The 128,205-nt window shown below is 41.9% G+C and overlaps 1 protein-coding gene and 1 long non-coding RNA gene across 3 annotated transcripts; one reads left to right on the top strand and one right to left on the bottom strand.

Moving 5' to 3' along the window:
• The first annotated feature begins 11,881 nt into the window (after window positions 1-11,881).
• Window positions 11,882-15,510, top strand: LOC129735966 (uncharacterized). The gene is made up of 2 exons (XR_008732005.1): window positions 11,882-13,684; window positions 13,755-15,510. It is a non-coding gene; the product is annotated as an uncharacterized LOC129735966 (long non-coding RNA).
• On the bottom strand, window positions 15,286-125,492 carry RSU1 (Ras suppressor protein 1). Of its 2 annotated transcripts, none has more exons than XM_055708921.1 (9): window positions 125,335-125,492; window positions 124,991-125,102; window positions 113,903-113,953; window positions 97,809-97,929; window positions 94,138-94,256; window positions 92,522-92,604; window positions 92,137-92,251; window positions 78,556-78,688; window positions 15,286-15,758 (listed from the first exon to the last, which is right to left on the bottom strand). In XM_055708921.1, exons 2-9 carry the CDS (start codon window positions 125,097-125,099, stop codon window positions 15,656-15,658), a joined length of 834 nt encoding a protein of 277 aa, XP_055564896.1. In that variant the 5' UTR covers window positions 125,100-125,102; window positions 125,335-125,492; the 3' UTR covers window positions 15,286-15,655. The 2 variants fall into 2 exon arrangements, with proteins under 2 accessions (XP_055564896.1, XP_055564898.1); XM_055708923.1 differs by lacking the exon at window positions 15,286-15,758 and adding an exon at window positions 77,959-78,187.
• Between the last annotated feature and the right edge of the window lie 2,713 nt (window positions 125,493-128,205).

The following is a 128,205-nucleotide window of genomic DNA, read 5'->3' as shown; positions in this document are numbered from 1 at the left end:
GAAAAACATATTTGAATAAAAAGAGTGGGTGCTTTTTTCCCCCCCCCAGCAAATAGATACACAGTTTCCTAGCTGCTGTAGGAAAAAGGGAACAGGCGACTCGTTTGCCCGCTGCAAAGGGGATTTTTGCCCACCATGGTGCCAGGTACAACTATTGCTTTGCCATGTAAAAAGGGATAATGGGAAGAGCATGACCAAGCTGGGCTAAAGGGCACCATAGCTGGTAAAACACGCTGTGTGTCTGCTACTGCTTCTTACAACAACCTCCGGTCAGGAATTAGGGATGCTTGACTTGGAAAGAAATCCTCATATCAAAGCAAACTCCCCCAGCAATGGTGCCAGGCACAACGTCGAACAGCACCGGTGCCTCACTTACACCAGCCATCTCACTGCCTAACCACGCTGGTTTAGTCTTCTGCCCAACTACAGCTAAAGCAAAACATATCATTCTGGTTGCTGGCAGCGTCCAGGCAAGGGGCTGTGCCAGTGACATGAAATTGGTTTCTAATTGATGTAGTTAATTCAGGCCATGTGTTGTTCAACCAGGTCTAAAATGATATTTAATTACCCGGGGGATTTCAGAGAGCCAGCAGCGCCTGCATTTCTTTGAATTCTCGGGAATACACAATGTGCTTCCTACTCACGGTGCTACACAACTTTGATAGGAATGAAATATATTCTCTTTTACAGCTAAAAAGTGTGCCTGTCAGTCCAGATCAGTCAGTCCAGGATACAGTCACAAACCTGTCAGAGTCAGGTAGGCAAGAGGACATTGTCTCGGAGTGGTATTTGTCCCTGCTAGATTAAGGAAACTCACTGGATCTGCAGTTTTGTCCCCAGAAGAGCGCTGTGTGACTGCAGCTGAACGGTGTTGATTTTCTTCTTGCCAGGGCCAACCTCGGGCAAACAGATGGGATTTGTGCCACAGAAGAGCAGCCTGGGTAGCTCTGAGTGTGTGATAGAATGTATAAATATAGAAATATAAATACGTCTGCACACAACTAATGCTCCAAAAGGACACCTGAGCTACCAAACCACTGATGGTTGGTTTGCGAGTGTGATTTGGATGCACTAGATACTGATTGTTCAAAGTGCTTGGGCAGACAGACTGAAAAAAATCCTGCTAATCTGGGGCTTCTCCAGCCACAGAAGTGAGCAAACTCTTCTCTGTATGAGGAGCCTGCTCCCTCAAGCACGGCGCGGTTTGGCTTTTCCCTTCGCAAGCCGGCACGGAAGCACATAGGCAGGAGCTCAGCAGGGCAGGGGGCATGCTCTTGCCCAGGGAGGAGGCAGCTGCCAGCTGGCAGGTCCAGGCTGCAGCACTCAGAGTGGGGCTGGCACCGGGGGCAAGAGCCTCTGTGTCCCTAAATGCCTCCCTGCCCCCACACGCCCTCCCCTGGCATCCCAAGGGTCTGGTCCTCGAGCATGCGTGTGCGTGTGCGGATTATGCTACTGATGTTATTTGTATTCAGTAATTTTTTAAAGCTCAGTGATTTAGATTGACAAATGTATTCTGATTTCCTAATATGTTTTCTTCACATCTTTGCTGTGTTTTTCCATAAGAATTATTCTGTTCAGCAGCTCAGGAAAAAACAATCAACAGCTAGAAGGTATATTCCACTTCAGATTTTTGCACAGAATTACAATGCCTCTTCTTTTTCCCCTCTGAAAAATGTATTTGTCTTTGTGCTTTCCGCACGGGCACTATGCTGTAGCTCTGTGTTGAACTTGATATTCCTGTACCCCGTGTGTTTTTGTTGGTGTTCCCGTGAGGTGTACCGGGTCGGTCTGCCATGCCAGTGTTACTTGTGCTCCCACTTTTTTCCCTACAGCTGCACTATTTAACAGCCTTTTCACAGAGCACCTCGGAGGCTCGTGATGTTTGTGTTGCTGCAAGTGCACAGTGTAGTCCTCTTCAAACACAGCCATTAGCCCAGAGACACCGTGAGAGGAGCAAAGAACTTGGGAGAAGTGGACATACTTGAGCAACCATTGCAAAAGGGATGAGAGATTCTGGAGCTGCTGGGTTGAAACATTTGACTGCATCACAGGCAGAAGATGAGGACAAATTTTGGACTTTTCTGCAAACCTGTGGGTTTTCACTGCAACTGAAGATGAATGTCTCAGTATGTCAGGAGATGAGAAATCTTAGAAACATCAACAGAATAACAAAAATGCTGCAAGGAGACGGAGCTGATTCAGTTTCTTGCCTTACTTAGTAATCAAAGTTGCTTTTGATAGCTTGCTAGTGAAACAGGCTTTACCATTTTTCTCCCAGAAATTAGCAGCTTTATTCAAATTACCATGAAGATGCCAAAACCATGCAGGCGGTTGAATAACTGCACAAACTGCATTTTAGGACTGACTGAGGGTTCCCAATGCTGATCAGAGCTACCAGTCTGTGCTCGTAGGTCCCATGAATGCAGAAACCCAGCTAGGCACTGGTGGGATTTCTGAACGTGCCCAAGAGAGTGCTATCACGTCTGTACTGGTTGACTTGAGTTGAGCACATTTGTGGGATGGCAGACAAGTCATTCTGCAGTGGGTAATTAAAAGGATTAGCTATTGGTATAGAAAGAGCCTGTATGATGAGTGAGCTTTGCTATCTGGGAGCTATTTCCAGTGTGATGGATGCAAAGTTATTTGAGCATGCTAGGCAGGAAATTCCTTTTTAAAATTCATCATTGACAGTTTTTGTTCTGACGCTATGGATAGGACAGGTAGTTCCTAGAGACGGAGCCTAAATGTCTGCTTAGAGCCAAGTTTCTCAGCTCTACAGAGGGACAGATTTGCCCTGCAAGCTGAGGGTGGATGTAGGCATTCTCTTCAGGAGGGGAGATTCTGAAACAGAGCACTGCTCCGTGCTGAACCCCATCAAAGAGTCACCATCCAAAGGGGAAGAAGGGGAAGAAGAGACGCTGAGACCTACCCTGTAGAAGCCTCTCTGCTCACTGCTAGGACTTGGCTGCAGAAGGAAAGCGTGCTCATTACCAGTACGAAAAAGTTGTAAGGAATTTCATCTGGACCTGAGTGCTGACACTTCAGTGCCCAACTGCATGAGATCACAAAGATTCTCCGTACGTGGTAAACCATAATGCATAATGCGTTTCCCCATTTTTTTCCAGAATTTTGTAGAATGGTCAAGCTTCAGAGAATGAAAGAAATCCAGATCCAAACCTACCTTGACTCAGACACTCTAATTGTGCTGCTTTGACTTCTCCTCCTTGGTTTATTTGCTAATCTCTGCACCAGATCTGCTCTGCAGAATTACTCATATTCTGAACTGCACTCAGCCACCACAGCCCACCTGGTTTAGTGTGTGCACCCAAATGGCAACCCTGAAATGTAATGGCAGCTCATATCTGAGTTTACTTACGTTTGCATTTTCTGTAGCCCACCTGCACATGCAGAAGGGGATGTCACTTCACAGGCTGCCTGAAAGGGGAATTGTGACCGATGGAAACAAGAATGCAGGACGCATACCAGAATACCAAATGTTAGATGAAAGCATTTTGCACTACTCAGAAGCAGTTTAGCATAATTTGTTCTGAAGGAAAGTTCACAAGAACTCCACCAGCTTTTCAGTCTTATTTGAAATTGTGAGGGACAAGCTCTGTGAAATAAGGGCAGGCATTCCTGCTATGGTGTCATTAGCCCTTTTCAGACACCCATGTAAGAGGCCTGGCTTTCAGAAAGGTGGAAGTACTGGGTTTTTCCACAGACAGAAGGAGATTTGTTTTGAGGAGCCCTCAGCCCCCAGCCCTTGCAGCAGGGCAAGTGGCGAGAGGCAGTGGCAGTGGCAGGGAGGGCACCCACCAGCGCAGGCTGCTCGGCTGCCCCAGTGCCCTGTCCTGACCCTGAAGGTTTGCTCCTCTTCATGACGTCTTGATGATGCACTCAGGTGCACCTGCCTTCACCCACTTCCTTGAGAAGTTTGACGCTTCGCCCTCAGTTTCCTATACTCTTTCTTTTTGGAGTGCTGCCACTTGACTCCCAGAAGCCAGGCTGAAGACCAGCAGCTGAGCCTCCTCTCTTGGCTGGTAGTGCTGAAGCAGAAAATACTGACTGAACGAGGGTGGCTCCAAACACAACCTAAGCGTTTCCTCCTCAATTGCACTTACGTTTTTTGAGCATCGATGCTACAGATTAAAATACAGCTTCCATCCTCCCAGGACAGCCACCAGACAACTTGGGAGGCAGGAAGAGGAATGTAGGGAGCCTTGTCAGATGAAAAACACTAAGCCATGAAGCACTGCAAATGTGCTTTGCTCTTTGTCAACAGTTTTGCACCCAAAACAGGTCTGAAGGCTAATATCTGGACGATGATCTTGTGTGGCACCATCAGTCACTTTTCAGCTTAAATTCTGGGTAACCCTTATTACAGCTCCTGCACTGGCTGTCTCCATCTCTTTTAGTGTAACGTCATGCTTAAGCAAATCGAGCTACTGAAAGACCTTGGAGATAGGAGTTGTGATCAGTGTTTCAGAATCTGAGCCAAATTTTATTTGTTTTCCTGGTAGGAAATGTCTGCCATGGCATCTGTAACCAGGAGAACAGGCCTGAGTGACAAAGGAGATTAATTTTCTTCTTTTAAAGGGTGAATAAAAGGAAAAAGACATTAAGTAAAGACAAGGTAGAAAAATGGTTGATTTGAGAGGCATAATAGATGTGTGATCTTCTTAATAATCCCACAGAAACTGATTATGTCAGTTTACAACTAGTTTAAGGCAAAACTAAAAAAAAAATGATAAGGCTGCAGTCATAACCATCACTTTAAAGGGAGATTATTCATATTATATTACAGGGAGCAGTGAATTACTATAAAGCTTTCCTCATGTCTGCATTGCTGCAGTTACTCCCAATTACTGTCACTCAGTCTTGTAAGGGATTTCTTGCCGCTGTGTTTGCGCCAGCAGCCTCCCTCTGCGGGTCAGCACCAGAGCCCTGGGCAGCCGCAGAGCTGGGTAGCGCTTCCCACGTGCCGCTGGCCACCCCAGCTTGCTGCTGCTGCCCTGGCGTTGCTATTTTTTGGAGCAGGGCTTGGCTGGCCCACCAGACAGGCTTTGCACAGGTGGGGATATGCAAAGAGAGGTCGACCCCATCTCCTGTCACCGCTATCACCGGCTGCATCCAGCCTCTCCTTCATTTGCCCTCCGCCTAATTCCAGCTCTGTCCTTTTGGGTGTTGACCCATGCCAGGGGGCTCAGTGGAGTGCAGGGAAGCCGTCCCTGCACCACCCCTCATCCCCCGGAGAGCGGCAGGCGGCACCGAAATCTCCGTTACGTGTGCTTACGCTTAATCCTGGCCAGAAGCGAGCTGCCTGCCCCTGCAAGCCTTGTGTTTGTGAGAAGGTGCCAGCTCAGTAGCAGCTCCCCGGGGTCGGGCTGGGCTCCCCCAGCGCAGGCTGCTAATCACCCGCTCTTGTCATGGCTTTTTCCTCCCCTTCCCCCGTTGCTGCGTTGAGGAGCTCCTATTAACCTGGCTGATTTGAAGACTGTCAAAAAAGTGCCTTGAGACTCATCCAATTATTCACCCTGTTATATCTCTTCCAGCATCCAAAAGCCATGGGAAAGGGAGAAGGCGCAGCCGGAGGCCTGAGGCCAGCTTTCCTCTGTGATCGTTCCAGCTCGCCTCTCTGAAGGCTCGAGCTCACAGGGGCGCAAAGCCCTTCACCCCTTGTGTCACACCACGAATGGCTCCGGCGCCCTGAGCCCAGCCCAGGTGCCCACGTGCTGGTGCTGGCGGTGGCCCTGGCCACTGGCCGACCTTTGCAGCCCTCCTGCCGCAGCACAGGCTCACCTGCTTGCAGCCTCAGCCCCCTGCCCGGTGCCAGGGCACCTGCACCCCCTCCCCATCTGGCGCACCTCCAGCATGTGCCGGTGACACCCCGGTGCTGCGTTACCTCGGCTAGGCAAGGCGTCTCAGAAACTGGGAGTAATGCACCGTGTAACTGCGAAGAATTACTGTGGAAATGCAATTATTTTTTTGTTGTTTTCATCTGTATCTGCCATATCATGACTGAAAACAGACTCATGCTTTTGGAAAGGAAGTAAAACTCACTCCTCTCTTCATTTTTTGTCTTTTTCTTTGAAACTCCAGATCCTCATTCCCCGGACGGCCTCCTTTGGTTCTGGGAAGATCTGGGCATTGATGGGACAGAAGCAGCTTGGTCCATCCTTCCCTTCCATATTCAGACTTTTAATGAAGGCCTCTTACTAATGACAGTAAAACACCAAAACCCAAGCACTTGCCATAATTGGAGGATTTTTTTGCACTTATGAGTGTGACTGCCTCGGTAAGGACTGTTCCTAAGAAGCATGTGGCACCGATGTGATGTGATTTACCTGGCTGCTCCTGCTGCTGGTGACAGAAGTGCTTTTCTATGCTCTGGTGCTGGAGCCTGTTTTTTGAGGTTTGCTCAGGGACAGAGGGCAGGAGGAAGCCCCCTGGTTCGGTGAGGTTTGGTGTGCAGCATGCACAGCCAGCGCTGCCCACTGTGTGCCCACCGGCCCCAGCCGCTGCCTCCCCTGAGAGGGCACCCTAGAAATGGCTGCTCAGCCACACAGGCCCGAGGGGGACAAGTGCAAGGAAAGGTGGAGTCACAGAGCCGACAGCTTGACTCAGTGGAGAGACCCACTGGCCGGTCCTGAGGCCCTGGCGCAGCACCTTCCCGCTGGCTAAATTGATTTCTTCAATGCTTTTATTGAAGGCAGGAGATACTGCCTGCTGCCATCGAAACACTGCTCAAGCTGGGTGGTCTTGTGTTAACCTCACAACCACCAGCTCAGGAAGTAAGAAATCCTTGTGGATCCAGGCATCATCTGCCTCTCAGTGCCTGGATGCTCCTGGGGACTGAAGTCAAACCTCCCACAAACCCTGGCAAAGAGCTGAGGCCACCCAGCCCCCAGGCCCGGTGTGCAGGACATGCAGTCCTGCCCTCGGGGCTGAGCACCGGCTCTCACTGGCACCATTTGCTGGGGCACATTACCTGTGACTTGCGGTTCTCAACTCTGATTTTCCCTGTTGAAGTCCTGGAGGGAGCACCAAGGCTCTGCTCTGGCTCTGGCGCTGGCTCTGGCTCTGGCCCGTCTGTCCTGGCTGGCTGGACACGGGGGGAGGCTGAGGGATAACGTGGCATGGGGACACTCCTACAAAAGCCACCTGTATACAGCACCAAGCGTCACTGCGCAGCAGAGAAGAGCTCTTGCCCCCAGCTGTGCTCTTCGAAGGTGAGCTGGGTTCAGCAGTGCTCACCTCCTGATGTACGTTTTTGCAGGATTTGTCTTTTACCTTTAATTTCCCAAGAGGGCTTGTGAGTTTCACAAGCACCCACCGAGTCTTGGGGTCCTTCTCTTCCCTCCAATCCCTATCCCAAACCAAACATTCTCCCTCTACCCGTCATCCCCAGAAGTCCTTAGCACCCAGCAAGCTTTTCCCTACATCTAACCCCCTACACCTGCAGTGTTATCCCACTCTTGCTTTCCTCAGGGTCCCCTGGTCACCCTTCTGCCTTGCAAGATCCCAGGCTGTTAAGTAAATGGGGGGGGGGAGCCAGGCTGGGATTTTCAGAGGTGCTGGGTTTCCAGTGACACCTCATAGGTATTCAGGCCACCCTCCTCCTTGCTGACGAGCCTCGTCTACAGAGTTTTCCTGCATAAAAAACTGCATATGTCAGAGAGGAAAGACAAATGACGATAGCAATAATGTGGAAGAACATCCTCTGAACATCTGAGAGGGCTGAATTCATGAACCACTTTTATCAAGGCGTACAAGAGGCACTTAAATAGTAGCTGCTGCTTATAAATAATATTGGTATGTTAAATACGCACATATTTTCACAGTTTTATAAAGTGAGTGTTCTCTGTTTGCTTTCAACTGGAAATCATAAAGTAAAAATCAATGAGCTTATAGCAAGCTTATATTATAGTCCTTGAAGAGTCAACTGACTCTATAAAAATGACTGTTTTCTAACGAAGATATCATTAATTGGATTGAGTTAGCAAAGTTTAAGTGCCTTGTCATATTTTGATTGCTATGCAGTGCTGGAGCTTATTGATTTTATAGAACAGCCTGTAGATAAATGTAATGATTAATTTCATTTGGTCTACAAGAACAGAAAACTTCTATGCAGAACTGGATGCACTATTTTATGTTTTGTAACTGCCTGTACCTCACAGGAGCGTGGCTCTGGCTGTGAAGCTATGACAGGTGGCCTGGCCTTCCCTAATTTATTTACTCGGAAGAAATTCCTTTTTCCTCCCAAACTCATGGGGTTGTTTCTCCCCTCTTTCGTTTCAAGGGCTTTGGGGGGATTATTTTTCAATCTTTATTTCTTGGGTGGGGTGGGTGTTTCTGTTTTCTTGCTGAAAAAGGAATGGTGGTGAACTTTTATTCTGTGTTTGTTTGCAGAGCTGTCAGCTGCCGCTCCAAAACCCTTGTGGACCCACTTCTAGGTCAGGGCTTGCCTCTGGGATGGAGAAGTTGGCTCCAGGCCCCCAGTGCGGAGTCCTGCTCGTCCCAAGGGGCCCCGCGTACTCCCCTGCTCTGCCCCAATGCCTCCCACCCGTGGCAGCTAGGGGCTCTCCCGGAGGAAGGAGCAGAGGAGCACCGCTGCCGGGGCCTGCCCTCGTGGGCTTCCCGCTGCCCCCCAAATCCAGCCCCGCGGGGATGGCCAGGCTGGCTGCCGGGGGTCTGACTGCCCCACGAACGGGGCAAGCCAGGGCTGTGATCCTCATCGCACACATCCCAACAGAGCTGTGCTCCGTGTGGAGCCCGGGAGCTGGTTTTCCCGAGGCTCTGGGGTTATTTTTAGCCTTTGCACTTGGTGCCGCATGGCTGCCTCTGAATTACTTGGTTTCTTAATTGGAGGAGTCGATGTAAAAGCAAAGTGAGGGGAAAGGAAATACCAGCAGCCTCACTGGGGACACCCTGCCGAGCCTGGGGGTGACGGTTGTGCTCGCTCTGAACCGTCTCAGCACATTTTTGTACCAGCAACACGAGCAATTGAAAGGATTGCAGGCCTTCACTTTTGCTCGGCCGGCGTTTGCCTCGCTCGGTGTTCTAATTGTGTTATGGCGCCCGCTGCTGGCAAAGGCGGCGAACTGCACCGGCCATTCCTCCCAACCCGCAGGCAGCGCAGAGCTGCTGGCAATTAAGTTCCAAGCTACACACTGCCGGCAAGTTACCTGAATTTAAATCAAAGTTTGGATTTTTATGTTTGCCCTCAGAACGGATTAGTATTGAATTCCTGATCTACAAGGGGTTTAATGCGCCTCTGGATATCACCAGCAGAGCAGAAATCTTTTAGTAGCTTAAGTCGACCTGAAACTAAGACGGGGAAGTCACTTGGTACGGGCTGGATGGCAGCTGCTAACAGCCTACCCCAGGAGGTACCCGCGCACCTCATTCCTCTGAACCGGCGCTCTCTTCTGCTCCAAACACAGATGCTCATTTCTGTGTGATTTTGCACGACAGGTGTGGTTGAGCAGCTACCTAAAATAAAATAGCTGGATCGATAGGAGAACAAATACATGGCAGCTGAGGGTGCTCAAACCAGGCCACCAACAGTATGGTTTCTAGAACTAAGCCCTCTGAGGGGGTAGTTGACAAGGTCACCAGTTCTCCACGTCACTGCTGTGATCTTACATCCTAAACCATGTGGCTGGAGGGAAAAAACCACCCAGTATGAAGCTAAAACCTACGCTCCCACTGGCAGCCTGAGCCATCCACATCCCAGCGCACATCCCAGCCTTGGTGGCACTGCCCTTCCTCCAGCGGTGCCCCGGGCTGCAGGACCGAGCCTCAGGTGAACCCTTCGGCTCTGCTCCCCTCTGGCTGCCCCTGGGCAAGGTGCTGCCGTGCCCAGCCCCACGGGTGGCTCCCTTTGGTCCTGGGGAGCGCTGCCGGCCGAACTCGGGGTGGCCCCAGTGGGTGGGGGGTTGGCACGTGAGGATGACAGTGGCAGGAGGTGTCCCCGCTCCTCAGGCTCTGCCTGGCAATAGCTCAGTGCTGCTGGGAAACCCACTGTCACCAGCCCGAGATTTCCATGCCAGCAAAGCGAAGGTTATCAGAACCACGAGAAGCACAGCATCACCCAGACTCAGGCAGAGGGCAAGCCCCCCCCGAGGGCCTGTAGGACACCAGCGCTTGCAGAGGGCACCCCATTTAAACGCTCACTGGAACAGCGGGGCTATTCTGTCCGGTGCTTGCACGCCACCATCCGCAGGCACGAATCACTCCAGGCTGGAGGGTGCAGCTCCATGCCAGGCTCGCCCCCCTGCCAGCACCCAGCTGGCCACTGCCATGCTCCCCACTCCTCCTCCTCACGCTGGTGGCTGCCCTGGCACCGGGGCCATTTGAAACATTACCCTGAATAACCGAGATGTCAGGAAAATTGTGAAGCTAATCTCTGCCTGGGGTCAGCACCACTCGGCTGGGCACCAGCTGCGTGCTTGGGGCGGCCGGTGGCGGAGAAGCAGGGCACAGCAGGCAGAGAGGCTCCCGCCAGCGGCAAGGGAGCCAAGGTGAGGAGCCAGTGCCACGGCAAAACTGCCCTCCCTGGTGCTTTGCCCCCGATCACACCTCGTCGCTGAAGCTGCCTCCAAACACGTCTATCACACTGCAGGGGTGACTACCGCAGCTGGCATTCGCATGATTACCATGCTTCTCGATCTAAAAATACAGTTAAAATGTTGCTCTTGAGATATATTGTAAAAATGTCAATTTTAAGGGCTTTTTCACCATAGGGAAACAGTTCCTGGCGAGCTGTAATTCAGTTCCTGCTCCAAGGGGGACAGGGACAGTGGTGCCTGCATGCGGCACTCACAGGTGAGCTGGAAGGGGAGGCGGGAGCTCGGCTGTGCCAAAGGCACCGGCTTCGGTGGCAGTGCTGGATGGAAACCAGCCACAGATACTTATAAATCACTGTGCTTTACAGGCAAATGACTTCTCCTTAGATCAGAGGAAACAAAGTGCCTAGGAGGGGAAGACAATCTAACTTTTGGGAGGTTATCATGGTTTTGTCCCAGAACATCTGCCAGCCCCAGCGTCAGTGCGAGGCAACAAACACATGGCACGAATCTCGGAGTATAAAAGATGTGTCATTGCAAGAAGGAGTAGGAGGAAAATAAAGCAAGTTGACAGCTGACATCCTGTGCCATAATCCTAGAAATTGTTAATATTTACAAAATTAACAACTAATATAACTGATGACAATCTCACTCCTCCTAGTTGTCATGTGGATATTAACAGTTACCACCCGCTCCAAACTGGAAATATTACCCGTCTCCGGAGCTCCTGCTGCTCAGCACGCGTGGGGATGGCGCAGACTCACCCTCCCAGCTCTCCTACCAGCACCAAGCCGTGAGCCAGCGCAGAGCACCCCAGCCTTGCTGGGGCTGGAAACGCCTCCTGACCGCACTCTGCTCCCTGGGAGGGAGCAGGGGTCTGGCAGAGCAGAGGGAAACTTCTCCCTGTCCTCCGAGAGCCCAGCACTTGGCACGGCGTACTGCAGCATGGTGGGGCGTAGGCCCGGAGCAGGAGGATGGAGAGGGTACGCAGTGCCTGAGGGAGGAGAGGCGAGGGCCATGCTGGCTCAGATTGTACCTCCAAACAAGCTGCCATTTCAGGAGAAATGCCCATGCTGCTGGTCTGATTTGCCAGCTGTAAGGCTGGCAGCTAACTGATGAACAGATGCTACAGTGTCATTTCCTTAATAGGAAAGACCTGGCTAAACCCAAAATAAAGATGCTTGAATACCAGTGACTCCATGGGAAACATATTTCCAGACCAACAATCATAAAAAGGTGAAGCTTTTAGAATCGCAGTGTTGTTGCCCACATCTTTTCTAAATAAGAAAGAGAATAACAGCAGTGCCCAGTTCTCAGAGCTGAGGTTTTTTGGTTGTGGGTTTTTTTTTTTAAAAAAAACACCTGTTACTTGTCCTTCACGACTGCAGGAGGCAATACAGGGTTAACAGGCACTGTAAGTACAAGAAAACTGTGGCTGGTGCCTGCGTATGTGGGATTTCTGGCTTCATTTTGCCCCATCCTTATCAAGGAGCATTAATTCCCCAGGCAACTCTTTGCACAGGCACAGCATATTGGTCTTACAGTAATTGTAAAAAGTTTTCTTTGTCAGGGTGCACTGTATGCAAAAAAATCATCAAACTCTTTCCAGTTCATCATATGCAAAATTGAAACAGACAATTGCATCATCATTTTCAAAGAGCTCCCAGGTGCTGGAAAGCTGTAGAAAGCAAATTTTCTTCTCACAGGAATAATTTTCTCCTCTTGAAGTGGCATGTTGTTGGCTGTAAAAGAGGTTGGCCCAAAGAGGCAACCTGAATGAGTGACTGCGAATGCATGGATGGCAAAAAAGTCCTTTTCAAGGCACCCTGAGACCAGAGATCTCATAGTTCACCAGGCCAGTGAAACAATATTGACCAGAGGAGCAAACAGCTGCCTCTACAGAGCTCCGTGCTGCAGGTGGCATAACACAACTGCTCACCTCGCGCAGCGCCCAAGGGCTCACTGGAAAGGGCCTTGGTTTGATGGATCCTCTGGAGAAAGGATCTTGGGGAGCATCAGAGTGACCATCACGAGCTGTGATGCTCATTAATTGGTTCACCACAGTAGGCCACAGCAGTTCCTTTCTTTTAAGTACAATGGGGAAATAAATGTGACCCAATAAAATGAAACAAGTTGTTTTTCAATATTAAAAAAGCAATGACTCCAGAGAACAGATACATAAAATCATCAAACTCACACTGAAACTGTTGTGTTGTTTTCTCTAAGAAGCTGGTACCTTTTTAAAAACACCAAAACATTAGTGTCTTACATCCTAGATCGTTTGCTTTCCTTCCCCATGTCTTTTATTCTGTCCTGAGCCTCTGAAGAGCACTCCTTTCCCTCCCATTTTGTTTTCTGTTTGTAAAGCTTTATACATTTCATTTTTTCAAGATCTTCTCAGATCATCATCTTATTTTTTCATCTTTCTTTTCAAGAAACTTCTTTTTTCCTCCATTTGCCACCATCTTCAGTATAATACTGCTCCCTTTAGGATTTCTTTTATCCTTATCATCTTTATGCCTTTCACTTCTTCTTCCCCAGACCCTTCATACTTGCTTTTGCTTGTCAAAACTGTGTTTTGTCCTCCTTCATGGGGGAAGAAGTGGGAAGGTTGGGTGGATTTTTTTGCTATGAACACCCAGAAATGCTCCAATCAATACTTCGAAACCCTGCAGAGGAGAGCTTGCACGAGTCTTTCAACACTTTCAAAATTTGCAACAGCAGTTAATGGAATTCTGACTAATGCTTGAAAATCGGCAGCTTATTTTAAAGCAGTGCTGTAGCTTCCCACCAGTAATATTATCAGGCCTTCCCCAACAAGCTCTTATTTTTACATTTGAGACTCTACCCCATGCTTTGAAACCCTTGTAGCCCTGCAGCAACTTCTCTCTTCCTAAACCCCAAGACGCAGAGCAGGTGGCGGAGGCAGCCGCAGAGAGCACCCGGATGCCTTTAGCTCTGGCTGAATTCACTGTTCACATCCAGCGAGAGCCGCACGGCTACCCCGCTCGAGCAAACCATGCCCAGGTGTGCCCAGGGGAGATTTCAGGATGGCAGCAAATCCAGTTTAGCTGGAAGTGAGTGTACATAAAACATCTTCAAGCCTGAAAGTAGGGGTCTAGCCATGGCTGCAGACATCTGCTAGGACAGCGGTGGCTCAGCCCCGTGGGCACTGCCATCCTCGAGGGCTGGGGTAGCATCCAGTGCCAGCAAAGGGTACTGGGGGAAGAATCCAGAGCCTCTTCACCCCTTACCAATAGATGTGCCCTTGCTGTTTATTTTGTTCCTAAAGGAATTTGCAGTAGCAGTTTGGGGATCTTCTAACATTTCACTGACAGGGGCTTTTTGTAGCACGATCATTGTCTTCAGGTGCCCTCACATGTTCATGCCTACCCTAGATTTAATGGTGTTCATTCCAGCTGCGGGGCCAGTTTTCACTATTAAGTTCCTAACATGCACGTAACATACTGCCTCCACGGGCCTGTTTCAGTTGGACCTGTTCCCCTAGACAGACCACATAAGAGGTCTGGAAAATCCCCTGCAGAGCTTGCAACAGATAGAATTGACTGTTCCTGACAAGCCTACCATTTTTACTGTTTTCCATCTGCCTACCAAGACTGCCTCATTCTTCTGAAGTACTAAAGACCACTTAAAATGAGTCTAAAGCTTGATGCCAACTTCCTAGCCCTGCTTGCCAATTCAAAAAATCTGTTGCAAAATACACGTCAATACATTTATTCCCAGACTAAGGCAACCATGTATTACTTAAATGCTGGGGTAATCCTAAATGCAATTGAAAGGCTGGTGCTGATAACAAAAGTCTTCAGATACAAAATGGCCTTTCTAGAAAGTACACCTAGCATGAGATATTTAAAACCTTTTCTTCTCTGATTGAACACAACAGGCCTGTTTCGGCAGTCTGGGCATACTTCCTGGCTTGCTGTCCAGATGGCAGTCAAAACTCAGAAACGGGTTGCTCAGGTATGAAATTCATGGAATTGGAAATCAAGGGCAGGAAGGTCCCAACAGGAGCGATTGAGGTATGAGTATCTGTTCTTGCTCCTTGAGTTTCCCGGTTACCTTTTGCTCTGCTAAGGCTAAAATTGTTTGGAAACCACTGTCTGTAGATTTTAGGTTTTTCTTCTCCACTGGTAAGACCTGAAGCTATTTGAGATGTTAAACAATTTGTGACTTCTCAGCTTGGTTGTGGTGCCAGCTTTGTACAGATAAATATAGAACCTGTGGCATTTTCAAAAGCCGTTTGGAATAGCTCTTCAATACAAGCACCTTCAGCAGAGATTAAATACATTATTTGGGTTTTCTGCCCAAAAAGCACTTAAAAAATTGGCAGAAATACCGTTTTCTTCAAATGACAAAGTTCTCTTCCTCCAAACTGAGCAAACTGAGGCTGGCAATTGGCAGCTCTTTACAAAGACTTTTTTTTTTTTTTTCTTCTCTCTCTCCCTTCCCGTACTCCTTGATTTCAAAATAACCTTCAAGGCAAAAAAGCAGGACACAGCAATATAAAAAAGAAATACAAACTGATTAAAATGTTTCACTCCTTGAACAGAATGCTTTACATCTTAACTAACTTGTATCAGATAAAACGCTATCACATTCCTAACACAAGACATTAATACATTGCAGGAAGCAGAACCACATATGTTCCTCAAGAAATGCGCTATTCAGAAGTTCTACTGAAAGAAGTGAAACACAATACAAATAAAGAGCTTTATTAAAATCACTTGGAATATTATATGAAATTTAATATTGTATAATATAGGTGCAACCCCCCTGATATTAACAGGATGTGATACATGTGAAGAAAGGACATTAATATACATATAAATAGAAAAGCTAAAATGTGTTTGACAGTGCTATATTAAATGGCTACATAAATGTGACCACAATTAAGAGAATATGTATTTTTGTATTCTTTAAGCAGGATTTTCTGAAGCAGTATACATAGTAAATTGGTTTTACCTCTAGTGTCTGCTTTCTTATGAGTAACAGGAGATGCGTAGGAATATTATAGGCACATGCAAAAGCAATGTAAAAGATATAAAAACAGAGGCAGAACCAGGGACTTATTTGTTCTTGGCTGCCAGAGGCTTACGGCTGATCTTCTTTGACTTGTCATTGTTCTTCTTTGGAGGTTCAGGATTCGCCTGCATGTGTCTGCCATACAGACTGCAAGGAAATGAGACAGATATTTGTGATACAACCATTAAACACAGGCTTTTATTCTGCAGCATGTTAAACAATGCATCTAGTTACTAGAAATAAAAAAAAAAGGAAGGTCATATTTATTTTGTTTCAACACTGAATTTTCTATTGGATCTCATGCTGCAGTCATTAGTATTACATTTTTCTCGACTTATCCGGAGAGTAACATGGGGAAGAGCAGGCCTTCGCAAGAGCAGCGAAGGAGCAAGCCATTTTGCCTTCAGAAACTAGCAACCTTTATTGCACAGTTATGGGATTAAGGCTTAAAAGGCTGCAAGGATGTGTATTCAAGCCGACAATGACAAAAATTGGGTTGAACTGGAGAGATAGAGTGCCCGCTTAGAGCTAAGTGAGCATCATCCCTAACCAGAAAACCCAAGGGCTTGATAATGTGACAGAGAGCAATGGTGTCACACCCGCCTTCGCTGCTCACACATGATTGATAGTACTGGGACAGCTACCAACACATCAATGCCACATTAGTAAGTACCTCTGATTAAATGTTGACAAAGTATCTTACAATTAAGATGGCTAGCATTCACAGCGAAGCTAAATAGACTACATGGCTGAGAGGATCTTGCTAAATATCACATAGTAATTAATAGATAATTTATGAGTAATCCTGATTAAACTAAATTAAAAACCTACCCAAAATACACACAGCTCAAACTTAACTCCCCTTATTGACATAAAGTGCTTTTTGAAGACGGGCTTTGTGGGGGCGTCAGTGTATCTAGAAAGGAACCGAGACAAGCTTTGTGCCTGCTCATTCAGCTGTATGATCACTGGCAATGCTGACACCGACACTGAAATCCCTCTAAAGCTGTCCCCCTGCCAATCCTTCAGGTCAGTGCTGGTGAGTGCCCGCCCCAATCCCGTACTACACTGCCGCCAGTCAGGTCAGATGCTAACTTCTACCACTTGATAGGAATTCTGCTACTGCAGAAGGTAACAGCACCAGTTCCCACAACAGCCTTCCCTGTGTAACTGCACCTCCACCTTTTGGTGAACTCTGCCAAGAAACAGGACAGATCAGGGGCCTGGGGTTGAGAAACTCTGAGTCTTCCTAGAACTGCCTCTTGATGTGTCAAAATTTGGGTGAGTAGCTGCCAGCACTGTTGCCACAGAACCTGGGTCCTGCATTTTCATGTGTCTGGGGCACACAGAAGGACCCAGCTGCTGCATACAAGCTGCGCTGGTCCATCACACGCACCCTCACGTGGGTTCTCCCTTGCTGCAGTCTTTGTATGGAGCTTGCATGTCCGTCCTGCCCTTGCTGCAAACAAGAACCAGGCACAAATCCTTTTGCTACTTTCGCTTAGTCAAGTCAGGACAGACTTAGTTACTCATGATAGGCTGTTGTTTATCCAGAAAGCACGACCTGATGTACAGTTCTGCAGTGGGTATTACCCTGAGCAGGTATCTCAGAGATAAAGTGACTCTTTATTTACAGTGACGACTTTTGCTTTGCTGTCTGAAACTGATTTCAGCAGAGGATGGGCCCTCCTTCTTCTACAGTGCCTGGCGGACTACGCAGTCAACTGTACATAAGAGACATTGAACAAAGATCCAAACAGAATTACTCTTGAATTACTGTGCTATAAGGCATGGCCATGGAGGGTCTATTTATGTCAGATACAGAGACATTTTAGCTAAAACATACATTGCTTTCTACAGCTTCCTGAGGAGGGGAAATGGAGAGGGAAATGTTGAGCTTTTCTCCTTGGGATCCAGTGAGAGGATGCGAGGGAATGGTTCAAAGCTGCACCAGGGGAGGTTTAGACTGGGACATTAGGAAGCATTTCTTTACTGAGAGGGGGGTCAAACACTGGAACAGGCTTCCTAGAGAGGTGGTCGATGCCCCAAGCCTGTCACTGTTTAAGAGACATTTGGAGAATGCCCTTAATAATGTGCTTTAACTTGGTCAGCCCTGAATTGGACTAGATGATTGCTGTAGGCTGCTTCCAACAGCAGTGTGAGGTGGCATGGTGTTTATTTTATTCTACTCTGTGTCAGAAGGTTAAAAGCTACCGCCTGCTCCGAGTTCTGTTTTGCTGTATCTGGAAGATACTCCAGCTATGGGGTTCTTGGATGGCAGAATAAGATCAGAGCTTCTTGTAGGGTGGGGTGGAGAAGCAGCACTCGCTTTTACCTCCCCAGCAGCTGCAGTTTAACATGATGCTGCTAAGCAGGCTGCTGTCAAGGTGCACTGCACCCAAAACAGCCTTGCTCAAGGAAAATACAACTGTAAACTACGACATCACTTCACCTTACTGAAATGTTATGTGTGCCATCACCTCCTGTCAACAAGGGATCAGATGCCATTTCCTGATGAATGCAGAGAGCCCTGACCCTCTGCGATAACTGCATGCTTACTGTTAGCTACAATACACATATTTTTCTTTTTTCGTAAGAGATAAAGCCACAACAGCACAAGGCTATATTTTATCAAAGTACACAGCATGCATACTAATCAGATATCCATCCTAAATAACTGTCCTGTTTTGGAAGGCGTTAAGTGAGTTGAGGGACAGAAGATATGGAAGGAGATCTTTCGGTATCAGGAAATACTGTCATTGTGGAAGAGCACAGAAGTGCCAGTCAAGGAGGCTGTCCCATCAGAAACAGATCCAGGGTAGAAAGTCAGGGAACAAGCAGCATGTTGTTCTCAACGATATGCAGCACAGCATTTGAATCACTCTCAGCAATGATTTTGTAACTTGGAGAAGTTAGCAACAGAGAAGTGGAAATGTATGCTCAAATCTGTGAGCACCATTAGTTAAATACTAAATTAATATTCAAGTTGGGTTTTGGCTCTAGAGAAATACTGCTATGTTGGACTAGAATGTAAGTTTTTTTCATATAATAAGAAAGTCTCCATTTGGGACTTTAAGCGCTGAATTAACAGACAATCCACTGATCCACTGTATCTGAGCACAAAAAAAACCTCATGGATGGGAACAGAAGTCCCCTGTCACTGTCCTGTTTTCCACCTCCTGCCGCCCCATCACTCCTTTGTCCTGTTAGTGTCAACCCAAAGAGAACTGTAACAGCTTTAGTAGTTTTCAGGTGTTACATACCCTTTTTTTGCTCAGTTTTTTTGCACTTTTTTGCTTGGGAAAATTTACATGACTTTCTCAGATGACACTAGCAGCATTCATTCTGCCTCTCATTCCTTGCTTTCTCAGTGCAAATGTTCAAGTTTGTGGACTGGCAGTGCTCAGATCAGTGAACAACTTCTGAAGTGAAAGGGTATGGTGAGAATTCTACTGACTACATAACTGCTTTTGAAGAAACTGAATGTTGAACGTATTGAATGAACTTCAGAGTTCTGGTGAGGTCTACTTGGGCAACACCTTTTGACTGCGAAACGAGGTCCAGTGGCCACTGCACGCATTAAGCAGTAAAAATCCTAGCTGACCTGTGGTTTTGGTAGCAGTTCTTCTTTGATATTTGCTCCTTACAATATTCAGTGCTATTGCTGCTCCAGCAGTTCCCTCCACCCCATGCAAATACATTAGCAGTAGTGGATGTGCGTGAGTTGCAGGCATCTGCAGTACTTTTACATTCCTTTTACTTACTCTCATGTCCAACCACTTCTATCAACACATGCACAGTAGTTTCATCCAGGAAAATAATTATCAGGTTTGAAATAAATCAAATATATCTACTTAGGTTTCTCTGGCAACATTTCAAGGAAGTTTCAGCTGCACACTGCTATCTCAACTGAAGATAAGTGCTTTACAATCTATCACAGTAGTCTGCTACGCAAAGAGCAAGGATCAGGCGTATTTAGATTATACAAGCCTTCACAGACAGGGACTCTCTTGTGTTTGCACACATCAAGCACAAGGAGACATATGGTGTCACAACAACATTTAAATACAATAATGACTGCGATAATGCCTCTGGGACAGAATTTGCCTTCTGTTACACTAGGGAAAAGAGAATTCACAATTTTCAATGAACTTCTGGTACAACAACAGACACCACTTTTACAGCTCCCATGGAAAAAAAAAAAAAACACATCAGAAAATAAATAAATAAATAATTATAAAAAAGAAACAGGAGAAAAAGCCTAATGGAACTGATCTGCACAGAGAAGCAACTATCTGAATTATATGATAACCTATAATCCTTTATATGTAATAGATGTGGAGTTTACATATATAGTCCTTAATGATTTTGATACCTACTGGAAGGATACAACCACAGAAACTACAGCTTGCATGTCACCGTCTGTCAGCCAAGCTGTACTAACTGTGTACACGCTTTTTGCTCTGGCATCACTGCAAAGTCAAACATGTTAGGCAGAGACACTCACACACCATCCTCAGCAGAGGTCAGCTTAAGACATGCACACAGACGGTTATACAGCTCAGCTGATGGATGGTAATGGACTAGGAGATGGCACCTTGACATACATGCCTGCATGACCAGACACTTAGCAAAGGCAGATGGTCTCCACGAACAAAGAAAGGAATACCGAGGTAGATTGTGGCTACTGTTTCAAGGCAGACTTGTGAGGTAAGTGCCGACAATATATTCATGGCAGCACCTTCGCACTGGGTACTTTGGAATATCACCTGCTCACAGGGCTGGTGTAGCTGTGCGTAGGACACTACACACAGTTCGCAGACCAAAACCTCAGCTGAAAAATGAAATCTGGAGTGCAAATAAATATTTGAGATGTTTGCAGCAACAGTCAGAAGCTAGTAGTTATAACCACAGCTCACAAACTGCTGAACCTTTGTAGACTTAGCAACTACAGTATTGCATGCAGCCTTGTCATTATGTTAAAGTGAAAGAGGAAAGAAATGCAAGACGCAAAATGCAGAAAGCCCTTAGGCGAGTTGCTTTTGTTCCTTGTATATATTTTTCAAAGCAAGTATCTCCCATGAACAGAATTGTTTCTTTGTATGCAAATATAAGCATGAACAAAATCTCCCTGCATTCTCTATCTGCCCCACTGGAAGTAACAAATGTGAGCACTATGGCTGCTGCAGCAAAACTAACAATATCAAGTGAGAAAGATGCTCATTAAACTTCATCATTCTGTCTACTTTAATGATGCTTTTACTTAATAAAAATTCCCTGAGCAGTTGCAAGGATATTAGGCAAGGTCTTTGGTTATGTATCAGGGGTCTGAGCTGTCACTAGCAAGCATGCAGTTCAGGAGGGGCATTCCCAGGAGGAAAGAGTGAATACAGCTTTCTTGTAATAAATTCAGAGTGAATCAATAACCACAGCCTGCCACATTACTTAAGCATTTAGGAAAGTAGGTGATCCTTCTAAATTAAACTACAAATTGCTAAATGTTGCAATTTACAGCATAAGATCAGGTACAGAGCCTTATAACTTGAAAGCACACAGTCTTGCTACCAAAATCTTTGAATGTAAAAAAGAACCACAGTTAAAATTTATGAAGTCCAAAAGAGCCACTTTCAAAACCCACCTTCAGCACAATTGCCTCCAATTTTTTCTCTCTTGTACAACAAAACACTCACTAGCTGAAGGCTACATGCTCCCAGAGATGAAAACAGTGAACTTGTGTAAGCTAGTGAATTAAAGTATTTGATGCACATGCTGATTTTCTGGAGTTTAAGCACTTTGAAAGAGGATTTCAAGAATGAACCATAAAAAATACAGCGCTCTCACTTTATGTCTGCAATAGACCTACAGGGTGAGTACTCAGTACGAAAAGAACACGCACAGTTAAATACAATTCTGGAGATACCACCTCCAGGTATGTCTGATAATCTGAGAAACAAAGGTGAAACATTCCAGGACTGCTCACTTTTCCAACAGTTCAAGCTCAGGTTCATGTGGGTATTTAATGCTCAGATGCTGCTTCCAATGTATTTGCAGTGACCTCAACAGCACGGTCCCCAGCCCCAGCTGCTGAAGCAGGAGAGAGGAAAGGCTGAATCAATGGCAGTATCACTAGAGACCCCTGAAAGAAGTGCTTGCAGGACTGATACGTGCTGGCTAGCCTGTATTAGTTACAATTCTCCAGCACTTACTGCAAGATGCTTTTGCCCTGGCAGTTTTTGCATAGCCTATTGGTGCTCTGGTGTCTCCTCTGAGCTACTGAGACTGGCCTTTGTTCCCCTGGGAGCTGCTAATGTGTCACCTCCTCAAACCACATCTCCCAGGAAGAGGACAGATACTGGGATTTAATTTGCCAGTAATGTACCAATAAGAAAAATAGTGGGGGTTAAAATTACTTTGCAAATACCACATTATTTTGGTAGTTTACCAATAACTTTTTTTATCCTCTGTGACATAAGTCAGATGATTTAAATTAAGAGGAACAGTACATGGGTAAGTGAAACCAGTTATCTGTTTTCCTTGTACACTTGGATGGCAAGCTACAGTTTTAGGATTCTTAATAAAGAAGAACAGACCAGAGTGACTCATTTTATCCAGCTAATTTTTTTGCCCCTTGTTTGCGAGTGCTCTGAAAGCAGATGGCAGCAGTGTCAGAGACGTTCACCATCTGAAGCTCTCTGCAAGTTTCTTCAAAAAAACTCAGCTTTGGCCTGTCATCTGCCTGCATACCAGCTCACTGCTCACGCTCCAAAATGGAAGCGGCGCTGGCTGGCCGAAGGGGCAGGCGCTGGCAGTGCTGCATGCCTGCGCCGCTGCAAGAGCCTCTGGGCTACTAAACCTGCAGCTCTTCATGTGTTGTAAAACTGCTCCGGTATTTTTAGGTCTGTAACAGTTTGTCTTCCTGTATTGCCCACTCACACTCTGGTATGCCTAATATTTCAGATTGCCCAAATCTCCACACACCACAGCCCAGCCCCAAGACACTCCGAAGTACAACAACATGTTATATTTTCCTGTTCCACCCACCCCACTCATCTTCATAACCCAAAGTTCCTGCAGAGTTTGCCCTGGCATCCCCTTTCCTAATCCCAAGTTCTGCATTTCAGCTTTCAAAGAGACTTTCTGCATCACCAGAAATCCCTAACCACCTCAAGTGCTCTCTGGGATCTTCAACCCCAGAAGCATTCTGCAGGGAAACTGATCACATCTTCCCATCTTGGTTTAGCTTTTTTTTTTTTTTTTTTTTTTTTTTTTTTGTAGCTAGTGTCTTTTTTCGAAGGCTGAATTAGATAAGAACGAGAGGATTCAGTACAGGTGGAAAGCTAGGTCTCCAAGCCCATGTTGCGGTCTGTGGAGATCTGGCTAATGAAGCCAGTGGAGCAGAGAGCTTTTTGGGTGACCAAATACAAGGGTCTGCTGTGAGGTGCTTAGTCGCTATACTCTGTTACACATCTTCACCCATTTTCACAGTGGACAGTAGGTAGCTAGCTGACACTCACGTTTAGATATTTTAAAATGCTAGATGAAGTCCACCCAAAGCAACCACTCCCTCTCCATCCCCACTTTGCACGCTCTCACAAGCTGTTAGCTACCTTACGTTATAGACTCTGCTGAGTCATGCAGTCCAACACTGACTTTCTGAAAATTCCTGCCTAAAACCACTCCAAAACTAAATAAGAAAAAAAACCTGTTCTGCCAAAACTGTGCTGGAGCTCACTGTCTCAGCGACTGTGTAGAACATGCATCCTCCAAAATAAGCCCACCCATCCCATGTTTCCTACTGGCCGCTTCACCATTCAGTTCCCCAACAGAGCTCTCTTCTGCCAGATCCCTCAAGCCCAGGCTCTCCCCTCTACATTTGCTGTCCCATATACCTGAAGAAGATAAAAACTCAACCTCTATGTGCCATGTTTCCTACCCTCTTTCCCTACAGGTTACTGTCAGAGATGGCCCCTGACCAGATGGACCTCTGGCCAGAGCTCAGGAGCTCCCTGTGGTGCTCCTCACAACAGCATCATCAGCCTTGCCGCAATAACTCGGCAGCCCAAACACAGCAGTTAGAAAGGGAATACAGTTCAGTTGGATGTACAAGGAGACACCTCGGGGCAGACATGTCTGTGTGGGTAGATTTAGCCAAGGTAAATATGATATACAAACACCTGCTCTCCTACAGGACTGGCAATTGCTGGATAATTCTAATTCTGCCAGACATGTCCACTCTTAAACTGGTTAATTTATTCCCTGCTTCTTTGAACTCACCATCTTGCATGTTAAGAAGAACTATTTTTTTTTTTTCCCAGAAAGGAATTCCAAGCAGGTGTTAGGCATTTCTTTAATTAATACACAGTAATAAAAGAAAGTCTTCTTATATTCTCTGAGGCTAGCAGCCTTTTGAAGCAAGTACTTTAAATGTGATCCTTGTTAGGGGAGCACAGTCGGAAGCTCATAGAAACCTAGCAAAAAAAAAAAAAAAAAGTCTTTTTTAAAGGAAAATGTACAGACCAAGATTTGCAAAACTGGCTAATTTTTGCATATCCAACTTGAAAGATCTTAGAAGAAATGTGGCTTTTGGCAGGGAGGGTTTTGAAAGCACACGGAACACCAGTATCTGCTTTCTAAAAGTCAGACCTATCTAATGCTCAGGGAGCCTAGCACTGAAAATTCCAGCTGTGTTACAAAGCCAGAGACACACACACAAGAGGGGCCTCCACGGAACTCATGAAGACGGAAAGGAGAGGATGTGCTTATGTTTATTTCTTTAAAAACAGAAACAAACACAAATTCAGATTTCATCTAGAGAATCTATTATGCTGATAAAACAACCCCCAGCTAGCCCAGTATAATGAGACAGCAGCCTGAGAGCACCAGGGAGAGAACAATTCCTTTCTGCACCTGCATAGTCCTAGCAAATTATCTCAATCATGAAGAATTTCTCACCTGGGACTTGCATCTTCAAGCACATCCAGAAGGGCTGATCTCCCTTCTCGTGCTCCATTTCAAATGGACTGGTGAGTGTTTCAGCCTACAAGTGCAGACCAGTCCCTGGATCCAACCCAGGCACAGAGAAACGTCATCGGTCAGAACCTGAAGTCCTCATGGCTGAGAATTCCCACAGACTGCAATGGAGTATTTTCCCCCTTGTTTTATTTTCAGAGATCAAACGGTGCTTTCCCTCTTACATATGACTAGAAAAAACAATTTAGTGCCAGATACAAGCATCAGCTGTAAACTCTGAGGGCTGAGGTATCCACTAGAATAAATTACATCTTCCACCTAATGAAGCAAAACAAATTAAGAGCCACAAAATCTACACGAGCTGGCTCAGCTTCTTTGGCAGAAGCCAACACAGGTGGCTGCAGAGAAGAATGCACCAGCAAGAAGCAAAAAGACCATTCAAGTGAGAAAGAAGTGTGTTCTGTTTACTGAAGTCATCTGTATCATCATAACCCTTATCTTTATGTATTTGAAATTCCATGAGCATGCAGTAGATAAATCCACAGCCTGCTCCATTTCACCAAACCATGCTGTTGGCACCATGTTCAGGGCTACCTGCCCACTCTCAAAATAAACCCCGGACGGGCAGCGAACACGGTGCACAAACATACCGACATGCAGCACAGATACCTTCCTGGAGCCAGCTGAGCACAGCCATCTTCATTCTTACGTTATTTCAGTGTTGTTGTCTACATGGAGTCCTTTGGGCTTAAGTAAACCAGTGTTCATTTTCCTTTTTCAACGCTACGCTAAGGGGCTTGCTGCTGAGATAAATCCCCTTACATAATCTTTATTATTGACGTACTACATGCATTTTGCCGGGCACCTAATTAACATTAAAGGAAAGGAAAACTGAGGGTAAAAATAGCTAAGTGCAAGCCAAGGAACTTTCCTTAAGTTATTCTATGTCTGGCAGGTATGTATTTCTTTTCCAGTAACTAGACAAAGTGTACCAAAAAAATGTATAGACAGGACTCTGGGGAAATACTGATACTCAGAGTCTCTTTTTTTCTCTCTTTTTTTTTTTTAAGCAAAAGTGTCTGAGTTAGAGCCTGCCCTGCTGCACACTGATGACCGATTTCACTCGCAGTAGCAGCGAGCACATTCTGGGGACCCCAATTCTCCACACGCAGGGTTTATATAGCTGCCCTGCTCTGCTGGGCTGGCTCCCATGCCTCTCCCAGGGCTCTGACCTTCGTCATCCCTATCGGCCACGGGGCCAGACACCTAACTGCTCCTCAAAACAGACACAAAGACTGAACAGTGACAAGGGACACAGTGACATGGTGGGGAGCTCCAACCAACCTAACTCCCCTGAATCGCCACTCCCGAGACCCTCAAAGGTGAAGGACTAAGCCCCAGTTCCACCACACAACCCACTGCCATGAGCCAACACAAGAAACTCTTTCTGGAAGGCTGTGCCAGCTCTGGGGACCATTGTGTAAGGGGGGCATAACTGTGGGATGCTTAGGGGGAGACTTGGGATTGAGCAGAAGTATTTAAGGATTATACAGGATCTATGAGGTGTTTAGGGGAAGGACCAAGAGAGTGGAAGGGAGGGATCAACGTGGACGGCAGAGAAAAAGCGCAGGAAAATGGAAAGAGGATCAGGTGGGGAATAAATGAGGCCAATGGTGTGCAAGCAGGAGGGTGGTCAGCTTACTTGCTTGGCTAAGCTCTGAGCCAGATCACTTCCACTTTGTCCTACCTAAACCCTGTTTCTAACTGTTTTCTGTGTGAGTGTGCTCCCTGTTCGGACAGCATGCGTCACAACGTGCATGCATGACTCATCAGCAAAGTTCAACCCAGACTAGCTGGTCACGAGGATGGACCGAGCCCTGGGTACCAGAGAGACCAAGGGTCTGAGTCCAGCCCTCAGGGAGGCTGAGGGGCTGTAGGCTGGTAAGGCTGGGTCTGGGGGCCGGATACTTCAAACATCAAAATTTGGGAGCCAGGTACCAGAGGGATCCCTGACAGGGATTTCCCTGAACGTGGATTCCTAGAAACGCAGTCTGGCTGGTTTGTCCTCTCTGTGTTTATGTGGCCACCTCTCTCACCTGTCTTCCTGCCATGCTAATTTGTGGTTAGCCTTGCTACTGGCAGGGTGCGGGAACAGGGGTACGGAGCAGCTGCTCGCTGCTGTCAGTGGAGGAATACTCTGGCTCTTCCAGCTCACTGGATTTAGCTGCTTAAGAGCACTACCAGGAAAAAGGTAAAGAAATGAGGAAACTCACTTCACCTTTTTCACAGAAAGGACCACATCTGAAATGCTACACATCACAGACAATCCAGTTTCACCCAGTCACCTAAGTCAGCTTATGTTGGAGTCTGGAGTCTTTCCAGAAAGGCTGTTCCAGGGGAGCCTTCTTGGATTCAATTTTTGAACACACATAACAGGTCAATGCAAACACTGAGATTTGCCACCTTCCTCATGAAATCTCTTTCCAGTTCCCAAATACAGCCCTTTCAAGTACCCCTGGCCAAAACTGGCACAAACAGGCCAACAATGTCAATCTTGCAGACACTCTGATGAGTTGCGCTCAGACAGGTCCACATGCATGCAAAGGAGAAAGGAGTTTCAAAGCCAATTTCAAATTAATTGTCACCATTCATGTTAAAATGCTGGAATTTTGAAAGCCAGAGACTTCATTATGGAAGCAAAAAAATACAATGGTTTTCCAGTTATATATCTACTGTTGAAGACCAAAGATGGTCACACAGATGCCATGTAATAAAATGATACAGACTATTCACCTCATTTTCCAGCCAGTTTTGAACAAAACATTGCAGCATTAATATTTGGCAAACAATTACTGGGTTTTAAGCAAATCTTTGGCACTTTCCCATGGCTTTTACCATGCCAACAAAGCTGTTCCAGAATAATTTCAGGTGGGACCTATGTTATGTGGCAGCCAATAATCTTTATGGTAGCACTGCAATGAAAATGTCGCTTACTGTAATGAGCGGAGATCATAAGTTAAGCCCCCAGCTACCTTTCTACTATTTTTCATTACAGTCTTTCTGGGTTTGCTATGCTTCAGGAGTACTCAGGGAATTACACCAAATTAGGCTTACTAGTCAGCTCTTCATTACTCAGACCACACTGAAACTGAGCAATCAGCAACCTGAACCAGCTCCTGAGGTTACACAAGACACTAACATTTGTTTGAATATTTACCATTTCTTCTTTAGCTTGTCCTCTTTCTTAAAGCTCTGTTCTGTAAAACAAACTTGCCTATAGTTGGAGGCAGTTCTGAAACAACAGGAAAACCACAATTTTTTTTTTCACATCATTAACACCCTGAGCAAAGGTTTGGGCTTCCTTTCATCTACCAGAAACCAACTGGATATACTCATGCTTTCCTGACAGCAGGATTTTTCCTAGATTTGTGTTCCATAATGCTGCATGAGCTGGGTGAGACAAGAAGTCTCACCGTGTGAATCCTTGTCCGCACTCCACTGCAGATTTTTACATTGGCTTCCTGCCCTCTTGCAAAGCAAGAAGCTGACCACCCCTTTGGAAAACAGCAATTATGCTGACATCAGTAAGTTCTGATGTCATCCAATCCACACAACTTCCCAAGTTGCTCCCAGCGTCTTTCAAGGCCCACAGTGTGAAGAACATAGAGCCTTTACAAAGGCTTTCTTCTCTCCTGACGTCTGTCAAGATGCAATGGCAACATGGTATCAGCCTGATATTGGTTTCGACAAAATCAATACAATTTTTGCTTCTGATTTCAGTGAGTGCAAGGTTTGGCCTTTAATGTCATACAATCAGATCGCAATCACACCTGACAACTGAAAATCCACTAGTGCACACCACGCAGCACAGGCTATCCCATGAGATGGGTCTCATCATAGTCTTCTTGGAAATCACCTGCATTTCTTATTTCAGCTCCCTCCTGACCAGAGTGACTTGGGAGGCATAAAGACCTTTAGATTACTTAAGAATTACAACAGAGGTTTCATAATAATTTGTGTTGTAATTAGTGTTAGCAACTGAGGTGTATCTTGGAAAGTGTGCAAAAACAAACACGGCTTTACGATGTCAATCAAAGAGTGTATTCTTTATTATTTAAATCATCTACACACGGCCACTTATTATCCATGCAAGCAAACAGGCAAACTGCACTTGCAGTACAGCTCGCAAGCCCCAAACTGTACAACAACATACGAACAACATCTAGGCTATGAACACCAGAGTGAAAATTACATCTTTTCATCAAGTACTATTAATAGCTAGGGCCAATGAGTCACTCTGTAAACTTCTTAATGCACACATTAACCAAAATAGTTTCTCTTACAGGGAAGATGGGATTATGCATACCAATATGATCTGGTTTTGCTGAACATCTTTTTGTCATAGGTAGGCAGCACGCATCCTAAACTACTGGTGCTTACATACACACGTGAGTTAGAGGAACAAATATGGAACTTTTACTTAAAAGGACAAGAACTAGTTAACTCGTTCATCAGACATTTGCAAAAGGCACCCACAGAAGCCTTCAAGAGTGATGCAAAATAAACCAGTGATTCCACCTGCTTCTGGGCAAAAGGAAAAGGAACATGGAGTTGAAACCACTTGCACGGAATTGGTCTAAGTTCCACAGTAGCAACAAAGGCAGAAAAAGTGCAACAACGGGGAGCCAAACTCCAAGCTGCAGTCATTGAAGATAAACTGCAGGACATCTACTCCTCATCTTCTTAGAAAACATTGGAAAACACATTGTGGGGAGGGCAGACATGGTCCTTGGACTACTGTCCTTACTTTCTGGTTCCTCAGCACACAGGCTACTAACACATTTGCCAAATGCCAGCCTATGCATGCGAAGTAGCAAACAAGCACCCCCTTACTTGTGCAACCGTCCTAGTATTCCCCAAGCTTGCAGCATGGAGCAGATTTATGAGAAATGCAGGAGTGGGAAAAGCAAAGTGGCAAAAGATTTGTCAACAGGTCTCTGTCATTGAGAAAGCACTTCATTAGCCTGTCAGTTGCACAGTGTCTAGGAGATACATTTATTGACAACTCACTGCCAATTGATCTAACATCTATATAAAGTCTTCTTATGCAATGAGCTTGCTGATTCACATGATTATGAGATCCATAGAGAACTAATAGCTGTGCTAAGCCCCAAACTGCTCTAATGGTCTAAGCAAAATGAAACCAGAAGTGGCAAAATCCTACCAAAATCTCAGCACCTGGACCACATTCGCTGCTTACAGCACAACATTTTAAAATGAGATTAATTTTTGATACACTTGATAGGTGGGATATGAACTCATGGTGAATAAAAGTCCTTACGCAAAACACCGTTTTTCACTTTATGCCATTTGTGCTTATGGGATTTCTTTTGAAATACAGGACGTCTGCATTTTCTACTCCCTCAATTTAGCACGGAAGTACCCAGTGATGTTCAATTCTGTATGCCAACCAACTGCTCTGTGCGGCTGGGTCCCTCAGCCTCTCATCGGGTGAGGATAATGCTGCAAATGGCTAATTGATCCTGCAGTGCCTTTAACAACTGGCAGTCACTCCACACAGCCAGCAGCATTCCTGCAGCGCACACGCTCCTAACCCTTGCTTGCTTTGCTTTGTAGTACCTGTTTTATCACTTCATGATAAGGCAGCATCAAAGACAGCAGGAATAACCTATTCTGGCATCTCCATCTGGCACTATATATCAGACTTGTGCTGCTCTGGTGGATTAGTTTCAGATCCCTGTTGGCAGATCAAAGGCAGCAATAATAACCACAAATCAACCCCTCTTTAAGGCCTAAACCATCTTCTCCCTCATGTAGGATGCCTCATTTCTTCACCAGCCTGGAGCCCTTATAAATACCGACTTTGCCTTTGGAATAGGATTCCAAAAGGATATTCATGAGATTCAAGATCCACACGGCTGCTGCAATAGAGGGGGAACATCTGGTCCCTTTTGCAATAACTGTGTTTGCATTCTTGAGATTGCCCTCAAATTCTTGATGCCTACGGGTCAGGTCTTAGCTAAAGGCAGTGGGAGTTTAAACATGACTCAAAGGCTAAGTATCAGCTCTCTGTCTGGCTGTGCTTTACCGTCGAAATGAGATTTGTACTGCAAGAGAAGTAGCTTTTGTTTCCTCCCTCTGTAACACCTTCACAGTGACAAACCTGTATTTACCATGATGTAGCTAGGCAGTTCCCTAGGACTCAACTCACCCAGAGATACTGTAACAAAACACCAAACAAACCCTGAAACAAACAAACAAAAAACCCAAACAAAACCCACAACACCTGTGCCTTGGATTTTACCAGAGAACACCTATTATGCTGTAAAAGATATACCTGCATGGGCAGTGAAGACATAAAACTCCTCATCTTTCTTTAAGTCTTTCAGTCTTGTAACTTGCAGTTTGAACTGTCTCTGAAGAGACTGCAACATCAGCTAGAATTAGCAACAGTCCCATGCTACTACATTCTGCCTAAAATGGAACCCAGAAAGACTGAAAATGATAGCTGCTTAAAGATGTTCCGAAATTCTTAAGAAAAAAATGAATCAATTAAAGGCAAACAGTGATAAAATCCTCTTCTGGTGCCAATATTGCACACCAGTGCAATATATTGACCTAATATTTCAGGGTTACCATATAAGGGCTCAAAGAACATTTTATCTTAAAATTGTTTTGAATATAAATGTAAAGTACTTTGATCCCGATTTTTTCAGTATTCAATTAAGATACAGTTCCAATCAACTGACTGTTTATCACTGATAATTTTTTTACTATACACATAAAACTAGAACATTGTCTCAACATATGGAAAATGTGGATAGTACATATTGCTCATAGCTGCACATTTTTAAGAACTGTAACTGTACTATTTCTAGAGAATTTTTAAACTATGACAAAGATGCATGCTATTGAAGAAAAATGGCAAGTCTATAAAAAGCTACATGTGTTTGAATCAATCAAGTATAAAGAATATATTTTTTTTTTACAGTATGATCTTTTTACATGCTAGTGTAAGTATGAAGTCAGAAAGATTAAACAAAGATCAAGAAAAAAATCCAGACCATCCTCCTCTTCTCCCCTCCCACTACTGGGCTTAGAAAAATATCCTAAAAAAGAAAAAAAAAAATCCACTGGCAGCTTCAAAGACAGTTTAATAAACCTGGGAGAAGGCCTTAGCACTGAATTTGCCTTCCCGGTAGTATCTAAAGCACTGGTACTAAAGCAATACAATAAAGTTTATGAACTTGTCTTTACTGCTGCATAATTTATCTTGGAGAAATGATACTATGGTGAACAACTGCTCTCTATGAATCTCTTTGGGGCTTCAGTGGACTACAGTTTTTATCACAGCAAGTAAACTGGATGAAGATTGAACTCCAAATGAAAATATATATATTTTTGTATTAATGAAAAATACTTAGTTTAAAAGTTAAACACTAGTATACTCAAGTAACTGTTTTCTTGTGCTCTACAGCAACTTCCCAACTAAGTCTTTTTGAGACATTTTCACTGAAAACCAAAAGAAACAAATTCCAGTACCACTCATATTTCTTTCTAGTCAAGAAATTTTCCCTTTTCTGTTTTATTATTTTCCTGCCTAACAAAACCCAAATATATCCCTTCATTAAAAAAAACCCTAACAAACCAAACCAAAAAAAGCCCAAAAGCAAACCCTACAAATCCAAAATCACACTGCAAATTCAAAATAAACATAACCAAACCCCAGCAACCAAAGCCAAAGGCACACCAGCCTCACTTCTTCACCTGGTCTAGTGCTCACGGTGTAGTTTGCTCAGACCACTTTCTAGTGCTGTCGTTACACTACTCCTGAAAATGTTTATTTTTCAGGGTGTATGCTTTCTGTCAGGTCAGCAAGATAACATCACCATGTTGTTAACTTGCTGTTTGGTTACCAGATTTAATGTGACGGAGGCATGGGAAACCCTAGCCAGAGGAAAAAGGTGAAGGAAAGAAAATAGATGAATCCATATTTTTAACTAAAAACCCCCACACAGATCAGGCTGCGTGAATCAGGTTGAACTACGCAAAGGGGTATGTATACATGCTGTGGGGAAAGCTTCATTGTCACTCAAAGCCCACAATCCCATACAAAGCTGACGTACAGAGTAGCGAGGAACAAGCACAGTGGAAGGGGGACCCACAGAATAACAGTCAGCCCCAATTCCTTGCCAAGGACATATTACAGGTTGGTAAGAAAACTGTCAGATATTCCGTGTAGCCTGGAAGAACAATTGTGCTGAGGGACTGATGACCTGAGTACAGCAGGGTAGTTTTCATCCCTGCATATTATGATTGTTTGCCAAGTGGCATTTCTCTGCGCATTTGCCTATTAGAAAATAACTTCAGGGCGCTGGATTATTTGAAGAATTCCAGCATTTCAGGGAATGTTCTAGAAAATGGGCAATGTCATATTGATTTTAGTGAAAACAAGAAAATGAAAGGGGAAAGGTACATATACACAGGGTTTGTGACCTCTTGCAGTTGGCAGCTGCAGCTGCTTCAGCCATCCAGATCTGTGGGTAACGACCACATGGAAGAGCCAGTGGATGGCTGCCACCTTCTTTGCCAGTGTTAATGACGCCCCCCTTTCCTCCGTGTCCTTGCAGCACTTGCTCCCAGTACACTTTAGAAATGCTGACACCAGAACAAACTGCCTCAAGAGAGGAAGAAAGACTGAGCTATGGCGAGGATGGAAGAGAGGAAGGAAGAGCTATGAGGACAAAACAGGGATGAAGAGATACACAAAGCTTCATGTATGAAGAAGTAGCTGACCTTGGCATGGGAAAAAGAGAACATTAGTATATTGCAAGAAACACACAGGCAACTCTCACTTTGGTGTAGAAATGGAGCACAGTGTGAACGAAGGAATAAATGAGTGTGTAGACCATGTGAATTCAGGAAGCCTTTATGGTACAGAACAGAAGAACATGGGGGGCTCTTGACTGATGCAAGGAGCATATTCCTGAAATTCTGGGTAAGTTCTCCTTTGTCTATGTTTTTTAGTACCATTACTTAAAGACCAAACACATTCAGCATGAGCACAGCCTGCAGCAGACCCTTCCCCGTTTAAACATACATGGTGCTTGTCACTTCTTCACATCCACCATTCAGTCACATTAGCTCTCTTAATGAAAAAATAAATGTTGCAAAAGGGAAGTATTAACATAGCCAATGCCAAGGACATTAATTTTAAAAATGCTATTTACATTGTATCAGAGCAGTCATCTATCTTGATCGCGAGCAGTTCTTCACCTTGTCCAGATTCTGATTCCATGCTACAGAGGCAAACTCTGTCCTGGCACTCCTTCCTGCCCATGAATCATTCACTTGACATCTTTAGTACTGTACCCACTTGATGAGCTTCCTGTATTTAGTAAAAGACAGTAATTCTTATTTAAGCAAAAATGAGTTTTTTAGTGCAAATCCTGAATAGTGACTTACTGTGAAGAATAGATACAGTATGGCTCAAACTCTCTGCTTGAAGAGAGAAGTCACCTAGCTCCAAACACAACAGTTGGCCTCACACAAAAAGAAATTTGCAGCTTGATGAAGAGAGTAGGCAGATCCCCAGCCTTGAGGGATAAGCACTAGGTCCAGTGAGCTGCCTAGAAGTATCATGCAGCATCCGGCATTGAAGATCCACGTTACGTCCTAACCGCGCAGATGCAGGACCCTAGCGAAGAGACTTGTGCAGGTAAGCTGCCTTCCTAATCTGTTCCCCTAAGACAAACCAACCACAGATGTCAACTCTGCATTTTTCCCTAATAAAGAGAAAAAATTGCAGGGAGCACAAAACTACTGCCAAAGTACAAGGAAAAGGTCAGCACTATGGCAATGCCCATCATTCTGCAAACAGTACCAGCTGACCTGGGGCTCATGCTGCACTCATTCATCCAAGCTGTTTTAAGAATTGCCTCTTTTCCCTGTGCAATGTTTCTAAAAAATTAATTTTACTCCCTGCCGATGTCCCCGCATCTTTGACACAGTTCCACTGCCCCGTGTCGCAAACCCACGGCTGCCCCAAATGCGGTCCCACTCTGGACTACATAAAAGAGCCAAAATCAAAACCAGACACAAACCAGGCTACGTAACTCTAAGCAGACTGGAGGCACACCGAGGACCTTCTCTTGAAAATCCTGATTCTTGTGAGCAGCTTTCGCTTTTAGCAGCAGTCCCTGAGAAGTAAAGGCATTGAAGATCAGCTGCAGACAGCCAAAATAAAAACAGTAAGGCAAGGGCAAAATAGTAGGGCTTTCCTTTGATCCACAATTTTTCTCCAGGATACCTCTTCCTTATTCACTGTTTTGTTTAATTGGGCTGTCCCTATATGTTCCTCACATTACACCCATTCTGTATTTACATTGATCGTGGCCTGGGAGAAACAACAAAATTTCATTTAACTTGATTCTGTTCTTACTGATCTTTTATTATATTCTTGAAATACTATTTCAGTACTGGCAACTTTAGATCAGATATTCTCACAGCCTTTCTGAATATTTTTTTTTAATTTGGAAATTATTTTTAGTAAGGAGGTGAATACACTTGTGTATTTTTTAATTCTTCCAGAATAACAAAGAACAGGACAGGGGTTTACAGCTTCAAGATAAAATAATCACCACAAAATAAAATTAGTTTGAAGGAAAAAAAGACACTTTTTTTAAGGAGTCTTCCATAATTCCAGCAAAAATTAGTTTAATAGTACTGCTGTTTATGTGTTTGAGGATAAAAACTGCACATGCTACAATGGGAGATCTGTAACTTTTCTCAATACATGGGAGAAAATAACATTTTCTTTCAGAAGGAAAGTAATTTTTATTGAGGCAGTATATAATTTTCTACACATAGATGTGTTCATCCAAACCCAACCTACATGTCTCTGTGCCTTATGCTCACATCTTCTCTCACTGCATTCAATACATTAAGTGCTGCCTAACTCCCACCTCCTGAATTCAGAAAGAAATAATCACTTTTTCCTGTAAAAAACCCACCCTTTGAAATAGAATGTATTTTTATTGTTATCGCCTATAAGTTAGAGGCTGAAAACAGCCATTAGTTAACAATTGCCCTACCCATTACCCTGTACAGTGTTAACAACATGTGAACCACTGCTGCAAGGAAATTGCCCAAAGAAAAGGGCAGGGCACACACCCTGATCCATCTCTTCTGGAGAACAAAGATGGACTGGGGCTTTACCCCTCAAAAATCCTCACTCTTTTATCCTGTGCTGGCTAACCTTTGCTAGCTGGCAAATGAAAGGGTGGGCCACAGCACAGCCAAGCGTTTAGCATCCCTGTACACGCTCATGCATCTGGGTCAGCATGTAGATCTTGGAAGCTCTGTACCTCTCCTGGTGCCACCTCACCACCCTGTGGACAGGGAGATGCCCAAGATTACGCACCACCCTACTCAGCACACTGAAGGCTGCACACCCCTTAGGTACTTGACTTAGCAAGTCAAAGTGTTTGCTACTTTACTGTACTAAAAGAGGAGAGCGGTTGTACAGAAATCTGCGTTTTTTTCTAGAAGCAGGAGGAAAAGAGATGACCCAAACTTGCTCAGAATCATTTTAAAGGATGTTAGTTCAAGCTGTGATCCCAAAACAACATGATTCAAATAATTCAAAGTAGTCACAGAGTTTAGCAATACAGTGGTATTAAAGGAAGCATGTTCTACCCAAAGTAAACATGGTGAACCAAAATCAGGCAAAGGAAACCCAGAGTCCTAAGAAGAGGACAAGCAAGAAAATACAAGTTGGTTATGACTTTGACATTTATCCATCATCCCTCTCTCCCACCTACTGATTGGTAATGGGAGGGAAAGGCAGCTTTTTATATCCTATCCTTTGATTATTTTCTGTCCTTGGTTTCTGCTTTTACTAAATTCTCCATTTTTCTGCTATTGCTGCACTTCCTCCCCTCTCTTTCCTTTGCCTAATCAGCTGATTCTCTTCATTTATCTTACCTGTCGAGAATCTTAGCTCTTCCCATTTCTCTTCCCTTTCCAGCTCGTCAGCCTTTGCCTTCTTACTGGTCTTCCTCCTGTACCACTTTTATGCTTTCTTCCTTCCTTTCCCTGTTTCTCATAATTTTATTACTTCTTTTTTTTTTATATAGGATACTCATCTTTCCATCTGTGCTCCCTTTTTGCCTCTCAGGTGGTTGGATCTGAATAGGAGTGACTGTTTTGAGAAATTTAAGTAGGAAAATGACTCCTCTTAGTATTTCCCTCAGCAGATGGACACACACTACACAGGGGGGATCTGCTATAATGTGTTTTAAAATATTTCCCTGGATCCCGTATCATCATTCACAAAATATTTTTAAACTATTTAAAAAGGAAATAATATGAAACATTTCATATCAATCTTTATGGAATTGCAGTAAGTTCCATTTTGTTCCTTAAAAAGTAGGCATGAAATAAAAGTTACTACTGACATCTGTCATATTTGAAATTCCTTTATAAAATTTAGTAGTGGCAGCAACAGATGTAGCATAAAACACTGTGAAACGATCTCCTTAATAGAGCATCCTTTAAGGAAAGCAGCTTCATCATTGACAGTCATTTAGTAACACAGGAGGCAGCTTCCCAGAAGATATCTGCTGCTATTATATTAGAGGTAATTAAACTATAAGGTGATTTATTTCTTTGCAGCCATGTAATTGAGCTTTCTAAAGCCATTAATGATATCTTCTGAAAGTATCAGCAGATACAGAACATGATTATCCCCAGAAAAACTGGATTTACAACACACAGAGCCACAAAAATTCTATAAAATGCCATTTATTGGCAAAACATTAATATATTAAGACACAAAGGACAGTGCACTGAGGGTAGAAACTGTCACCAAACACACATCTCTCCTTCACCCTTCCCCCAGCTCTCCCTTTCCCATGATTGACAACGATTTTCTGAGAGCAGGCATTATCTCCAGGCAAGAAAATCTGTGTACATAAAAAATAGTTTTACATTAGTCCTACTGCAGCACTATTGATCACTAAAGGAAGCTGTTGGAAACGAAATATATATATTTAAAAATAATAATTTGTATTTAGGAGTGGAAAAAAACTCCTATGTATAGAAATTCAAAGGAGTATCCACGTCTCACATATTTTCACCACCATATTAACTAATCCAGCAAAAAAGATCCTTGATATGTCATTTTCTGATTGATGAGCACAGAGAGCTGAGACCCGAGCATAGAATTTTATTGCTGAAGACATTTTCATCTGCAGCCAAATCACCAGGGAAACACTTCGTCAAACAACTTGGTTCTGCAGGGAGACTTAGTGACAATATTGGCAACTTAAGAATTTGTTCTGGTTTTTCCAATAGCATCTACTTGTCCATGTTGAGAAATATTTACAGTAGCACTGCAATTCATGCAGATAACCCGCTTAAGACCTGGGAACAAGTGGTTCACATTTTATTGCAACAATATGTAAAAAAACAGATGCTCACAAGTTCTATTTTTTTAATATATATCTAAACAATCCAATATATTTTTGGCAGTTTAATACCAAACCCCTATCCTCTCACAGTAACAACTGATCTTATATTGGGCACCTGCAGGACTACGTGTTGTTACTTGTTTTCAAGAGCTCAAGTACCTCTTTTATCCTTTTTGGGAGGTTCTTGTATATTTTTTTGTTTGTTTTGGGTTTGGCTGTGGTTTGTTTGGGTTTTTTTTTTGTAACTGGGGGCACTGAATCTAACAAAACACTGCTGACATTTATACCATCAGTTAGGCAAGGTGTTAGGCTTCCAGTAGTACACCATGGGTTAATATATCCACACTCTTATCCTCTTGCTGCTCCCGAAATTGCTAAGGAATCAGAGTCCTGCTGATGGTCTTGAAGTTTCTAATTATTTTCTGTGTTGAACAAAATTCCCAGGTTTCACAATTTTTACTGCAGTGGCAGCAAAAGTGACCTGCTATGAAGTTTTCTCAGCTGAGTAATTACTCATTCAGTGCTCTCAATGGCTCAGCTGCGCTGACCACAATGGGCTAAACCTGAGAAATCCAGAAACAGGTAGCCCCAATCAGACTTTATGTATAAAATTGTATGTACAATTCCTTTGTCCATAGATAAATATAAGAAAGCAAATGAACGGCCAAACAAGACAGTTAAAACCACCTGGCATGTGATGGAGTGGAGAGAAGCAAAAAGTGTTGCTATTTCTGTACTGATAAAGACATACTATCAACCCAGCGCAGTGGAAGAACAGTAATAACCCACAAGCCTCATGCCAATGGTAAAACTCTAGTCCCTTGCATTCAGCTGGGTTAGAGTTTATCCTTGGGATTTTAGGGTTAAATCCTTTAAGCCTCATTGACAATTCTGCATCTGAAAATGCAGGGTTAAGCTGAATAATTAGAATTTTTCCCAAAGAAGTTTCCCTAGGTACTGCGATGCCACTTTAGCCAAGCAATCTGCCAATGGCATTGTTCCACTGACCAATTTAAAGGACAGGAATCAAGTGTTAAATACTAGCTGCCAGTCAGCTTCCAAATAAAAAGGCACCGAGCATCCATTTCTGCCATTTGTATTGCCACAGGATCCACTCAAACCCCCACTGCTGCCCATCTCCCTGATGCTGGCCTTTGGGAATGCGCACAGAATTATGCTTTAAAAAAATAAACCCACCTGGCCACACATATACTAAGCAAAAATAACATGCTGAAATATGCTGTGAGCAGGTTACCACCAACTTCATTACCTTTTTTTTAAACTACAAACACATTTTAATAGTTAGCTCTTAGGAAACATATTTCTGTGTGTCACCTACTCTTACCTGAAACCTTCAGATCAAGTCCCACCTCAGACAAACCACCTGCTTTGTTTCTAGATGAATTCTGGCAAGGATGAAGGCTGAATGATTTGGTGAGAGTTTTTAAAATTGCAGCTCTTCATACCTGCTGTTTTGTTTGCTCCTTTTTCATAAAAGCTGAATTAAAATACCCTAACACATTCTTTCGTAAACTATGAACAGCTTAGTAAAAACAAGTGGGTGAGTTTTGCTGGCTAAATTACTTTGTAAGTAGAGCCACGTGGCTAACATGCTCATCTGAGACCATCTACAACCTTTCTAAATGGCAGCCGTGCTTTTCTTACAAGGGACAAGTGCCCAGCACTAAGCTGCTTTTGCAATGATCAGAGAGGGGAGCGCCCAGCACCCTGCTCACTTCTCCTTGGTGTGAAAGGTAGAAATGAATCCTCTGGGCTGGGTATCCTCCAGGGTATCCTTGGTCTGACACTGCTGGTCTTTTCCTAGCAGATCACTCAGATTTTTTTTTTTTCTTTTCTTCCCCCTGATGTCTGGCTTGTTGATCTCTGGCTTGAGAGTTCAAATGGCACACAAATAAATATAACCCAGAGAGCAGCGCAGTAGCTCCTACACTCCAGAAAACAGGGAGGATGAGGACAGGTTGACTGGGCACCTTGCCTCACAGCTGGAAGAGGAAGCGCTTTTCCCTTCCTACTAGAGCATATGAATACAGCTTGTTACAGGCACTGCTGCGCTAACTTGACAGGTTTACAACGCCTTGGGGCTTGCTCAGCACTAATGATCTTTCAACGTCCCTGTCAGATCAATGAGCAACTTTCCTCAGGACCTGCTTACTGGAACATTGGTCAGAAGGGAATGTAACTTTGCAAAACAGTGTCCAAACCAGACGGCTCTACCAGGAACTGCTGCAGTGAGAGACATGGGGCTGTTTGCAAAGTTCTTTGATTCAGCATGCTGAAAGGGTGCATCCCTAACCTTTCACTGAACGATCTAGATCTGTTGCAAGTCCTTCCTGCCAGTGGACTGTGATTTTTGGCACATGTCTCACCTTATCTGGTCTTTGCCTCTGGCAAACAGGAGACAGCAGGAGACAGCTAAGGTATTGTCCTGAACATACTTTGACAAACTTCCAATGTAAAGAAATCGTGTGACATCTCGTTACCATAAAAACATGCTGGTTTTTACTCCCTCCTAAATATAAGTGTAGCTACAACATGGCTCGATCATGAAGACCTGTTAAAAAAAAAAAAAAGAAACAAAACAAACCACCCAGGAAATGACAGCTCAACTATTACTGTTGGGTAACAAGTAATTTCTTACAGAGCCTGCACAGCAACTTCCTTGCTTGAGACAAAAAGGTGTTTGAGTGCAGGGCGCAGACAAGAAGGTTTTGATCTTTATTTCTAATTTTTTAAACATTTCACTGTATAATCTAATCTGGTGAAACTAAATTTCAATAACAATACATCCGGGCTTTTTCTTTTCTATTTAAGCCATTAAGTTAAAATCCTCTTGCTCTACTCAAGAGTAACAGCTGTGAATAGCACTGCTATTAGTCCAAAGAGAGCTCAGAAGGTAATTCTCACTTCTCAATTGTGAAAATTGTGAAACCCCCCCCCCCCAAAAAAAAAATCTCAGTTACCTTAATCAAGATGAAGGCCATATAAATAAGAAACAATTTCTTATTTTGAAAGTATTATTTTTTGGACAGTGGAAAGTCTATCCCACAAATTGGAAGTTGTTTCTCAAGGATCTTCATTTTTGCAGCTCAGAACTACTAACATGAAACCATCTTCTTTCTAGGTATCGAATGTGTCTGAGTCCTGAAGGCAGCTTCACCCAGGTGACACTGCCCCGTTCAAACCTGCCTTCTCTAAGAGGAAAGGCATCAATACCTGGCAAAACCATGCTAACATTGCTCCACCTCAGGAAGCTGAACCCCAGTGTCTCAAAGAGATGTGAGAAGACTGCTGCTAGGGACTTACTACCTGACAGCAAGCTTTAGGGCACAAATGCTAAACCTAAAATGCATCCGTTTAGTCATAAAACAAGGCACCTTTACAGTAACCCAACAGCAACGTACGTTGCCATTCAGTGCACTTGGTCTGTTAATAATAATTAATCCTACTGATCTGTTTTAAAAGAAAGCAAAACCAGAGTGCTGGATGGCAATAGCAGCCAACATCAGGAGGAAACGAACAAAATCGGTGCAGTCTCCTTGCCAGGGTCCCATCATGGGGGATGCAGTTACATTGTTAAGGTCATAATAGAGCAACTGCAAATGCTGCATTTTCAATCCTGCTTCAAAACTATTATTTAATCCCTAATATATTGCTGTCTCCATCTGAACACCAGGAATAGTATGAAATTAGGACTCAGTACTTATTCATAAGATCAAATTTAAGTAATTCTTCTCTTCGGTATTACAGGCTTGATTCTCCTCGCATTTGTTCGCACACAGGACAAAGGAGTAATTCTGCTGAGGTCAATGTCAGTGCAAGAAAGGGACAAGCCATTCCTTCACCACAGGTCTGTACTGAAAGGGAAGAAGTGATTCCCAGCCAAGGTAGCACACAGACAACAGCAAGCAGTGAAGAAGCAGAGCTATGAGTTTCAGCTGCACAAGGCTGCTGAGCCTTATGTTGTTGTACCTTTACTGTTATTCTTACTCGTTAAAGCCAGCTTGAATACGTTCTGGCATGCTGAGGATCAGACTTTTTTTCTGAACAGACAAAAGCAATGTTTGAAGTGTGTTCTGTTTAAATGCCATGGGGCTCATCCTTGTTAGGTGTAAGCTGGAACAGCACAACAGAGCTTTGACCTCTCACAGTAGTGGACAATCTCTCTATATAGCTTTAAGAAGTTAAGAGACAGGGAATTTACAGGATTTTTTTTTTAATTTTACTCTTTTCTTACAATCCAGGGTAAAAGATCTAGCCTTTGACATTAACTGTCAAGACCACACTCGAAAATTCGATGGGTGGACTGGCTATAGTGATGAAGAAACAATCCAGAGATGATTCTGAAATGCCACCCACAGAATCAAGTCACATTTGGAACATATATAGGGTGCAAAGACACCAGCAGATGAGATGAAAATCCACTGAAATGACTGCAAGGAGGTTTAAATTTCTTTACCAGGACACAAGATTCAGCTGGACAGACATGAACAAAACCAGACAAAATGAAATGAAAACTTGAATGTCCCTCCTTTCCACTGCAGAAAAGACGCGACAAAAAATAAAGCCGTGGACATTTTACAGGTATAAGTATTAATAATGATTCCTCTATTCCTTTTACTTCCCTGTGAGGGAACACTTTCTGTTCTGACAGTGACAACCTCTCTGACAGATAAGAATACTCTTTAACTCTATAAGGAACCAACTTAAACTGCCTCTTAGGAAGGCTTAAACACTGATGAGTACCACATAGTTCGGGGAGTGCCAAACCTGAAAACCCCTATCAAAATCTTGACAATGAACATCACAGCCTCACACCTACTGGAAATCAGCCAGACAGATGAAGGAACCGCTATGCCTGCAAGAAATTTTATCCAGAAGTACAAAGCCTGGATGATAATACAAAAAAAGCTGTCAAGCTGGACAGATAATACATTTCCGAATCAGAAGAGTGACACAGCAGACAAGTTGTGCTGAGCAGCACAGCAAACATCAGCAGCTGAACAGCCAGGACCACCACCAGAGATCTGCAAGTGAAATAACACATAGGTAACCACTCTTCCCCATACCTGCTCTCACTCTTCTCTGGAAATGACTAACTTTTAACTTGATGGGATCTAAAGAAACTCCACCAGAACAGAAGAAACTTGTTTTGTATAGTTTAAAACCCATTCCAGCTTTAAGGAAAGGAAAGCATGAGAAGGTCTTGATAATATACTAAAAAAATGAACAGAGAACTCAGTTTTACCAGTCTCTATTCAGGAAGAATTAGCAACTTTGCCTTGTAAGACACTATGACGAAATGAGCTCTGACCTCAGAGGCCACAGTTGATCTTGAGTATTAGATCTATCACTAATACATGGTGATGCAGCTAGCCAACTATTTCTAATTAGCCATGCATCCCCAGAATACAGGAACTCACCAATCATAAGCCAGAAAAAAAGTGGGATACAGAAGGCCACTGTGGGCCGGCGGATTTGTCACTGGAAAGATCCTTTTGAGACCAGCTCTACATAGTATGAAGGAGTATGCTGGAGTGCCAGTACATCTGTTAGATTTAAGTAGCCTGTGAGTGCTGAAGAATGTGAAGAGAGGTTCTCCTCGGCATTGCATCTGCTTACTGAACTGCTGAGGCTTTTAAGCACTACCTCTCCTCTGCCTGGCTCAGCCAGCCCACCGCCCAAAACATCCCTGAACTCTACTGAAAAATGTTTCCCCTCGTCTAGGTGCCCATGATGTTCCCTCGGAATTGACTTGGGGAATTTATGTCCAATGCTTTTCATCTTAAATTCTCACCTCCTCTAAACTGGCAAATCTATGGCATCACATGAAGGGACTTCAAAGGTTAAAAATGCAGTTTCTAAATTATCTAGATCGTGCCTTTACTTCTTGAAAATATGCATGTCCTTCCTTGAGAATTACTTTTCTCTATTGCTTGGCTGCTGCCAGCCCATAATAACCATCAGGAACACCTGTTGGGAAACTAGCAACTGCCCCTCAAAAATGCAGTGAAGTTACCACTCTTCTGTGAAGAGGACTTTCTAAAAGCTATGTAGGGCACTTCCAGCCTGCATGGACACTCTCCTCCAGCAGGAAAGGCAAGAATTTTTCTATATCAGGATCTCATCTGTTTCTCTGAAATTCCCCAATCAGTACTTCAGAATGAGGTAATTTTTTTAATCAAAAGCCTATTCTGTGAGCTGTCTGCCCTCAGGTCCATCTCATTCATCTCTCTGGACATGGGTTTCAGTTTTCTCCTCCAAAGAGGTTAACAGATTGCTGTAATTGGATGGCCGCAAGAAAAGTGCTTCAAGCACCAGAGCAGCTAGAAACAGGACCCAGCCCATGCTTTGAGCAATGAAAGATTTCCCCTTAATACATATTGCTAACAATGTGTTTTAAGTACTTGAGGGAAAAGTATGATCTAAAGAGTTAATTCACACTTATCTTGCTATGAGGAGTTCTTCCCTGGCACTCAGGCTAAAACTGTCCACATCCCATGTACAATAAGCTAAAAAATTACAAAAAGAAAAGAATTAAAAAATTACCCTGACTAGTGTATTCATCTTTTAAACATCTGTAGACTCTTATGATCCTGTAATTAACTTCCTCCCCTTACTGCATTACCAGCAACTACTACTGCCACAGAAGTACAGCTCCTCATGTGTAAGCCTATCTCCTCAATTACATTCTAAAATTACTTTATGAAAATGCACGGATAAGGAAAGATGTCTTTACTGGCCTCTAACCTTGTGAAATCTGTACTTTATTTTTCATCATTAAAAAAGTACACCTGGTTCAGCATTCTTTCTCTGTTTTGTTTTGGGGTTTTTTTTAGGACTGTAAATGTCACAAGGTATCTTACTGTAATTACAACAAGCAGAAAATAAAACATTTTTCAACTAATCATTCCTAGTTAAATGGACGTGTCTGGATGACATGCAAAGGTATGTGAAGCATCATGTTTCAAAAAGCATACTTCTGTAGAGTGAAAACCTCATCACATATTCCATCACAATTAAGACTTCTTGCAGTTTCAATCTAATATGCCTTATGCCTTTTAATTCTCAAAAGAGTTGAAATATCCATGTAGAACTGGTGAATATTTTTTGAGAGTCAGCGTAACATTGAATAACCAAACAAGGGTAAATATATATGTGTAATCTGTGATGGCTGAGAAAAAGAAACTATGTGAAAGCCACTAACTACCAAATCAGAATTGACTTTTGAGTATTATAAGCTAAACTGAAGCCTTCCCCATTTTAACAAAACTGAATATATAAACTCTGCACTGACAAAAAATCAACTGTTATCTGTCAATACCACTCACAGATAAAAATGGTCCCTGGGATGGCTCAGCACCACACAATGGCAACCTACGGCACTCAGAGTATGGGGAGTAAGTCCCACAGTACCCAACACACTGAATCAAAGATGATCTGTCTGGACAATACCAGTTAAATCCATAAATACGGATACTCACTGGAAGGATAATAAGATATGATCTCTTATTGAATTGGGTTATACAATGATGGAGACCCTAAAGAATGATGGATATGCTTCAGTTAGAGGGAGAACTTCTACTAGACATAGGGATATCAGAGATATATCTGAAAAAAATATTTACAGCCTTCAGAAGAAACACAAATATTATATCAAAAGCATTTGATATATCACTTAAGCCAGGCAAAGATATAAAAACACTTTCAACATGTCATCTTTTAAAAGCAGGTCTTCCAGAAAAATCCAGTTATCCAAAATATGTTTCTTCTATTGTCTGATGCTGGAATTTTGAAGGAATGCATTAATCAAAATTGTTCCTAAGAAGTGGGTGTTTTCTTTTTCCTTTGTTTTTAGGGTTGGGACAGGGTAGCAAGGTGAAAAGGGCAACAGACCTATTCATTAAATTACACATACATATTCTTTTACATAGACTGTTTAGTAAGTAAATAAAAAAAAAAATCACCATCACCCAAGTGTGAATAAAAAAAAAATAATTATATTATTGAGAGTTCCTGTTTTAAAGGCACCAGAATTACCTGTCACACCACAGCACTGTTCTGCTGGTCTGAGGGACACCTCTGAAAGGCATTTTTCACCCAACTGATTCACCAAAGCTACTGAACCAATTCATGCAGGAAAATAATTTAAACTACCAGTGCTTAGAATGCAATTTGACTGAAAGGAAGAAATATTTGCTTGAAATCTGAAGTATGTAAGATATGGGGACAGAAGATGGCCAAAAAACTTTCTTAGAAGTATTAGAGCAACCAGCTAGGACTTACATCAAGCACGGGGGAAAGCTCTGTGGGAGCAGAAGCACCAGTGAAGCATCTATCCCACCTTAAACCCTGCTCCCAGTGACATTTCTGTGTGTTATTTACATGCCAAGAAATTCTCACAGTGCAATGAACTAAGGGTGCTTACTTGGGAGGATATACATAACGACAAATGTTTTTTCTCCAAGAACACATTCTCCTTAAAAGCACTGTCTTTAAATCGAACTAGTTCTAATATATTTACTAGAAACTCTGCTAGAGAACCTGTGATTTCCTGAAGCCTTGCTTTATGATTGCTCCTCTTCTAAGATGTTGTTCAGCAGGTTCTAAAATAGCCTGGCGGCTTCCAACATAAAAACTAAACACATCTCCCAAAGCATCAAAAAATATAACCAATAGATAAAAACACTTTATCTGACTTTTAAAAATACTGTTGTTGGAGTTACAAATCCAGGAAACATAAACAAGAACTGGGGCCACTAGGTGTTGTTAAAAGAACACTATTTCATATCACTATATGGTTGCTTTGAAGCTTCTATAACTCTGTCAAAATGGAGGTGAGAGATTATATGGGTACAAGAGAAGTATTTCTTAAGTTCTCGGTGTTTCAAAACTTGCCTAAAAAACCATATGCACGCTGAACACACGTGAAAACACGACAGTAGACAAAGGGCCCGCCGCCATTATCTAAGGTGTAGACTACAGTTCCAGCAACCGTGCGATTTGATGAACAAGCCACCGCCGGTGTGCTGGGCTGTGGATTTACAGCTCAGGACCTGCTCCACACATACTCCAGCCACGCACTGAATGGCAGGTGACTTTCACCGGAGGAGTAAAGCACCTTTGCCTCAGGGCATGAGGGTGCATTTCGGCAGGTCTCGGGGAGCAGCTGGTATGCTGGAAGATGGTGTGACCATGCATCTCACCCTTGCTCTGAGCCTCAACACTGAAGAAAGGGCAGGGAAGCACACTTGTAGCAGCTGAGGTCTTAAAAAGAGCTTCCAGCCCCAAGAGCTGAACTAGCCCCGAATTAATTGTAACCTCCCAGGCAATGCAGCAGTTACAGAGTGACTGCATAGACCACGGGTCAGGAACCTTGCACAAGGGACATGTCAGACTGCATGTATTCATCCCAAATTAGTAGACAGCCAACAGGTACCAGAAGACGCTGCATCTCAGAGGAAAACAGCGCTCTCATTTTACTAGCAGTATCTATCCTCTGCAGAGGAACCAGTTCTTCTAAGACAACAACTTGGTGGTGAGCAAGTGCCAGAGATGCTGCTTCTCTGGGACACCTCTCAGCACACTACAACCGCTAGCTCCTCTTCTGCTAAATGCCACTTGAAGTACATGGCCCTTTAGCAATATGCTCTCACACAGACCATGTCAAACAGACAGCTGACATAACATGAAGGTATATGGGCAAAAGGAAGAAAAAACTAATACAAAGGGGTATTCTCAGCTCCAAGTCTCAATGCATCTCCTCTGCTATGTGTCACTCCCTCCTCCTGTCACCCACAGGTGACTTCTGCAGAACCATCTTCTAACTCACATCTCTCTACCTAAGTAACAACAGGTTTTCTGCCCACAGAGTTTTAGGTGGATCCATCTCCAATAACCTGAATATTACGCATTTGCCCAGAACACGACTGCTCTGGCTGCAGGCAAAGAATCTCCAGGAGACTGAAATGCAGCTCCTTCCCACAGGCAAAAATTGCACCTGGTAGGTAATGCTGTAGCTGGATGCAGTGCCTGGGTCAGGTGATGGCATGTGTTACAGGCATACACTGCAAATTTCTGTGTCAGTACAGAGGCTGTTTACAAACTGCTCTGCAGATACATGTTGCGACATCCCACCATTACCCAAAACAATGTGCCTACTCCTGTCTGGTCTATGCACCCCAATTTCTCTTCTGTGGGAAAAATGGTAGAAGGGATATAAAGAGTAGTGGTCCGGCCTTGAGACTGCAGCAGAATGAGGCCGGGATGCACAGGCTGACAGGGAACCTGGAGACTCAAGTCTAACATTCAGCACATTCCCTGGCATACTGGACCCCATGTGTTCATGCTGCTGCCATGGGAATTAAGCAGTAGAGGAGATTCTTTGCAAGCTACGTGTTCCACTAGCTGTACACTAAGCATTCACCCTTACCCTAGAAGCAAGAGGAATAGGATGTCACAAAAAAATTCTTCATATATGTTCTTTCGTTGTACCCTTTTAGCAGCATTGTGGACTGCAGTACTGGATGAGCTTTCTTCTTTGACCCAGCAGAACCATTCATTCCTGTGGCAGATCCTCTTCTCTTCCAGCAATCAGCTTTAGAGAACTCATGAACTGGGGTCACACCTAGCACATCTTTCTTAACATGACTTTCTTCCACCAGTTTGTCCAACTGCTTCTAGAACAAGGTCACGCTATCCATCTTTACAACTGAATGACATGTGATAAACCCAAACCGCTTTCCTCCTTCCTTCCATTTGTTTTGCATCTGTCCCAGATTATTTCTCATGATTCTTGGATTATGAGAAATACTGAGTAAGGTTCCTTATTCATCTGTATCATGCCACTCATTACTTCACAGCTCTCTAACACATCCTGGTCAATCATTTCCTTTCCAGAGTGTTTCCAGGAAGAATAGGCTCTCAAGTCTATTTCTGCACATTTGTATTTCTTGTCTTATACTTCTCCATTGAATACGCAGTTTTCCAATATTAGTTAAACACCTTCTCTTCCTAACTAGGTAAAGCCTATAAACTCTGAATTTGCAAATCTTGAACTATTTCTGCTACAAATCTGATCCAAAACTATCCATTTTGTTTTGTCACCCAATAGACTCATTCTTCACTCTTCTTTTCTGTAAGATTCCCAGCTGAAGAGATTTTGTTATAGTTCTACAGATGTGTACTACACAAATCAGTTTTAGATACAGGTATGCCTATTCTTAACCTAGTAAATATTTTGACAGTTATAAAATAAGAGAAATTGTTTTACATTCTTCAACTGGCACAATGACTTCTAAGACAAAAACATTTTTATCATGACTGCTCACCTAGAATGCAATTTCTGCCCAACAAAATCCAACAGGAAAAAAAGGAATTAAGAATTCTTTTTTTTTTTTTTTTTCTTTTTCTAAATTAAACAAATCCTTATGTGTCACGATCTCCCTGCTGGGCCCTTCTAGGTTGTGCTGCCCTTTCAGTCAGGAACAGACTCAAGCCTTTGCTGTGAAATAAACAAACAAAAAGTATTTCCCAGAGGAATAATTTTATCCCTCTCTAGGTAAGTCTCCCTCCTGCCTTTGCACTCCCATATTACTCTTGAAAGACACTGACAGCAGACTGAAGGCTCTGTCACAGAAAAATTACATCTGCAGAGGACAGGAATTCAATCTTGTAACACTTCTTTCTGACCAGATAAAATTTTTGAAGATCCTTCTCCTAAAATGGAAAGTGTTTATCTCTTTCTAATTGGTTTCCTCTTTTGGCAAAATGAGCCTCACAATTTCAAAGAAGGACTGAGAACGAGACTCCTTATAGGAGAGGAAAATGACAGCTCCTAGCTTTCTGACTGCCAAGAAAAAACGAACACAATTAAAGCATTAGCCATCCCTACTGAACAGAAAGACTGCAGAAGACAGGTATTTGCCAGAATATCTGCTAAAACTAAAACCATAGGTCTACCTTGTTAGAATTTTTACAAATAAAATGAGAAAAGTGAGTCTGAAAGGGAAATTGCATTAGGTGCAAAACTGTGGTTTAAGCTGGTTATAACACATTTATGACTGTAGAATTGAACTAGTTCTATTGCAAGTGAAACAATTCAGTTACAGACAAGCAGAAATCCTGCCAGGGCTGTCCCAAAATATTCCTGTTCTGTAACAGGAGATCCACCACAATATAAACCATTCATACTTCAGAGTCTGTACTGTTACTCTGAACACTCTTCACTAACAAGTAAAAACACTAAAGAAAAGTTGATAAATAATTACCCAATATTTTTACTTGAAGGAGAAATACTACAGAGCAATAAAAAAACCTTGAAATAAACCCCCCTCCAAGATAATTACTAAAAGAACATCTCCCTCAGCAACACTGAAAAATAAGAGTAACAAAATATGCAGTTTTCCTATAGACAGTATATGTAAACTTTTTTTTTTTTTTATAGCCATTTTCCCAAGCACATTTTCAGGTTAAATAAAATAATGCTATTTGAAACAGTTTACACTTGAAATGTCTTGCTTGTTTGTTTTTACTTTAAAATACCCTGACACGATAGTCAAGTTTTACAAGATGATAAAACACGTCATCTGTTACTGGGCAGAACTCCTCCTCAGAGCATTTCTACAACTTCATCTTTGTGTTCAACAATGCACCTAACACTGAAGTCTGACAAACAATACCTCTTTGGCCATCTCTTATGGTTTAAGGGGTTTAATAGTATTCTGTGTAGATAACTACATTATGTACAAATACTTTGTCATTTATGTTGGCAGTGATGTATACAGTGTATACTGTTAGCCACAGCAAATGCAAATTTCTTTTTGAAAAGAAAACTACAATTGCTTATTCTTGAAGCCTGTATTTTACACCTTTTTGAGCATAAGCAGATAAATTTTGTGTCACTGTTGCTGAGATTTCCTGCTATTTTTATTTTCTACTGACAGAATATTCAAAGCTGACAAATGTTGTAGAACAGACATAGTTATTAAAAGCTTCAATTTACAGCAAATAGTGACAGTTTGCTTTTGCTGCTCATAAACCAAAAATCTAAGAGGTGTAAATAGAGGGAAAGTGGCAACAAAACACTTCAGATAGTTCTTTAAATAATTCTAAAAGTAATAGTGATACGGAGTAACACACTTGCTTTCATTGTGTGCATCCAACATCATCCAGTTTATGGATCTTGAAACAAACCTTTTAATTTTGGCTTTAAAAAAACCCGACCCAAACCACACAGATACTCTAAGCCTAAGTGAACAAAAAGACCAAAAAGATAAAGAATAAATGTACAGTATGTTTAAGCACACCTCTTTGAATGGCTGGGTTTGCCATGAAATACCACTGCTGCTCTTTACTGAGGTGGTGCTTATGTTTGATGAAGCTGTGTGTCTCACCCCTCTAGCTTCCATCTCCAAAATGGTTATTTCTCCTTCCTCACTCCCCTCTCTTCCCCCACTATAAAGTCTGGGTAGCAATTACTACTTAAGTTTTTCAATATTTAAAAAAGTTTCTATTTATCTTTCCATAACCATATCAAATACTTTATATCAGCACACAAGTCTCTTAATCAATACATTTTAAGCCCTATTTAGTGCAACAGTGAGGTAGTTGTCTGAGCTGATGAGGTTCCCTGGGAGCATGGCACTTTCTCTGCTTAGAGATGGGTAGTCAGACACATAAAATATTCCTGATATTTAATATACTGAATCGCTGGTTATATTATTAACTTACAGGATATACATGGTAGAGTATGGAGGATAAGGAAGGAAAGCACACCTGCTACTTCATGGTAAAGACCAGCAGAAATCAACTGTGTTGAGGAGAGCACTTTGTATGTTGGATGCTGTCGCATTACTGCACTTCCCAGTGCCCACGCTCTGCCTGACCTCTGCACTTGCACAAAGGCTGCGGCAGCCTGAATGTGCCGGCCCTCATCTCACAAAGGACCTACAGCAAGTCTGCGGATGGGCAGCATCCCCCGCGTGATGGAGCTTCAGGTGTTTGATCTCCCCACTAGCAAAGAGTACTGGCACAAGAAAAGGTGATTTACTGAGCAGCAGAAGTAAAATATGGATGACTGAATCCCCTTACCCAAGCTGAGATCATAAATGAACATGCCGAGTAACTGTTCTGTGTTTACATGAACCTAACCCGGCTAGTGTGCACAGTCTAACAAGTCTGATGCTATACTTAATTTTTTAAAAGATCTCCCCTTATTTCTTCCCCCTAAAACCTTTTTCACCAAGCAGGTTTTTTCTCCCTGCATATTAAACTCTTAACTCAAAAAAGGCCCCCCTGTGCTTGAAAATCTGAGTTAATAAGCCTGCGTTTTGCACAATTGACACCAGTTTTGCTTAATTTTTCCTTTCACTGCACTGTGAAAACTCCCAGGACGAAGCATAGCACACTCTGCTTTGCTCTCCAGCAAGTTAAAAATTCCTAAGATTCATTTTCAGTAAATCAGGCCTGCAAGAAAATATTTTTTTTTGCTTTAGTTATAATATGCACAGTAATTGCTCTGAAGACTGAAATAATGGTGTTTCAAACAAAACACCAAATCAATTGTTGATTTCACTGGGGAAACCAATTTAAACACAGGTGTGGGCTCCGACCAACACAAGTTGCAGCATGTTTCAATAACTGGCCATACACCTTCTGTATACCATGGGATGAATAAAAAGGAATACTTAATACATACCTCAAGAGCAGCAATCTTACAGTGATATGCTTGATGCAGCAATTTTAATTGTATTTCTTACTTTCTCCTAGTTATCTTCTCAGACCAAAAAAAAAAAAAAGTAATGTTGACTACCAAAACAGTGAAACTACCCATTTCATCTTTTCACATTGACATTTTTAAAGATGACCTACAGAAGACAATCTTTCAGGCTTCAGTGCTGCTTCCAAAAAAATCCCCAAAGGAAAAGTCTTTTGAAAGCCACACTTGACAAGAGCAGAAAACAACCTCATAAGGTAGCAAGCATGCTGTGGCACATTTTTCTACTTTAAATACTTATTTCTGCTTACAATAAATCTTCAAAGTTTTCTGTTCACATTCTTTCCTGACAACGTCTTATGTGTTGTTCACACCTCCCTCTAGCAAAACATATGCTATAAAGCAACATGATGGGTCTGAAATATGAGGACTACAGTTCCATGACAGAGGTTAAGACGACAGAGGTATTGCCTTGCAATGAACTCTGCCCACTAGGAAAGCTGGAAGCAAACCAAACCTCCATTCCAAATTTCATGGGGCCTTTAGAAATGGTTGCTGACGAAAATTATAATCTCTGCTGAAATCCTCTCCACCCCCACCGTACAGTGTCAGTTCTCCTTTCCCCTTTCAGATTTATGTCTTTATTTTAATATTTTTCAGTTAAATGTTATATTTACATAATATTTATGACCTAAAAGCACCATGGCCAGCCCTGAAGATCACCCAGTAACTACATTACAACAAAGAAGGTGCTAATCAATTATCACTTCAGTAGATTTTTAGGGAGAAGGAAAGCACGAGGTACTTACTTTTGGTTTTTTTGTGGAAGGAGGGAGAAGGGAAGAGGAAGAGCGAAGAAAGGTCAGACTTTGAGAACACAGTAAGAAATGGAGTCAGAAAAATAGGACTGACAGGACATTGAGAATTCATCTGCTTCTATCTTCTGCCTCATGACAGGATTAACTTTAGTTTGTCCTGAAATCTTTTGTAAGATCTCCAGTGATGACAGAAGTCAACATGAGTCCATTTTTTCTGTATTACTCTCACTCAAGACCACACTTTTTTTCCCCCCTTCCTTGTCTTGTAAGATATCTGAAAACACTTTCAGCATTTACTTCTTCAGGGCAAATGCCTCGACTTTGTCCATCTTTCCTCATAGGTGATTTTTTCTAGCCTTTGATTTTGCCTGTTCCTCTGCTCCAGGACTTTAATTGGTTCCCACCTTTCTTGCAGCTGGGATACGTACCTTAAAATAAGGCTGATAGAACCAAGTACGGCAGACATTACTTCTCCCGTGTCACATAAGACACTTCCCCAGTGATGTGGTGGCATTTGCTGACACTCTGCGGTTCCAGAGCTCATTCTGCAGATCCAGTGCTCAGCAGCAATTCCCAAAGATGTATTCCTGTAGCCAGTACTTTACACTCTGCTCTGCTGAAGTGCAGGCTATTCTTCAGGACACCGTAGTATTTCTATCTCAAATATTATTTCCCAAAATCATCAGTGGTGGATGTTTTCATTGTAGCCCTGTCTCCTGTACTATTATCTTTCTTCAGCTCTGCTAATCACTTTATCATGCTGTCATGTCTACAGGAAAAATAGTCTACTGTTCTCAAATACACAAGTTCCAAATTTTTCAGAGAAATACTTTCTTATACAAATAAAATGTATGATTAAACAGTCACTGAGCAAGTAGTACAGTAAGCAGGAGAAAAACAGGTTCTGATACAAATACTGATATACCTTGCCCCTGTTATTCATCGTGTCATATGTCTCTTGATTTTTTTCCCTTTATTCTTAGGTAGCAACTGCTTCTACTGCAAGCTCAGGACCAAGCAGTAGAAGGGAATGTGCTTTAACCTTCTGTGCAGTAAAGTGATAACTTCTCCAAATAAGGAGCAGTGGAGGCAAGAGAAGCTGACTTGCACTACGACACAGGGTTAAAGACGGCATCCAGGAAAACTCTGCTTCAGAGATCTGCTACAACATTTGATTTCTTCTACAGTGCTACTGGCTATTCTGGGAAAACCAGCCACTGCCTTCCTGTAAGTTTTCGTTACTCAGATTTGGCTCAAGAAAGAAGTTGAAGACTTGAAAAGCATCCATGGTCATTGTGAAGATTAATTTTCCAATGCAAATACTTACACTCTGATCCAGTAAAGTGCTAAAACTAATGCCCAGCAGGTGTAGGCATCTATAAGGGAATATGTAACTATGAAACGAATTATGTAACACCTCTGATTCAGATGCCCTGTGCAACAAGAACAGTAATAACGAAGAGGGAGTCAGAGCTCTATGGGGTGTAAAACTATAATGAAATAAAACACAGATTTGCTAATGTGAATAAAGCCTTGGGCAAAAATCTTGTTGCAAAGCCTTGAAAATACTCCCCCTAGAAATCGAACAAATTTTGGAGCAATCAAGATTTGAATCCTGATGCCGTTTCCTTCACAACACTCTGAAGATCTGGCCATTTCCCACTGTCCAGATAGCAAAGAACATAATTTCCCTCTGCATATGTCACTCCTTTCCAGTCCATACCAGAAATTACCAAAAATAGTTTTTCCTTCTTCAATGCATTATGCTAAATTTCCGTTTCTCTGTAGTTGATTCTGCCCAACCTGATATAAAAGGACAACCTTTTTTTTCCCTCTCCATCAATCCCATTTTTTCTGCCCTATCAATGACATTAAGCTTTATTGTCCCACTTACCCTTTTTCTACATAGCAAACTCTTGCTGTTCTTCCACCAACCCACGACAAACAAATCTCTCCTGACATGCTATGGCAAAGAATTACTCCCTTATAACTCAACGTTTTCACTGAGGTCCCTTTTATATTGTGAAGCAACTAAACAGTTACCAAAAATAATCATGAAATTATAAGCACTTGGGAAATGTTTATGCCCTTTGACATTGCTTTGTCTTTCAGACTCGTCAGTTCTCAATATCAGGAACTGTCTTGTATTTGAGTATCATCCAGGACATTTTGGTAGCATCCAAAATCTAATAATCATAACAGCAATAAAAGCAGTAACACATTTCAGATGCTGTCCTTAGAGATTTCATGTTCCAAAGTGTTCAGCCAATTAATGGAAAAATCAATGTTGCCAGTAATTGCTTTTAGAGTTGGTTGGTTCAACCCCTTTGAATGTGATGGTTTTATTTCTACGCACTGGGTAAACAACCATGATGGAAAGCTCATTTACATGATCTTTAGAACACACGAGCACAAACTGAAGTGATCTCCATGATTTGCAAGGCCTACAACATGATGTTTTTTTCAGTGCATGCGCCAACATTAAAAAAAAACCCACCACCCTCTCTTGCAACTGGCTATGGGAGCAAGTTATTAGGAATAAATCCCTAATAGAACACTGTCTTTTTAGCTGTAACACATTTTGAACTTCTTCCACCACTTAGTCAACAAAATTAGCAATCAGTAGAAATCCTAAAGTGAGACAGATGGTTTAGTTACTGTCAGTAACATATTTCAGAAGTCTGTAACAAATAGCACCATCAAATGAATAAATAATGTTCGAAGTCTAACAGCCGGCTTCCCTAACAGTGTGAAAATATGTAAATGTTACATTGCTTTGCTGTTCAAACTGGCTCTCTTTTCATTCCTCAGAGACTCTTCTGTCAGAATAACAAGCTAAAAACAAAATATGAATGACAACTGCACATACTTAGCTGATTGAGAACACAGAGTCAAACAGTAACCATATTAATCTCGTCTCTCAAAGAGGCTGTGCGAATTCCAGGCAGAAATATTGATTTTGATCTAGTCTACTGCAGTGTAGATTGATAATTGGTGTTCAAAATCTATGCGGGAGTGCTTTCCTCCAAAATGGCACCCTTCAGCACTTTCCTTAGTTCAATTAGGACACCTAGAATCTTGATACTCAAAACCCATTAACACTGTCAAAATCCTCTGATATTTCTATACATCCTCAACAAACACCTGACCTTTGAACTTCCAGTATATACATAATCATAGCCTAAAGACATAAGAAAACTGTAAACGCTATCAGTGACTATTCTTGATCCAGATTTTTTCACCAAAGCCGGTATTCATCATACTGAAGCAAATTCTTTCTTTAGTGCAGTACTGTCAAGCTGCTTGCCTGACTGTAGTACTGCAGTGTCATTATTAACCCTGTATGTCCCCAGTGCAGCTCAACAGTGCCACGCCATCTTCACTGTCCCCTTCCAAATACCATACACCTGCCGTCACACTACAAGATCCTAAACTCATTCCCAGTAATTCATCCTTCCCTTGCCTGCACATCCCCCCAGCAACTCACAAACCACCTCAGCAGACCAGTACTCCTGAAGCTGCTATTTAGCACTTACAGGAGTAAGATGCAGTGGATTACTCGGTACACAGTGGCTCTCGGCTCCCATCACTGTTCATTTCTGTATGACAGTGCCCCATCTGAAAAGTTATGGCTGGCCCAGCCGCAGTGGTTGTTCTTTGCCACTGTCCTTATCTGTGCATTAGCAGAACAATTTGATCTTAAGTATAATAAATCCCATTCCAACATCTGGCCACCCATGAATCAGGAAGATCAGCTCAAACATTAAAAAGACCCAGCAGTTAGTGAAGATCCAGAACTTGCTGGTACAGGAGATTGCTGGTAGACAGTCTCAGGAGCTTCAAACAAGAATTATAAATTCACTAACAGGTCTGTAAATAGGTGATGAAAGGAAGAGTCAGGGATGTACTCTCCATCGCCCCTAGAATGACAATGCTGGATGCTGGGAGAGAATAAGGGGAAGGGACTACAGGCAGCAGGCAGTCTTGTGTGTTCTCCCTGAACGGTATCTCCTACTGCTTCTTGGGGGAAGGCTGTCAGACTCGATGGGTTGTGGGTCTAACACAGAAAAGTCTTTTCTTATGTATTTAGGGTATCCATTGTAGAACCTGGGAGCTAAAGCAGTCAAACCACAGGCAAGACTAGCCACAAATGAATGACGCTGTAAAGATTTTTTTCAGAAAAAAACCCAATATATTTGTCCAAAAAGGTCAAGAATCATTATTTTACATCTAGCTATGAAAAACTCTCAAGCTGCTAAATGAAAACTGAAACATTTCACTTAGAACTTTCACTGTGAAAGGTTAGGGAAGCAGTTGCCTAAACTCCAATTAGTGCCTTATCCTGTGATTTTCACACACTAATTCACAAAGGCCCATTCTAATTAAAGGAAAAACGCCAGGTCACTTTTGTTGGCATCATTAGGTGGAAAAAAACCCCACAACACCCAATGAACCAGCAGCAAAAAAACACCCCAGCAGACACAAGCAGCTGTTTACTGCTCTGTAATGCCATAAATAACAATCACATTAGATCAGACTTCAGGAACAAGGCCCAGAGTTTGAGCTAGTGTTACTCTTTACTGACTTGGAAAGTTTCTGAGATTGTAATAGCGACAGCATTAAGCATTTCCCCTCAATGGAGTAGGCTCACAGGAAAGCAAAGGGTACAGTAAAATTGATGACAGTATCTCATTGGCTGCTGTTATAGGAGGACTGACCAAGGGTTGTTATTGGCACAAACTATCTATTATGTTGGTAAAAAAAAAACAAAAAAAAAAAAAACAAAAAAAAACCAAAGATGAAAAAAGGCCTTAAAAGCTTTCAGCCTCCCCTGGTAAAATTGATGTCATGTTGTTCTGGGAGGGAAAAGGGCTGTCTGCTCTCTGAAGAAGAAAAGAAAGGTTAAGCTTTCCAAGTGGTCCATCTTTCACCCCCAAAACAATTGTGCTGACAGTAAATCTTGAGCTTGCTGCTGCCCTGAAACCCACAGGTAGTAGGAAGTGTCACTGCTTGCAGAGACTTAGCAAAGAATTTAATACCAGGGGCTCACTATCAGCCTGTAAGCACAAACTTGTCCTGGTTTCTCAGTAGCTTCATCCAGTCTGCCTCTTTTTGTGCTGGATACCCGGAGAGAAACTCCTTCCGATTACAAAACTCCCAGAAAGTCCATCAAATATGTTCCATCTATACCGCCTGTGCTGGTGGAACAGATGGGTGAGGCTGCTCAGACAACCGTAAGCTTCTCTTAAAACTGCCACCCAGCTAGAGGTGTAAAATGTTGGACTGCATACAGAGAGAATCCCTTTGCTAACCGTAGTACAAATACAATTTCACAGAGTTTGAGACACTTCATCACGTACTGCTTTCACCTGGCTGGGTCACCCCTCTCAAATCACCACATAGTTTGGCATTTGCTGCTATTTGGCTGCAAGGTTTCTGAATCCAGACACTTTGGGTTTTCGTCTTGTCCACTTGCTATAGCAGAAGCCTCTAGTAAACGCCATCTGGAAATTGATTTCTGTTATCACATCACTTCAGAGAAACACACCTGGATGTACAGACCATTACAACACAATACCCTCAGGCTGGGAAGAGGCACAGAGGTAATTTTTGAGAGGAGGTTTTGTCCTGCCTGAGACATAATGAAGTCAGTGCATTTTCACTGCGATCCTACTGGCTTAAACCACATGGTATCACACTTTCTGCAGAGAAAAAAAGACTTTTCACATGTTATACTGCTGAAAAGTTAAAACAGAAGGCAGCCCCCAAACCTGGTACAACAGTAAAACAACACTAAGGAAAGATACTTTGCTTAGTTCGTGTAAGGGTAAGCTCAGACAGAAAGTGGGTAAATATGGTAGCTTAAAAAAAAAAATCCTCAGACTTCTCCTCATGGAAACTTACACTTGGCCAGCAAACCCAGCTAGAAATCTCCCCAGAGAAATAAGGCAAAACACATGCAGTTGCATTTTCATTCTTCTAGCTTTCCTAATTTCTCATTTTTCTCCTGTTTCACTTGCAACGTTATGCCTGCGTTGATTTTATGCCTACCTTAACCTTGCAAGAGGTTTCCTGCACCACTTGGGGTCCAAACAACTTTAATGCTTTGCAAAATCCTTTGATAAAAAGAGACACTCTGCACTTCTCTCACATCTCAGAGCAGTGAGTGCGCAATTGGGAATGTGTCTTTTAGAATGTAAAGCAACTGCTGTACCTCAGGCATTCTATAGGCAAACCATGGCCACAGCAGCAGTGGTCACAAAGTGATCTGTCATGCAGATTTGTCATGGTTACTTTTTGAATTAATGCGGTTTTTTTCTTAAACTGTTTTCTGTTTAATTATAAATGAGAGTCTGGGTGTATTCCAAGCAAGACATGAAATAATAACATATAAAAAGGGATCGTTCCTTTATTCTTCACCAAGATGTATTTAATCAAAAGGAAAGCGTCCATCTGACAGTTTGCACAGAACTTCATTAGCCTCTAATTGTTTTTGACAATTAGTGGAAATAATGCCGCATCACCATGCAAATGGCAGCAGAGTAACCCACTTCTATGGTATTCACCATAAAGCAAAACATTCCAGTACCAGACTCCTTCAGCTTTACATGACAAGCGCCAACCAACTTGTAACTGGTCTACGTTCTTAATGTAGAAATGTTTTAAGTTCACTTTTTCCTTCTGAAAACTAAGCTATTTCTTCTTGTGGTCTTCCAAATTACTTTAAAAAACCAAACCATGGTTGACAAGATACACAAGTTGTATTGGGTTCTTTCTGAATATTGATACAGGCAGACTTTTTTGTTTGAATTCTACTGGAAATAAAGATGTCTCACCTGTGTACCCAAATTAGCCAATGGTTTGTAGAACAGCCACCAGACAGGGCAACTGTGACTATCTTATAGTTAACTGCGACGATTTATAGTCGCTCTAACTGCATATCAGGTTGGCAGAAAGCATCCCCATCCTGCTTCCCTGCCCCATGCCCCAGGAAAAGAATCTTGTTGCCCTGACAGAAGTGGAAGAACAGCTGTGAGGCACCACACACAGTAGGTACAGAACTGATTTTTGTAACTTTGCTGGGACATCTGTGGGAAAGGTTCTAAAACTGCATTACAAACATGTTTTGCCATCCTATGGTATCTTTAAAAGCAGCAGCTTACGGTTGTAAGCTGGAGAATGGGTAAGCACATAAAATTTATTTAAATGCGTATTAACTTTTTTCAACATATATCCCTTTTTCATCTAAATAAAACTTCTTTTAAAAAAAGCAGCAAACAATTATATGTAGAAATTATATATTGCTACTAAGCCCTTTGAAAGTATTCTTAAAAGTAAACTGCAAATACATGTTTTTAAGAGATGCGGATAGGGGTTTTGGAAAATGCCCCACGGATCATTCTAAAATTTAGGCAAATTTCCATTATAATGTCATCATAAAATGGTTCAGATAATGTATTGAAGCAAGATATAAGAATAGAGCAGTTCATCTAGGCAGCAACCAGTTATGAATAATTTTAATAAATATGCAAAGACTACATTCTGACACATAAAACAGCCACTCAGTTGTAAACCTGCAATACATTTTTAGGCTGCAGTATGTGTATATCTAGAATTAAATAATTAATTATGATCCCCATGAATATAATAATTTGGATTCTGCAATATCTACATTTTGCATCAGTTCCTCCTATGATTCATTTTGATCATCTCAGTATTTTACCTATATTATTTTTATAAATTTATTTTTAACACCATTTGTATTTTTATTTCATGCCAACAGAATTCTGCTCTGCAGTGCCCATTGTTTTCTAAATCCATCCTTCCTAGAGAAGAATAAAATGGAACTGAGTTAATGCACGCATCTACTGAACAGTACATAATTTCAGAACTAAACTAAATATATACAGGATGTGGGAGAATATTTATGGATAGACGTGCGTGCAGAGACAAATACACCACGAACATATAAACCCACATCTTGTTAGAAGTCCACCTCTCTCCTCCTTTCAAAAACACAGGGGGTGTTTTAGCTTATCTTAATCCAGACTCCTTACTTCTCCAACATGTATACTCATTAGCACTCATGCATATATTCCCATGCCAATGTAGGAACATTTGAGTGAAAGTGGCCTTTCCAATTCCCAACTCTGCTGCCTGTGAAATTTGTTTGTGGAAAGCAAGATTCATGTGCAATATGTCCTAGTATTACCTAATATCACAAATCAATTATTTACAGGAAAAGGGAAATGAGTAACCTTCACCCTTGTTACAAAAACCTCATTTTCTTACACATATATATTAATACCTTTTCCAGTGGGGAAGTAATGAAAAAAACTCACACTACTTACTTTGTGAACATAGGTAAACCTGGCTCTATAAACCAAGTTTCAGAGGATTAAAACTAAACATTAAACATAGAACATAATGAAGCAATGACACTAAGTTTATGAATAATTATCTAGATTAGGGTATACGTGAGTTGCCAAGCAGAGGGAATAGGAAATTCTAATTACCATTCCTAACACCATAAGCCACAGAATATCAGGCATTTATATGTCCATAGGTAAATATTCCTGAATAATAAAGTAATGCAATACTTATTAAATCTTGAGAAAAAGGAGCGACATCAGTACTGCCATCACGCAATGGGAATCCAAACACCACCGGTATGGAAAAGGAAGATGCTTATCTTTGCAAACTGAAGTATTTGTGAGTGTGTAAGTGCACTAGTCTGATAAAATGCATCTGTGGGTTTCAAGTTGGTCCGTAAGAATTTTTACCTGCAAACTGTCCTCCATAAAACAATGTGGGATGCGCAGATTATTGCAGCTCTCAGACACACATTTGCCACCTCCAAAGCTATGAATCTACACAGTGAATCACTTGGAACTGATACACGACTATCAGTCACATTTTGATCATAGGCACTGCTGAATCTCTAGGGCAATCTAGCTGGCAGTATGTCATCACATGAATAGGACTATACTTAAGAGGAAAGCAGGACAAACCAAGTTTTCCAGAAGACATTAAAATCTCATTTTGGCATATGTCTACAGAATAACCTCAAAACTGAAGCAAAAAGTAAACAAATTAATCAAAATATAAATCATGAACTGCCAGAAACGCCAGGCTGAATTTCCAAGAATTTCACCCGACTTCAGAAAGAAACAGTTTGTCTCAATTCCCAGAGTAAAATTGCAAATTAAAGCCAATCAACAAAGAAAAAGGAGTCAATATTACTACTGAAAAAAAAAGCAAAACAGCTTGGTGGAGCAATTTGTAGACAATACAGCATGATTTACAGTACCCACGCCTAAAACTGGTTTTGAACCATCACTCCCAGTTATATCAAAAGTATCACACCAGGGACCATCTCAGATGCATCAGGTCAGATACAGTAAGTATTCAAATAAACTGAACAGAATTCATCCTCACTAGCTTCTAACAAAAATGCAGGGTACAATCTCATAAAAAAGGAAATATGATTAAAACAGCTCTTGACCCATTCCACCAGTGTTTTGTCCTATGGATCTTGGGTCTGAAGAGCAGGAACCCAACCCTGCTTGAACCCTGTGGGCTGAAGAAAGGCTAGCTCTTTATGCTTTTGTCCTGTCTATGGCACTCCAGACCATTTCTAGTCAAGTTATGGGAAATGAAGGCCTGGCCAGGTAGATTTTACACTGGGATTAATGAGAATGAAGTTCCCATTGAACAGAGCAAACTGTGTGCTTATAACACTGGTTTGCTACTGACTAGCTGATTTCTTACCAGTCACTTGAACTGCTGATTCTCCACAATAAAATGAACATACTTTTTTTTCACTGTATATGCATTCAGTAGCCTGACATGACCTTCAGGAGCTTATGGCCCTAAGATAAAGTTACCTTGTGTTGAGATCCTTGAGAAGAAGTTGCTGCATAGAAGTCACTAAACCTATACATGAAATCTGTGACAGATACAGGACTGGGATTCTAACTTACTTGTCAGCTTCCTGATACCTCTCCAATTTATAGAAAGATTTGGATCTCAAACTCCCACCTCACTATTCATCCAACGGATCTTCCAAACTTACTCTGGGAGTACTCTGAAATACATATCTATTTCAAGCAAGCCTCCTGAGCCACTGTCCAAATCACAGCCTTTAATTCACAGTATTTTACATCTCTATTAACTGTAGTTTTACATACTCTACCACAAAGCTGGACCAGTCCAAACTCCAGTCTGCCTTAAAATCAAGACCAGAAATTAGTCTTTTCTATTCTGAATGCAAATGCTACCAAGCAACAGTCATATAAAGGTACACAAAGATGGTTAGTTATTTTGACATGTTAATGATACATAAACCAGCTTAGAACTTGTGTCTCATTATAGATTTGTCTCAAAAATAAAAAGATGATTAAAATCTACTCTTGAAGTAAGATTCACACTGAACAAACTGTAGGCTGGTAAAGAGAGCTAAAGAAAATTTGTAACTGCAGTCAGATGTTAGCATTGATAACTGGATGCCATCATTAGTTTTAAAACTACCACACCTTTACAGTTATATCTATAAGAGAAAGAAAAGAACTACATCTAGTTCTCTTACACCTTACATGCACTGCTAAGTGAGCAACCCACAGCAACCATTTTCAGCCATAACTCACTTGAATTGGAATCAGACCAGGGAGATAAACTGTAAGAGCTACAAGACAACACTGTTTCTGTAAGCCATTCATCCCATAGCAGCCTTATTTTCAGCCATACTTAGGACTATAAACACAGAAAAAGTCAATGCTGAAGTTAAATACATTTCTCCCGTAGAAGTACGCATTGGGTAGAAAAGGGAACAGTAGGGTTTCTTTTGTATCGTTCACAGCTCTGCATTGCTTGGTAGCCATCCAGAAACGTCCTTTCTGGTTATTAACACAGAATAAATTCAATCTCCCTTCAGTTATTTTTTTTATTAGGCAAAACATATGAAAGCAAGCTCCAAGAACTCCACCAATGAGACTTGCATATATTCAGCATCACCAGATTCATGTGAAATACACAGGCTGTCAGGATTTTTTCCCTCCCCCTATTTTCTGCACATCATCAAATTCAGATTTCCCATTAGCTCCCTAATGTTGGGGAGGTTTTAAGTTCTTAAGAGCACTTGTGTTCTCTTCACAGGAGGTTTGCTTCATTTGGCGCATAAAGTGAAAAAGGCACATGAGGACCCAGGTTCTTCTCATGGCTTTGGATGTGCAGCTGAGGGGCTGCAACTTGGACTTACCCCAGCTGGGCTGGCTCTTCTACAGCTGGGCATCACTGCCCTCCGGGCTAGCACTGGCAGTCAGGCACCGAGTTCAAGAAGGTAATCCAGACTAAATCTGCCAAAATAAGTAATTAGTTTCCACCTTCCCCAAACCCCCTTGCTACATGGTCACACGAGGGCCAGTGCTGGCCTGGGTGTGTGGATGGGAACACACACAGCCAGGGTGGACACATGAGGCTGGCGCCACTCGATTGCTTCAGCAGCGTACCACCCATAGAGTGGTGGCCAAGGGCCCAGTCTTCCCCTCTGGGCGTCAAGAGCATGACTTAGTTTGTTGGTGAACTGTCTTGGCCCCTGAGGTACCCCCTTGACTACAGGGACAATCTAAGGTGACTCTTGCGTCCTTCTCGCAACTGCTTGACATGCCTGTATTTGAGTACTGAGATGAAGCCAGGCTCCATAAAACAATACAATTTCCTGGTTTCATGGTTCTCCAGACACTCGCCCTCCTCTGAGGACAGGACTACCAGCTTGCATGTGGATTTTCCTACCGACACCTTCATGCCAGGGAGCCAACACGAGTTATCAAGGGAAGGAAAAGCTACCAGCCACCCTCCCAGTGCTGTCACCAGTATGTTCTTACCATACACCTGTGGCTACGTCCCCTTGCAGTCAAACAGGCCCGCTGGGCCAGGGAAGCCCATTGCTCCTGCACAGGCCGGGGAGGAGACTCAATCAATGCAAACATTAAATGCAAGAGCATTTTGGTAAGACAAACATTTTGCTTTGACTAAAAGGAAGATGTGGGAAGCACTCAGCTCTGGCTTTACTCGAGAGCCACAAGCGTGACTGGGAAATTCTTAAAATACCAAAAAGAAACACGTAATCTTTTCAGAAAGTAGAAAGATTACTGTATCAAGTAAGACACTAGAAGTTTAACTGGAATGAGTATCAGAGCTCCTTATGCGACTGGATCAGAGCCTAAAGCACATTCACGGCGTGCCAGTACTACTCACAACATACTTCCATCCCACCCTACTCCCAAAGTGCACACAATCCACCACAACTAACCATAAAAGTTTTGGATTCTAATTAAAGTTCTATATTACATTCTACATAGAACTTTCATGCTTTATCAGAATGGTGCTAACATGAAATATACATACATACATTAAAAAAAATGGAAGGAAGAAAAGTCTAGCACAAAAGGAAGCAATTGTGTCACAGTGATGAAATAATGAAAGTGCAAACAAAACCTCTGAACCTAGTGGTAAATGCAATACACTAGTGACAAAAACATGTAGTCTTGAATGATCTTTTACATGCCGCTTTGTTCACCCTATTAAGATGGTAGTTGTTTCTTTGATTTATCTGATAATAAATTTTTGATGACTAGTGAGTCTCATAAAAATTGCTCTGGTGCTGACTACATTGATTAATAAGCCCAAAGAATCGAAACTGTCAGAAATTCATGTGCAAGAGTAAATTACTGCCAAACATACATTAGATATTCCATAAAATATAGAATAAAAAAGGTTGATTTGGTAATTTTATCTTGCATCAATTTGCCTGACATAATTTATATTCAGGATCATCACTATCAGTCCTGGCACACCTTTCCTTTTTTTAAAGTCAACATTAGAGTAAATCTAAATTTGGGACAGCCAAGAAATGAACAGGAGACAGAATATCGAACGCAATAACCAAAACTAACATTCAGAATTTAGCTTGGAAATTATATCCAGTTGAAAGGTGACTAAAAGCCATCTTCTCAGAGTTGCAGCTCTTGTAAGTAAAATTCACTTTTATTTTAGGTGTCAAAACTGGCACACACATATCCATGCCTAATCCCATTCTCCCCAAACTGTGATACCTCTGAACTTCCTTACTGGGACCTCTGCATGTTGTAGGTTCTTGCAATGCATCTTTGAAGAGTCCTGGACTCTGTGGTCCCACTGTATTTTGCTTGGATAACTGTCCAAAATATTTAATGTGCAGAAAGTCCCACAAAACCAGGTGCTGGAGCAGACCAGAAGTAGGGATCTGGGTTTACATATGAATAGGGATCAAATTTCTCCTTTTCCTGTCAAGAGGAACCATATTTACAGTACTGGGTTTAGGATTTGCTCCATTTACTTTCTGCACATATTTACAATCACATGACAAGCACTTTGTTGCAAGATATATAACTGCAGGATTGAAAACCTACCCGATAATAAATTTATAAGTGGGCTTTATGGATAACAAAAAGGATTCAGGGAATCACTGTTCCCCGTTCAGTGAAATAAGTGCTGCTGTTTTCATCTAGCACTGGAGCCAGCTTCTTAAAATATCTGGCAAAACTAGGAAGAGGGCTAATATTCTTGAATTTATTATTATTGCTTTGGAGAAGCTGGAGCAACTGAAATGGTCAGTACCCTAAGTAATTCTACTTACTGTTTATGCTCCTGCATACTTCACTTTAGACTATAATTTCTTCCTCCGATTTCCCAACCAAGTGTAATAAAGAAGAAAAATTACAGGATATTTTTTCCTGGGATATTTGATACTGATTTTCAGCACATCAGATTTTTAGAGTTAAATTATTAATGTCGCTGGATATAAAAAAAAAAAAAGCCATTGCAAAGCTGTGGTCAAAAGGACTTGCCTAAAGAGGACCCAAATTTGACTATCCCCAGCTTTAACAGTAGGGCATTTCTTGTTTGGACGTAGGAAAGTGTTGAAATGCAGGACTGAGAGCTCCTGTGGCATATACAGTAGAAGCTCTGATTTTCAGGTCATATTTTTGAAGAAAAAGTTAATTTTAATAACAAGAATTTAAAATGAAATCTGATCATAACCATTTTTAACACCGTGCCTCAGGTATAAGCAGCTGTAAAAATGCATATAAACCAGATGGCAGTAATAATACCTGCTAAAATAAAGGCATGGCTTTTAAAAAGTTTATCAGAACTTGCACTACAAGTGGCTCCAGCAAATTACACTAGAATCATAGCTACCTCAGCCTTCCTTTGGATAAACAGTTGATAAAGACAATCATAAAATTAGGGACACTTCTCTAACTGATAGCCTTCACCAGGAGGGTAAAAAAATTGCTAAAGATCACACAAACCCCTCAATGCAAGACTGAAATAAGAAACTGGAGTTCAATAAAAAACATCATGTAATAAAACAAATATGACTACGTAGAGAATAGAAATTGCAGACAGTTCTGCTTGATTATAAAAGCGCCACTTTTTAATTTATATCTCAAATAAAACCAGCAAATGTGCACAGTTATTCTTCTTGTTTGGTTGTAAAGAACCAATCTGAAGAAGAAAACAAGAAAGCAAATAAACTGGTTTTTTGAAGATTACAAAGGGTGACCGTTATTTACTATTAGCTACACAAGTTTACCAGAAAAGCCTTATCACTACCAACATGTTTTCCACAATAGTTCTCAATTAGTATTGTTTTGTCTGCCATTCCCTACTTATTCTTCTCCCTGTTGCAGTCTTGAGGATTTTCTTTACAGCAAGTAACAAACAGAATTAAGCGTTTTGAAGTCCAAATACTGTTTCCTGCAATATCCTCAAACACACACACACATATATTAAAAAACCCCAGGGTGAAGCACCTTCAGAGAACATCAGTGTGAAGTTTCTTCATTGCATACATTTTGGACACACTGCCTTTGGTTAGCAACAACACTACCTAGAAATGTTGGGAAAACTCCTTGAATCCATTGGAGACCAGGAGCTGACCCACCATGCCTACAGGAGCAAAGCACACTATTGGACACAAGGCCTTAAAATTGTGGCAGTTCTGGTAAAGTCTGAAACCAGCCAACAAATCATCAGCTTTGTATACTAGGCATAACGTATTGAAAACCATCATGGTTCATACAGTAACTTTCATACTGAGAATACTGAGATGTTGCTCTAAAATGCATTTTCCCCAGGAAGTACCCTGAAGCAACCAGAGTACAAGAGAAAATGAATCTGCTACTTTCCCTGGCAGTTTGCACTAACAAGCATCCTTTTACAAGGTTCTACCTTGCTTTATTTTCTTAATCTGCTTGACATTTGTTCTCAAACAATTTTGAGGTGTCTGTATCTAAACACATCTTTAACATCCCTTTAAAACTACTGACAAGAGAAGTGAATTCAGTTCCAGCCTCAGCTGATACTAAAAGTAGTAAGCTCCTATTCCTACACTCACTAACCCCAGGCTTCTTTCAGGCCTTTCAGATACAGCATTGAACTGGAAGTTGACAGTGTGCTTCAGTTACATCACATCTCTTAAAACATTTTTCAGAGGCAATTGCTTTCTAAAAAGCAGCATTCACTTCTTTTTAATCTTCTCCTGTAAACATAACCATAATGCATGGTCTATCCTGCATACCTTATTCAGAGGTATGTAACTCTTCTTTGAGCTGCTTTAAAACACACTATGCACAGGCACAGTTCATTAAGTGATCCAGGACAGCCCATATTTTCACTGTTGCCTTTTACCAACTTCCAAGTCATCTACAACTTTAGGGGTTTTTTTAGTCAGAAATGACTGTACATTTGCTTCCAAATACTCAAGGAGACCATTGTAACAGTTCCAGGTCAGATCTCTGTGGATGTCACCAGAAATGCCCTTGTTGGTAATTATCTCCCAAGACCTATCAGACAATTAACTGTTAATTCTTCTTAGTTTTATTGAAATTATACAGTGCTCATTTTCTACCGAGAATGTTGTGCAGCTGTACAAGCTAAATGCTTCACAAAATTCTATGTAGTTAAAAATTGCCTTGACCAGCTAAATTTATAGTGTTTCTTTAGGAAGTAGTTTTCAACATCATATTCATGCCTTAATTGTATGAATTATATTCATACAACTGTAATTTTTTTTTTTTCAATCTTCACTAGTAGAATCCTACGTCTCTTCACTATTTAAGCCAAAACTGATGTCAGAGTAAACTAGGCCATAATAACCCAGTTTAGTCTATTCACCTTCCTTGATACTGGAGGAACGCCAGCACTTCTGTCACTTTTTGGCATTTCCCTGAAACCATGATTTAATTAAGACAGAACTTTGAGTCCAGACTCTGTCAGTCAAATCTCCTAAACCTCCTGAGTGCACGTCCACAGCCCGGGAGGTTTAAAACCATTTCTCACAGCAAAATGATGGTCCCGCTTCTACTTGGTGGACTGAGTGAACTCATCTTTTGTAAAAGATCATCCTACCTATAGAAGCATAACAGAACATGACTTTCCTTCCTTCATCATCTTTAATAATCTGACCATCATGGTTCAGAAAAGGGCCCATTTAATTCCTAGGATTTATCATAAACAGAGAGCCATAATATCATAATAGTCTCTCCAATGACTAAAAGCCTAACAAGATAGATTCCACTTTGGATTGGCCCTTTTTTCCGCTGCACATACTTTATTCAATCCCACCTATAATTTTTCCTGCTCAGCGTGCCACTTGCCCGCAGCTGCACATCTCACACTTTGCTCGCTTGCTTGCTTAGACCCCAGCCTGCCCTCCCTCTAGCTCCTCAATTCTGTTTCTTACCAGTTTCTTTGATGCATCCCTACCCACTTCTCATTTTGGATTTTACATAATTACCACCAATTAACTCAGCTACTGATCTTGCCTTGCCCTAAAGTTAGATGCAACTTTGTCTTGTTTCCCTTACTCAAATCCTGTATTCTGCTGTCACTGTTTCCCTGCCTTTGGTTTCATCGAGTTCTCAGCTTCTGCACTTTCCTCACTTCTTCACTCCAATTCCACTTCTAATACAGCCCTAGACATCTGCCCCAGTGACTTAAGCCCTGGGTTATCATCCTTGACATAGTAAATGCATTACTGCATAACATTCTAAACTTTATATGAAAGTTCACATCAAAGGGAATAGTAATATCAGCAGTTAGACCAGTATTTATATGTGCAGTATCTATATCTGTCAGATACATCAGTGATAGCTTTGTTTTTATTACATATCCATCTCAGTAATATATAAGCATAAATATACAGAGGTACTGTTCTTCTTGTTTATCTTTCAACATAGGTTCCAGTTTGCTCTTCTTTCGGGAAGAGTTACAGATTTGCATGTAAATGTTGTCTAAAGATGTCAGGACTCTGAGTCATCTATTTTCTCTGTTGGAAATAATGTACTAATATATTTATCAATTTTTAAAATACAGCCAATAAATACAACATTAAGCTGGAATACGAATCAGTATTTTAATATACAATATACAGTACCATGCCTTTGATACAACAGAACCAAACAGAAATGACATTTTTATATTTCTCCAAATCAGGTTGACAGAAAATTTGTATTGGTTAATTAATTTTTTTTACTGCTATGGGATCAAAATGTGTGAACCAGGATTGTTAACACTTGTTTATTTCTTGGCTATGATGGATTTTGCTTCCTGCCATCCTTTGAGGGAAGCTTAATTTGCTGTTAGTTCATCTTCACAGGAGATGCTGCATCTCAGAGAATCTCACCTAAGGTAGATCACCGAGATCATCTCTTTTCCACTACCTTTACCTAGTCTTTGAAACCACCCTAAAATACATGAGGTCACAGCTATCACTAGCACAAATGGTGCATCCATGTCAGGAACCAAATGGTAAAGGTGACAAGCTAAAAAAGTCACTGAAATATAGAAGTGAGCTCCAGCAATGGACTGTTGGACATGTAACACCACCTTATTTCTTGTACAGAGCCCAGGACAACCACAGTGTGTAAATGAGAAGGGAAAAATAGTACATACTAAAGGTTCATCCTACAAGCACGTGCACAAGAGCAATCCCTCAGGAACAAGGAGGAAACCTGTTCTAGAAGTATAAGTATTTGTAGAGCTAAGCCTAAGATAGAACCAATGCATGAAAGCCTTCTACTCCACAAACTACCAAAGAATACCAGTGACAAAAATAAAGAAGGAAAACAGTATTTATTATGGCCTATTTTTCTTAGCATAGCAAGGTAGACTCACCTAAAGAACTATCCAAGTTCTTCAAATCTTCATTGACCTCTGTATGTCATACAAACAGCTGAGGCACCTAACCATACTCCTTTGTATCAAATCTACATCAGACATTTAAAGCAACTGGCCTGTATTCCTCTTTATGGTCTTTATTTCCCCCCAAGAATCCAGAATACTCATCATCAGAAATTATTCCTGAGATCATACTGTACCCAGTTTGGTTCTTTTTGGTATTGTTACAACCTTAGATACTGACTGGGTAATACAAGAAGTTATTTAATTTTATTTAGAGACAGCCAGAGAGAAGCATTCTTTCCATGTACCTCTTCAATTTAAGTGGAGAAAGGAATACTATGAAGATTTTTATAACCCCTAATGAATATATAATTTATACAACAAGTAATTATTAGGTTATTTATAAAATTTAGTAATTGTAAACTGTTGCACAAAACTGCCGTACATGTTTATTTAAACAAGTTATTAAATGCAGGAATATGCAAAATAATCTAACAGACAACAGAGCTTTGCCCCTCAGCTTAACGACAACTGCACTGTGCAGTTATCTTAATATGGGGGTGGGGGAGTGTAATTTGAATTTTTCATTCAAAAATCAGGAGACATGAATAAGGAGCACAAAGGTCTGCCTGCACCACAGACACGCCATCCTCTACCGCAAACAATCACATATATACTGCTGCTTAAACTGATGACTGCTCACTTTGAAACAAACAAGATTTTGGCCTTCATTTCTTCTGTCAGAAGGCTATTTCTATCAGAAGGTTATTGCCTTGCTCCCTTAATAATTAGAGGTCTTCCTTCAGGTATACACCTGACCAGCTTATTTATATTTGTTCTAATGTCCACCATTTGTTTTTTTATGCCTTAAATGAAGTCTCTTCCTCCCCCTCTCCCTCCCAATGACAGCAAAGATGACTGTTATCAGTCTTTGCTTTGCTAAATAAACCAAATACCTTTTAAATCTCCTCTTGGCTCTTCATTCCTTTTATAATCTTATTATCCTTCCTCACTTTGCCTGTTCCTGCCTGAATTCATCTTTCATGAACATGACGACCAGAACTGCATAATATTTCCTCTTCTGTACTGGAAAATTTCCACTCTCTTAACCCAGCTCTGGAGATTGTGCTTCTCTTTCTCTTCCTTTCAATCCAGGCATATCACACTGGTGGTTCACAGAAAACCTGTAACTAATACATGCAAGCCTTCCTCTTCATTTGCTAATTCTTCCTGTGTGGTGTGCTGATTCTTTTCTGTGCTGCTAGTTTTGCATCATCAGCAAAGGTCACTTAAATACCCCTACTTTTTGAGATAACATAAAAAAAATTGAATTATTGCAGGTCAAAGACCATGCTGCACAAGTACCACCATTCCAGGACAATCTCTCCTCCTACCAGTTCAACCTGCTGATGCCTACATTTCAACTGGAAATTCCCACTTCTCCAGCATGCTTTCCAACCACCAACACATGGATTTTTTTTTACTTGTTTGACCTCTTTTCCACTCCATGTATTATAGGTGGTTTTACTGATCATCATCTTTACATCTTGGACAGCACCGATCACACAGCTGAAATTAAACAGGCTTAACAACTGTGGCATAAGAACAGGAGTTATTTCAGGATACTATTTGTATTCTACTACATTATTCTGAGTATCTTGCCAGCCTCCTCTAGCTGTTAAAAATAAATGTGAAATACTCTTCATTAATATAATCCAGAGGAAGAATCTCTTACCTCATGACCTGTGTCTGCTGCCCTGGAAGCAGCTGCTACATAATAGTGGGGGTCTAGTACAACAATTCATTCTCAAGAGGAAAGCTGGGGAGATTGTCTCTAAATAGAGGACTGAATCAAGAGTGGATTTTTCCAGACTGTCACTGCTGATAAAATGAGGTTTTCAATTACAATGCTTAGCACAGAGCAGCCTGCCCAGGGAAACCTATGTTCTGATGCTGCCAAGCGATATATGCTCAGCACAGCATTTGTCAAACCATTTCCTCTGCTAAGAGTTAATGTGTCAGTCTTTTAAAATGGCTTGGTCTTCTACCACCTTTCCTGGTGGGAATGTGAAAAGTGCAACTTACTTCTTTTCGCAAAACATCTTGTTGTTTTGCGAAACATCTTGACTCCAAATTGACTGCCTCGTGGGAAAAACCTGCTTTCTAGAAACTTAGGAATTGGTGATTAGTCTATCATAATTCTGCCTTGCTGGAATAAGGAGGTCAAACAGGGAGGCAACAATCATTAAACAAAGTATTAAACAGCGATTGCTGGGTTCAACAGCAGCTTAAAAATGCTAGAAGTCTCAATGCTATTCTAAGCAAATTATTTTGGTTTAGCTAAGATTACACTGCCAGGTGACAATGACTGCAATAGACTGCTGTGATAAAAGCAAAATCACTGCCCTTTCTGTTATGAGAACAACAGGCAAAGAGCAAGTTTCACATGAAGATTGATCAAGAGCACCTGATTAATGCCAGAAATGTACCCAAAGAGCAGATTTCTGGATTAACTTTGCTGTAAATGCCAGGAACTAAACCCACCCACTGATACCAATCACACATCTCAGTTTTACCTTATCTTAATCAAATCGCTAATTATCGTACACTGATCCTGACGAGCATCACAGGATTTCTGTTCTTCATAGGAGCTTAATTCACTGTTTTCTTTCAAACACTCATGTCTGCCTGCATTTGTCTAAGTACGCTATAACCACTAAATCATACAATCCATCATCTCTTTGCCAGTACCCTAGACAGAGAAGATCCTCTGAGAATATGCTTACAACATAAAGGTCACTTTGAAAGTTGACTAAAGGCATGAATAAAAAATAAAACATTTAGTTAAGCCCTTTGAGGAAATGAGGTTGCCATTACCCTTTTCTGTTTGAGCAAGTTCTTCAACTGCTTTTCAACACTATCATGACACCACACGGGGAGTTTAATGGCAGCTCCTGAGTATATCTAGAATCAAAGCCAAAATTCAGCCTACTAACTTAACTTTCAGAAAGTTAGCACGGCATTCAGAGATTAAGAATCATTATATACTTGGCAAACTGACCTATTTCCAAATGATGCTGTCATAGGATGATATGTGCAGTGGGCGTATTTTAGCCAACAAAAGCTAGTAAAGTGCCAAGAGCTGCTGAATTTCCTGTTAAGAATTAAGAGCCCCTCCACACACATTTTCTGCCACAATATATGGCCCATCTTTTTGTCAGCACAAGTCTTCCTTGAAAAATGAGGGTTGAAAAAAATCACCTGGCATCATTTCTCATGAAAGGTAAGGAAATTAAAGGAAATGAAAGAACCTACAAAGTAAGAAGAGCTGATCTGAGGGTCCTACTGGCTAACACACTTCTGAAGTGAAGTGCAATTCCAGTTTTATACTTCGTGCACGAGTACCATGCAAAACAGGAGTGTGAAAATGTAAAAAGTATGAGACAAATGATGTTTTATCTTTAGACATAATCATCCTTCATGGGTGTCATCCCTACCTACCAATTAATCACTAGAGCACGAATATGCTAAGACAATGCTAAAAATGGAGTGCAATTATTCACCAAATTACTTGAAACAGCCAGCACATTTCACAAAGGAAAAAAGAGGTTTGTGATCTATTTGGTAGTTGCTTCACAAGTGCAACCTCACAGAATCAGAATGGAAATCTCCAGTATTGACTGCAGCATACAATTATGACTTATGGCTTATGTCAGCCATCAGAGAAACCTCTAACAGGCCTGCGAGTGAGTGCATTGCCAAGACCTACTTTCTGGCTTAAGATAACAGCAACCAAGTAAATACTATGTTCCAGTTATTGCAAAAACAACTTAAACTGTATTACCATAAACAACTTAGTGAAACATAACTTGCTAAGAAACCTGGCACTTGTGATTGTATGAGCATACCATCTCTATTTTAGCTAGTACAAACACTGTTAGACTTGTAAACAAAGTAAAAATCAATATTTCCAATCAGCCAGCAAAAGCAATGGGCATAGAGAGACAATTGTGATCTCTGGAGTAAAAATCCAACTATCTCATAGATGCATAGTTCCTGTTTTATGAAAGCCCACATCTTCCAGTATCTGAAAGTAAACTTGCTGATCTGAGTGTCAGCTGCTACTGCATGTGAGCTGCTCTCCCTTCTCAGTGTTGCAAGTGGTTATCTAAACAGCAATCTACCCCGTCACCCATTTAACTGTACTACGTTGTCTCAGAGTCAGAGTTAAGCTGCCTGGGCCTATCAAATATTGCAAGTTAATTTAAGTTTTTCTTTTCACTGAATGATCCACAAAACCCCCAAGAGCTCAATTTTCCTTAGTTAGATAACTACAAAGAGAATTATTACACTCACTTCTCAACCTTGTGATTTGCTTAACGAGAAAAAAAGACACACTACCTGGACATAGGCTCTGAAAGAAAAAGGAAGTTGAAGAAGGTGTATAGTTGGTAACAGGAAAAGATCAAAATTTCATCACAAAAAGGAGTTTTTCATTTCTTCTGTGTTCACAGCTTATTTACTTCTGTGCACAATAATGCTAATAGAACCGTTACCTAGATTATGCCATTGCTTGTGAGTTTTAACACCTGAAATCAAATGGAAACAGAAAAATGTCTATAGCAGGTGGCACCCAAATAATTCTCAGATCACATCTTTAAAGGAAACTGGAAATAAAAATGGGACACTTTTTCAGCAGAAAAAACCCACAAACACTCTGTATAGCATGTGAAACAAGTACAATGAAGAATCAGAAGTCGTTACTGGGATTCTAACAAAATTATGCAGCTATTTTTAATTTACAGTTGAAATATAAACTGGTTACATGCTACAAATAAAAAAATGACATCCAATTATGAACACCTTCATGCACGTAGTTTTCATTACTAATCTTTGAAAATAATGACATTTTAACTGAATAAGCTTCTAAGATCAAAGTAGAAGTCATGTATGAGCCACAGAAAGGTTCTTTTATTTTGTTTTTCCCCCTATTAATGACTAGAGTCTGATTTTGCTTACACTGTTAACTACAGAGGCTTCAAATATTTACTGTAGACAAAATCAAAATCAGCCTGTTAGCCAACAGGACATTGTTACACCTCAAAGAACAGGACAGCAAACACAATATAGCTAATTTAAACCAAAGAGCAATAGCTGCAGCAAGTGATGAATTACAGAACCTTTTACACCTATTTTGATTGCACAAGGAAAGTCACCAGAGCAGCTTAATATATCCACAGTTGTAAAATCTTTTTTGTTTGTTTGTTTTAATTATAGATACCTAACAACAGCCCCCCATCCCACCAAACTGAATATGGGTCAAATTCTCAAAACTGCACTTCAGTCCTTGAAACTCTGTTCTCATAAACCCAGAGTGGTCCTTGTGAGAAGTGCAGGAGGGTCCCCAACCTACACTGCTCAGCAAGTAGAAATATAAAATTGACCCCCAAAAAATAATAATTACAAAACATTATCAAGAAACCTAGATGCAGCTACACAATGGGCTCTGGGGAAAGGCTGGTCTAAGAACAGCTGTTTTCCTACACCATGTCTGTAGTACAGAGTACTACTTGAAGAAGGGTGTTGCAACCTACTTAAAACTATGAATAAATCTATGCTGAAAACACATATTAAAGCACAAATATCAGGACACTTCTGAGACATACAAGTTTTGTAACCACTCTCCCACCTGTGATCCTTTTCACTTAAATTCTGTAAATGAAGAACAGCCTACAAAAACCATTGCTGGATTATTTAGTTTCACATAGCAATTTACATCTCAGTTACTTAATTGGAATCCCAAAAATCTTAGCTCATGAATACTCTCCTTTGGTTATTAAGTTTAGACAGCTACTATATAAAAAAAAAAAAAAAAAAAAACAAAAACCAAAAAAACAACCCACAATTGTCAGAAATGCTTCTAAATTATTATTTTTTTTTTTAATAAAAGGGAAAGGCAAAAACTAACTTTCCAGCCTAGAGGTTATACTGTGTGTTGTACTACCTACTGCTTCTAGAAAGACAGCATAATGGTGGTTGTTAGACACAAGTTTGAATGTGGACTAGTAATATGGAAATTTTTACTGAAAAAAAATATTTCAATTCAGTGAACCATTAAAGACTTTATTTGCTAAATAAATGCTTAGCATTAATACATAGACTTTTGAATTAAAGTGGAGAAGTCCTAGCATGAGGTTTATATTTTTCCAGTTACATTGTTGAAGAAAGCACTAGTACCTGTATTTGAATTACCAGGATTGTAGACTCCTGTAAACCAGTCCAGATCAAAACAGGTTTGAATTTTGGACACCTCTTTTAAAATATGACAACCTGCATCTAAAAACATTAACAAATATCTATTTCAGTCTAAAAAACCTTACTGTACATACGTACAATTAGTACTTATCAAAGGCTTGTAATACTTGCTCTTTTACATAACTGATGTTACTTAATAGCTCTTAGAAATGAACAATAAATGCAGGACAACATGAAACAGTCTTTGTGCTTTCCTAACACGTCTAAGTCATGTTTATTTACCTTCTTGTCAGCAAAATTCCTTCATATAGATGTACAGGTTTGCTATTTGCCCTGAGTACCAAGCTACTGCATGTGTTATGAAAGAAGCACATAGCTGGTAACACTTTGCCAAACACACTACAGGAAAAAAGCAACACAGCTACAGTACATAAGTGACATGTACTTACTACTTGTATGTTTCTGAACGAATGTATTCAAAAACATGAGATACTCCCAGCTGGAACTGGTCAGCAATAGGGGTAACCCAAGGATTGTTCTCTGCTTTGAAGACTTGCTTTTGACCAGTCAAATCCAAATTACCTGAAAGGGATTAAACAGAACAGTATATGAAAAAAAGTTAAATATGAAAAATTTGACAGTATCTTGCTGTGAATATAAAACTTTTCATTTGTTTCAGCGAGTATAATCATAATGAAAGTACTTCAGTCTTAGTGGAGAGGAATAGGATGACACAGTAGCTCCTACCATGATGGATGCAGTTCTACCCTATTCATTTCAGTCCTACTACACATTGCACAGCAGGACTGAACTCGACCCACTGCATATAGTATTTATTCACCAAATTAGTTTTAAGCAGGGCTTAACAGTGCATAGGTGTTGGGCCCTCTCCACCACGGCTTGCAGGAATCAGAATGATGCTGTGGTAGGAGTTTGCTCTGAAGCCCAGCACTGCACGGCATTTCTCAATCGCTGCTCTGAGCATAAAGTCAGCCAGCAATGTCCAATGGACTTTTTGCCTTCCCGGGGCCCAACGTGTTGTTTGTACTGAGATCCTACCACGGATCTGTGGTTAATAGTTCTCTATACCACAAAAAACAAACAAAATGTGTCATTCTTGCAACACACCAGTTTTACCTATTCTGTTGACAGGAAGACTTAAGAGACCCTATTAGGGGTATGCTTGGGTTTTTTTTGTTTGTTTGTTTATTTTGTAAATGTTTACCACCCAAAATAGTACATGCTTTGCTGAAATGCCTCATGATTATGGATACAGCAGGCTGAATTCCAGGATGGTCTAGCCATTGAAATACTTTCTTACATTCTTTAAATTAAAACAAGCAATCTGTGCCACATTTTACATTTATTTTTGTGAACATTACCATGAAGAAAGGCCTATCCCCAAAAATGTAAACCAACAAATAAAAACAACAAAATAATCTTTACCTGTGGGAAACAAACCAGGAAAAAAAATACAAGGTTTTGAAGACTGACTAAGCCAAGCTGTCAAGAGAAATCTGAAATCAACCTGATGTGTTAGCTTTTCAAAATTAAAGGTACTTGTGTAAGCTGCACAAACACACATGCATGCTACGGGAGCTGCTGCAACCCATGTGCTTGCTGGTTGCATGTTCTAAAGTACAGCTAATTCTTGATGCATTTATCTCCGTAAAAGGGGTTAACACAATTAAAGGCAGACCATTATACTGTGTGAAAAGATGTCATGCATCTCATATGGCCCTACCAACAAGTTACCATTACCCCAGCAAGCTCATCTGTCAGCTGTCTTGAGGCCTGTTCTTTTGAAATAACAGGCAGGGAGCATTTCACCCCTCTGTCAGTCAGGCAGCAATTGCCCTCACTGCCGCATGCTTCAGTGCGCCTCGTTAGAAGCCTTGCACCCATCTCCTTTATTAAGGGACTCAGCAGCCCTGTTCTAACAAGGATCAGGAAAGCAGGATTAAGTACTGTGACAAAGAGGACCTAATAAGCTAGAAACTGCTGTGTCTAAATCTATGCTGGCTCAAGGCGCAGGCTCACACTGCTCACTATTCAGTTTTCAGGCGCAGGCCACCGGGGAAGCAAGCCAGCACTGTGATTAGCCGTAACCCTCTGACCGGTGCTGCTATGAAGATCATGTATCACTCAGGGGCTTGCTTTGCAATCGCAAATTGGATTTTCCATTTTATTACCTGCCAAAAACCACATACATTGCTCTCCAAAACTACCAACGCTGTAAGCACTCGCTTGTAATTACAGTTCTGCAAGTACCGCATCAAGGTAAAATGATCAATCTGTGTACAACTTAAAAATAGCTAAATTTTGGGAGGCAAGCTTGGCCTCATCATGGGTCAAATTCAATGCTGCTTACAGGAATAAGCCACACATTCCCAAAATCTCAATAGCTAGGGTCTCAGCTGAATCCTTACGTCCCAAGCTGTGTCACAAATTTACCACCCAGGGAACGCTGCTGTATGTATATGCTTCCATCCTCACAGCACAGCATGCCCACTTCCATTTCAAATACCACATGGCCCATTTAAACATAATTAATTGTAATAAATACTATCCTGCTAAAGCCAAAGAAATCTTACAAGAAAGAAAGAGAGAACTGCTCAAGCAAAAATGAACTGTAGGTTCTCCTGCCAAAGTAATCACTTCATTTTCCTCCGTCTTCTATATTTCCCAAAGCACACTGGAGGCAGGCACAGATATTACTTTTTACCTTCAGAGGGGAGAGGCAGGCAGAGGCCCTAAGGGTAAAATTAGTGTAATTACAGAGGAAGTTGGGGCACCCAAAAGTCCAGCATCTGCCCTGAAATCCACCCCTTCCCTGCCCAGGACGCCCCTCGGGGAGCCCTGATGGCAGCAGCCGGCCTGGCAGCCCGTCCCACCAGCTGCCTACAGCCAGAGTGAGAGGTGAGCTGCCACCTCACAGCCCAGGGGTTTAATGGAATAATTTAATCAAGTGTTGCAGTGTGAAAAGGAACAAGCTGTCTGTCCTCACAGCAAGCACCAGGCAGAGAGCTGGTGCCCCTCTGCAGCGGAGTAAAGGAGGGCTGCCTGGCAGCAAGCAGGAAGCATGGGGCACCCGACACTTAAAACTCCTCCCTGCTTGACACCGACATTTCCATCTGGAAATGAAGGACAGAAACAGGCAGAAAATTAAGCAGGATAAGAAGTCACAGGGAGCCTGCTCCACCTTACCAGTGATAGGGAGGAAATGGAGTCTAACAGTCCTGCCACAAGGCAAGCCACTTCAGAACAAAGATGACTTAGAATTAAAATTGTGACAGGATTGATGTGTGTCACTCCTGCATCACCATGCATTGCTTGGGGACATACCCTGGTGTCCCTTCTGTGCTTACAGCTAAAACCATCCGCAAATTGAGGGCTCACTAATTCTGCTCCAACTGCAGGACATCCATGAGTCCCAAGCACGAGGCCCAGGTCTCACTAAGGTCTCGGGAACAGTACATGCTGGGGCAACCAAACACGTGGGAGCCCTGCACAAACCCTTCTGCCCCAGCGTACCAAGACGAACCCAGCAGTGTGGAAGAGAAGACCGAACCCACCTGAAGCAACATCTCTGGCACCAGCCTCAGCACAGGAGTGCTATGGAACTGGACACCTTACAGATGTATCCCTATCGTTCCCCACCCCCAACAGTGTCCTTGCCTAGAATTTTTTTTATAGCAGCACTGTGCTAAGAAATGCTGTTAATTCCATCCCTGCAGCGCTAGAGCCAAGGGCCAGGGAAAAAGCCATGGCAGATGCGCCTTCATGCATACTGTCTAACGGCAGCATCAGCAGAACACTATCCCCAGGCCTTTAGGAAATTTATATACTGTTCTGCTACACAGATCACATCAAATCCCTCTGATATTTTTAGTAAGCAAAACATAAAATTGCCTTTAGTAAAAATCCACTACTGAGATTCAATCACAAAATACATTGGGGTTGGAGATTGCATCAGTCATTGCTGGTTTGTTCTTTCCATGAACATCAGCCTATTAAAAAAAGAAATTGTTTATAATTTCTAAAATTTGGCATAACTACTAGACTAAAATTGTATTTCATAATGGACTTAAGGTTTCTGCTATTCTGCCATACTGAAAGAGATCATCTCCACTGAAATGCATTACGGGTCACATGCCTCTGGTAAAAGAAGTAGAAGAGGCGGCTATCTTTACGACCAGTCAGCACAGTCCCTTTCCCAGATCATAGAAACGTTTTTTAACTTATTTTTGAACACTTCTAAAATTATTCTTATAAATAAATAATCAAAACTATATCCCAGAACACAGGCCTAGCATGCTTAAAGGTCTAACATGCTTAATTTCTAAGCCTGAAGGATACTCTTTTTAAGCTTTCCATCTTGAACAGACATAGATTTCCAAGTAGGAAGAATGCAAAGTGGACATATGCTGCTAGCATGAGCAGACACCGAAAAGAGAACACAGTCTGGAAAACAGAACAGTCTGGAAAAGAAGTGCAGAGATAAAGGTCTAACAGCTGATTGCTGAGGATGACCTGCACAGAATGCCCAAAAGCCTTCTAAAAGGAGCCAGCTGTGTAGACTTAGAAACACCTGATCATGTCTTCATTTTTTTTTCTGTCTCAGTACTCATTGTATCTAAAGATGATCCTGAACCATTAAGTTTGACTGGATCACTGCGACTGAACTGTGTTTAACCCATCTTAAAAACAAATTATTCCTATGCCCAACCACTAAAGACATGCAGACCTGAAAACTGTCTGCTGCCCAGATCTCGTTAGCTGCTGCCTGGAAGCTACAGAAAACACATCTACACCAAAACAAACCCTTGAAAATTCAAGGACAAAAATCAAAGTATGCATATTTTTAATTTTAATGTATTCTAACTTATGCCATACATTGACTAAAAATACCATTTATCACTGCGTACATTCAGAGCTCCCACAGCCATGGGTGGACAGAAGGGACATCTTGTATGAGAGTGGGCACACCTGATCCTGAGTGACGTTTAAGGGAAAAGGCAGCTACAGTTTCCGTGCATCTCCCTCAATAAATCTATCCTGCATTTAAGATAAAACATGATATTTAATGTTTCTTGTTATTTTCCTTCAGTGCTGTTGAAATAAAAAGTGGTTTGTGCGAACATTCATATTTTGCTCAGCTGCCTGCAAAGGTCAGAAAAGAGCTCACAAAAGCAAATAAAATGCTGCCTCCCACAGTGGTGGCTGCAGAAAGTGTCAGAGCCAGTGATAGTGCTACCTATCACTTTGACCAAGGGTGTCTCCAGACTTCCCAGGCTGCTCCTGTCCACTAGATCTAGCCTGCAAGCTCTCACATGCAGCTACAAGCCCCTCATCCTCTTGTGATGTATGACATATGGAGTGTACTATACCTTAAGTATACATACATTGGGTAAGTATTATACAAGTAGAAGACAAGTGTACATAGGCATTAGTTCAATACAAACAAAAGAAAACAGAATGAACACAAGCCTGTCTTGTCCTTTCCACTCGAATGCCCCTTGGCAACACTTTAAATACTTTCAAAAATTAAAAGGTGAAATAAAGTAATTAAACAACACTGACATTTGAGAACTGAACATTGGCATTCAACGTAAGAAACACGATCCTAGCTGTAAAATGCCAGATCAACGCTTCTTTGTAATGGTTTAAATTCATCCCTAGTGGAGCTTCATTAAAATCAATGGAAATAATTTTTAGCCTGTATACTGTCGAGTTTCACACCTGCGTCCCATTGATACTCTGACTCACCTTTCAGCCTACCCTAGACTGCACTGACCTCAAGGAGAGTCTTCAAACTGTAACACATCACTTTTAGCAATTCCTCCTAAGACTGCAATTTAAATGTTCTTTCCCTTTACAACAAAAGGGTCTTACACTTTGTCATATGTAAGGACAGGAGGAATGAAATTAGTTTTATTTCTTTATTTATATATAAATACCCTTGAATCCTGCTTTATTAAACACTAAGTAAGGGATCAATCCACTACACTAAATTTAAACTTAGGTTATATGTAAAAATACATCTGTCCTGGCTTGGTTTAGATTTGCTTTACACTACAGGGCTTATAATTTTTATTACTTTTGTGGCATTTGCTGTATCTCGATAGAGACACACATTGGTTTAAGCATGCGTGTGGAAGACATATCATGACTATGATGTCATTAAAGTTATGCCAAAGCAATTAATTGTGAACAAGGTCTTAAAAATATATGTAAAAGAAGAAAATACACTGATTCCTATGCCACAAAGTATTATCAAAAGCAAACTATTCTTACACCAATCTTAAGCACATGTAAACTGTGCATCAGTAGCTCATATAATTCCTATAAACAAGTAAGATCATCTCTGCTTTGAAGATCTCTATCACTCTTGAAGGATTAGTAACGGAAGAGTAGTTATAAACAGTAGTTACAAAGGAGCAATAAGACAACAGAGAGCAAAGACTTCTTGTACATAAGTGTGACTCAATCCTTTTGGAACCAGCAGAAACATTCAGTATGATAAACAAATCTACAGCTCCATAGCATATGTTGAAAATATACATTTGTTTGATTAATTTCTATGTACTGAAAGAAAACAACTAGTGAGAGCGAAGCACCTACAAAAGATCAATCCCAGCAACACTTTTGCCCTCTCACCCCTACATTCTTGTACTGGAGAAAGTCTAATATTATCACTTGGAGTCAACAGCACTTCAGAGAACCTCAAAACCTTATTTGTGATGCTTTTATAACAGGGGAAAAGGTTCAAGTTTCAACAAGAAGTCAGATTCGGTACATACAAATAAACCAAACAGATACTTCAGAGCATCCATCAGACCCAAGCAGGCTGGAAGTCTTTCTCTGACTGCTTTTCCGACACACAGACAGGAATGCCTACAGCCTCACCTGGGAGTGCTAGATGGGAAGCCCCAGGGTAAGAGAAGGCTGAACGAGCAATCTGAAAGCCAAACACTGAAGCCTAAGCCCATCCTCAGTTTCACAATTATTTTCAGGGAAAGCAAACAGGAGCACAGATATTGTAACATCACACATTATTCTAACAACTTCTTAGATGTAAGTGAGAATTCCCACCAATGCATTCAGAGCTTAGACCCCAACTTGAATGTTCACTTGAATACGTCTAGCAGATTTCTGTGTCAGTTCAGTAATTGAAGAGTTTAACAAAGATGTTTCAAACAAAAACATCTGGTCTGAAAAACATCGGGAGATGGACACTCCGCCAGTGGTGTCTTGTTCAAAATGGTTCATCACTGTTAAAATGCATTCTTTATATCAGTGCTGAACTGAGCTGTCTTAGCTCTTAAACACCGCTGCTTCTTCCGCCCATCTAACAAGGAAGACAGATGACCCGTGCTTTCTTCTCCTGGAGTTAGTGAGGATCAGCAGCCAAGTCTCCTCTCAGCTCTTCCCTTTGATAGGTTAAATGAAGACTCTGATTATTCGTGTGATCTCAGAATAGCTACTCCATTTGCTTCAACTCTTAGCAAAAGGATTGCAGCTGGAATAAAGTAAAAGCAGACTAACTAAATTTTGAATTTTTTACCATTGCTAGAAAGGTGAAGTGATCCAGGGCAAACTGGTATTGCCTCAGCTACCTCTACTAAAATTTTATGGGAAGAGCATTTTACTCTCCAGCACTGTCCCACCTCAACCTTTCACAGAAAAGAATTTTTTTTTTTTACAAAAAAGTGAATTTAATCCTGAGATATGTACACAGAATTCCAGCATCATAGCAAAGGTCAGCCAGAATCATTATACCAAAATGTAATGGGGAATCTGGCATATGGAGACTTCCACTCCACAATGTGTCAGGACTGATGATGAAGCCTCGGAAAAACAACAGAGCAGATGAAATGCTGAACTTCTCCCTTAAACCATATTTCAGATATTAAGTACAGACAGAATATAGACCTACCCTGCCTGGGCAAACTCTCATTTCCATATTCAAGTGAGAGGAAGAATGGTTAACTCTGTGGGAACAAGGGGAGAGCCCTAGCAATTTCTACCATCACTCCACACAACAAACCTGACCTTAGCAGGACAACTAGTAGAAAGAGGAAATAATATTAACATTCACAGATGAAATCCACAAAACAAACTCATTCAACACAGCACACAAGGCACTCCTAGCCAAACAGACTCTGCTAATGGCTTGTACTTCCACATGATAACTCATGCAGTTTCAACAGCTGAACTCCACCACACACAACCTTCAGGTACAAAGGCAACCAGCCTGGCTGATGCATACGGGGAACAGCAGAAAAAACAGAATTTTGACAAAAATCCACAAAATTACTTCAAAATGTTTCCTATATTCATTGTATAATTATTTCAAATTACTTATGATTTGATTAATTTTTCCTGCATTCCTAATTTAAGAGAGACACCTACTTGAAGACCTACAAGTATTGCTGTTTCACCGATTTCTTTCTTTGAAAGGTGACACATTGTGCTGGAAATACTGTTTCCTTCGCTGCTGTGTAACAAATGTCTGGCACCGACCAGGATCTTGAGGGGCAAACCAACAGTCACTGCTAAGTGTTCATAGTGAAGAAACCCAAGAAACACACAATGCGGCAGACAGGTTTTGGAACAAAGGGAATTAACGTGATGTCAAAGTAGTTTAACATCAAAGACATTTTAATGGCACAGGAAGTATTACAGGCTTAGAGGATCAGCATCCCAATTTATTTTGAAATATATTGCACATTTTTTCCAACCCAGAAACTCCCCTGGGATTCTCAATTACACAGGAATTCAACAGAGCATCCTCTCTTTGAAGGGTCCCTATCAGACCAAAATCTAGTTAATTTAAAAATACAAGTTCAAAAAGGATTCACTGTATCGCTTTTGCCCTGCACTTTGAAACTTCCATTCAAACACAGGTTGCCAAGTACTCAGAAGAGCGAAACCACTTTGAAGTACTACGAAACACGTTAAATTTGGTTCATTTTACAACAAATATAACATTTGCTTAGATTGGCTCTAATTATGGTACGCTTACCTACCAAAGCTCCAACAGAACAGATGAAATATTTGCTGACAGAAACATCATTATCACACTGATGGTACTTATAATCAGAGTACAGTCAACATTAGGAAAGCCTACACACACACTGTAGTCATCTGAGAAGCGCCAGTAGGACTTGCATATTTTAAAAACAAATGTAAGATCAAATCTGAATCTTGGGAAGTTTGGCAAGAATTACAGCAGTGTAAAGAAATGAATGCTCGAGATTTAAATCTAAATGAAGGGCTACAGAAAACATCTTTCTGTGTATAATGAAACTGGAGTTATCATCTCTTCCCGTAGACCTTAACTCACATGGAGTATTCTGTCGAATCAGCCAACATAAGAAGTGGTGGGTTTTGGTGGTGGTGGGTTTTTTCATGTTTTAACTTAAAATAAGCCTAAAATTAGAAACACAGAATATTCACAAATTTTCAAAGATGCTTTTCTTAAATAAATCATCTGTCCATGACCTATCTTATTATGTACACTTTTCTATTATTCCTTAACTAATAACTGCTACATCAGTAGTCCTAGAAAACAAGTTATTTTGTTTATTCACTAGGAAGTTTAGTAAAGCTCCTTACTTTCTTACACTACCTTTGCCTTAGTTCCAAAAGTAGAAACGGGTAATTTTTTTCAAAATTGCAAGGTATCAACTAGTTGTTCCAGTGCGCAGAGCTGGTATCCAAAGAGCACCAAGATGTTCAGGCTTCTAACAAGCCCCAAGAACCCGTATTTGCAGGTGTAAGCTGTGCTGTGTTGTGACACGGAGCGCAGTGACAGTTTATACTGAAATATGAAAAGATTGGCATTTACATCTAGTATATTTAGGAAAGAAATATCTTTTGTGAAATAAGTGATTCTTATGTTTGCACATGCCTGTTATAACTACCTAAGTAAACTCCTATTTTGATTAATATTAACTTGAACAAACAACTGCACCAACTACTTTGCTTAATGTAATATTCATTCACAAATTCTAGAGTAATTTCAAAAGCCTAATTTTAAAATGTCTTCCTGTGATGGAAGTATTGAGACTTTTGGCAGGACTCCTTGAACTTCCTATTTAAAGTCAATCCTTTATCCACAGAAGATAATTTAGGTGTTCAAACCTAAAAAATTATGAAAGAATTACTCATCCATTCTGACATACATATTTAATTTACAAAATGTCTCACCCTCCTTACAAAGGAACATGGCTACTTACCCCATCAAGTTTTTTTTTCTTTTTTAAAGAGCCTGAGTTTTCCACACTCAAGTATGTGCCTAACTTCACAGTTTTGATAGTGTCTCTCTTTACCTGAGGAATTATTTGATAAACCACAGCAGCATTCAATAGTATAGTTAAAAGCCACTGATGTCGACACTCAGTTTTGGAAGAAGAAGCTGGTAATTCAAAATGCATCCTTAGAAGTCACTGCTCTTCCCCATATGCACAAACATGAGTGAACTCCATGTACGTATGTGCACATGTGTGTTGGTGGCAGGGTAACTAACACAGTCAACATTAGAATCTGGGTTTTAAAAATCACGCCATTTATTTACACATCAAAAACGCAAATCTACAGATCAGTTAGTTACATTGTCTGGGTGGCTATTAATATTTAGCCACAACTTTGTGAATATTCTGCACTATATACTACTCTTACACTCCTGACATCACTAAGAAAATCTTTTGTGTGGCACATATGGGTCCACCCAGATGACCATACAATGAACTTAACACACCATCGATCTTACTAATCGCATCTGCCACTTTATGTGGTTCTTGTTTCTACTTGGCTTTCTTTCCAAACACTGTTCCAATTGTTAAATGGTCAGAATACAGAAAGTGACAGATTTAGTGCTTCCTTGGTAATTTATATAACTGACTGCAACTCTGTTGTTGCAGTGAATCATGATTTATTTGTCTCACAATGCAGCACATAACCTTTTAAATGCTAGCGAAAAAAATGCCAGTGCCTTCTTTAAAGTTTATATATGACTGCCCACCACCATGCCTCACGAACAGGGTTTTGAGAGACAAATGATAAAAATAAGCTGCAAATTCCACCCACCTACTCTTGGCCATTTCCTGCGTTCATCACTCACACATACTGTACTTACAGACAAGCACCCTCACCCAGAGCACCAGTGCACTCTTCTAGTCCCCTTGTTTCCTCCTCAGCAGGAATATTTTTCTTAAATTAGCAATAGATATTCTCTGCTAAACACAGAGAGAGATAATACTGATCTCCCCCAGGTCCCTTACCAGTGTGTGCCACGCTCAATCACATCAGGTGAAATGAAAAGCAGACTGAAGGGGTTTATTCATTGGTATGTCTCTCCATTCCAAAACTGTGATCCCAATGCCTGTCTGCGGCCTTTTCTCATACCCTGCTCTCCGTGCCTCCTCCTGCACTCGGTTCCACTACCTTTAACACCCAGTATAACCCCCCTGCTTCTCCTCATTCAAATACAGTTTCATTCTGTTGTTTTATATGGTGCCAATCTCCCTAACATCTATGACTCTATGATATCTAATGACTCACTGCTGTCCACCAGTGTCCAAACTAAACCAGTCAAAAGCCTTCAGCACCTTTAATTACAAAAGTGATAACGAGAAAGATTATTTACTTCAAAATGGAACAGCACTACCTCCAATTAATGAAAATAGGACCTGCTTATTGAAAAGTTATTTATCCAACATGCACAGCACAAACTTATTTTGATAATTTTCCTTAAATTATATTTAAAAAATTTAGGAACGAGAATTCAGCAGATAAAACTGGTTTTCCTTCAGATGGTAAGTATGGAATTAGCAGTCCACGCATTAGGGTGTGACACTTGCACACCACCTTTCACTGGCAGATTTTAACACTGTCTGCAAAGATGTGCTTCTCTAAATTGCCCTAGTTTGCAGAAGTGAACACAGGTCTGCAGAGATGAAGTGACTTTTCCAGTCATTCAACAGATTCATGCTTGCCTGTGGCCTGCTCCTACCTGATCTCAAACTAGCCCTCCAAAGCCCAGCCTGGTGCTCCATTTGCCAAAATCCCTTCCCTAAATATTTTGTCCAGATATTTAATGAACAAGCCAGGACATTGCTTTGCACAGTAAATACACATGCAAGTTCCACAAGTTACAAATCTAGACTTCAGTGTAACATCCTTTGGAAATATATCCCAAACTCTAGGTTATTTAAAATTCTTGAGATAGTTCTAGCACTATGCATGGCATAGATTGCAATAGAAATTACACCAACTGATCACAAATGAGGATCCTGGGTAAGATCACAAAACGAAGCACCGGTAAATTAACACATGAAAAGTATAATTTATAGAATAGCATTTGAGTAATAGAGAACAGAAGTGACAACTTAAACCATGTCAACGCACCTTATCCTGATCAGGTGGGGAAAAATTACAAGTCCTTTTTCTACCAGATTATGACATTGGTCTATAATGCAACAAACATTAACTAAAAGGAATAATGCTTCCCTTGACCACCCAGACTTTGCAGGTTTGGACAATGATGGTAAAACCATTTAAAGTCAATTTGCTGTTATGCTTCTAAGGCAGCAGCACATTTAGAACATTTAATTAGCCACAGAAGGCACTTCCACTTTCTGGACAAAAACAAAGCTATAATTTAAGAAGACAGAAAAGTACATGTACAGATACTACATATTCTGAAATATTATTACTGTTGAGAAGAGACTTTATAAATAAACATGACTACAACAAAAAGCTAAAGAAAGTATACCTGTGTCAAGGAATAAACATCTGAAATTAAGGAAACGAGAGCAACTTTCATCTGCTGGGGGGGGGGGGGGGCGCAGGGAAAGACTATTCATCATCATACAGTTCACTAGATTGATAAAGGCAAAAAAAAAAAAAAAACCAGCATGGTGGGTAAGCAAACAGAGTCAAAACAAACATCTTCTCCCACTTCACAGAAAAAAAGCAGACACTTTCCTTGGCTGTATAAAGCAAAAGGCATACATTGCAGACTGTCACATTTATGCACACAGCTACCACATTCTCTAATGGGTTGAAGCAAGTTCTTATGACAACAAATAATTTTGCTTCATCATGCTAACTTCAGTCATATCCTTCTGAGTTTTGGGAACTCTTATGTGGAAGATATTAATAGAAATAAAGAAGCCTTATCTATCAATACACAATAAGAAGAAACGAGGAATAAACAATAAACCCTGTGTAACAGGTGTTTCAACAACAAATAATCAATGCAGCTATATTATTCCCAACACAAATATTTTTTAAAGATTGCCATAAAAGATCTGAAACCAAGTTTTTGCTTCAGGCAAACAGGGACAACTATTGAAGTTAACATCCCATCACAAAATGGAATACTGCAATGCAAATTGAGCAAAATCAATACTTAAGTTTCAAAGAAAAACTATAGGTTGAAAGAAGCCACTTGTATTTAAATGACCAATACCACAAATTCAAAGTACATCAATCAGCTCCCACTGCTTTAAGTGAAAAAGCTGTCAACTCATTATGAAAAGTAGGCTACTGAAACAGAAAACGGAAAAATTTTACTCTAGTTGAGCAAACTTCCACTTCTACAGGAACAGTCACAAAAAAGCTACTTATGCTGCTGTCATTTTTGCTTAATATAATTTTGGCTGATCCAAAGAGTGTTCTCAATCCCCAGTCAGAGACAAGAATAGCTTTGCAGACCAAATATTTATGATATGTTATATAAAGCAAGATGCCATATACAAATCGGCAGTCAGGTGTGCTAATACAGAAGGAAAACATAACATGTAAAAAACAAACAAAAAAAATACACATCTTCTGGCTTCTCCTGCATATCCGCTAGGAGTGACAATGTGAGTGTTTCTAAGCAGAAAGTAAATATTAGCAGCAATGATGACTGAAGCATAATCATTGCCTGGAGTTTAACAATTTGCTTCGTTTCAGAGAAACACAGTGCATCATTACCGTTATTATTCAAATAAATAAATGACCATCCATAGTCTTACCTAGTTCTGGGGGCAGCACAGTAAGACGATTTCCCTGGATATGAAGTTCCTTAAGCTGAGTGAGCTCGCCGATTTCTTTAGGCAGTGATATCAGGTCATTGTCTCTAAGACTCAGCTAAGAGTGAATATAAAGTTGTCAGAATAATTTTCAGTTACCATAAAGCAGCCTAAAACAGAGCACTACTCCCTCTGCCCCCACCTTTCTCATAAATGCCCAATTCTTCCAATTTATTTACAAGTGTCTGCTAGTAAACAAGAAACAGTTCCAGGTCTAGTGGTCTATTCCTGCAAACACACCCTACTACTCCTGAAATTGACTGGATTCTATTCCTACAAGTGTTGCAAAAGCAAATTGATTTTCCAGGAATTTAGATAAATTACTTACTATCTGCAACTTTGTGAGCTTCCCAATATCTGGCGGCAGGATTTCAAAATCGTTGTCACTTAGATAGAGTGCACGCAGGGTGGCTGCAAATTAAATAGCAGTATATAAACAGGGTGGCATATAACCCACCATTTGAGATCTAATCAATAAAAAGGAGTCAGATTTGATTAATAACCCCGACTTGGTGAAAAGCCTTTGACATACCCAGGGCTCACAATAATAACAAGCGGGTCAAACTTAGATTTACTGGCTTATTGTACCTTCGGCGAGTTCAGGAAAACATCTATATTCAAAAGGACTGGCACAATTAACAATTTCTACAATAGTAGACTCTGGCAGGTTCTGGCATATAGTCTCAGTGCTCAGCTGGCAGAATACAGTCATTACTCTTTACCCCCAATTCTTATTATTACATCAATTTGCATCCTAAATGAACATTTTTAAAAAAAGTCATCTGAGTTTTTTGATAAATACACATCTCTGTTAAGCTCTATAGAAAGCACAGCCTAACACTGGAAAAGAGACCTTAGAAGAGAGAAATACAGAAGACTCAAACTGTATAATTTGTAATTTTCATGCTTAGTCTCTATGAAATTCACAGGAAAAGAGATGACTCAGCACAACCATGCAGCCTGCTATTATTGAACAAGCATACCTGACAGTTGCAGGGTGGGGGTGGGGAGTGGAATTTAAAATGGAGACTCACAGAGAACTGTTGGGTGCAGCTGGAAGGAAGGTGGTCAGGTCAGCAAAACCTCTCCTCCCCACCAGAGATCCCATTTGTCATGTGTACTTTACTCCTCCTCCTCTTTTCATTTCATTAAATGTGACCGTTTTTAATAATGCTGACTTAAAAATTTCCCTCTGCCAGGTTACAATCATAAAATCTCTCAGACAGCAACACTCCTTCCTCTCTTCTTGCCTGTCACTTTTGCTGCTAAATGCACTGATCCTGAAGCCACCTCAGCACGGCATACTAAAAGACCAGTAAGGTAGCAGAATCACTGAAATCTAGAAAGTGCCAGAATTCAAGTTGCTCAGGCAACCGTAATGCAGCCCTTCTGCATGTATGCATTACAACACCTTTATTTTAACTCTCTGAGTGTGTATTTTTAATATGTGCAAAGGTCAGCTTAGCTCTACCATTCTTGTGCCGAGCTTTGCAATCTTAGCATATTTTTAAACACACTGGACACTTCAGCATCCATATTCTGATAGTTAAATAGTTAAAACTATTTCTGTAACGAACCATCACGAACACAATCTTTCCAGAGTCAACACACAACAGCTGCCTTCCAAAACAGTTTACTTTCCCCTCAGGCTTGCAGGCTTCCATGAAGTTTTAACAAAGTGTGGGACCCAAGGAAATACCACTCAAAGGAAAACTAATATACTATTACTAACCAAGTCTTCTCATGTCCAATGGTGTCAGGTGACTGTATATCAGTGAAAAATACTGCTGGGCTAGGTAGAAATATTCAAGAGATATTCAAATAAAAACATAAATATCAGGAAAATTCTGTTGGAGTTTGGTCTCCATCAAATATATTTCAACTGCAGAAAAAAAAAGCACCACATCATGAAGATATGTTGAGGTTTTTAGAAAAGTTTCTTACTCAGATAGAAGAAGTTTCCTGGTAGAGAATTTTCATTTAAGTTGTTGTAAGTCAAGTCAAGAACCTCTAGAGCTGGTAAAGAGCCAAATCCCCTTGACAAGGTGTTTAACCTGTTCATGCTGTAGGTGAAGAAGAAAAAACAGAACATGACATCAGTATTCACTTCATCTAGTAGGAGTAACACAGGCAACAAGAGTTTCATTGCTAAAAAAATGCTGTCTACACCAAGCTTCTCTTTTGTTTTGAAAAGGGGTTGATGCTATACGATACTGAGCAAGCCTTTTGCAACACAGACCTTTTTCTATCTCTTGCTCCCATAAACATGCCCAAAACTTACGCACTCATAAGGGATCCTCTCTGTTATGTCAATCAACAGCCAGACAGGGAACACGAAGCAGTAGGGAGAGGTGTCACAGTGCTATACTCAGCTTAAACAGTGCACCACAGAGAAAGCTAGTCCTTGGCAGATGAACTATCCTCTAGCTAAACCACAAAGTACCTTTTACACATAATCTTGACCATCTCCCATTCTGCTGTACCACATATTTCTTCCCCATGGTACCAAAACCAAAGAGGAATACCTCAGCTGCATGGTAGTATGTTTAATGATAATTGCTGCTCAAAGCCCTTCTTAGGAACAGCAAATTTGTGTCACTAGATAACTAATGATGCACATGGAGCATGAAGTAAATAAAAAGTTAGTCCTCTGACTGATGAGGCTTCCTCTAAATTTAGCTCTTTCAGCCAGTCTTGGAGGGTTTAGGATAGCAGTTCCCATGGGCAACAGCTGGAAGAACATGGGGAAAGCTCACAGAAGAAGAAGGTTTCTCTGATAACCTGGAACAGACAAGCTACAGAAAACAGTAACTTTTCTGTGACCTCAAAGGGCTTGACCAAGGTGATCCAGATAAATCACTAGAGCTGCTGCAGTGAGGAAGAAAGCCAAGAAGATTATATTCATAGAAACTTACTGTTTGTGTATGAGCTGGAGCTCTGGCTCCTTATCACTTGAACAGAAGAGAACTACCAGCTTATTCACACTGTCCCTATTGCATGTACACCAAACATATAGCTTGCATGTATGGATCTTGTTTGGGTTGTCATCTGGGTTTGAAAGTCAAACAGAGAAGATGGGCATCTTCAGGAAGAGCATGTACAGGTAGCTATTTTGAAGAACTGGATTTTATTCTTGTGTGGTGATTGGAAACAATCATGACCTTTCACGTTATCCCTAAATGTATTTCGGATTTGACTCCTCTTCTGATGCTAAAGTGATAAAGAGCAATAGCCACAAATGAACTCAAGAGGAGAGGTAATGTGAATGTATGAAGCACGATGTAACACTAAAAACTATGAAAATTCAGGTCGAAGTATGGACAAAGTTAGGCGCCCAAAAGTACAAAGACTTTTGGCTCTTATCTCTAGGACCTTCCCTCCCCTATGCAACGTTTGTCAAACACTGTCCTATACTATGAAATACATCTGTAGGCCAGTTAATAAGCCCATCTTCTAAAAGCTCTTTGAACACCGAATTAAATACAAGAGCAGCTGCACCTCCAGCTAGGCATGATGACTACACATCCACGTGAGCAAAGGCAGAAGAACACACAACATCTTTCACAGACAGATACTAACCTCACCTTTCCTCTCCCACTTTTGCATAAGCCAGCCCCTAAACTAGAACCTGGATATCAGCTCTCTGTAGCTAAATTCTAAATGAAGTCATCTTCCTCCTCATCCCCCTGCCAGGGACATGCACATAGTATTACTGTTGTAGCTGTAGCTGTTAAAATACAGAAAAGCATTCTCCACTATCGCTACTGCAGACTTGTCACTGTGTTTCAAATAGGAAAGCAGCTCGATGGCCTTCCCTTTTGTAAGCAAGGAACACTGAGAAAGAGCATTCTCCCTGTTGACAACAGGCAGAATGGTATCTATTCTTTGGCACTGAAGAAGAACCAGCTGAAAGTCTCTGCCCAGCACTATTCAGCCCTACAGAAGCTCAAACACTGTGCTTGTGCCACAGAAACTGTACCACATCTGCCTTCCAAATTTTATTTTTATTTTTTTAAAAGTTTTCAGCACTACAGCACACCTTCCCTCTTTTCACCCCACCACTTGACCCTTCTGCACCAAAATCCTCTCAAAAATAATCCATGCTCTTATTCAATCTTCCCCTCTGCCCCAGAGGGCTGTTTTGATGCATGCACAACGCACTGCAGATGACAAGAGGGTTTCTGGGCTGCCCCTCGGCAAACTACTAGGGCAGAACAGTTTCCTCTTCACTGACTCCAATGATCTCTGAAGCAGAACCCGTTTTGCAGAGCTAAGGCAGGGCTGTAAATTCTGAGCCTGGAAGATAATGGCTAAGGAGAGGATTAAGAAGGAAGAGCATTTAATCTGCAAGACCTTGGACCACAAGGCAAAGGTGGCAACTGTGGTTCCAGACCTAAATGTCTGTTGGTCTTAAGCCCAACTGGACTTTTGCACTCTATTTTCCATTAATGAATACCAGTATTTGAACGACACTAACATTTGTCACTGCTTTAATCCATGGAGAGCGCCCAACTCCTTCCTCCCTCCATACACTGCAACACTTTTATATGCCATCCCAAAAAACACGGATTCAACCCCCAAGATATACAGAATCCTGATCATGAATTAATATCTGCTCTGATAAGCAACTCCAGGTTCAAACACATACTAAGGCATGCTAGACATCTAGAGTGACCAAATAAAGACCAGAGAAGACAGATCATCATGGAAACATTTATTGGCATTCCAACAGTTCAAGATGCAAGTCAATTATCAGCACTTTACAAAAGTATCTAAAGCAGCATACACAGAGCCTAGCCAAAATAATTTGGTATTTAAAAACAGTAAAAAAAATCCTCAGGTGTTCAGAAGTTGGAGTTTATAAAATACAAGCATTCTTTCTATGAGAAGCCTATAAAGCTAAAGCTTACCCCTACCAGTGCTTTTGCACTTTAATAGGACCAGTTAGTTCTCAGAAGGTTCTGTGCTTCACATTTATTTTCTTAGTAATTCAAGAAAGTCTTCTGCAGCTGTAGTTATTATAAAGTATCACCAACTCTACTGGAATATAGTATCTGAACACTTAACAGGAATGCCTTTGGCTCAAATTCAGTCAGTACGAGCTGTTTACATTAAATGTGCACCACATTTAAAGATTTGCTGCCTCTTTTTCAGGTCTAATAGAAATTGAAACTTCTTTAATCCCGAATTTGGGACTTTGAAATTAAAATCCTAAATTAACATGGAAAAATTAGTATTCAGTTTCTTCTGCTTTGTAAAAAAAAAAAAAAAAGAAAAAGAAAAAGAAGAACTGAAAATAGAGCCTGGAGAATTAAACACAGTTTCTAGGGAAGTAAGATTCAATAATTGTTAAATTTGACTTCAATGTTAGATCAATGCGAGTTGCTGTTGCACTTAAATGGTTATCAGTATATCAGAGTAAGTGCTTGATCACTTTTAAGTATCCGATTATCCAGGACAATAGCTAAACACTCCGAAGCTGCAATTGCCAAATTATCCTCACAAACACTCTCAAAAAGAAACTCTAGTAGCAAAAAGTAAGAAGTTCCAGGTTCAGTTGCAAGAACATTTGACAGTATTTCTATTACAGCAAATTTTTGCATTAAGATACGCACCCAAGATTCAGGTGTTTGAGCTTCTGAAGGCTGCTAATCTGTGTAGGCAGTTCCTCAATCTGGTTGTTGAAGAAGTTAAGGACTTCTATGTTTCTGAGGTCTGCGATGTTTGCTGGCACAGCTGTGGGAAAGTTTTCACAGTGAGAGACTGCATTTAGAGCAAGCTACCTAGACCACAGACACCCTAATAACACCTGTCTTTTGCTCTGTTTGTGCAGTGGCTGACAGTAAAAACAACATCTAATAGTTAATGCAATTAAAGCAAGGTCTATACCAAAAAAGCCTCCTATCTAGAATCTGTTCTCATTGCTGAGGGCAGTCACTTTGTACTCTTCAGAAAATTACTACCAGTATTGTAAGGTATTTTGATGAACAAAGACCACGTAGAGCGAGACAAGGACAACACATGCTCTCATAGATTAGCAAAGAGAAGCAAGCCGTCCTCTGAGTTCACGTAGAACAGACAGGTCTCAAAAGAGCAGAGTCCAAGACTCAGATCATTTCATTATGAGCTGGAAAAGTGAATGATACAAGTAGTTACACCGAGACAACAGTTTTAATGGAAGACTTCAACAGAAAATATGAAATAAAAATTCATTTTTAGCAATGACCCATTCTGCTTACTGCTTAAATAATCTAGTATCCAAGTCCTTATCCATTCAATAGACAACAGAATTTATAAAAAACCCTAAGTTCAGCCCTAAAAGATGAACTGTTTAGCCAAACCCATTTTCAGTTACATCCCACGAGTGGATAATTAACTGATCAATACACATACATGGCTACATTGAATTACCAACACATCAGTATCTGGTTATTACCTAGAAAGATGAAAAAATCAGGCAGAAATAATACAAGTACGCCTGTGCAAATGAGGTTAAAAAGCTAATCAGATTTGCATCTTTTCCCCCTTAAACTCAGTGAGATTCAAGCACACAGCTGAGGTTGACATAAAAGGAGGTTGGCAAATCACCTGCACTGAAGCTTGCACCTGTGTTCAATATTCACCTTGGTTCAGTCTCAACTTTGACTGTATCAGGAACTCATAGAGCGCGCATCTAAATTATTAGAAGTTTTTATGAGGCTATGATTTTCTTTTATTTGTTGGCATAAGGCAATCTCAGTCTTAAAATGGAGTCAGTAATATTTACAAAGCAGAACATTATAGTATGTCACATTTACTGGATAAGTCTAATTACACTGTGAACAATAACAGGATCTCTAACAAACACTCTAATTACACTACATAAATATTACTGTTGAGGGTCATATTCATTGCAGGAGATTTTTAGCAGACTTCTTTTTACAAAGTCATTAAGGCAAATCTGAACATTTAAAAGCCCTCCCTTTGCAGTATTTTCCAACTGGTCCCTGCGTATCTGTCACTCAGTGATAGCAAGGATTATGTGCCTTCAGAAAGTAAAAGGTAATGTACTACTACTGTTGTTTTAAATTATTCCCTGACAGAAGTTAACTGAGGATTTTAATTGACATAATTCAGCTGTTTCCTGCCTCAATATTTCACCAGAGCAGTAATTACCAGTATTAAAATGTTTTCCATTCAGAAACTAGACTTTATAATTTGACTTTGATGAGATGCAATGGACTGGCAATCCATGTTTCTACTTTCCTTAAACAGATAGTATGCTTATGCAAGTCTAGGAGTCAGAAGTACTAGTAAATACAGGGTTTAGTTTAGTCGAAACAATGCAGAGAACAAATTCTCAATTCAACAGTTCTCCTGAAGTTACATTGTTGATGCAATTAATAAATATTTGGAATGAAGGTTTTTGCCTTTTTGACAGTGTAAGAGATTACATTCCTAGAAAAAACAATGCAACTTAACATTGCAAGTTATGCTAAATGTAATGCACAGCTCTACTGTGGGAACACTGAAACAAGAGCCTGACATTCAGGAGGCCAGACTCACCAAACTTGCTTGCAAGTCAGCTTGGCTGCCTGCATGTCAGCTCTATATTTCAGTTATTCAGGCTGAACACCATCACAAGATGATAAAGAAATTCAGCTGTTATCCAAGACACTGAAATTTCTCAAAGCCAACTAAAAAAGGTACATCTTACACCAAGGACAATACTATCACTACAAAGCCCATGAAACTTTCTTGATCTTGCAGTGAGGCCAGACTACAGACTCTCCCAGACTAGAGAGTTTTTCAGTGCTGCCTGCCCTCATGCGAGGAAAGCCAGCAATACCCAACCTTCGTTTCAGTTGAATCAGTGTTGGTTAATGGGCACCTTACATTTAGTCAGTCCTATTCAGAGGGGATTTATTTACCCAACAACCTCTTGCATTATGGAGTAGCAGCAAAGCTGTTCTACATCTGTGAACAGACCACGAGATGGAGACCAGTACCCTTCAGGCAGCCTGACTGAGCCCGAACAGTAAGTGACATCAAAGGAAAAAGCTTAACCCAGTTACTGAGCTACCTTGAACTAGCAACGCCAATTTAGTGGATGTGTCCTTTCAAATACCTGTCCAAACCAGCTTGTTCCCCCACTTAAGAATAAATGAACTCTTAAGCTTCTACCTCGCTTCTGACTTAAGCTAGGAGACTGTGGAGACAGGAAGAATCGTTTCAAGGAAGGTGAACAGTCGTTTTAGTCATTAAAAAAAACAAACAAAAACAAACACCCAACCAAACCACCCATGAAACAATCCAAAAATCCCCATGAAACTACCCAGAAAAAGATGATACCTAGACATCAAGCAGACTGCATCCAGAGATCTGCTCATGAAGATTACACCTGTACTGAATATGCCAGCATCAGAGAAAACCCTATTTTCAACGTGTTACTTACACAGCTCAAGAGTCTCAAATTCTACCTGCTCATCCCACTTGCAAACACAGGGCAAAAACTCTACTTCCATTGGCTTGTTTATCACAGTTTTTTAATTTGGGTTGCTTTTGTCAGGGCACAGCTATGAGTAAGTGTCCCTAGCGAACAATAGGAGCTGTGTCCTTGCACACTGTCTGCAAAGTTTCTGATATATCTGTATAATTCCCACATACTGTACTTCACATTGTGAATCACACTTAGGATACTTTATATTATTATTTTCTTCAAGCTATACTGAAAGCTGCATGGGTAAGCAGGCCAAGATGAGAAAAAGGCTGAAAATTTAGTAAAGGATTTGGATGAAACATTTTGTGTCTCACCCTGTTAAATCAAAATAAAAAGCCCCATTCCACAACTGTATTTTTTTGTTTGGATGGAGGGGCTAGAGCTATTTAATGAGAAGGAAAACCCAAAGAGTAGGTCAAGACCAGGCTTGCAGTAGGGGAAAGAGGACTTTTTCCTGTTAACAGCTTATTTTCCGGTTCAACAATTCAGATTTATTTGTAATATGAATTAATGCTCTCTGGGATTCAAAGAAAAACAGAAGACCGAAATTAACTCCTGTACTGGACTGGCAGATAAACTGTGCAGTTTCAGTACCTTCAGATCTAAAGATCAGTAGTGGTCAAGCAAAGTTGGCTAGGCATATAATGTTCTCTGGTTTGAACTTTACATGACTAAGTGCACCCCGACTACCATCCTACTGTTATGTTGCAAAATTCTTCCCAGATACATAGCAGACTGCCAAATACCAAGAAATTTGTGTTCTGGCAATACCGAATTCCACTCGAGTCACCTTCTCATGATGAGCTGTGAGAGTGAACTGTCAGCATCCTGGTTCCATTCACCCACATATTTACAGTACGATCCACAGTGTCTTAACAACTCTTTTAAGACCATCTGCTGCCCAGTGTCATTAACAACTAAACTCCCCCTCAGCAAATGCTAGTAAAATTTGGCAGCCCAATGCCTTTGCATTCTCCTGTGAAGCTTCAGTCACATCATGAAGCCCCATTCATATTAAGTCTCACTTCACAAGACCAGGAACAGATTCCTTCCCCTTACTCAATACTGGAAATTGCAGGCAGGGATTCACTATGAAAGCTGTAGAATTCACCTTGATTTCAACAGCTTGGGTGAAAATTAAAGAGAGGGTATACAGGCTGCACACCAAGGAATAACAAGACTTCGTTCTTGCTCCCGGAAATAAGGACTGGCAACTTGTTATACTTCAAAGCATTTAAAAACAAATAGGCTCTTTTGCCCTGAAGTTAGTGGCAATGCTTTAGGCACTAAAATAGTTTCTCATCAGAGCAGCATTTCACTCAAGGCAACTTACTACATTTTATTCCTATACTAGCAGCCACTGTTCAAAAGTTCTGATACTATTTCCAAAACATAAGAAGGATTAAATGCTGCTGTTCAATGCCTATGTAACTCCACACCTAACCATCCTGGATCTGGACTAAGGTCCTCTCTCCACATCAAGAGCCAGAAGCGAACCCTAGACACCTATCTTTACTAGAGGTCTGATGTTGCCCTGTGTTGGAGAACAGATACTGGGTTAGATGTTCTTTTTATTTGACAGATCTATCACGCAGAGCAAAATGCTAAGAACATTTAAATCCATTAAAGCAGCCTGGGGTTAAGTGTCTCAGATGTAACCCCTTCCCATAAAGCAGGAAGGCAAATGGCTCTCGTACTACTACATAGAACTGACATCTAGATCCAGCTCCTTTTGTATACCCCACCTCTGACAAAGGAAGAAGAACACAGAAAATGGAAGAGAAGAAAAGGAGGCACATTTTTTCCCCTCCATTTCCACTCTGCCACTCTTTAGTCATTTGCCTAGGTTTCAATAAAACTCTTCTTGTGGTGGCAGGTCCCTTCATACAGCTGAAAATGCACAGGCTTCAGAAAGTATTTCTGCAAATGATCTCCAGGATTATTTCTCTTAAAGCTTCTGCGAAGCACTGGAAAACAACAGGAATTCTCACAAAAAGTTTCAAAAGTAAACAAACTTAGGTGTTTGCAAGATTAAGTCCCGATATGATTTTCATCTAAAAGATGAAATCTAGTCTGTTTTTTTGTATTTAGTAGGGACCAACATGAAATCAAACATTTCTGAAGACACTCTTAATAAGAGACCCCTATCAAAATTTCCTTTACAATTTAAAAACAATTAAAAATATAAAACATTTTAGACAGGAAAGCTCAGATTAAAAACATGGTAAGAGTCAATAAACTACCAAACTGGACAAATGAAATTATTTAGTAAAATTGTAAATCTCCATGAGGGGAACACATAGTATGTAAACAGAGTTAAACATTTCAGTTTGTTTATACCTTAACACTGAACATTCAAGATAAACATTATCCCATTGCTGCTTGGAAAACGGTATCTGTCATACCTACCTATTCATAAAAGTGTCCGTGAGTAAGCTTACGAGCTCCTCAATAAATAGGATTCAAAGGCTACAGAAAACCTGCCATTGAATGCAATGGGTTTTGAATCAGGCACCAAGTTAAATGAGAAGGTTCATTATTTAAAATATGATTAGTTTCTTTAGCATCCACATCTTTAGAAACTTTAAGCTGCAGAATTCCGGGTTTTTTTCAGAATGTTTCTTTAGTTAATGAAGTAATTTTGCAGAAGCTAGGAACATGACGTTCAGTAGTACTCCAAACCTTTACAGGTTCTAGGGGAATATTTTTCCAGAAGAGCTATTAAAATAGCACTACTTGTCACAGAAGAGATTTATAAGACTATGCCAGTTTCTCATTAAGCTGTTCCACTTAAAAGCTGGTCAAGAGTTACACAGAGCAGAGAACCCAGCACAGACATTTGAGAGTCCTATCAGTTCAGTGTAGATCCCAGTAAGGTTTTTCTTGCCAAGAATGAAAAACTGGTTTCTTAAGCCTAAGGTAAAACCTGTGGGCTGTACAATATAATCAACCCACTTCTGCAGACTGTTGCTAAATCCAGTTAGTATCAACAGGAACTTTTCATGAGTAAGGATCCCTTAGAGTAAAGGTCATAAAGACATGAAATGTTACTCACAATTCTTGGGGGAGGAAGAATTTAGAATACTAAATATATAATGCGTTCTGTGCATCCAATATAAGTGTACTCTTAGAGCTGGAGTCACGTTTAGATTAATTTGACAAGGGTTCTGTTATACTAAGAGAGAAGCAATCAGCTTCACCGAAATGCAAGAGGAATTAGCAGAGGGAGAACACAACAGTTTTCATTTTAAATATTCATAGGCATGCTGATATCATACTTGGCAGTTAACTGGAGAGAATCCTGATCCCAAGCGAAGCATACAGTACTTAATTTACACATTATGAAGTTCAAATTTCCCCTTTTGCCCTCCTTACACCCTCTTCCAAAGATGGATACTAGCCTTCCTCACACTGAACACATTAAAAACAGACTTGCCTCCTTAATCTTCAGCCCTTTCCAGAAACCAGTAGTGTCCTTTTTTGCAATTATCCACAGAAGCACTGCAGTTATGAAAACGTTCTTATGAACATGTTTAAATTATACTATAGCTCACTGACGTGCTCCTGTGCTAACAAAGCCATTTATCAATAAACAGTCTTAATTTACAAGTCGGAGTCTAAGGAGAAGTGCTGTGAACACAAGAAAGGCTGAGACAAGACTGGGAATCAAGTGACATCTAGTGAAGACAAAGGACAAATCTGTTCTCAGAGAAGAAAGCTTAAGATGCACAGTTTGGAGAGAAACACTAGAAACCAGGGGCTGAGGGTAGGAAGGGATTACTAGGTTGACAACACATCACTTAACAGTAAAGAACTGAATCCATACCAAAATAGCTCACAAAAAATCTTGTGTTTGTTAGCTTTCTTGCAGCAGTAAGGAACAGTACTGTTCAGGTGAAGACAAATATAAAAATGTGGTTATAACCATGCCCCTTCATTTCTACAAATAATTTTGAAGAAAACAGAGTATTAGCCAAACTTTTTGAATTAGTGTGACATGCAAGTACTATAGTAGATCACAGCATCTTTAGCTTCAATTATTGTTTTGCGAGGAGTGCACAGTTCTGCCAGGATGCTTTGCTACTTCAGGGTTTTTTTTCCTCCTGACATCAAAGTATGTAGTACACCATGCAAAAAGCTGAAGAACACAGGCTACATCCCCTTGTTACAGGTCAGATCATCTGTATGTGTTGATATTTCAACAGCAGGGAACGGTTAAGAAAAATAACTTCCGCAGGACTTTAGAACTTCAGCTGATAGTGTTAAATTGAGATTTATTATTAGGCTTCCACCAAATGCAATTACAAACGGTCTCACTAAACCTGTGAGTCTCATTCAGGTGTTCAAGTTGTTTGAGCATGGTCTTTTCAGAGTTTCACACTACTGCACAGTAGCCAGTTTTAGGTAAATCAAACCAGCTGAAGTTCAGCATGTCTATCTTTCCCTCTCTCAATATTCTCTTTATATCAGTCTATTCAGCGTGTTTTCTGCAGTTTACGAGAGGGACTAACCAAATATGCCCTTTGAACAGGTATTATAGGTTACCCCTCACAGGACAAGGTCACCACCCTATTATGCAGGAATACCAACGTACTTGTGTGCTTAGCAGTGCTTGTTTACAAAATCCTGCTTTCCCTGTACCTAACAAGTAGTCTGTAATTTCCATTCATTTTATTGGACAATATTCGTAGTTTATGCTTTTTATACTACTGAGAGGTTTTTAAGAACTCCCATAGGACTATTTTTCACTGCCACTTTAGATCAACTGACTCTTCCCCACCCCCCCCCACCCCCAGACTGCCATGCTGACACCGTTTATCAGACACCAACCTGTCCTTTAAGCACAAACACAGGAACAGGCTGTAGTAAAAAAGCTCCCTGCTCAAAAGCAAAGTCAGCACGTGTGTTTACACATGATGTTCTTGTTCCAGCACTCAGAGCCGAGAATGAACTAAACTCCCTCCCTAGTTTGGCTCCCTATACCCAGTACTTAAAGCCACTTCTTCCAGTCTGTATGGTACAGTCTTCCCCGTGCCTCTATGTTAGCCGATTCCAGGTTTCAGCTGACTATACATTTCATTTCCAGCTACAGCAGATACTCCTCCTAGACAAGAGAAACCACATTAGCACAAATTGCCCATCCTCAGATAGAGATCAGGGAATTATTTCATCCTAAGGGTTCTTTTGCTCTACAGTATTTTTGAAACAGAGCACTAACGGAAAGAGTAAGAGGCCAGATAGGTGAGTGGTCTGAAGGGAAATACTGTCGTTATCCACTTCAAGCCAACACACCGAATCACTAGAACAAAAAGAACATATAGAAAATAGAGTACAAAACCAAGTATACAAAACTAAATCCAGTTCCCCTCAACCTAGACCAAATCCGCTTTCTCACATCTTTCTCACATCATTAGCAACAAAAAAAATTCCACTTGGCTTGTTAGTAAATTCTTTAAAATGATACAAAATTAAACTTTTCAATGAAGCGAGTGCACTTGTGCAACATTCACTAGCTTTGAAAATGCCAGCTTCAAAATAGTCTGTATCTGGCAAGAGGTTTTCCAATAATTCTTCACTATAACCTGTACGTACACATCGAGAAAGATCATTTATATGGGGCTTCCACAACAAAAACTGCAGCTATTTTAAGCCACTGGGAGATAAGTAAAGACACAAAAAGTTTACAGTAGAACATGTCAAAACATTAAGACTTACAAAAAGGAGTTAATATGTTTGCAGATGCCTTTTAATAAAAGAAGAACAACAGCTTCTGAAGAGCTATATTAGAGACAAGTGATTTGTGTCTAGTGCTCTCTTTAGTATGTATACTTACTTATGATGCAAAACTGACTTTGTTGCCATACGGCACAGACTTTGACAATTTAGTTTATGCATAAATTGGGGTAGTTTCAGCATGCAATCTTTATACCAGTACAGAACAAAACTCTCTCAAATTTTTCTGCTTCATTCTCCCAAAGCTTCTTAAAACTAAAGTTTATATTTAAAGCTAAAATACTCTACCATCTGTACTTTCTCAGAACCAAAGGTTTAGGTTTTTTTCCAGGGAGAAAAGAAAAAAGCTAACAAGGCATTTAATCTAAACATTTGCGTAGAACTCAGATGTCACAAATTTAGTAAGGCGTATGTATAGGGAACTCTTTTTTTCTCTCCTCATGTCCCGCCTGTGCACTGCACTCGAAGATATTTCCCTTTAGAGATTACTGCACCAGAAGTAAGAAGTAAAAACAAATCAAAATATGTAACAAAAATGAAAGGCTTACAGTTAATTTAAAGCCCCACTCCCAAGCAGAGCTGAGGCGCCACTGTCAGGCAGAAGTCTTGTGCTTCGGACACAGGCCTTGTCTCGCTGTGCAGATAGCTTACTTGCACCATTCGGGGGTATATCATGTCAGTCCAACAGTGTGGAATGACTTACCAGAAGGAAGCAGAGGCAGAAGTGAAGTAGAGGACAATGCAAGAGACAAAGAGTATATGGGCAGCTAGTTCCCTCCAGAAGTCAGCAAGTTTGCTATATAAATAACTTGATAGCAGGCAAAATGTGAAGTGTCAGACAATACCAGTGGGAGACACCACAACACATTTCAGCAGGCTGGAGAAGACAAAGGAGCTAGACTGGGAAGGAATTCAGGACAAACAGATGCAATGTTGCTAACTGTCTTTGGACTACCTCCAATAGATCTAGGTATACACTACAGGGAGAAAGGTGACTTATAAAGGAGATGCCCTCGTATAAAAATGACACCACAGGATTTTAGTAGCATGTTAAGTAAGATCAAGGACATAGTCAAGAGGGTTAACAGCAATGAAGGGACAAGCTTCTGTGCTGGTCACAGGCACAGAGCTAGACAATTTAGAAGGAGATGCTAGAGCAAAGCAGCAGTAAACTGTGACTAGGGGAGAAAAAAAAAAAGGGGCGGGGATAAAAGTTTTGAACTGCTCTGCTGGAAGAAGGCAAAATGTACAAGGATGATAAAGGGTGACTGCGTGGCTGTCAAAGGAACATGATCAATAAGACACAGCTATTCTGACAGGATCAGAAAGTGAACTCTGAAACAAAATTCAGGTGTGGAAATGGGAACCAGAAGCAAAAAAACCCTAACGGATCACCTCACAAAAAGGAAAGGACTAAAGATATGTAAAGCATTACACCTGGGAATCAAGCCAGAAGCAGTGGAAAGAACAGAGGACAGTACAGGACAGCAGCTCAGAGGAACGGCAGAAGAGGACAAACAACATGACATCAGGTAATACAGGGGAAATTTGAGGAAAAAATAGTTGTTCCCGATCTCTCGTCATTCAGACATTTTATAACATTAGGCAAGGAATCAGAGCACGAGAGCAAAAGAATAGAAAAATAGTCAGGAGTGAGCGATGAATAGCAGACAACTTTTGAGAACATTTAAAGGCAGTACAAGATTACGGCGAAGCTGGCAAGCACAGGATCACCTGAGGTTAAGGAGACCAAGGAGAACAGCAAAAACTGAGCAGCTGTCCACCACCAACCACCAGGCAGGCTGATTGCTACCGGGAGCGTTTAGCGTCTTCCCACCAAAGGAACTACCAAAGCTATTTAAACAGTGACCCCTAGCGGACACAGCCCGTAACACCAGTGTTTCCACCGACAGCAGAAGCACTCGGGGGCTCCAGGTGCGACCGGAGAATGACAGAAAAGCTGCGATCTCTGAATATCCCCTGATGCTTACAACATCAATTACTCACCTCAGGCAGACAAGTCAAATAACTGTTACAATAGTTACAAGCCATCAAAAACGTACAGCATATCCCCAAAATAAGTGAAAATAAACCACATCAAGTTGGCAGTCTAATAGTTGTGCACATACCGAGTACTGATGACCGGCACTCGTACCTGTTGTCAATGCTGAAGTAACTTTTAACATCCCAGCCTGCTTTCCAGTCACATCTTCCCCTCTGTGCACACCTGGGATGGACCACAGTTAACCTCAGCTTCTGAAAGCTCTTCAAGCACACTTCCTATTCATGATGTAGTACAGGGATTTTAATTGTCAAACCTCATCAGCATAACAAGGATACTAAGTGTGACTACACTTAGTGGATGTGAAATTTTGTATATGCTTTAGGTAGCTGGAAAATACCTTGAGCTAAGGTCTAGAAGTTTGAGTACCGATGCATACTTAATGGCAAAATAGTTCACAAACAGCTGCCTGCAAGGAAAAGTGAGGTAAGGCGTAAGCCACGATGTGTGTGCTCAGTTTCCTTTAGAAGCGGGAGTTCCTCTGCTGCGAATTCTGCTCCAATTATTGCTCACTTCCAAGTCTAGTGGCATAAGGGGACCAAAAGGTGAAGCCTAACAGGTTAGCCCTCCTGACTTCAGTTTGAGCCTGCAAAGGTACTTTTCTTTCCCCCTCCCCCAAAGGTAGCCATTTAATGTTCTAGTGCAACCAATTTATAAAAAAAAAAAAAAAAAAACAAAAAAACCAAAAAAAACCCCCACACACAAAACTTAAGCCCTCAGGACAGTGTGACACAAACCTTTAAACCTTTTTGCCAGCTGGAAAAAAAACCCTCATACTCACTCACGTATTTTACAGTCTCCCACAGCTCCAAACAATCCTACTTGGAACAACATGAGGCAAGTTCCAGAGTAGAAAAAGACAGTCAGACCTGGCAATATGCTTTTCCTCTCCCTGACCTGAGCTCCTCAGACATCCCAGTATCCTACAATTCCCAACCTGTCCCCCAGAACCATTACAAAACTACAAACTCTAGCTGAAGACATATGAACAAAGTAGGACCAAGTTTGATTTCCAGAACTTCTATGAGAAGTTCCTTAACACAAAACTTCAGAAGCCTCAGTACAGTCCGAATTGTTGGAAACCAAGCACAGCATAACAGGCGAGTGGCATGCCACCCCAGCAGCAACGTAAGCGGAAGCACGCTGGCTGGCCCTTCAAAACATGCGTATCTACACCAACATCCTAAGTTCACTTCCATCCCACACAGGGGTGTCAGAAAGAGCAAGTGGCCAACACCACTTGCAGGCTTCAAGTTCCACTCAAACTTGGGTGAAGTAGTCCTAAGTAGAAGTGCACAAACCAGTAGAATGGATACCCACAAACATTATTACTGCTGCACAGAAAATGCAGAAACAGGACTTGTGATTGTCCAAACTCATCAAGCATGGCTTCTTCAGAAGTATGTCCTGTGGTTCCAACTCCCTCTGTACCCCCTCCAGCACAGCTACTCCGATTTATTTATGTATGTCCTATTAACAATCCCACTGAGCCAGAAGTGAATGCCACCTGTCACCGCTACATGCCCCAGCTACCATCAAAAGACATGGAACAAAGATAACTTGGTCACATCCACCCAAATCAATCCACCACACTGAAGGGAGATCTCTATCATTCAGCCACATGACAAATTTGAGGAACATTTGTCAGGACTTCTAGTCCATTTATTTTGGTGTTAGCCAATGGGTTCAAAAGATACCTGGGTCAGGATCAGACAACATATGCAGGCTAACAGCATAAGCATGACGCTTTAATTCTGCTTCTCGGCTGTATTACTGAATAGAAGGTTTCAAATCACTAAATGACGGAATGAAAAACACCCAGTACAATATATGGAGACATGGCCCATATGTCTACGCTAACTTAAGAAAAAACACAAATACACACTTTCTCCCTCTGCTTTCAACTGGATTGTCACAGGAGACCCCAAGGTGGAATCATCCCAGGTTTGTCACTTACGCAGCAACTGGTTCAACGAGACTGCAGAATCTCAGGAATTTAGCTTCCCATAGAGTTTTGCTTCTGATTTTGAAACACAGAAGTTCTCATCAAGCAGCCAAGGACAGATTCAACTGTTTCAGAAGCTACCTAGAGCAGAAGCGGCCAGTTCAAGACTCCTCCATTAGCGCAGCTTCAGACAGCTGAAAAAAAACCAGCCTAATGTTCTCCAGAGTGGATCTGAGTACTCCTGATAATGAATGATTTAGACATGTAAATGTAAAAGCACGACCAGTATGAATGGCATACTAAAAACATTAACAAAAAGGATGCCACAAAAATATTCTAAGCAGTATGATGGATTTAATAGTGCAGTCCTCGTACTTGCTAATGAGACTTTACTTTTAAGAGTTTGCTAGCAAAAATATGAACTGTGGTTACATAAAAATATGCATATCCTGTTTTTACATGTATTTATTCTTCCAGATAGACATATTTACTCTAAACAGCAGAAAAAAAAGCAAGGGGAACACTCATTTAAATGGCAGAAAACTAGTAGAAGATGCTAATATGACCTTAGTGTAGCATGTCAAGTGTCACTGCCACCAGCTTCCTAGTCATTTTAAGAACAATCTGCTAAGACAATTAATTACACAGCTTAAAAGATTAGGTCAACAGTGTCAAATACGAGAATATGAACTTGAAATTTAGCCTTTTAAAAATGTGTGCTGTCTATTTAAATGTCTACATCAATTTGTGAAAGAATAGTAAGTTTCAGACTTGATGAGTTACTTCTGGGGAGAAGCAGTGGTTTTACCTTCCCACAAAAGAAACCCAAACACAGCAGTTAGAAAGGCTAACAGAATCCCTTGGCTGAGCGAACAGATACACTTGCAGACTGCTGATCTAAGGGCTACTTTAGAAGAAAAAAGTAATTAAAATTTGAGAATTAACATAAATACAATTTTATAGTAGTGGCAATCCTTAAACTGTTATTCTGAAAAATGAAGCTACTTTAAATAAATGGTGAACTCCCAATTTTTCTTTAATAAAGTCACCCTGAACACATGCTTCTTGGACACCTCTTATTACCCTATCTTTTTCCTCCCCTAGTCTGGTCTACAGCTAGAACTCATAGCTAGGACATCGGCTGGTTACTTAGCTTGAGTTCTGGTGCTCATGCTGAAGCACGTAACCCTCCACAGGCTCAGTTCTCAGACAGCCAAGGTACCATGATTCAAGTCTCTTTGCAAGAGTTTCAGCCTGTCTTCTCTTCCTCAGAGCAAGGTAGGTATCTGCTACCTACCCAGACAGTCGTGTGTTCAGCTGAACTCACCCTTAAGCTACATTTAAGATTTTTAAGGTATCACAGGGAGATTAAGTCCTTCAAAGTCTGTTACCTTTCAAAGTTGTAGGATTTTTGCAAATCCCAAAGAAAGAATAGTCAAGTTTACCAAGAGTAATGCTTACAACCTGTTTCATCCTTGTGCCAGGCAAGCAGCCATACAGAAAGATGACACCAGCACAAATAATCGACGCTAGAGAGAAATTCTGCCTCACAGCACTAGGTACCCAAATCGGATGAGTTGTCTGACCACAAAGCAACAGACAGAGTGTGCAGAATGAACTGCTACCTCAGGGTGCCTGCAGCCCTCCAAAAGCTGCAGAAAAAGATGAAGTGGCTAGATACAACTAACTACCTAGCTTTTAAGCAGCTCAAGTTCAGAGACAGGTGTCTCCTTGCAGTGACCTGAGGGAACACAAAAGCCACCAGCTGGGTGGCCCTGTAACCCAGTTCCATCAGTGGCTGATAACAGATGCCAGAGGGCAATACGCCCAAAGCAAGTTTACCATAATGGTTTCCCAAAGCAGCTATTGGTAACTCCATGACCTCCTAAACCACAGGTAGAGCTGTGTGGTTAATGCTTATGATTCTCCCTGCCTGAATTTGCCCCTGAATTTACCCACTGGTGATCGTTTACATGTTAGATGGCTGTACATTGCTGGTCATATTTATAAAGAGAGATGTCTTCGAAAACTACAATAGGGACAAAAACAAATGGCAAGATGCCAGTCTAGAGGACACTACGCAATCAGAAGCAGGGCCTAGAATAACTAATTCATACCTCTCACAGCCACTCACATAGTGTCCATAATTTTATCTATTCACTAATGCTACAAACCCTTTAAGATATACATTAGTACCCAATAAACTGCATCCAGAGAAGAAATGTTTATGTGCTAGAATCTAAGAATATTTTCATTTTTTCCTCATGCTTAATCCTCTGCAAATGTTTAGAGCCTTAAGTGAGATTTTTGCGTTAATACATGTTTTAAATAGCACATACCATCTTACAGCTCATGCAGCAAGTAGTTTAAAGTTTGATATGTTGGATTTTATCAGTTGGTTGGTTTGTAGTTTTTGGTTGTTGGTTTTTTTTTTTTTCTTTAAACCCATCTCAATTTGTAAAGGCTTCCTCAGGTATAGTCTGATACAAGCCAAAGCACCTACCTAGTCAGCTCTTCAACATGCACCCCCTTTGGAGGTTCCATTCACCTCCCTATTTCACATACTCTTAAAAAATTCAGTTCCAAAAAAAGGAAGGACTGGTTGAGATAGCAATCCACTGGCAAAGGCAGAGCGCAGACAAGGACAAGCAGAACATCAACAAAACCAACACTTCTTTTCCTTTTAGATGATTCATAGTAACAAGGTTTAGATGAAACTCACTGCTTGTATTTCAACAACCAAGAAGCAGGAACATTTGCACAAGTCACTGATGGGTAAGCCTGAAGCATGCTCCTACAAAAAACCAATTTTTTTGCCTTGCAAAAATCAGTCTGATATCTGCCTCCACTAAGTCTCATCTCACACTTAGGTTGCTCTTGTGACATGCTATTCACCATCACCTCACTTAAGAGCTTCTTTACTATGGGAAGTAGGATCCACAAGGTAATAACTGAAGTGTGCAGCACAAGCATGACAGCTTATACTCAAAAGCTTGGTTTTGACAGAAGTTGACTGCTTGACTTTCATGCCCAAAGCTCACATTCAGTTGGCGTTGCTCACATGTTTCGTTATAGATATAATGCAGAGTTGTAATTTGTTCTCACTTGTCTTCGGTCAAATTAATTATCCGTCTACTAAAATGCAAACTCTATCATTTCTGGTACAGTTAAAAATAAAATGCATAAGTCTTCACCTAAACATAAGGATTTCAGAGCCATGGCAGGGAATGGATTCTCGGCTGAACTGGTAACAAGACAGAATTACAGATCTTCCAGGTACATGGCAGATCTGTAGTGAAGTTGGAAAGGCATGTTGAACATAGCTGCTAAGTCACATCCTTAACCTCTTTATTTTTAACAAAATGCTTCACCAAGAAGCACTCTGAACAGTGACATTGCAGTCTATAAACAAAACACCAAACTAGCAGTGTCAGCTTTTCAACATTGCTCAACTGTGGGTAATGAAGTCTGAAAACAGAAGTATACTTACTTGTGAGCTTGTTGTGACTCAGAACCAGCTGGGTGATATGAGACAACGTAACTGCAAGTGAAGAGAGAGAAGTTCATTTACAGACATGGCAACAGGGAGTTTGTATCTTTTTCAGCCTAAAAAAAAAAGAGGCAAGTTATTCCCTCTGCTCCAGTAACCCCAGATCCATGTACAATAACACAATAAACAAGACAAGCTCAAGACTTCAGGACATAGCCAGCTACTACTCTGCCTCTTTAGTTCACCTTTCTGTTACTGCATCAAACACAACTGGAGCAGTAAGTACTGGTGCCTCCCAGCAGGAGTTTGGTTCCGGACTCATAAACACTTTTCTCATTTCTGACCTTTGAATGCTTCCCAAGCGAAAACTGATAGGTACTCAAACATTTAACCCAACAGAACACAAGCCACACAAGCACTTACATTTCCACATATTCCAAATTCACTATCAAATCACTGCTAGATTTAAGTCCCAAGTACCAACAGCTGCATTTACAACCTCACATCCACAAAGGACAGCAGCAGACTAGCATCATTGTTGCATGTTGAACGGCCAGGTAACAACATGAAATATTTATTCAAATTAAACGAATGACCCAATTGATCAAAGTCCCTCAGATTCCACCTTATTGAACAAACAGGCGTGGGGCATAGGGGGGCTACAGAGACCGGCACTCCCTCTACACTTCTTCGTCCTTTACATCGCTTCTTGCCTACCTCCACCCGCCACAACACCGCTTTCCCTTGAAGCTCCAAAGCCTGTAATTGACAATGGTATCTGATCAGAAAAATATCCTAAATAGACAGGGGAGAAACTCACACCTTGAAAGTGTTCTTAAACTTTTTTCCCTTCCCCATAAAAGGGTTTGTTGCACTAGAAAAACGGAGAGATTTTCCTCCCCTACACCTTTTCCTTACTTCCAGTGTAGCCACTTCAGAACAGCTCTAGGAACCACCCGGCTGGACCTCCTACGCAGTTGGGAACTTCTCCAGCCTGAAGGACAGTTGTAGTGCTACCTCTCTCATCCCTCAGAGCTTTCCTTGATTAATGAACATCACTAACATTAGTCCAGAGACATCCCACAGAGGTCTTGCTGCCTTTGGGAACAAAGATATCCTGGTGAGCATGGGTGAAAACTGGCCACGCTAATCAATACTCACTAAACTGCAACTTGGAGGAAAGAGCTTGGAGAGCTTTTAAGTAGTGATATAGCAACCTGTTTCAGCTAACCCTTGAAAGCTCATAACTTACCTACCACAGGCAAATATAACCTGTTAGCAGAATGAAAGCAGTCACTCAAAGGCAGAAATGGATCGGAAAGTTCAGTCTTAAAAAAAAAACAACAACAAAAAAACCAACAAAAAAAAAAAACGAAAGAGAAGCATCACCACAGTTCCCTGTGCGACTGCAGGTTGTGGAGGAAGGAAAGGCAGGGAGGAGAAAGGAAGAAACAGTGCACCCATCCTGAATTTCTCCTAAAATATGAGCACTCCAAGTACTGCTTGCACCACCTCACAAAGCAGAACAGGACAGAGAAAGAAGCCCATACAAAGTCTGTAAGAGTATTGTAGAAAAACCAGCACTAAAGGGCAGACAAGAACAGCAGCCTGCACAAAGAGCTCCAAGCAGTAAAACACGAAAGACACATCAGCATCTGAACCGTAAGCAACCATTTAACACTATTGATTACTTGCACATATAGCTAAATATAGGAATGCAAATTACACCAAAAAAAAAAAAAAAGAGAGAACATGCTAGAGATAGTTACAAGCTTGTGAATAAATGCCTAAGGACTCCTTATGCATTTATTTCTCTTGGTTTAGGTATTTTATAGCTGTGACAATCAGCAAAAGTCAACATTCCATGGGCCCTTTATATCCAACCCTGACTAGTAAGAACACAACACCATAAGGGCAACCCTACCAGCTGGCATCCTGAGAAGTGCTCTAGTCTGGCAACTCCAGCTCCAAGGCACCTTAATCTAGGTCAGAGCCAGATCCAAACTGACACCAATAATGCCAGGAAAATACACCTTTTCCTGCATTTAACTTAAGAAACAAGCCATTCCAGAGTTCAGAGGCTTTGCCTAGACTCACCAGCATCAACAAGAAATCAGCCTTGCTCTACTGTATTAAAAGAGACACAAACTTTTTCCTGCCAGGCAGTGGAGTTGCCTACTCTGCCCTAGCCTGTTTCCTCCTAGCCCACAAGGAGAGTAATGGACATTGTCATTACAACTCAAACGGCTTGTGTGCCTACCAACGTAATGGCCTCCCGTCCAAGAGGGCCCTTTTCGCTCTCATAAGCCAATAAAGGAAATGTCCAATTAGTCAAGTAGTATCTTCCTTAAGCCTCAAACGTTCAAATAAAATCCTAGGTTATCAAAAAGGCAGGAAAAAAGCACACAGCATGTACCAAAGTCTTCCATCAGCTTTGTACTCTCAGTCTGTCTCACAGTGGCAGCGGTGAAGACTAGCTACATCACGGTGCCTTTACCAGCCACCACACCTGCATGCCGGGCAGCTTTCCACATTAAGGATGCTGAAGAGTGCCTTTAAGGCTGAAGTGTGGCACATTACAAAGAGCTGGGCTCTGGCTGCTGGCATCAGAACCAGGAAATGGCATTCCAGCTTTGTTCTTGAAGATCTGGGGTACAGGAACATTTCAGAATTTCTCCTTTGCCCTTCCCATGACAGTCGTATCAGAATGTAAAGATTTTGTTTAATCTGCATTTTCAAAAAAATCTATTATTGTTTTTTGATACTGTATAAAGTTGCTTCCACCTCACTTTAAGATTGGGGTTTAAAGCAGAGACGTTGAACTATGGCAGCAGAAGACAACCAACTCTCACTACCTCACCTCCACACTAAAAAATTAGCACCTCACCCTGAGCACAACAGACAACTGGCCTCCTACCAGGTGGGACCCCTGCATCGCTGCTGCCAGGCAAAGGTTTGCAACATCCTTGCTGAACTGCAGGTGCAGGGACTGGGAAGTCAAATCAGGTGGCCAGGCACAGAGTCAGTTCCAAGAGAACTTTTGCACTATTTCTTTTTTCCTTTGAAGTTGATCCTTCCTTTGGTTTATTAAAGCAGAACAAAGACACCTGTCACCACAATTCTGTGGCCTTGATAGTTCATTCTAGTTTTGCCTTGAGCTTTGCCAGCTTCAGGCCAGAATCCAAAATTCAGATAATCTGTTCTTTCCTTTGTTTGAGTCCATAATGGACTTTGTTCAACTAAACCCAGCAACCCCCATCATGTACCTCTTAATAAGCAGGTAGACCAACTGAGAAACTACATGAGGAAAGGTTCATATATATATATGAACTAAATTTGATAGGCCTTTCTCAACTCTTTTCCGACTATGAACTACCTCTTCTGTGAAGAGGATATGATTTCTATGAATGATTATTTGTTGACACTAAGGCTTGACATGTCCAAGGTTATCGAAATAAAACTCTTTAAGGTAGTGGTGAGGAAGCAGTCCTGATCCCACCCCACCCCGCTCAGTGAAACAACCATTTAAAGCATACAAATCAGAACGACAACTCATAGAGACTAAAGGTAGCATTTAGGATTTTCAGTTTCTGAGCTCAAGATTTAATTCAAAGAAAAAAGATATCAAATAATATTTCTAACTCCTGCAAGAAAACAGCTTAGAAGGAGACACTACTTTCACATGACTGACTTGCACCACAGAAGTACAAAGTCACTGAACTGCACTGAGTGCTAGACAGCAGCACACATGCCAGTACCTGCTTTGGATCTCTTAGAGACTGAACCAAGAAACAAAAGTGAGAAAAGGAAGTGTTTTACTAATAGATAACTGAGACAGACGATGATCTAATCCATGTGTACGCATATGGTGACCCTTTCCTGACATGACTTCCTAATTTCTACACATAGGAAGTGAGGATGCTTACTTAAGGGCAGTTAAGCTTTGGGGCTATAGACTCAGGTCTTCTTAACATCAAACTCGCTGCTGAATTTAAGTACCATACAAAGTTCTCTGCATATCTCGTTTTTAAAGGTAAACCTGCTGAATAAACCATCAAGCCATGTGTACTGCTGGCCTTTAACAACATAATCTTACAAGCATTATTCTCACTACTCCCTCTCCTAATTTGTCATATCACTGTCTTCTTCAACTGAGTATATTTTCAGAAGGGTTTCTTCTCACATGTCTGTCTATACAGAACGAAGTCCCAACATCAACAATTTCAAGGCCAAAATCCCTAAAATCCCTAGACCAAAGACATTTAAATCTGGACTTTACTGTCCAAATTTGACTAAAGCCCACTATCCATGTGACAAAGAACCCCACTGCATCTTTGACCTGCAAAGCAGGCCGACGTGCCCTGAAGAAATGAAAAGGCAACATCCTCATATGATGTTGAAAAGAGCAGAGGTTCAGGCATCTGTGCTCTGGACTACTTCCAGCAGCATTTTAGCCATATCGATACAAAAAAGATTTTTCAGTCTTGAAAGGTCCACAGCTACTACCAGTTCAGACACAGATTTACAAGCATTTTAGGAAAGGAAGACTAGATATAAAGTGGTATTTGGTCACTACTTACAAGGAGGGGAATTTGCTCACTTCCATTAAACTGACCTGTGTGGAAACAGCCAGCCTCTGGAAATAACACGTTTTTCAGGACGCTGCCACTCGCCTACTCCTGTGAAAAGGACTGTGCTGTGGGAACAGCTGACTGTGGCTTTCCTCATCCTATATATAAAGTCAATTCTGCATGACAACTAAATTATCAGCTCTTCTACTAAAGGCATCTGTCTTAAGCAACTAATTAAGATTCCCAAGTAACATCTAGAAGGCGGAAAGGGGCCCGGTGGGGCCATTTTGCTTTGGATATACGCAGCTCAGGTAAGCATAACTAGCAGGACTCACTCGCTGAGGATCACTCAACAGGTCAGAGAATCCACCCTGAGTGCCATCCCCTGAGATCCAAAAGGCACTGCAATTCCCACAGAAGAAGTACTATAACCTCTCTATGATGCCACCAGGGGAGCCCCTAGACGCCAAGAAGCAGGTCCTTGAGGACTGCAAGACCTCATATGCCTTGTTAACGTTACAGTAATTAGCATACAGCCAATGACTTAATTTGATTTCAAGAACGCACCAATATCCATCCACACAGAAGTCTGAGTTTCAGGACACTACCGTTTGCCAGAGCAATTTACTTGCATAGTAACTATAAATTCTCATTACTATTGCTTTGAAATGGAGTGGCTCAAGGGAAGAATACTTCAGCTTTTCCCTTTTGGCCTTAGTATCAAGCCTTTTCATATAGTGCTGCTATGCACTGCAAGTCAGCTTTACATATAAATATTTATATCACAAGACTTGCCTTAATTATATTTCTTTAAAAGGAAAAAACAAAGCCAAAACAGGAAGACTCCAGAGACCTTGCTGAACCAAGATAAGACATTGTCCATGCCGTTGGAGGAAGCTAATGCAGCACGAGCATTGCAGTATCGTACAAAATGACTTACAAGTAGCCTGCCCCTCCATCTTCTGTGCTTTAGTTATTTTAGGAGCGGACAACTGTATCAACATTAACTTTCTGATAATTAATTCCAGGCATGTTAATTCCTACCACACCAGCATGTACTTATGTAAGATATGAATAGCTTACAGATGGAATGATAACGAGAGCAAATTAACACTTACAGAGTAAATAGGATTTCATCCAATATTCCTTCCCTGACAAGACTACAGAACAGCAGATGTCTTCAAGTTATTTGGCCAAAATAATTCCTTAATTCATAGCTTCTCCATATCGATCACTTAAAGATACATAAATGAGAGATTAGAGACCAGGCCCTACTCCAAGAACAATTCCATAATTGTTGATGGCTGTTTAAAGTCCTACCAATAAACACCCTAACCATCAAGCTAGGGAAAAGGCATGCCCTATTTCCTGAACTTGACTGTCCACGCTACAGGACATACATTAATGCTCTCTATCATTACCTCTCCATGCTGACTGCTTTGTAAACAAATATGCTCTATTTATTTTACTACATGGAATTAAAAAAAAAAACCCAATACATTAGACCACTTCCATAGGGAAAGACACTTTCTAAGACTATTCATGTATGGATGCACCACTATAGCATAGCTGTGCTCACAAATGGTGTAACACTTGTTTTATCGCATGCTAGAACAATAAGAAAAGCCTTTAAAGTTTAAAACTGTTTCACATGGTCTTTGCCTTATTATGATGAGCTAAAGCACAGAACACCTAGATAAAGGGATATTTTTAGTCACAAATGAAACCTTTTTTTCCTATAGAAAATCTTTGAAAAGAGTTATCATACTACATTTCTGAAAGCCTCAAAAATTCAGGTGCCCTGAAAGCCTGTAGCACAATTCTAGTTTGTACTTTTAAGTCATTAGGAGAAAACACGGAAGTGGCTGGATTTGAGGAATATTCCAAAAATAGAACTCAGCTGCTAATGGCATTCATGAACTCCTGAGCAAGCGGTGGTTCAGGAACTCCTGAACTCTTCTTCGTAAATCTGAACACCACGTTTTAAACAAGCTGGTAACTCCCCTCTCCCTTTACTAAACACAGAAGCAGGAAGAGATGTAGAGGTTGTCAAGCTTCTAGGTCTAAGCTAGCTGAAGATAGTTTCAAATACAGAGTGTCAATCTCCATCCAGCTAGGAAAGGTATTTCACCTGGACGTGGAAAGATACATTGGTATCTGACAAAGGCAAGTTTGGTCTGTTTTGCCTCTCCCACAGCTGCTACAGAAGGTGGAAGTCAAACTAAAAGAAAGTACGAGTGGCTGCCCTGTACCGTAGCAAGTCATTCACTAGACTGCAAAGAGAACCCTATCCAAGTCAGGGCATATATTCCCCTTTCCCTTTTCTCCTCTCTCTACCCCCATATAACACCAGTTTTCTATGATCACTTAGGATTTTTCTTCTTTAAACACACACGACAAGATTAGGTCTGCACCTGAAGGAAGAGGATTGGCACACTGAGCAGATGCTACACGGTGCACTGTTCCAAACCCTTGTGTCTGCATTAACTCTATGTGCATTAAGTTAAAGAAAGCTTAAGTATGAATCCACTGCCCTGCCACTCTGCAGCAAGTACTCAAATATGCAGTGGGACAAGGCTTGGTCCTTTCTTGATTTTACAGAGCAGCTTACTTTAAGAGTTACTGGCCACTGTGGGAGGGGCATTCACAACCATTAAATTATTACATGAGATGAAATCCCTTATCAGGGGCTACTGACCACAGTAACTTAGGAATATCCTGCAACCTAGTTAACGTCCTTAAATGGCCAAAACCAGGGAAATCACCACCAAAATGTTCCCTCTAATCATAACCTAAACTTATTCTAATCTCTGAACATCTGCAAGTGGCCCTCATAGAAGAAAGATACTGTGAAAGAACTGTCACTAGGCATGAATCATGATGGCTGATTTTAACAAAGATCTTTATTTCATGCCAAAACCAAAGTTTCTGAAAAGACAAGTTCTAACACTGCAACACGTTGGAAAGCTATCAAACACACCTAGAAGGGAAGGCACAAAGTCAGACTCATATAGCTTCCCTGCCAGTTCTGAGAGCCAGAGAAACCCAAAACACCTGATCTATACTAGAAAAAATCATCCATTAGGAGTCAGATAAGAGGATTAGAAAACAAGTTTAACATTTTCTCTAACAGTTACCCAAAATCCAGAGGTAATACCTATTTGTTACTTTTTTTAAGGTATATTTGGAGGAAACTATTCCTTCTCCAGAGGCAAAGTGGCAAATACCTTGGCGATAAACAAAAAAAAATTCTCTGCCAGAGTGCAGAATACCTGAAGCTACAAGTGGTCTCAATTGACCAAACAGAAACCAGTCATTGCTCCCTCCCCTAACTTCCTTCTCAAATTGGAGAAGGCCCCAAGTCCCCACACAAACCAAGTCACATGGTATGCACCAAGACTATCTGCACAGAGACCTCTCTGATGCAGTGTGACTAGGGTACCAACAAGTCTACACTTCATGTAGGGATCTCCCTGCCAAAAAAGCTTCAGATGCTTGATTAGCAACTTGGTATCAAGGTCCAGCTGTGGACCACAGTGTCGCACACTGTGGTCCCTGACCCTGCCTACACAACAAACCCAGAACAGTCTTTGCACAAGAAAAGCTTTTTTTTACTTTAGCATTACTGATGTGTTTTAACATTACCTTCCCACCCATCCCCACCATTTGAAAGAACAAAGCTGGCTAATCAGTCCTGTGTCTTAGTGCTGACAGCAGGCACCATGTCTACTTCACAAACGCAAGAGTACCCTGTCACTGCCCCACACTCTTAATGCATTAGTTTGTCTGAAATGGGTAAGTACAGTTCTGAAAATGAGTCTGTAGTTAAGTGAGAGCTAAACACTACTTTCTCTCAAACAACTGCTCATCCAATGGAAATACAGTGAAGCTTTCTATTTAACATGAGTTCATATGTCACAGAATGGGTTGGGGTTGAAAGCGACCTCTGGGGATCATCTAGTCCAACCTCCTGCTAAAGAAGGTTCACCTAGAGCAGGTTGCACAGAATCACGTCCAGGTGGGTTTTGAATATCTCCAGGTAAGGGAACTCCACATCCTCTCTGGGCAGCCTGTTCCAGTGCTCCGTCACCCTCAGGGTAAAGAAGTTCTTCCTCATACTCAGAAGGAGCTTCTTGTACTTCAGTTTGCGCCCATTGCCTCTTGTCCTGTTGCTGGGCACTGCTAAAGAGCCTGGCCCCAGCCTCTTGGCACATGCCCTTAAGATACACATACACGTTGATAAGATCCCCTCTGTCTTCTCTTCTCCAGGCTGAACAGCCCAGCTCTCTCAGCCTTTCCTCATTAGGGACATGCTCCAGGCCCCTCATCTTCACAGCCCTCCACTGGACCCTCTCCAGCAGTTCCCTCTCAAACCAGGGAGCCCAGTACGGCAGATGCAGCCTCGCCAGAGCAGAGTAGAGGGGCAGGATCACCTCCCTCGACCTGGTGGCCACACTCCTCCTAACACACCCCAGGATCCTACTGGCCTTCTTAGCCACAAGGGCACCCTGCTGGCTCACGCACAAGTTGCTGCCCACCAGCACTCCCAGGTCCTTCTCTGCAGAGCTGCCTTCCAGCAGGTCAGACCCAGCCTGCGCTGGTGCGTGGGGTTGTTCCTGCCCAGGCGCAGGACCCTACACTTGCCTTTGCTGAACTTCATCAGGTTCACTGCCACCCAACTCTCCAGCCTGCCCAGGTCTCGCTGAATGGCAGCGCAGCCTCCTGGTGCATCAGCCACTCCTCCCAGCTTTCTAACATCAGCGACCTTCCAAGGGTACACTCTGTCCCTTCATCCAGGTCTCTGCTGAGTAAGTTGAACAGGACTGGACCCAGTACTGACCTGTGGGGCACACCGCTGGCTACAGGCCTCCAGCCAGACTCTGTGTGGCTGATCACAGCCCTCCGAGCTCTACCATTCAGCCAGCTCTCAATCCACCTCACTGTCCTCACTCATCAACTCCACGCTTCCTGAGCTTACCTATGAGGGTGTTATGGGAGACACATAAAGCCTTGCTGAGGTCAAGCGAGACAACATTCACTGCTCTCCCCTCATCTACCCAGCCAGTCATTCCATCACAGAAGGCTATCAGGCTGGTCAGGCATGGTTTCCCCTTGGTGAATCCATGTTAACCACTCCTGATAACCTTCTTTTCCTCCACATGCTTAGAAATGACCTCCAGGATGAGATGCTGCATCACCTTTCCAGGGACAGAGGTGAGACTGACTGGCCTGTAGTTTCCTGGGTCCTTCTTCTTGCCCCCTTTTGAAGGCTGGAGTGACACTGGCTTTCCTCCAGTACTCAAGCATCTCTCCTGTTCTCCATGACCTCTCAAAGCTGATGGAGAGTGGCTTAGCAATAACATCTGCCAGCTCCCTCAGCGCTCATGGATGCATCCCATTGGAGCCCCTGGATTTGCACATGTCAAGCTTGCCTAAATGATCTCTAACCCAATTCTCCTCAACCAAGGGAAAGTCTTCCATTCTCCAGATTTTCTCTCCTGCCTCCAGGGTTCAGAATTCCTGAGGGGTGGTTTTAGCAGTAAAGACTGAAGCAAAGATGGCATTCAGTAACTCCACCACCTCTGTATGCTTCGTCACCAGGGCACCTACCTCATTCAGCAGCAGGCCTATGTTTTCCCTAGGTTGCTATCAAGTTTAAAAAAACATAGTAAAGAGCTAAATTAGGATATGGCTGGAGTTTCAAGAACGTTGATTCGTTTAGATTTTGGTTTTTTCTCATTACATCATGCATTCAGGAAGATTTCTGCCTGTGGCACACTACAGCCAGTCACAACTTACAACACAATGCCTATCAGTTGCACCGTAACATTGTATGTACTCTTAACTAAAGCAAAAGCAAGGCAAAGTTACCTGCCTCGCACTTCATTCACACGTTCTCCAGAACTGTGACAGTTGTTGTTACTGGTACGCTGCATTTGCTGTGGTTAATTCACAGTAAATGCAACATACCGGTAACAACGTACTGTCACAGTTCTGGGAGCACATGCAATCACGGAATACCCAAAGTACGACATTGCTGTATCTGTAACACAGTGTTACCCTACCCTCCTCCAGAGACCAGCCTGTCACTCCCTGTCAAAAACCCATGGAGATGCTACTTGGCTGGTGGGTTTGCTTTGGCAGCAGGGAGAGGCCAGCGCGGACAGGAGGCAGAGTCTCCCCATCACTCAAATGCCATAACGACAGCAGTGAGGGTCAGGGAACGCGCAGGGTGGCAGACGGGCAGAGGTGACAGCCCCAGCTCCCCACGACACAGCGGAGCAGGGACTCTCCAGCACACACCCGCGGCTCGTCACGGCGCTGTCGGGAGCTGGCAGCAGCGTTTCCCCCTGCCCCGAATCCCCCCCCTGCCCCCGACGCCCAAAGCTTCGGGACAGCCCCAGCGCGGCCGCGGGGCGGTCCGGCCCCCCCGCCCAGGCCCGGCTGCGCCCCCGGCGCGTCCCGGGACTAATAAGGAAGTTTCCGCGCTCGCCCCGCCCGCGCCGCCGGTACCTACAGAGGCCGGGCACGTCCAGCATGTTGGAGATGCCGCGGTCGCACATGTCCACCTCGGGCTGGCCCTTCTCCCTGCTCTCCTCCACGATCTTCTTCAGCGACTTGGACATGGTCTGGGCGGGGCAGAAACGGACACCGTGAGGCGGCCGCGGCGGGGGCCGGCTCCTGCCCTGAGGGGGCCGAGCGCGGCGAGCCCGCCCGTTGCCCTCCGCGCCGCCGGGGGGGGCCCGGCCCGGCCCCCGCACCCACCCCTGCCCAGCCCAGCGGAGCCTTGACCGGGATGCCGGCCGCCCTCCCGCCCCCGGGCGGAGGAACGGGCCCGCCGCCGCCCCCGGGGCGACTCACCGCGCGGTGCCGTGGCGGGACGCGGCCGGACAGCGGTCGGTGGCCCGGCGGGCGGCTCCCGGCGGCTGCACGCGCCCGCCACGCCCCATTTCCCCCCGCCCCGCGCGCAAGCGCGCTGCCACCCCTCCCGGGAAGCGGGGGCGCTCCCCGCGCCTGCTGGGGGCGGCCGCCCGCCCGAGCGGTCCTACCCACGGCCCGGAAAACATCGGGCCAATCAGCGCGCCTCCTCGGTGCAGGCCCGCCGGCCATTGGCTGGAGGAGCCGCAGGAAGGGCCTCTGCCCAATAAGCGCGCCCCGCGGGTGATAGCGGGTTTCGGACCCAAGCCGCTGGGGTTCCGCTTGCGGCTCTAGCGCATGCGCGGCGAGGGGCGGGGGCCGCCGGGCGTGGCCGTCCCGGCTGCGCGGGGGGCGGGGCGGGGCGGGGCCGGGCCGCCGAGGTGCGCAGCCCTGCGCGGGGGGCTGCGGTCCGGCAGCGGGGGCGGGCTGGTTGCGGGAGCTGGCGCCGCAGGAGGGGGCACCGGGTGGCGGCCCGCGCCCCGGCAGGGCGAGTCCCGCACGGTTACGCCGCCGTCTCTCCGAAGCGCGGGTTAACGCGCGTCCCCGTTGGCGCTGCGGTGCCCGGGCCGCAGCTGCGAGCGGCAGCCCGTGGGGCCGGCCGGGCCGCCCGCAGCGCTGTGCCGGGGCCGGGCGGCAGCGGGGCCGGGAGCGCTGCCCCGGGAGCTGACCGAGCAGGGCTGCCGGGCACTGAGGTTTGGCAAAGGCTGCCTGAGGTAAAACGCATCGTCCCCGAAAGATCTGGGTTTATTGAAGCAGAGGTTTCCATCTCTTCAGGCATCTTTGTGGATTTTCCAGTCAGCTCCAGCTGCAAAACTGGTCACAAGGCTGGGCCCGGTTCAGAGCGCTTCTGACTGGCCTTGCCACCGTGATGCTGGAGCTACAGCCTGGCTGCCTGGAATGTTTATGCATATAAGAGCTTTGACAGGAGTTAAGAAGCTTACTGTCATTCGACAGGCACGCAAGCTCAGAGCAATTAATGACAAATCTATAAAATGACCTAAGGCCAGGCCACCCACTGAGAACTACAGCCTTCAATTTTGCATATGCGCTCCCTATGTACTGCATGGTGTTACTTAGAAACTGAAAAATAATATCCACGGAAACCAAGACGATGAATGGGAAGGTGCCTAAACCAGCAGACCAGGAGCACCACTGGAGCTGCAATGCAGCTTTTCCTTTTTTAGGAATGTTAGGATTTAATTATGAGTGTCCTGCTTTAGGCTGGGGTAGGTTAGATTTTCTTCCTAGTAGCTGGTACACTGCTGTGTTTTGGATTTAGTGTAATGTTGATGACACGCTGACATTTTAGTTGCTGCTCAGTAGTGCTTACCCTAAGGCAAGAACTCTTCAGTTTCCCATGCTCTGCCAGTGAGCAGGTGCGCAAGAAGCTGGGGGGGGATCAGGGCCAGGGCAGCCGACCCGAACTAGCCTAAGGGATGTTCCATACTGTAGAACGTTATACCCAGTATACAAACTGGAGGGAGCTGGCCAGAGGCTGGGGACTGGCTGGGCATTGGTCAGCAGGTGGTGAGGAACTGTATGGTGCATCACTCGTTTTTCTTGTATTTTATTCCTCTCTTCCTCCTGCCCCCCTTTTCATTACGATTGTTATTGTTACTATTATATTTTAATTTTTTTCTGTTATTAAATTGTTCTTATCTCAGCCCATGAGTTTTACCTTCTTTCTTCTTTCACCCCCGTCCCACGGGGGTGGCGGGGTGAGTGAGAGAGCAGCTGGGTGGTACTTAGTTGCCAACTGAGTTAAACCATGACACTGTGTTGTAGAATTGTAGCATGTTTATCCCTAAATACAGTTACCACCTTGAGTCCTTCCCTGAAGTTACAGGCTGCTTTCAGGTCTTCCTTACAAAAACACAACTGGAAGAACTTCCTTTTATCTGGATTGCTCAGCAGAACACATGGTCACTCAGATGTACAAGACAACAATGTATTGTGCCTTTTTTTCTGCAGGGATGTGAATCCAGATCCCTTTCGTGCCTAAGAAAATGCCGTGGTTGCCACCAGTCACTTGTCCCAAAGACCAATGTGCTAGCATGTCCACTGTTCTTGTTTTGTGGAGGCTTCATTTAGTAGCAAAGGCTTGGGCAAATTTATTGTCTATAAAATATGGTCCTAACTTGCTTATTCCAACAAACAGATAAAGCACACGTGACTGTGACAAGATACTCAAAACGGTGTCTTCATGTAGAAGCTTACCTGGCTTCTTGCTGCCCCATGTACGCAGGAATCAAACCGATAGCATATTACATTGCACATGGCCTGGATGTCCACATCTATCCCTACCATAGAAGTATTTAATTATTCCCCTCCTAATAACCATATTGCCATTACCCCCTTGGGTCAGGGTTGGGTTTTTTTTACCACCCACCTAATTTCATTATCCTTTTGGTGTGTAAATATTTCATCTATCACCTGCACCTTCTATACCATCTACTTTGGTTCCTGCTTTAGCAAACCTTTCATCTGAGTAAACATACTAATCTGTGCCCTAATCAGGTGTGCATTGGATTTGGCAGACAGGAGTTGCTGTCAAGCCTTCCTTTAATGCTTTTCAGCTCCTCGTGAAGCGCTAAATATCAATTGGCTGAGAAGGAGTGGGAAAGTAAGTACACACATGCCACACTGTCCGAGGGCCAGGCCATTCCCCGGTCTTGAAAAATTAATTTTCAGGTTGTTCCATCAGCAGTCATACTCATGAAAAGTAATTTCCTGCAGAGAGCCTATGCCACTTTGATAACCCCATCACACCTCTCCCATCCCCTACCATGTCTTCCCAGTGCAGCCAGTTCTTCT

Source organism: Falco cherrug, chromosome 4 (genome assembly GCF_023634085.1).
Source record: "Falco cherrug isolate bFalChe1 chromosome 4, bFalChe1.pri, whole genome shotgun sequence".
Classification (NCBI taxonomy): domain Eukaryota; kingdom Metazoa; phylum Chordata; class Aves; order Falconiformes; family Falconidae; genus Falco; species Falco cherrug.
This window is presented reverse-complemented; position numbering and strand designations above follow the sequence as displayed.

What these genes read in the sequence shown, in the direction of transcription:
- RSU1 (XM_055708921.1), bottom strand. Translation starts at nt 125,099, where the DNA reads ATGTCCAAGTCGCTGAAGAAGATCGTGGAGGAGAGCAGGGAGAAGGGC. An exon ending in GAGTCACAACAAGCTCACAA is followed by an intron (nt 97,930 to 113,902) that starts GTAAGTATACTT and finishes ACTTTCCCACAG; the next exon opens with CTGTGCCAGCAAACATCGCA. An exon ending in CTCAAACACCTGAATCTTGG is followed by an intron (nt 94,257 to 97,808) that starts GTGCGTATCTTA and finishes CTTCACCTACAG; the next exon opens with CATGAACAGGTTAAACACCT.